This window comes from Pristiophorus japonicus, chromosome 14 (assembly GCF_044704955.1).
Source record: "Pristiophorus japonicus isolate sPriJap1 chromosome 14, sPriJap1.hap1, whole genome shotgun sequence".
Classification (NCBI taxonomy): domain Eukaryota; kingdom Metazoa; phylum Chordata; class Chondrichthyes; family Pristiophoridae; genus Pristiophorus; species Pristiophorus japonicus.
Genome location: NC_091990.1, coordinates 47,621,856 through 47,766,034, shown reverse-complemented (window position 1 = coordinate 47,766,034; position 144,179 = coordinate 47,621,856). Strand labels below are relative to the sequence as shown.

The 144,179-nt window shown below is 49.5% G+C and overlaps 1 protein-coding gene across 1 annotated transcript; it reads right to left on the bottom strand.

Annotated features, from left to right (window-relative positions):
• Positions 1-48,192: 48,192 nt before the first annotated feature.
• Positions 48,193-120,466, bottom strand: LOC139279394 (uncharacterized). Its single transcript, XM_070898511.1, has 9 exons — positions 120,288-120,466; positions 114,597-114,786; positions 112,423-112,479; positions 83,298-83,388; positions 79,901-80,076; positions 78,436-78,625; positions 70,892-71,084; positions 56,686-56,925; positions 48,193-48,526 (listed from the first exon to the last, which is right to left on the bottom strand). The coding sequence occupies exons 2-9, from the start codon at positions 114,672-114,674 to the stop codon at positions 48,469-48,471; spliced, it is 1,083 nt and encodes a 360-aa protein (XP_070754612.1). The 5' UTR covers positions 114,675-114,786; positions 120,288-120,466; the 3' UTR covers positions 48,193-48,468.
• Between the last annotated feature and the right edge of the window lie 23,713 nt (positions 120,467-144,179).

The following is a 144,179-nucleotide window of genomic DNA, read 5'->3' as shown; positions in this document are numbered from 1 at the left end:
CTGTCACCATTCAGATAATAATCTGCCTTCCTGTTTTTGCCACCAAAGTGGATAACCTCATACTTATCCACATTATACTGCATTTGCCATGTAGTTGCCCACTCACCTAACCTGTCCAAGTCACCCTGCAGCCTCTTAGCATCCTTCTCACAGCTCACACCGCCACCCAGCTTAGTGTTATCTGCAAACTTGAAGATATTACATTCAATTCCTTCGTCTAAATCATTAATGTATATTGTAAATAGCTGGGGTCCCAGCACTGAGCCCTGCAGCACCCTACTAGTCACTGACTGTCATTCTGTGCAAGTGATGCAGCAAAATACCAGGAAGGAAATGGCAAATGCTACAGAGATTATAAAGCCAGCAATCCCTAATCCTATAATTATAGAAAAACATCTTACAATGATTGAGAAATCTTCACAAGTGAATCTTACTGAAGCAGTAAAAATCTTAATCCTTAAATTGTTTTCAGACAGTTTACTTTGTTTATCTTTCAAATGTAATAACCTCTTATCTTGGGTTCCCACAATACTAAATCCTTCTTCATCTATTGCTATTCTTGATCAGACAATCTCTTCTCACCTAGATTTCCTCCAAGATGTTCATTCCCTGCCTTGTTCTCCTCAACAACTTTTAACGTTCTTTCAAAACCCCAAACCCATCCAAGCTTGGAATAGTTTCTATGGGCCCAATTTTGGCCAACCCGTTATTTTGGTGCACTGACCCGTTATGCACCAACTTTGTGCGCTGGAAAAGGTGGCAAAAAATGTTCTTAGTATCCTGGCCCCTCTGGCGAGTGTCCCGGGTCCTGCCGTAGTGTCCATGGTGGAGTGGGGGGAGGGGGGGTGGTGCGGAGCTACAGCCCTGCGCTGAAAACACTGCCGGCAGCTGTCTGCATGCGCAATGGATTCACTAAGGAGGATACAAACAACCTTCCGGATATAAAAGGGGTCAGAGGGTCTAGTAAGGAGGGGGAACTGAGGGAAATCTTTATTAGTCGGGAAATTGTGTTGGGGAAATTGATGGGATTGAGGGCCGATAAGTCCCCGGGGCCTGATGGACTGCATCCTAGAGTACTTAAGGAGGTGGCCTTGGAAATAGCGGATGCATTGACAGTCATTTTCCAACATTCCATTGACTCTGGATCAGTTCCTATGGAGTGGAGGGTAGCCAATGTAACCCCACTTTTTAAAAAAGGAGGGAGAGAGAAAACAGGGAATTATAGACCGGTCAGCCTGACCTCAGTAGTGGGTAAAATGATGGAATCAATTATTAAGGATGTCATAGCAGTGCATCTGGAAAATGGTGACATGATAGGTCCAAGTCAGCATGGATTTGTGAAAGGGAAATCATGCTTGACAAATCTTCTGGAATTTTTTGAGGATGTTTCCAGTAAAGTGGACAAAGGAGAAGCAGTTGATGTGGTATATTTGGACTTTCAGAAGGCTTTCGACAAGGTCCCACACAAGAGATTAATGTGCAAAGTTAAAGCACATGGGATTGGGGGTAGTGTGCTGACGTGGATTGAGAACTGGTTGTCAGACAGGAAGCAAAGAGTAGGAGTAAACGGGTACTTTTCAGAATGGCAGGCAGTGACTAGTGGAGTGCCGCAAGGTTCTGTGCTGGGGCCCCAGCTGTTTACATTGTACATTAATGATTTAGACGAGGGGATTAAATGCAGTATCTCCAAATTTGCGGATGATACTAAGTTGGGTGGCAGTGTGAGCTGCGAGGAGGATGCTATTAGGCTGCAGAGTGACTTGGATAGGTTAGGTGAGTGGGCAAATGCATGGCAGATGAAGTATAATGTGGATAAATGTGAGGTTATCCACTTTGGTGGTAAAAACAGAGAGACAGACTATTATCTGAATGGTGACAGATTAGGAAAAGGGAAGGTGCAACGAGACCTGGGTGTCATGGTACATCAGTCATTGAAGGTTAGCATGCAGGTACAGCAGGCGGTTAAGAAAGCAAATGGCATGTTGGCCTTCATAGCGAGGGGATTTGAATACAGGGGCAGGGAGGTGTTGCTACAGTTGTACAGGGCCTTGGTGAGGCCACACCTGGAGTATTGTGTACAGTTTTGGTCTCCTAACTTGAGGAAGGACATTCTTGCTATTGAGGGAGTGCAGCGAAGGTTCACCAGACTGATTCCCGGGATGGCGGGACTGACCTATCAAGAAAGATTGGATCAACTGGGCTTGTATTCACTGGAGTTCAGAAGAATGAGAGGGGACCTCATAGAAACGTTTAAAATTCTGACGGGTTTAGACAGGTTAGATGCAGAAAGAATGTTCCCAATGTTGGGGAAGTCCAGAACCAGGGGTCACAGTCTGAGGATAAGGGGTAAGCCATTTAGGACCGAGATGAGGAGAAACTTCTTCACCCAGAGAGTGGTGAACCTGTGGAATACTCTACCACAGAAAGTAGTTGAGGCCAATTCACTAAATATATTCAAAAGGGAGTTAGATGAAGTCCTTACTACGCGGGGGATCAAGGGTTATGGCGAGAAAGCAGGAAGGGGGTACTGAAGTTTCATGTTCAGCCATGAACTCATTGAATGGCGGTGCAGGCTAGAAGGGCTGAATGGCCTGCTCCTGCACCTATTTTCTATGTTTCTATGTTTCTATGTTTCTATGCGCGCATGCTCCTCACCCTCCCAGCGTGTCCTGCAAGCTGTCAGCAGGACCCGATGTTCGCGGCCCTAGCCGTGGCCGAATGGTCGCCCGTGTCTGAGTGCAGCCCCGGCTGTCAAAACCCTACCCGAGATGTCGTCAAGCCCAGTCTTTCCTCTCCCCCCCTCCCGATGCCGTCGAGCCCAGCCTTTCCTCTCCCCCCCTTCTGACGCCGTCGAGCCCAGCCTTTCCTCTCCCTCCCTTCCTTCCCCCCCCCACCCTGTCCCCTCCCCACCCACAAGCCTCCCAATGTGTCTTTGCCACCCGCCCCTATCCCACGCAGAATGATCTCCCGTACAGGCCGGCCCGCTGCCTTCCCCGGCGCAAGGTAGGATTTACTTCAAATATTTAATTGTTAATCAATTGTTTACCTGAGTTCTTTATTTTTATTTCGTTATTTTAACTTTTATTTGTAATGTTTGCTGTTGGTGCTTGGCTGCAGGTCCTTACTTACTTACCTGCGCCGATTTCTTAACTGCCTGCAACATTTTTCAGAGCTGGCCACATACGCTGACCTAAGTCGATTTGGTGTAAGTTTTAGCTGGCGTAAGTGGAATAATGGCCAAAACTGGCGTAAGTGTCTGGGTACGCCCCCCGCTTTGAAAAAAAAACTGAACTAAAATAAATCGTACCTAAGTTACTCTGGAGTAAGTTTATTGGGGAAAATGTGTTTTTTTAAACTTACATCAGAAAAACCAACTTGCTCCAAAGAAATTGATGCAAGTCATGGCCAAAATTGGGCCCTATATTTAGGAAGGCTCCTCTGACACCTCTATGTACATTACTCCTGTACATTTATTAAAAAAAGGAAAATCTTCCTCTCAGCTGTGTTTGTTCCCTCTTTTCCTTGCTCCCTCCCTCACAACACCCATTGTCTGGTCACTACAATGGCTAGTGCTACTCTCAACGTTCCCTTTTATAATCCTAAATATGGCATTCTTTGGGCGGGATTTTCAGTTTTCAGCAAAAACGGTAGTTTTACGTCAAAATTACCGTTTTCGCTGCGCTACCGTCTTTTGGCCGAACTTTTGGCCTTTACGTCTGTGCCAGGGTAAAGGAGGCATTGCATGACTATCCGCAGTGCCAACCGCGAATTTCAACAACTTTAGTGCGGGGCAGGGAGCACTGTAAGAGAGGCCTTGGGAGGGGGAAAAAAATAAAAAATAAAATTCCAAAAAACATTCCTAGAAAGACTGGCTGTACTTAAGGCAGATAAATCACCAGGACCCGATGGGATGCATCCTAGAATGCTGAGGGAAGTGAAGGAAGAAATCATGGAGGTACTGGCCATAATCTTCTAATCCTCCTTGGAAACAGGGGTGGTGCCAAACTGAAGAATTGCAAATGATACACCCTGGTTCAAAAAAGGGTGTAAAGATAAACCCAGCAACTCTAGGCTGCTCAGTTTAACCTCAGTAGTGGGGAAGCTTTTAGAAACAATAATCAGGGACAACATTTATAGTCACTTGGACAAGTGTGGATTAATTAAGGAAAACCAGCACAGATTTGTTAAAGGCAAATCGCGTTTAAGCAACTTGATCGAGTTTTTTGATGAGGCATCAGAGAGGGTTGTTGAGGGAAATGCGGTTGACATGGTATACATGGATTTCCAAAAGTTGTTCGACAAAGTACCACATAATAGGCGTGCCAGCAAAGGTGAAGCCCATGGAATAAAAGGGACAGTGGCAGCATGGATAAGAAATTGGCTAAGTGACAGGAAACAGAGAGTAATGGTGAACAGTTGTATTTCAGACTGGAGGAAGGTATACAGTGGTGTTCTCCAGGTTTCAATACTAGGACCACTGCTTTTTTTGATATATATTAATGAATTGGATGTGGGTGTACAGGGCACAATTTCAAAATTTGCAGAGGATACAAAACTTGGAAGTATAGTGGACAGTGATGCAGATAGTGACAGACTTCAAGAGGACATAGACAGACTGGTGGAATGGGCGGACACGTGGCAGATGAAATTTAACGCAGAAAAGTGCGAAGTGATACATTTTGTCAGAAAGAATGAGGAGAGGACATATAAACTAAAGGGTACAATCCAAAAAAGGGCTGCATGAACGGAGAGTCCTGGGGGTATATGTGCACAAAGATTTGAAGGCGGGAGGGCAGGTTGAGAAAACAGTTAAAAAAGCTTAAGGAATCCTGGGCTTCATGAATAAAGGTATATAGTACAAAAGTGTGGAAATGATGATGGACCTGTATAAAAGACTGGTTCGGCCTCAACTGGAGTATTGTGTCCAATTCTGGGCACCACACTTTCGGAAGGATGTGAAGGCCTTGGAGAGGGTGCAGAAAAGATTTTCAAGAATGGTTCCAAAGATGAGGGACTTCAGTTACGTGGATAGACTGGAAAAGCTGGGGTTGTTCTCCTTAGAACAGAGAAGGTTGAGAGGAGATTTGATAGAGGAGTTCAAAAATTATGAGGGGTCTGGACAGAGAAGATAGAGAGAAACTGTTCCCATTGGCGGAAGAGTAAAAAGCCAGAGGACACAGATTTAAGACGATTGGCAAATTCTGAGGACCAAGGTGAGAGAGTATAAAGGACATCCATGCTGATGGAATAGATGGCAAGTGAAGTAGAGATGACAGAAGCGATCTGTCAATGGTGAGAGAGGTAATGAGGTCAGACTGGATGGAGACTTGTGTAAAGACTTCCAGCATGGTGAATCTGTTGTGGAAATGCAGTGAGGAAGAGCTTGTGGCTGAGGGAAGGTATCTCTAAGGTGGGAGCTTTCACTTTACATTTGAAGCTGTCAACTCAGCAGCTGATTCAATGGGCATTGAACTCCTGCCTCAGCTTAACAAATGTGATCCCCAAGCAGCGTGGACCCCGTGAGTGAATATGCTTAATGAAAAGGTGAGTTCAACTGTGTTCTTAATCATCTCTGAACAGGGTCATAATGTCATGAATTGGGTCCCCCCGTCGCTACGTGTCGGGTCTGCTCAGCACTGGCAGACCCGACATCGAGGAAAGTCGCATGGCAGCGAGTTCACACTTTCCCACCCGACCAGCCACTGATCACGCCCGCTGACCTCCCCCTCCCCGGAAAATCCAGCCCATAATCGGGAGAGCTGTAACGCGTGCGGCTGATTTCACGATCACCCATTTGACATTATCGCGCAAAGTCAAGATCTGCTCCAAAATGCCTCCAACCACGCCCCGCACCGACCCACCCACCCGCCGCACACACGAAAACACGGAATAATATGTTCACTGGTGTTATCTTATGTGATGACTTATTCTTCGCACTTGATAAGAGATTAAACATTACTATCAAGGAAAGATAGAAACATAGAAACAGAAAATAGGTGCAGGAGTAGGCCATTCGGCCTTTCGAGCCTGCGTCACCATTCAATATCATCATGGCTGATCATGCAACTTCAGTACCCCACTCCTGCTTTCTCTTCAACCCCATGATTCCTTCAGCAGTAAGGGCCACATCTAACTCCCTTTTGAATATATCCAACGAACTGGATTCAACAACTTTCTGTGGTAGAGAATTCTATAGGTTCACGATTCTCTGTGTGAAAAAGTTTCTCCTCATCTCAGTCCTAACTGGCTTACCCCTTAACCTTAGACTGTGACCCCTGGTTCTGGACTTTCCCAACATCGGGAACATTCTTCCTGCATCTAACCTGTCCAATCCCGTCAGAATTTTATATGCTTCTATGAGATCACCTCTCATTCTTCTAAATTCCAGTGAATATAAGCCGAGTTGATCCAGTCTTTCTTCATATGTCAGTCCTGCCATCCTGGGAATCAGTCTGATGAACCTTCGCTGCACTCCCTCAATAGCAAGAATGTCCTTCCTCAGATTAGGAGACCAAAACTGGACACAATACTCAAGGTGTGGTCTCACCAAGGCCCTGTACAACTGCAGCAAGACTTCCCTGCTCTTATACTCAAATCCTCTCGCTATGAAGGCCAACATGCCATTTGCTTTCTTTACTGCCTGCTATACCTGCATGCCTACTTTCAATTACTGATATACTGTGACATCCAGGTCTCATTGCACCTCCCCTTTTACTAATCTGTCACCATTCAGATAATAATCTGCCTTCCTGTTTTTGCCACCAAAGTGGATAACCTCATACTTATCCACTTATACTGCATTTGCCATGTAGTTGCCCACTCACCTAACCTGTCCAAGTCACCCTGCAGCCTCTTAGCATCCTTCTCACAGCTCACACCGCCACCCAGCTTAGTGTTATCTGCAAACTTGAAGATATTACATTCAATTCCTTCGTCTAAATCATTAATGTATATTGTAAATAGCTGGGGTCCCAGCACTGAGCCCTGCAGCACCCTACTAGTCACTGACTGCCATTCTGTGCAAGTGATGCAGCAAAATACCAGGAAGGAAATGGCAAATGCTACAGAGATTATAAAGCCAGCAATCCCTAATCCTATAATTATAGAAAAACATCTTACAATGATTGAGAAATCTTCACAAGTGAATCTTACTGAAGCAGTAAAAATCTTAATCCTTAAATTGTTTTCAGACAGTTTACTTTGTTTATCTTTCAAATGTAATAACCTCTTATCTTGGGTTCCCACAATACTAAATCCTTCTTCATCTATTGCTATTCTTGATCAGACAATCTCTTCTCACCTAGATTTCCTCCAAGATGTTCATTCCCTGCCTTGTTCTCCTCAACAACTTTTAACGTTCTTTCAAAACCCCAAACCCATCCAAGCTTGGAATAGTTTCTATGGGCCCAATTTTGGCCAACCCGTTATTTTGGTGCACTGACCCGTTATGCACCGACTTTGTGCGCTGGAAAAGGTGGCAAAAAATGTTCTTAGTATCCTGGCCCCTCTGGCGAGTGTCCCGGGTCCTGCCGTAGTGTCCATGGTGGAGTGGGGGGAGGGGGGGGGGGTGCGGAGCTACAGCCCTGCGCTGAAAACACTGTCGGCAGCTGTCTGCATGCGCAATGGAGTCTGCGCGCATGCTCCTCACCCTCCCAGCGTGTCCTGCAAGCTGTCAGCAGGACCCGATGTTCGCGGCCCTAGCCGTGGCCGAATGGTCGCCCGTGTCTGAGTGCAGCCCCGGCTGTCAAAACCCTACCCGAGATGTCGTCAAGCCCAGTCTTTCCTCTCCCCCCCTCCCGATGCCGTCGAGCCCAGCCTTTCCTCTCCCCCCCTTCTGACGCCGTCGAGCCCAGCCTTTCCTCTCCCTCCCTTCCTTCCCCCCCCCACCCTGTCCCCTCCCCACCCACAAGCCTCCCAATGTGTCTTTGCCACCCGCCCCCATCCCACGCAGAATGACCTCCCGTACAGGCCGGCCCGCTGCCTTCCCCGGCCCAAGGTAGGATTTACTTCAAATATTCAATTGTTAATCAATTGTTTACCTGAGTTCTTTATTTTTATTTAGTTATTTTAACTTTTATTTGTAATGTTTCCTGTTGGTGCTTGGCTGCAGGTCCTTACTTACTTACCTGCGCCGATTTCTTAACTGCCTGCAACATTTTTCAGAGCTGGCCACATACGCTGACCTAAGTCGATTTGGTGTAAGTTTTAGCTGGCGTAAGTGGAATAATGGCCAAAACTGGCGTAAGTGTCTGGGTACGCCCCCCGCTTTGAAAAAAAAACTGAACTAAAAAAAATCGTACTTAAGTTACTCTGGAGTAAGTTTATTGGGGAAAATGTGTTTTTTTAAACTTACGTCAGAAAAACCAACTTGCTCCAAAGAAATTGATGAAAGTCATGGCCAAAATTGGGCCCTATATTTAGGAAGGCTCCTCTGACACCTATATGTACATTACTCCTGTACATTTATTAAAAAAAGGAAAATCTTCCTCTCAGCTGTGTTTGTTCCCTCTTTTCCTTGCTTCCTTCCTCACCACACCCATTGTCTGGTCACTACAATGGCTAGTGCTACTCTCAACGTTCCCTTTTATAATCCTAAATATGGCATTCTTTGGGCGGGATTTTCAGTTTTCAGCAAAAACGGTAGTTTTACGTCAAAATTACCGTTTTCGCTGCGCTACCGTCTTTTGGCCGAACTTTTGGCCTTTACGTCTGTGCCAGGGTAAAGGAGGCATTGCATGACTATCCGCAGTGCCAACCGCGAATTTCAACAACTTTAGTGCGGGGCAGGGAGCACTGTAAGAGAGGCCTTGGGAGGGGGAAAAAAATAAAAAATAAAATTCCAAAAAACATTCCTAGAAAGACTGGCTGTACTTAAGGCAGATAAATCACCAGGACCCGATGGGATGCATCCTAGAATGCTGAGGGAAGTGAAGGAAGAAATCATGGAGGTACTGGCCATAATCTTCTAATCCTCCTTGGAAACAGGGGTGGTGCCAAACTGAAGAATTGCAAATGATACACCCTGGTTCAAAAAAGGGTGTAAAGATAAACCCAGCAACTCTAGGCTGCTCAGTTTAACCTCAGTAGTGGGGAAGCTTTTAGAAACAATAATCAGGGACAACATTTATAGTCACTTGGACAAGTGTGGATTAATTAAGGAAAACCAGCACAGATTTGTTAAAGGCAAATCGCGTTTAAGCAACTTGATCGAGTTTTTTGATGAGGCATCAGAGAGGGTTGTTGAGGGAAATGCGGTTGACATGGTATACATGGATTTCCAAAAGTTGTTCGACAAAGTACCACATAATAGGCGTGCCAGCAAAGGTGAAGCCCATGGAATAAAAGGGACAGTGGCAGCATGGATAAGAAATTGGCTAAGTGACAGGAAACAGAGAGTAATGGTGAACAGTTGTATTTCAGACTGGAGGAAGGTATACAGTGGTGTTCTCCAGGTTTCAATACTAGGACCACTGCTTTTTTTGATATATATTAATGAATTGGATGTGGGTGTACAGGGCACAATTTCAAAATTTGCAGAGGATACAAAACTTGGAAGTATAGTGGACAGTGATGCAGATAGTGACAGACTTCAAGAGGACATAGACAGACTGGTGGAATGGGCGGACACGTGGCAGATGAAATTTAACGCAGAAAAGTGCGAAGTGATACATTTTGTCAGAAAGAATGAGGAGAGGACATATAAACTAAAGGGTACAATCCAAAAAAGGGCTGCATGAACGGAGAGTCCTGGGGGTATATGTGCACAAAGATTTGAAGGCGGGAGGGCAGGTTGAGAAAACAGTTAAAAAAGCTTAAGGAATCCTGGGCTTCATGAATAAAGGTATATAGTACAAAAGTGTGGAAATGATGATGGACCTGTATAAAAGACTGGTTCGGCCTCAACTGGAGTATTGTGTCCAATTCTGGGCACCACACTTTCGGAAGGATGTGAAGGCCTTGGAGAGGGTGCAGAAAAGATTTTCAAGAATGGTTCCAAAGATGAGGGACTTCAGTTACGTGGATAGACTGGAAAAGCTGGGGTTGTTCTCCTTAGAACAGAGAAGGTTGAGAGGAGATTTGATAGAGGAGTTCAAAAATTATGAGGGGTCTGGACAGAGAAGATAGAGAGAAACTGTTCCCATTGGCGGAAGAGTAAAAAGCCAGAGGACACAGATTTAAGACGATTGGCAAATTCTGAGGACCAAGGTGAGAGAGTATAAAGGACATCCATGCTGATGGAATAGATGGCAAGTGAAGTAGAGATGACAGAAGCGATCTGTCAATGGTGAGAGAGGTAATGAGGTCAGACTGGATGGAGACTTGTGTAAAGACTTCCAGCATGGTGAATCTGTTGTGGAAATGCAGTGAGGAAGAGCTTGTGGCTGAGGGAAGGTATCTCTAAGGTGGGAGCTTTCACTTTACATTTGAAGCTGTCAACTCAGCAGCTGATTCAATGGGCATTGAACTCCTGCCTCAGCTTAACAAATGTGATCCCCAAGCAGCGTGGACCCCGTGAGTGAATATGCTTAATGAAAAGGTGAGTTCAACTGTGTTCTTAATCATCTCTGAACAGGGTCATAATGACATGAATTGGGTCCCCCCGTCGCTACGTGTCGGGTCTGCTCAGCACTGGCAGACCCGACATCGAGGAAAGTCGCATGGCAGCGAGTTCACACTTTCCCACCCGACCAGCCACTGATCACGCCCGCTGACCTCCCCCTCCCCGGAAAATCCAGCCCATAATCGGGAGAGCTGTAACGCGTGCGGCTGATTTCACGATCACCCATTTGACATTATCGCGCAAAGTCAAGATCTGCTCCAAAATGCCTCCAACCACGCCCCGCACCGACCCACCCACCCGCCGCACACACGAAAACACGGAATAATATGTTCACTGGTGTTATCTTATGTGATGACTTATTCTTCGCACTTGATAAGAGATTAAACATTACTATCAAGGAAAGATAGAAACATAGAAACAGAAAATAGGTGCAGGAGTAGGCCATTCGGCCTTTCGAGCCTGCGTCACCATTCAATATCATCATGGCTGATCATGCAACTTCAGTACCCCACTCCTGCTTTCTCTTCAACCCCATGATTCCTTCAGCAGTAAGGGCCACATCTAACTCCCTTTTGAATATATCCAACGAACTGGATTCAACAACTTTCTGTGGTAGAGAATTCTATAGGTTCACGATTCTCTGTGTGAAAAAGTTTCTCCTCATCTCAGTCCTAACTGGCTTACCCCTTAACCTTAGACTGTGACCCCTGGTTCTGGACTTTCCCAACATCGGGAACATTCTTCCTGCATCTAACCTGTCCAATCCCGTCAGAATTTTATATGCTTCTATGAGATCACCTCTCATTCTTCTAAATTCCAGTGAATATAAGCCGAGTTGATCCAGTCTTTCTTCATATGTCAGTCCTGCCATCCTGGGAATCAGTCTGATGAACCTTCGCTGCACTCCCTCAATAGCAAGAATGTCCTTCCTCAGATTAGGAGACCAAAACTGGACACAATACTCAAGGTGTGGTCTCACCAAGGCCCTGTACAACTGCAGCAAGACTTCCCTGCTCTTATACTCAAATCCTCTCGCTATGAAGGCCAACATGCCATTTGCTTTCTTTACTGCCTGCTATACCTGCATGCCTACTTTCAATTACTGATATACTGTGACATCCAGGTCTCATTGCACCTCCCCTTTTACTAATCTGTCACCATTCAGATAATAATCTGCCTTCCTGTTTTTGCCACCAAAGTGGATAACCTCATACTTATCCACATTATACTGCATTTGCCATGTAGTTGCCCACTCACCTAACCTGTCCAAGTCACCCTGCAGCCTCTTAGCATCCTTCTCACAGCTCACACCGCCACCCAGCTTAGTGTTATCTGCAAACTTGAAGATATTACATTCAATTCCTTCGTCTAAATCATTAATGTATATTGTAAATAGCTGGGGTCCCAGCACTGAGCCCTGCAGCACCCTACTAGTCACTGACTGCCATTCTGTGCAAGTGATGCAGCAAAATACCAGGAAGGAAATGGCAAATGCTACAGAGATTATAAAGCCAGCAATCCCTAATCCTATAATTATAGAAAAACATCTTACAATGATTGAGAAATCTTCACAAGTGAATCTTACTGAAGCAGTAAAAATCTTAATCCTTAAATTGTTTTCAGACAGTTTACTTTGTTTATCTTTCAAATGTAATAACCTCTTATCTTGGGTTCCCACAATACTAAATCCTTCTTCATCTATTGCTATTCTTGATCAGACAATCTCTTCTCACCTAGATTTCCTCCAAGATGTTCATTCCCTGCCTTGTTCTCCTCAACAACTTTTAACGTTCTTTCAAAACCCCAAACCCATCCAAGCTTGGAATAGTTTCTATGGGCCCAATTTTGGCCAACCCGTTATTTTGGTGCACTGACCCGTTATGCACCGACTTTGTGCGCTGGAAAAGGTGGCAAAAAATGTTCTTAGTATCCTGGCCCCTCTGGCGAGTGTCCCGGGTCCTGCCGTAGTGTCCATGGTGGAGTGGGGGGAGGGGGGGGGGGGTGCGGAGCTACAGCCCTGCGCTGAAAACACTGTCGGCAGCTGTCTGCATGCGCAATGGAGTCTGCGCGCATGCTCCTCACCCTCCCAGCGTGTCCTGCAAGCTGTCAGCAGGACCCGATGTTCGCGGCCCTAGCCGTGGCCGAATGGTCGCCCGTGTCTGAGTGCAGCCCCGGCTGTCAAAACCCTACCCGAGATGTCGTCAAGCCCAGTCTTTCCTCTCCCCCCCTCCCGATGCCGTCGAGCCCAGCCTTTCCTCTCCCCCCCTTCTGACGCCGTCGAGCCCAGCCTTTCCTCTCCCTCCCTTCCTTCCCCCCCCCACCCTGTCCCCTCCCCACCCACAAGCCTCCCAATGTGTCTTTGCCACCCGCCCCCATCCCACGCAGAATGACCTCCCGTACAGGCCGGCCCGCTGCCTTCCCCGGCCCAAGGTAGGATTTACTTCAAATATTCAATTGTTAATCAATTGTTTACCTGAGTTCTTTATTTTTATTTAGTTATTTTAACTTTTATTTGTAATGTTTCCTGTTGGTGCTTGGCTGCAGGTCCTTACTTACTTACCTGCGCCGATTTCTTAACTGCCTGCAACATTTTTCAGAGCTGGCCACATACGCTGACCTAAGTCGATTTGGTGTAAGTTTTAGCTGGCGTAAGTGGAATAATGGCCAAAACTGGCGTAAGTGTCTGGGTACGCCCCCCGCTTTGAAAAAAAAACTGAACTAAAAAAAATCGTACTTAAGTTACTCTGGAGTAAGTTTATTGGGGAAAATGTGTTTTTTTAAACTTACGTCAGAAAAACCAACTTGCTCCAAAGAAATTGATGAAAGTCATGGCCAAAATTGGGCCCTATATTTAGGAAGGCTCCTCTGACACCTATATGTACATTACTCCTGTACATTTATTAAAAAAAGGAAAATCTTCCTCTCAGCTGTGTTTGTTCCCTCTTTTCCTTGCTTCCTTCCTCACCACACCCATTGTCTGGTCACTACAATGGCTAGTGCTACTCTCAACGTTCCCTTTTATAATCCTAAATATGGCATTCTTTGGGCGGGATTTTCAGTTTTCAGCAAAAACGGTAGTTTTACGTCAAAATTACCGTTTTCGCTGCGCTACTGTCTTTTGGCCGAACTTTTGGCCTTTACGTCTGTGCCAGGGTAAAGGAGGCATTGCATGACTATCCGCAGTGCCAACCGCGAATTTCAACAACTTTAGTGTGGGGCAGGGAGGCCTTGGGAGGGTGAAAAAAATAAAAAATAAAATTCCAAAAAACATTCCTAGAAAGACTGGCTGTACTTAAGGTAGATAAGTCACCAGGACCGGATGGGATGCATCCTAGAATGCTGAGGGAAGTGAAGGAAGAAATCATGGAGGTACTGGCCATAATCTTCTAATCCTCCTTGGAAACAGGGGTGGTGCCAAACTGAAGAATTGCAAATGATACACCCTGGTTCAAAAAAGGGTGTAAAGATAAACCCAGCAACTCTAGGCTGCTCAGTTTAACCTCAGTAGTGGGGAAGCTTTTAGAAACAATAATCAGGGACAACATTTATAGTCACTTGGACAAGTGTGGATTAATTAAGGAAAACCAGCACAGATTTGTTAAAGGCAAATCGCGTTTAAGCAACTTGATCGAGTTTTTTGATGAGGCATCAGAGAGGGTTGTTGAGGGAAATGCGGTTGACATGGTATACATGGATTTCCAAAAGTTGTTCGACAAAGTACCACATAATAGGCGTGCCAGCAAAGGTGAAGCCCATGGAATAAAAGGGACAGTGGCAGCATGGATAAGAAATTGGCTAAGTGACAGGAAACAGAGAGTAATGGTGAACGGTTGTATTTCAGACTGGAGGAAGATATACAGTGGTGTTCTCCAGGTTTCAATACTAGGACCACTGCTTTTTTTGATATATATTAATGAATTGGATGTGGGTGTACAGGGCACAATTTCAAAATTTGCATAGGATACAAAACTTGGAAGTATAGTGGACAGTGATGCAGATAGTGACAGACTTCAAGAGGACATAGACAGACTGGTGGAATGGGCGGACACGTGGCAGATGAAATTTAACGCAGAAAAGTGCGAAGTGATACATTTTGTCAGAAAGAATGAGGAGAGGACATATAAACTAAAGGGTACAATCCAAAAAAGGGGTGCATGAACGGAGAGTCCTGGGGGTATATGTGCACAAATAGTTGAAGGCGGGAGGGCAGGTTGAGAAAACAGTTAAAAAAGCTTAAGGAATCCTGGGCTTCATGAATAAAGGTATATAGTACAAAAGTGTGGAAATGATGATGGACCTGTATAAAAGACTGGTTCGGCCTCAACTGGAGTATTGTGTCCAATTCTGGGCACCACACTTTCGGAAGGATGTGAAGGCCTTGGAGAGGGTGCAGAAAAGATTTTCAAGAATGGTTCCAAAGATGAGGGACTTCAGTTACGTGGATAGACTGGAAAAGCTGGGGTTGTTCTCCTTAGAACAGAGAAGGTTGAGAGGAGATTTGATAGAGGAGTTCAAAAATGATGAGGGGTCTGGACAGAGAAGATAGAGAGAAACTGTTCCCATTGGCGGAAGAGTAAAAAGCCAGAGGACACAGATTTAAGACGATTGGCAAATTCTGAGGAACAAGGTGAGAGAGTATAAAGGACATCCATGCTGATGGAATAGATGGCAAGTGAAGTAGAGATGACAGAAGTGATCTGTCAATGGTGAGAGAGGTAATGAGGTCAGACTGGATGGAGACTTGTGTAAAGACTTCCAGCATGGTGAATCTGTTGTGGAAATGCAGTGAGGAAGAGCTTGTGGCTGAGGGAAGGTATCTCTAAGGTGGGAGCTTTCACTTTACATTTGAAGCTGTCAACTCAGCAGCTGATTCAATGGGCATTGAACTCCTGCCTCAGCTTAACAAATGTGATCCCCAAGCAGCGTGGACCCCGTGAGTGAATATGCTTAATGAAAAGGTGAGTTCAACTGTGTTCTTAATCATCTCTGAACAGGGTCATAATGACATGAATTGGGTCCCCCCGTCGCTACGTGTCGGGTCTGCTCAGCACTGGCAGACCCGACATCGAGGAAAGTCGCATGGCAGCGAGTTCACACTTTCCCACCCGACCAGTCACTGATCACGGCCGCTGACCTCCCCCTCCCCGGAAAATCCAGCCCATAATCGGGAGAGCTGTAACGCGTGCGGCTGATTTCACGATCACCCATTTGACATTATCGCGCAAAGTCAAGATCTGCTCCAAAATGCCTCCAACCACGCCCCGCACCGACCCACCCACCCGCCGCACACACGAAAACACGGAATAATATGTTCACTGGTGTTATCTTATGTGATGACTTATTCTTCGCACTTGATAAGAGATTAAACATTACTATCAAGGAAAGATAGAAACATAGAAACAGAAAATAGGTGCAGGAGTAGGCCATTCGGCCTTTCGAGCCTGCGTCACCATTCAATATCATCATGGCTGATCATGCAACTTCAGTACCCCACTCCTGCTTTCTCTTCAACCCCATGATTCCTTCAGCAGTAAGGGCCACATCTAACTCCCTTTTGAATATATCCAATGAACTGGATTCAACAACTTTCTGTGGTAGAGAATTCTATAGGTTCACAATTCTCTGTGTGAAAAAGTTTCTCCTCATCTCAGTCCTAACTGGCTTACCCCTTAACCTTAGACTGTGACCCCAGGTTCTGGACTTCCCCAATATCGGGAACATTCTTCCTGCATCTAACCTGTCCAATCCCGTCAGAATTTTATATGCTTCTATGAGATCACCTCTCATTCTTCTAAATTCCAGTGAATATAAGCCGAGTTGATCCAGTCTTTCTTCATATGTCAGTCCTGCCATCCTGGGAATCAGTCTGGTGAACCTTCGCTGCACTCCCTCAATAGCAAGAATGTCCTTCCTCAGATTAGGAGACCAAAACTGGACACAATACTCAAGGTGTGGTCTCACCAAGGCCCTGTACAACTGCAGCAAGACTTCCCTGCTCTTATACTCAAATCCTCTCGCTATGAAGGCCAACATGCCATTTGCTTTCTGTACTGCCTGCTGTACCTGCATGCCTACTTTCAATTACTGATATACCATGACATCCAGGTCTCATTGCACCTCCCCTTTTACTAATCTGTCACCATTCAGATAATAATCTGCCTTCCTGTTTTTGCCACCAAAGTGGATAACCTCATACTTATCCACATTATACTGCATTTGCCATGTAGTTGCCCACTCACCTAACCTGTCCAAGTCACCCTGCAGCCTCTTAGCATCCTTCTCACAGCTCACACCGCCACCCAGCTTAGTGTTATCTGCAAACTTGAAGATATTACATTCAATTCCTTCGTCTAAATCATTAATGTATATTGTAAATAGCTGGGGTCCCAGCACTGAGCCCTGCAGCACCCTACTAGTCACTGACTGTCATTCTGTGCAAGTGATGCAGCAAAATACCAGGAAGGAAATGGCAAATGCTACAGAGATTATAAAGCCAGCAATCCCTAATCCTATAATTATAGAAAAACATCTTACAATGATTGAGAAATCTTCACAAGTGAATCTTACTGAAGCAGTAAAAATCTTAATCCTTAAATTGTTTTCAGACACAGTTTACTTTGTTTATCTTTCAAATGTAATAACCTCTTATCTTGGGTTCCCACAATACTAAATACTTCTTCATCTATTGCTATTCTTGATCAGACAATCTCTTCTCACCTAGATTTCCTCCAAGATGTTCATTCCCTGCCTTGTACTCCTCAACAACTTTTAACGTTCTTTCAAAACCCCAAACTCATCCAAGCTTGGAATAGTTTCTATGGGCCAAATTTTGGCCAACCCGTTTTTTTTGGTGCACTGACCCGTTATGCACCGACTTTGTGCGCTGGAAAAGGTGGCAAAAAATGTTCTTAGTATCCTGGTCCCTCTGGCGAGTGTCCCGGGTCCTGCCGTAGTGTCCATGGTGGAGTGGGGGGAGGGGGGGGGGTGCGGAGCTACAGCCCTGCGCTGAAAACACTGCCGGCAGCTGTCTGCATGCGCAATAGAGTCTGCGCGCATGCTCCTCACCCTCCCAGCGTGTCCTGCAAGCTGTCAGCAGGACCCGATGTTCGCCGCCCCTAGCCATGGCCGAATGGTCGCCCGTGTCTGAGTGCAGCCCCGGCTGTCAGAACCCTACCCGAGATGTCATCAAGCCCAGTCTTTCCTCTCCCCCCCTCCCGATGCTGTCGAGCCCAGCCTTTCCTCTCCCCCCCTTCTGATGCCGTCCAGCCCAGCCTTTCCTCTCCCTCCCTTCCTTCCCCCACTACCCCGTCCCCTCCCCACCCACAAGCCTCCCAATGTGTCTTTGCCACCCACCCCTATCTCATGCCGAATGACCTCCCATACAGGCCGGCCCGCTGGCTTCCCCGGCGCAAGGTAGCATTTACTTCAAATATTTAATTGTTAATCAATTGTTTACCTGAGTTCTTTATTTTTATTTAGTTATTTTAACTTTTATTTGTAATGTTTGCTGTTGGTGCTTGGCTGCAGGTCCTTACTTACTTACCTGCGCCGATTTCTTAACTGCCTGCAACATTTTTCAGAGCTGGCCACATATGCTGACCTAAGTCGATTTGGTGTAAGTTTTAGCTGGCCAAAGTGGAATAATGGCCAAAACTGGCGTAAGTGTTTGGGAACGCCCCCCCTTTGAAAAAAAACTGAACTAAAATAAATCGTACCTAAGTTATTCTGGAGTAAGTTTATTGGGGAAAATGTTTTTTTTTAACTTACGTCAGAAAAACCAACTCACTCCAAAAAAATTGATGCAAGTCATGGCCAAAATTGGGCCCTATATTTAGGAAGGCTCCTCTGACACCTCTATGTACATTACTCCTGTACATTTATTAAAAAAAGGAAAATCTTCCTCTCAGCTGTGTTTGTTCCCTCTTTTCCTTGCTCCCTCCCTCACAACACCCATTGTCTGGTCACTACAATGGCTAGTGCTACTCTCAACGTTCCCTTTTATAATCCTAAATATGGCATTCTTTGGGCGGGATTTTCAGTTTTCAGCAAAAACGGTAGTTTTACGTCAAAATTACCGTTTTCGCTGCGCTACCGTCTTTTGGCCGAACTTTTGGCCTTTACGTCTGTGCCAGGGTAAAGGAGACATTGCATGACTATCCGCAGTGCCAACCGCGAATTTCAACAACTTTAGTGCGGGGCAGGGAGCGCTGTAAGAGAGGCCTTGGGAGGGGGAAAAAAATAAAAAATAAAATTCCAAAAAACATTCCTAGAAAGACTGGCTGTACTTAAAGTAGATAAGTCACCAGGACCGGATGGGATACATCCTAGAATGCTGAGGGAAGTGAAGGAAGAAATCATGGAGTTACTGGCCATAATCTTCTAATCCTCCTTGGAAACAGGGGTGGTGCCAAACTGGAGAATTGCAAACGTTACACCCTTGTTCAAAAAAGGGTGTAAAGATAAACCCAGCAACTCTAGGCCGGTCAGTTTAACCTCAGTAGTGGGGAAGCTTTTAGAAACAATAATCAGGGACAACATTTATAGTCACTTGGACAAGTGTGGATTAATTAAGGAAAGCCAGCACAGATTTGTTAAAGGCAAATCGCATTTAAGCAACTTGATCGAGTTTTTTGATGAGGCATCAGAGGGGGTTGTTGAGGGAAATGCGGTTGACATGGTATACATGGATTTCCAAAAGTTGTTCGACAAAGTACCACATAATAGGCGTGCCAGCAAAGGTGAAGCCCATGGAATAAAAGGGACAGTGGCAGCATGGATAAGAAATTGGCTTAGTGACAGGAAACAGAGAATAATGGTGAACAGTTGTATTTCAGACTGGAGGAAGGTATACAGTGGTGTTCTCCAGGTTTCAATACTAGGACCACTGCTTTTTTTGATATATATTAATGAATTGGATGTGGGTGTACAGGGCACAATTTCAAAATTTGCAGAGGATACAAAACTTGGAAGTATAGTGGACAGTGATGCAGATAGTGACAGACTTCAAGAGGACATAGACAGACTGGTGGAATGGGCGGACACGTGACAGATGAAATTTAATGCGGAAAAGTGCGAAGTGATACATTTTGTCAGAAAGAATGAGGAGAGGACATATAAACTAAAGGGTACAATCCAAAAAAGGGGTGCATGAACGGAGAGTCCTGGGGGTATATGTGCACAAATAGTTGAAGGCGGGAGGGCAGGTTGAGAAAACAGTTAAAAAAACTTAAGGATTCCTGGGCTTCATGAATAAAGGTATATAGTACAAAAATGTGGAAATGATGATGGACCTGTATAAAAGACTGGTTCGGCCTCAACTGGAGTATTGTGTCCAATTCTGGGCACCACACTTTCGGAAGGATGTGAAGGCCTTGGAGAGGGTGCAGAAAAGATTTTCAAGAATGGTTCCAAAGATGAGGGACTTCAGTTACGTGGATAGACTGGAGAAGCTGGGGTTGTTCTCCTTAGAACAGAGAAGGTTGAGAGGAGATTTGATAGAGGAGTTCAAAAATTATGAGGGGTCTGGACAGAGAAGATAGAGAGAAACTGTTCCCATTGGCGGAAGAGTGAAAAACCAGAGGACACAGATTTAAGATGATTGGCAAATGAACCAAAGGTGACATAAGAAAAAACTTTTTTACGCAGCGAATGGTTAGGATCTGGAATTCACTGCCTGACAGGGTGATGGAGGCAGATTCAATCATTGTTTTCAAAAGTGAGTTGGGTAAGTACCTGAATGATAAACATTTGCAAGGCTACGGGGAAAGGCCGGAGGAATGGGACTCGCTGGGGTGCTCTTGCAGATTGCCGGCACAGGCTTGATGGGTTGAATGGTCTTCTTCCGTGTTGTAACCATTCTATGATACTATGAGTTCAGTTTTATCTCAGTATCACAATCAGGATCACCCATCGACACGGTGGGGATAGACATCACAGCAGTTCAGCTGATGATAGAGGGGTACCTAAAAAAATGATGATTTGAGACACTTCAAATACTTAACTATACATAATAAGGGTTCCATAGAAACATGGCATTGAACTCACTTTAAGTCTTCAACAGGCAACTGAACATTTTCTGTTTCTCCCCACTGTGAATGGTGCTTTTTGCTTCCATCGTCAAAAGCCGATGATATTCCGTTCCCGAAGAATCGAGTGACTCCGTCAGATCTTAATGTGATGTTTGGTTTGAGCGATATGTGTGCGCACTAGGTCCATGAGCAGAGCAGGTCTCCAGTCGTCTTTTTTGGCGTGGAAGCAAGTCATCCTCGTTTTGAGGGACTACCAATGATGATGATGAACATATGTTAGTAAATTCCAATCCACAGTTATACAAGTTCCAGAGACATAATAACTTGTATTTATTTAAGTTAATGCTATTTGTTTACTATTTAATACAAAGTACTCCTGTGTTTGATCTGCAATTATAACTTACAGGAATACTCACATGGAATTTACCACAATGTAATGAGTTCATCGATATTTGCACAAGATTATGATGCAATATGTTTTCAGCTTCACATGTGTTTCATAAATTTTGGCACAAATTGGGAAAGAATAGTTTGATTTATTGGCCCCAAATTTCCCCAGCTGCTTAGATCATCATCATCATAGGCAGTCCCTCGGAATCGAGGAAGACTGCTTCCACTCCCAAAGTGATTCTTTGGTGGTTGAACAATCCAATATGAGAGCCACAGACCCTGTCACAGGTGGGACAGACATTCGGCGAGGGAAGGGGTGGGTGGGACTGGTTTTCCGCGCACTCCTTCCGCTGTCTGTGCTTGACCTTTTCACGCTCTTTGCGTTGAGACTCGAAGAACTCAATGCCCTCCCAGATGCACTTCGGCCAGGGTCTCCCAGGTGTCAGTGGTGATGTTGCACTTTACCAGGGAGGCTTTGAGAGTGTCCTTGTAACGTTTCCGCTGCCTACCTTTGGCTCGTTTACCATGAAGGAGCTCCGCATAAAGCATTTGCTGAGGGAGTCTCATATCTGGCATGCGAACTATGTGGCCTACCCAGTGAAGCTGATCGAGTGTGGTCAGTGCTTCAATACTGGGGATGTTAGCCTGGACGAGGACACTGATGTTGGTGCACCTGTCCTCCCAGGGGAATTGCAGGATCTTGTGGAGACATCGTTGGTGATATATCTCCAGCGACTTGAGGTGCCTTCTATACATCGTCCATGCCTCAGATCCATACAGGAGGGCGGATATTACTACAGCCCTGTAGACCATGAGCTTGTTGGTAGTTTTGAGGGCCAGGTCTTCAAACACTCTTTTCCTCAGATGGCTTAAGGCTGCACTGGCGCACTGGAGGTGATGTTGAATCTCTGCATCAATGCCTGCCTTTGTTGATAAGAGGCTCCCGGGGGTATGGGAAATGGTCCACGTTGTCGAGGGCCGCACCGTGAATCTTGATGACTGGGGGGCAGTGCTGTGCGGCGGGGACAGGCTGGTGGAGGACCTTTGTCTTACAGATGTTAAGCGTAAGGCCCATGCTTTCATATGCCTCAGTGAATACATTGACTATATCCTGGAGTTCAGCCTCTGAATGTCCGCGTACTGCAGCTCAACAACAGAGGTTGTGGTGATCTTGGACCTGGCCTGGAGGCAGCGTAGGTTAAACAGCTTCCCACTGGTTCTGCAGTTTAGTTCCACTCCAGCAGGGAGCTTGTTGATTGTGAGGTGGAGCATGGCGGTGAGGAAGATTGAGAAGAGGGTTGAAGCGATGACGCAGCCCTGTTTGACCCCGGTCCGGACGTGAATTGAGCCTGTAATGGGTCAGAGTTAAATGTGGTGCACCGACTTTGTGCGGGAAAAGAAGCGCCAAAAAAAAATTTACCTCTCACTTTGGCCGTCCCCTCTTTGCCCGGATCCATTGGCGTGGCGCTGGGGGGAGCGAAACTTCGGCCGTGCTTGCTCAGCATGGCTGGCAGGGGCCGGGCTTGGGCCCAGCGTTTTGTGGAGTGCAGGCAGTGGGACGCATGACCAGTTGAGCGTGCGCGCATGCACAATGGGCGGTTCAGCTTGCGTGCATGCGCAGTGAAACAGGAATCTTGGCAATCGGCCAATTAAAGGGAGAGCGTCCTCAGAATAAGTGGTTATGGATCATATATAAAGGTGAGGTTTGAATATTTTTTGTGTGGCTGAGGGAATGGAAAGGAGTGCTGGATAGGTGGAAGAAAGGTGTGAAGTGTGAGTTTTGAACATTACCTGCGTCTGAGTGTAATAGACGAATGGTACAAGAGCGTGCAAGACGAACCAAGAATTTCCTCCATGAGGAAGTGGAGAAATTAGTGACTGTAATTGAGGAGAAATGGCTGGAGCTGGATATCAGCAAGAGTGGTCCGTCAAAAGTTTCACCCAAGGAAATGAGAAAAAGATGGCACCTAGTTGCAGAAGAATTCTCTGCTGGGGTCAACACCGAAAGATCTGGAAGCCAGTGCAAGAAGAAATGGCAGGACGTTGGTCAAGCAGTGAGTGTAAGTAATATCTTCATCTTTAAATTGAACTGCAATGGAAGATGTGACCATCTGTATGTGTCCCACCCATCAGAAGCACACCATGTCTGAAAATTAATATTTTCATCTTTGCAGAAGAAATTGGCCCACAACAAAAGGGAGAGAACTAGAATAGGAGGAGGTCCGTCAAATCTGCACCAACTATCACCCTGGAACAGAGGGTTGCTGCCTTGCTGAGTCGCACCGGCAGAAAAAGAATCAGCTCTGCACAAGCTGGACCCACACGCAAGGGTCAGGGTGAGTCATTAAAATGCATGGTCGCCCTTCAAATCAACCTGCTGACTGGCCTGCTATGCGTCAGACTACTCATGCCACCCATCCTGCCCCTTCCTGTGCTCCTAACCATTTGACTGTTCTGTTGTATTTTGCAAAAGAAGAAGACACTCCTCAAGATCCTGAAGATCCACCAGAGGATCCAGATGCATGTGCTCCAGACCAAGTTGGGTCGGGGGAGGAGGGGTCCATGGAAATGTGTGCTCGGGAGAATGCTGACCGCGATATGGATCAGGACATAGTACAGGGCATCACCCGGCCAGAACCCTCCATGAGCTCCTCGGCAACATTCCACGGGTTCACACTTTCCGAGGTCGGGGGTCCCAGTGGCGGTCGGGAAATGCATCTTGGGATACCCAGTCCCCCACCGTCCCAGTCTGCGCCTCGCACAGGAGGGGTGCCACTAGGCAGACCCACGGCGAGGGGAAGGAGAAGCCGACCAGTCTCTCCTGAGATGCAGCCCTCAGCAGAGGTTAATCAGGTTGTTTCATTAGGTGAGGAGACCAATGCCCTCACAAGATCACTCATGGCATCCGTCACTGGGGCGCATGATGAGGTCACGACACTGTCGGATGAAATCTCTGCACTAAGATGGGAAGTGAGGGCGGGCATTACAGAGGGTGTGTAGACGATGGCAGATGCCATGAGGGAGCTAGCTTCTGCAATAAGGGGACAAAGTCCGGATACTCAAATGCCACTCCTACTTCAATCCAAACACCAGCCACCGGTCAGACCCAAGCTGGGCCCCCAAACCCCCCCACCACCATCACCGACCCTATGAGAAAGTGCACTTTCCCCGAGATGTGGGTGAGGGATGGGTGCAGTCTTTCTTTGCTGTTGTTGCTGTTGTTGTTGTTGTTGAAGTGCACTGTAAAATTTCCAATAAAAGATATTTTGCATCAAAACGGAATCATGCTCCGTTAGGACCACGCAACATTTAGGGCCAACTGTAAAGAGTAAAAATCCTTCACCCCTACAGTTATGCATGTCTGTTGCCTCTAGCCCTGGCGGCAGGGCTAGCCAGTGCGTTCTGCAGTCAGCAAGGTAGAACTGCTCTATTTTCAGTATCTTTCATTTATTTTTGATGATGTTGTGCAGCTGTTGTGCTGAAGATGTTGTGATGTTGTGTTGATGTTGTGAGGTCTTTAGCGCTTTAGAATCCTCGAACTCACCTCTCTCCACCCCACCACCTCCCCCCTCACCCCATCCCAACCTATCTCTGGCTACCTGCGCTGATTTCTTAAATGTAGGTAAGGTTTTTCTGTGCCTACAAAAGTGGCCACATACACTGGCCTAAGTTAGTTTGGAATAACTTTCAGCTGGCCAAATTTGCTTCCATGGCCAGAAGATGCACAAGTGGTTTGTCACGCCCCCTTTTGGAGAGAACAAACTAAACTAGAAAAAATACTAACTAACTGACTTACATTGAAGCAAGTTAAATGGGGAAATTTGCGATTTTTAAGTTACTCCAAAAAAAGCTACTTGCTCCAAAAAAAACGGGGCAACTCTTGGGGAAATTTGGGCCCATATTGTGTAATTTGCCAATAAAATATAACTCTTCTAATACCACAGATAAGATAGATTTTTGTTGGGTAAGGGTATCAAAGGATATGGAGCAAAGGCAGGTAAATGGAGTTCAGGTGCCGATCAGCCATGATCTAATGGAGCAGGCCCAAGGGGCTGAATGGCCTACTCCTGTTCCTAAGTTCCTAGGTTCCTAGGCGTACCCAACTCCATTCCTGAATTTGTCTGTTCACAGTGGAATCTTTCTCTCTGCATTATGCAGACAAGGACAGCATGCATTCTGAAAGGGCAGCACATGACCACACGGAAGTAACAAATAACCAGTACCATTAACAGAGGTGCCTATTATTGAGCAGTATCAGGTACGGCACCACCTGCTTTTGGTATGTGTTTTTCGGATGTTGATGTGGGAGGGTTCAATGCTGCAGCTGTAGTAAGAAGACAATCAACTTCATGACAAATGACCTTCCCCCAGCCCCCGTAGTGGTACTTCTGTGCATCATTTAAAGTCACACTAATAAGTTGTCATGGTCAGACAGATGTCTGCTTTATTTAGATTTATCGCACCTCTTTAGAACTCGGTGGGGTCCTTTTGGACTTGACCAAGATTTCTTAATTTTTTTTAAATACGTCTGATTAAGCTGTTGTTTGATCCCATTTCATCTCTGCAATCAGTTCCATCTTTCTTTCAATCTCACAGAATACCGGGCACACAGATGGAACACCTGCCTCCTCTTATTGTTTCTTGTTGATGTCTAAGGTCTCTAAAGCACAGAGAACACTGTACCCACTTCAGAGGAAAATCATAACTGCATCGATGTTTTCTGGATTTTCCTGTCGACTGTCTTTGTCACTTCTCAAATGTCCATAAAACTGAACTCACAGTATCATAGAATGGTTACAACACAGAAAAAGACCATTTGGCCCGTTGAGCCTGTGCTGACTCTCTGCAAGGTATAAATCCTTCCGTTGTGGAAAGTTGGTGATGTAGTGCAAGGGACTGTGCAACATATCAAATGGAACCAAATTAAAGACACCATTTAAAGCTCTGTTTGTTGCAAACTTGTCATGCAGTACAAAGTAAACATGCTTGTATAAACTGGCGCTTTGGTAATACACTGCCCACATCGCTGCCCATAAAAAGAATGAAATACACAAATCCTTAATATCTATGGTTTCCAAATGTACAGCCATGGACTGAACACTTGCCACTTGTTGAAAATGCAAGAGCCCTAGCGATTACTTAAAGCAGTGGTTCTCAAGCTGGGGGTCTGGAAAAATCCACGGAGACTTTCCGGGGGTCCGCGAAACATTGACTCATTATTTGTTGGAGGAGATCTCTGAGAAATTGCTTACAAATGAACTAGTGTGGATTGGGGAGGAGGGTTCACGTTCAGATTCCTTCCAATGACCTCATGGCTGTGGCAGTAAAGCAGGGATTGGTTGGCTGGCAATGCGGCGAAGGGCGACGGAAAAATAGAAAGGTTTCGCTGGGAGTCGCTAAGTTTTAAAGTTCAACCAAAGGCCAGTCGCCATCGAGTCTCCTGCCGGCTTCGTGCGGCCCACTAGAAGGTTTTTATTCATTGTGTAAACGTTTCCCGAACCGGTTACGTGGGATAGCCTTGAGTTGAAACCACCGCTGGGCCGAAGCGAGCTGAAATCCTCTAACCGTGGCAACACTGATTTATGTGCCAGCAAGTTCGGGCAAAGTTGCACGGTGGAGGGAGCAGTTAGAGACCCGGAAACTGTCAGGTTGCATGGCTGATGTATGTTTGGGGGGAGGAGGAGGAGAGTTTGGGTTCACGACTCACTGGCTGGAGACGGCAGGGTGTAGGCAGGCTGAGAGCTGGAAAGGCAAAGATTTGTTCCTGACCCACTGGGAACGTCCTGAGCGGGAAAAGAACACGTTTGTGTGATGTGGATGTTGGAGAACGGGTATGAAGCAGACGACCCCAGTCACTCAATCAGCTGTATGTTTCGGGAGGGTTTTTTTTTTTGTCTTGAGCTCTTTTTAATTTCACATTAGCAATGAATTAAAATTGAGGCATTTGCTAATTTCAAATTCTATTTTAAAACAAGGGTTTGTAATTAAAATCTGTAGTCGGGCAGTAGTTTTTAGGACGATACTTAGAATGAATATATCAGAGAGGAATGTGAAGAGCAGGCGCAGCTTTCAATAAATTATCAAACATCACAGCAAGAACAGACAGACTCTGCAACGAGAAGCAGGCACACCCATCCCATTGATATCTGTAAGTAAATATCTGTTTTCTTAAAAACATTATTACAACACTCTTTACACGCAGCACTTTCGTATTATGAGTATTATAATTGAGATGGGGCGGGGGGGTCCGTGATTACTAATCGATTTGAAAAGGGGTCCTTCAACCAAAAACATTTGAGAACCACTGATGTAAAGAATGAAAGAATGTGCATTTTTTTAGCATCTTTCATGGCCTCCGGACATTCCAAAGTGCTTTACAGCCAATGAATTTTTTTGAAGTATAGTCACTCTTGTAATCTCTTCTCTTAGGCAATCCCTCGGAGTCGAGGATGACTTGCTTCCAAAGGAATATGAGTTCTCAGGTGATTGATGAGTCCAATGCGGGCCTTACAGTCTCTGTCACAGGTGGGGCAGACAATGGTTGAAGGGACCGGTGGGTGGGGTGCTTGGGTTGTCGTGCGCTCCTTCCGCTATTTGCGTTTGGCTCCCGCGTGCTCCCAGCAAAGAGACTCGAGGTGTTCGGCGTCTTCCCGGATGCTTCTCCTCCATTTTGAGCGGTCTTGGGCCAGGGATTCCCAGCTGTTGGTGGGGATGTTGCACTTTTTCAAGGAGGCTTTGAGGGTGTCGTTGAACAGTTCCTCTGCCCACCTGGGGCTCGCTTGCCATGTCAGAGTTGTGAGTAGAGCGCGTGTTTTGGGTGTCTGGAATCGGGCATGCGGATGATGTGGCCGGTCCATCAGAGCTGATCGAGCGTGGTCAATGCTTCGATGCTGAGGATGTTGGCCTGAGCGAGAACACTGACATTGGTGCGCCTATCCTGCCAATGGATGTGCAGGATCTTGCGGAGGCAGCGTTGGTGGTACTTCTCCAGTGCTTTGAGGTGCCTGCTATACATATCCATGTCTCTGAAACATATAGGAGGGCGGGTTTCACTACAGCTTTGCAGACCATGAGCTTGGTGCCAGGTTTGAGGTCCTGGTCTTCAAGCACTCTCTTCCTCGGGTGTCAAAAGGCTGCACTGGCACAATGAAGGCAGTGTTGGACTTCTTCATCGACATCTGCCCTTGTTGACAGTAGGCTCCCGAGGTATGGAAAATAGTTCACATTGTCCAAGGCCTCGTCATGGATCTTGATAATCGGGGGGGTAGTACCCCCAATCCCATGAGCCCCAATTTTGTTTAATAACCTCTCGTGTGGCACCTTATCGAAAGCCTTCTGAAAATCCAAGTACACCACATCAACTGGTTCCCCCTTATCTATTCTGCTAGTTACAACCACAAAAAACTTTAACAGATTTGTCAAACATGATTTCCTTTTCATAAATCCGTGCTGACTCTGCCCAATCTTATTATTATTTTCTAAGTGTCCTGTTACCACGTTCTTAATAATAGAGTCTAGTATTTTCCCTACTACTGATGTCAGGCTGACTGGTCTGTAGTTTCCCGTTTTTTCTCTCCCTCTTTTCTTAAATAGTGGGGTTACATTAGCTACCCTCCAATCATGGGAACCGTTCTAGAATCTATGGAATTTTGGAAGATGACAACCAATGCATCCACTATTTCTATAGCCACCTCTTTCACACCCCAGGATGTAGGCCATCAGGTTCAGAGGAATTGTAGGCTTTCAGTCCCATTAATTTCTCCAGTACCATGTTTATTACTAATTTATTTCAGTTCCTCATTCTAGCTAGACCATTGGTTCTCTACTATTTCTGGTAAGTATTTTGCATCTTCTTCCATGAAGGCGAACACAAAGTATTTGTTTAATTTCTGTGCCATTTATTTAATCCCCATTATAATTTCTCAAGTCACAGCCTATAAGAGACCCACATCGCTAATCTTTTCTTCTCTACATATCTATAGAAACTTTTATAGTCTATTTTTATGTCTCTCGCTAGTTTACTCTCATATTCTATTTTCCCTTTCTCAGTCCTCCTTTGCTGAATTCTAAAATGTTCCCAATCCTCAGGCTTACTACTCTTCTGGCAACATTAGAAGCCTCTTCCTTTGATCTAATACTATTTTTAATTTCCCTTGTTAGCCACCATTGGACCACTTTTCCTGTGGGGTTTTGTGCCTTAAAGGAACGTATATTTCATGTAAATTATGTATTAATTCTTTAAATGCTATCCATTGCTTGCCTACCGTCATACCTTTTAATGTAGTTTCCCAATCTACCTTAGCCAACTCGCCCCTCATACATACATAATTTGCTTTGTTTAGATTTAAGAGCCGAGTTTCGGATTCAACTAAATCATTTTCAAATTCATTATAAAATTCTATCATATTATGGTCACTCTTCCCTAAGGGCACCTTTACTACAAGCTTAATAATGAACCATTTCTCATTGCACAATACTAGATCTAAAACCCACCAGGATGGTGATGGTGGGAGATTTGGTGATGGTAAACCCATTGAAAGTCAAAGGGAGGTGGCTAGACTCTCCCTTATTGGAAATGGTCATTGCCTGGCACTTGTGTGGCGTGAATGTTACTTGCCACTTATCAACCCAAACCTGAAAGTTATCCAGGTCTTGCTGTATGCGGCTCAGACTGCTTTATTTTCTAAGGAGTTGCGAATGGAACTGAACACTGTGCAATCATCAGTGAACATCTCCACTTCTGACCTTATGATGGCGTCATTGATGAAACAGTTGAAGATGGTTGGGTCGAGGACACTGCCCTGAGGAATTCCTGCAGCGATGTCCTGGGCCTGAGATGATTAGCCTCCAACAATCACAACCATCTTCCTTTGTGCTAAGTATGACTTCAGCCAGTGGGGAACTTTACCTTGATTTCTATTGACTTCAAATTTACTAGGGCACCTTGATGCCACACTCGGTCAAATGCTGCCTTGATGTGAAAGGCAGTCACTCTCACTTCACCTCTAGAATTAAGCCCCTTTGTCCATGTTTGGACCAACGCTGTAATGAGATCGGGATCCATTTTAATGATATTGTATAAGGGATAAATATTGTCCAGGATACTGAGGAGCTTTCCGCTGCTCTTCTTCAAATTAGTGCCATGGGATCTATTGGACTAGATTCACAGTTTTCAGTGAAAACAGTAGTTTTATGCCAAAATTACCATTTTCGCTGCGCTACAGTTTTTAGGCCTAACTTTCGGACTTTATGTCTGCATCGGTAAAGTTGGCATTGCACGAGGATTCACGGCGCAAACCATGAGTTTCGGCAACTTTAGTCCGGGGCCGGTAGCGCTGCGCGAGAGGCCTTTGGAGATGGGGAGCGGGGAGTGGGGGGGAGGAAATTGCAAAAAAAATTCAAAAAACATTCAAAAAATCCTTACCTACTAATTCGCTGAGAAATAATTAAACTTTAACTTACCTTTTTGGAGTCTTCATAATTACTGCTGCTGGCAGGGCTGCACCAACAGGTTTGACCCTGTCAGTATAATGGGCGTGATGTACAGGTCCTGAGAGAGCCAAAATGGCGATGCAAACACAATTTGTGTCGTTGCATGTCGGCACTCCTCTCCCCGGCGGTATGTGAAAGCGCCGCCGCAAAGAGGTCACCGTGGATCCTGCCAACCGGATTTTCGCCACGGAGGGTCAAACCGCGGCGAAAACCCGGTCGCAAAGTCTGGGCCTTTATGTCCACCTGAGAGGGCAGACGGGGTCTCATGTTAACGTCTCGTCCAAAAGGTGGCATCTCCGACACGGCTACACTCCCTCAGCACTGGAGTGCCAGCCGAGATTTTGTGCTCAAATCTCCAAAAGCTTATCAGCTCGTTGCACGTACCATTTTGAAAAGTAAACACATTTTAAGTTACACAAAAGAATAGGGAGCTTACTTTGGGAAGTCTTTTTAGAATTAAAGGGAGTGCCAATGGTCTGCACTGCTGCGGAGATTCTGTCAAGTTGCTTAAAGTAAACCATTCCCTGGAAAAGCACAGCGCAGGACATCGGGGCTGGCAGGAAAGAGGTGCAGACTGCAGCCAAAACAGTAGTCTGTGTTGAGGTGCAGACTGACTGCCATCGCCAGCTCGCAGCACAATGACTGATCTGTTCTGTTCCAGGCACGGGGTGACTTACATTAAGATGAGCCCTGTTAGCGTGAATGTTTTCTCAGAAGAATCACTCAACACTCAGAGTCGGTTCCAACGCCAATGCGGCCTTTATTTTCACATGCGGGGAGGAAGCCTCAGGACTGGATCCAGGCACTTCTCTCTGACAAACAAAGAAACGCATCGATATTTATATGTTTTACAATAGTTCTTTACAGTTACTCAGCCCACTTCAGCTGGACACAATCCAATCATAACGATTATAGATTACATATAGGTTTCTTTAACCCAATAGAATTCTCCTGATACCTCAGGGGCTGTATGTTCGGTTTTGTCAGCTCGGGCTGATTAATGACCTCGTTGTGTGAGGCAGGTTCTCCCCTTATCTCTGTTCCTCGGGGCTCGGCTGTGTGAAGTCACTGATATACCAGTGTACTATAATGGTTCGTTATAATTATCTTGTATCCAAGGCATTCCTGGTAGTGGGCCTCACAGGGTCATTGCTCGGTCATTGCTCGGTCAACCCCAGTTCATTACTTGACTAACGGGGTTCCCATCATGCCTGGGTAGCCATTTTATGTGTAGCCACTTTAAACTTATATGAGTTTAGATATATTCAGCAGGTGCCTAATGCCTAGTGTTTTGATATATTCAGCAGGTGCCTAATGCCTACATTTCGGTAAAGGGACTAGTCCTAGTCCCCCTTTAACTGACCGCCCTACTTTTATTAGATTTTGTGCACGGCCCGGTACTCCCTGCCTCAACGTGCTGGCCAGTCACGTGGTTTCAGGAGTCCTGGTTGCTTAAATCAAATTAACAAAGGCCAAATCCTCCTGCCCCTTTATTAGACAGGCTTGTTTAGTATTTGGGGACCGGTCATGGGTCCCTCTTCGTCGTGCTTGGTGCCTGCATGCCTGGCAGGCCATTATGCCCCATGTTACTGCTAAGATCAATTGTATCCTGACCAGCATGTGTGAAATTATTCAAATCCAAGGATGGATGTTCACATTTATTCCCCAGTCCCAGACCTTTCTCCACCAACTCTGACTTTGTAAGTCTACATCAATATCTTCTTCCAGTACTTTGATTTTAGTTTGCAGTTGGTGGTAGAGTTTTACGAATTGACCCACCCTGAGCCTCAATTCTCGTAATACTTCGGTTAAATGTGGGATAGGGACCTGATCTGGCTTGTCATAATCCTGCAAATGATCGTGGAGCTGATTGGTTGCATCAATAACTTCGGGCTTCCGGCGCCTAACCTGGGTGATATGCGCTTGCCCGATCGTGACAGATCGTAAAGCAAAAGTTCGGCTGTGGTATCGGGCACTGCAGGTCATTATACTGGTATGAACGCTCGGTAGTAGAGACGCAGTATCTTCCCTTCCCTCCGTAGCCTGCCCTCGCAAAGTGTCTAGCTCACCTCGGCCTACCGGGTGAGGGCATACTGTGATCTCCCCCCTTTGCTTGCATTCTGTTAGGGAAATTCTGGTAAGTATGTTGTTTCGACGAACGGCGGAGGTGGTGGTTAGATAGTAACGTATGGAGACATTTTCCCGTATTACTCCGATATTCTCTGGTTGGTACAGGGGGAATTGCCCTGAGTCCGGCGTGGCTATAGGGATCATCAGGACTATCCCTATCCCAGTATTCCTACCCATCTGGCAATCTGGAATTGCTGGGTGTACTCGGGTCAGTCCCTTCAGAGTACAATTATCCAGTGTCCCCCTCTGGTTAGCCAACTGAGCTAAATGTGAACTGTCCATCCAATCGGGTACTTCCCCGCGTTGGATCTGGTCGAGATTGTGGCGGATCTGTCCCACCATCCACAGACCATAAGCGTGACAGAGTTGCCCCTGTCTTTGCTTTCCGGTATCTTCTCTTTCTCTATCAGTGAGGTGATTGATGGTTTTGGTGTGAGCTTCCAGGACTGAGATGCCATCCAACTGGATTTCGGCACCCTCCTTTCCTAGGTTGGCTTGGTCTTCCTGGTTTTGCTCCACCCTCTCTAATAACCCCTTCATCACCCCCCTAAGCTGTTCCACCCTCTCGTTTAACCCTTGTCTGTCTATCGAGTTTACTACGGAGGTCCCTGTATTGAAGCCGGTAGCAACATCGTTAACTATTCCCCTCTTTATCCTGGGGGCTGACCCCTGTCCTCGGAATCGACTGGCACCCATTGCATCGACAGCCTGCTGCATTCCAACTCTACCTAATACATTGTACATTTTCCTTGACTGTTCTGTACAGTATTCCGGCATCTGGATGCCTGAAATATTGATCAGGACAGGTAAATTTCATGTTTAACATTATCATACAATAATTCCCCTTCATTGTACATTACAATCCCATTTTCTGGTCCCTTAGTAGTTATGGGACAAGACAGTTCCTCGGGCAATGTAGTGGTTTTTATGGGGCGCTGTGTTGGAGGGTGTGAGAAGCATACATACAATGATATTGCAGCCGCCCCCACCTCCTCGTAGTACCCACACAGCCCCACTCCATTTTTGCGGATGACTGATTGCTGGGACTGTCCCGGAAGCGCGCAAATTATGCCGAAAGTACATTCATCAGGCCCTTTGACATCCCTCCATTTAATGTAGCTGCTCCTTATACCTATGGAGCACTGTACACATACCCGGTTCTTATTAGGATTCACTTGTAACCATGCATTAAAATAAGTCCTGTCCTTGGCTGCTGGGATGCACATTCCATCCGTTAAATTAAACAAGACTCCATAGCTCATGTAGTTGTTTATTTCCTGAGTGCGCTGCAATCCGTTGGTATCATCCACTGTTTGCGTGGGTCTTGAGGTTCCCAGTATCACGAGTCCCCAGATTCGAAGTCACCACTGCGGTCCCATCTTGGTGAGTGTTTTATCTGAAAATTTTAAACAGATAGCCTGGTCGTCACCAGGTGTTAGGTTCTGGTCTACTTGTGTCGCTGTCACTCTGTGGAATCGGAGGTAAGGATTAGGTTAACCATATTCTTTATAGTCGTACCATCTCTATCACTTCATGTCCCTGTCTGGGCTGCCGTCAGTTTTGCGTTTGAGCCTGCTGTGCTCGAGCCTGCACGATGACCCATCTAAATATTATCCAAACTCCAATCAACACCAATGCCACCATTATTCCTCCAAACATCGCTGTCTGCTTTACCGTTAGGTTGGGTTTGTGGACTACACCTACCCACCGTGGGGTACATTGGCTCTATTGCCATAGGTGATGGTGCTATGGCTGCGCACTGCACTATCCGTCTAGTCCCGTTTTTTAAAACATCTCTTCCAGCCTGTTTATCTTAGCTTTTAACTCTTGACCAGCTAGTTCCGTTTTATTTTTATTCTGAATATCCCACTATTTCCTCTTTCTGTCAGGTGAGTCTTCTTTATTTTATTAAGAAATCTAAATTAATAATGTCCAGTATAAAACAGCTGTCAATGGAAAGGGTTAACTCCTTTACAGGTTTGTAAGAAAGCCTGATGTCATTACGTGACTTCACGTAATCATCCGAAAAATTATTTTCTTTTAAGTCTTTGTGCCTTCAAAACTTGCTTAGAAATTAGGAATCCGTTTAACAGCATAAATCATTAGTAAAGTGGTCATAATAAAAATCTTCTCATCGGGAAAGACAGCATTTTAGATTAAACTCCAATTTTTTCTTAACTTCTAATTCAAGTACTTGCCAAATAATTTTTTTTTTAATTGATTTAAAACGAGACCACACATTTTTAATAGCTATTTTGTTTACTGAAATTCAATTTTTTTTTAATTTCTCTCTCAGCACAAAATCTAAACTTCTGTGCCAGTTCCATTTTTTCTTTCTGTGCTGAGTTAGCATAGCTTAGATCTTTTCTTCTCGTTATTTTCATACATTCCAACATTTCGGTTTTTTTTACGGTCCCGTTCACTGGGCAAATCTTGTGTTTTATTTCTCTCTCAGCACAAAATCTAAACATCCATGCCAGTTCCATTTTCTATAAGAATTTAAAAATTCAGTAAGATTCTCTAATTCCCAGTTTTTTTCTTTCTGTGCTGAGTTCGCATAGCTTAGATCTTTTCTCCTCGTTATCTTCAAAACCCCTCCTGCTTGTTTAGACTGTTCGTGACTTTTCTTGATAAACACTGTCCATTTTGGAAATCTTTTCAAACTGCATTGAAACTTTCTCATAATTTAAAATCATTCTCAATGTAGAGTGTCTTTTACCTCTTCCAATTTTTTTTCTTTTTCTAATTAAACCAATATCTTTTTCACAGCAAACGTCAACTAGTATTTAGTAAGTTATGTCTTTTTTCATCACAAACACATTTTTTTTTTCAGCACTTATTTAGTACATTTTTTTTTCAGATCTCCTTTCTTCAAATTAGGTTTTGTATTTTACACGGAGGGCTCGTGACTCCATAAATTTGTTAATTTAAAATCATTTGTTTACTTTCAAAATGGCGTCTTTATCTTTTTCTTTTCTCCATAACTGGAATGGATTTCAGCAATTAGGCTTTGAGGGCTGCTTTTCGTTATCTCAAAATGCTCCAGTTTCAAAGTCATTAAAATGTCTCTTCTAAACTGCTAAAGCTTGCTGTTTTTAATATTTTTCAAAAGTCCCTTTTACACCTTCGCAGATAGCTCGCCACTCGCCCAGGAGTTTGACCTGATCCCTGAAGGTATTTCTAGATTGTTTCCAAACCTTTTAGTTTTATATCTCCTTTTTTTTCCCTCAAGTGATCAGATTTAATTTAATAATTTTTTTTTGAATCCACCTCAGTATTTTGCTGTGCCTTCTCTGAATATCTCAAAATCCCAATTCAAACTTTGTAATTTCAATCTTTATTTAAAACTCTTTTTTTTTGAGCTAGAAGTTTTTTTTTAAAAGGCATTCTTTATCTCATTCCTAGACTAAATTTATGTCTTTCAACCCAATGTAATCAATCATTGCATGTTTTCTTTTGACAAGTAAGTGAGCGTGTCAAATAAATTCTTTTTTTTTTCAACCACCGGGACCATGTATTTTTTATCTTTCACTCAACAAACCTATCCTTTGTGCATTTCCTAGCTCCGTAACTTATCATCCGAATAAATCCACACCTGCGTTTCTAACTTAAAATGTCTTAAAACTTCCCACATACAGGACAACACTACAAAGGGTTAAAAAAAATTCACTCTGTTTAGAAAAGTGGGTGGAGCTAAAATAAACACACAGTTGCATTCCCCTTCCAACCAGGCTTTCGGAAACATGAAAACATAAAAAAATGCATTCCGCAGTCAAAAAATCACACAAGGACCCTCAACGACAGACATTCACAAAAGTCTCTCTTCATTCAACAAAGCTTATTAATTTTTTTTTGGCCGGCTCTATTCTTGGATCCATACTGCACTTAAGATAATCACTATCAGGTTTTTTTTTATTTCTTACATATTGATTTACTTCCTCTGTTAGTTTTACGTGGGCTCGCAGTATCAAAAACTACAGCCTTATCATTTTTATCTTTCTTTTCCTTCTCCCACCATTCCGCTGGTCTGCTGGCAAGTCCTGAGGATCCCACCCTGCTCTAATCAGTTTCTCGATTAGTTTTTTTTGTTTTTCCGCCAGGTGGCGGGTAAGGGATCCTTCTGGTCCCCACTCGAGGTTATTTGTTTTATTGGCCATACCTGGGTAGGACTAGAACCGTTAGGAATCTACTCTTAGAGGTCTGCTTTCTACCTAGCATAACTTGTAGTAGACCGTCTCCTGGCTACTGTCAGGTCACAAGTTCTGCTGTTGCACAAACTTATACAATTCTTAAAACGCGTTTATAGCAATTCCCACAGTGCTCTACATATCCTTAACGACTACCTACCACCGGTCTGTCCGTTGGTCCGACCCTGTTCACAGGTTTGGGTTCCATTAGCCGCTGTACACCGGGGTATATTTCAAATTACACTACTGGGTCCGGAAGATGTCTTTCAGTATCACGATCCCACGGTCCAAGTGTGTTCCCGGCACCTACTTAGTTCCTGGCCGTCACGTGGGACTAAAGTCCTCTTAATTCAGGCTCAGACTAGGTGTTTGAGATATTGGACCATCTCCTCATGTCGATCAACCAGCATCCACCTTCTGCACCCGTTATAACATTTTGTTTAAGGTATACTCACCCGGTTTCTCCAAGAGCGTCAGCGACCCCGAAATCCTGTTCGTGACGCCACTGTTAGCGTGAATGTTTTCTCAGAAGAATCACTCAACACTCAGAGTTGGTTCCAATGCCAATGCGGCCTTTATTTTCGCATTCGGAAGCCTCAGGACTGGATCCAGGCACTTCTCTCCGACGAACAAAGAAACTCATCGATATTTATATGTTTTACAATAGTTCTTTACAGTTACTCAGCCCACTTCGGCTGGACACAATCCAATCATAATGATTATAGATTACATATAGGTTTCTTTAACCCAATAGAATTCCCCTGATACCTCAGGGGCTGTATGTTCGGTTTTGTCAGCTCGGGCTGATTAATGACCTTGTTATGTGAGGCAGGTTCTCCCCTTATCTCTGTTCCTTGGGGCTCGGCTGTGTGAAGTCACTGATTATACCAGTGTACTATAATGGTTCGTTATAATTATCTTGTATCCAAGGCATTCCTGGTAGTGGGCCTCACTAGGTCATTGCTCGGTCATTGCTCGGTCAGCCCCAATTCATTACTTGACTAATTGAGTACCCATCATGCCTGGGCAGCCATTTTATGTGTGGCCACTTTAAACTTATATGAGTTTACATATATTCAGCAGGTGCCTAATGCCGAGTGTTTTGATATATTCAGCAGGTGCCTAATGCCTACAACAAGCCCTTAAGGGAAGGAAGGTGATGACAGACATTCACATGGAAGTAGACAATAATTCATCATCATAGGCAATCCCTTGAAACTGAGGAAGACTTGCTTCCACTCTAAAAGTGAGTTCTCAGGTGACTGCATAGTCCAATACGGGAATTACAGTCTCTGTCACAGGTGGGACAGACAGTCATTGAAGGAAAGGGTGGGTCGGGTGTCCAGTTTACCACACACTCCTTCCGCTGCCTGCACTTGATTTCTGCATGCTCTTGGCGACGAGACTCAAGGAGCTCAGCGCCCTCCCGGATGCTCTTCCTCCACTTAAGACAGGGGCTCCCAGGTGTCGGTGGGGATGTTGCATTTTATCAAGGAGGTTTTGAGGGTGTCCATGAAATGTTTCCTCTGCCCACCTGGGGCTCGCTTACAGTGTAGGAGTTCTGAGTAGAGTGCTTGCTTTGGGTGTCAGGCATGCGAACAATGTGGCCCACCCAACAGAGCTGGTTGAGTGTGGTCAGTGCTTCGATGCTGGGGATGTTGGTCTGATCGAGGACGCTAACGTTGGTGCATCTGTCCTCCCAGGGGATTTGCAGGATCTTGCGGAGACATCATTCGTGTTATTTCTCCAGCGACTTGAGGTGTCTACTGTATATGGTCCACGTCTCTGAGCTGTACAGGAGGGCGGGTATCACTACAGCCCTGTAGATCATAAGTTTGGTGCTAGATTTGAGAGCCTGATCTTCAAACACTCTCTTCCTCAGGCGGCCGAAGGCTGCACTGGCGCACTAGAAGCAGCGTTGAACCTTGTCATGTATCTTACATTATTATATATAACTGTATCCTAACATGCTATACATGACTGTAATAAGATATGACCTGTAACCACCAGCATACTTTACCACCAGGGGTGCACTTGCAAGAGACAGGTATATAAGGACAGGTCTCAGACAAGTGCAGCATTCCAGAGCTGTGAAATAAAGGTGCAGGTCCAGAGTGACCTTGACTTCACTACATGCCTCGTGTGAATCTATACTGAGGGGACAGGACTTTACAGTGGCGATGGGTTACGGGATTACAGAATCCACAGAATGGTGAACAACGGGTCAGAAGAAAAATACAAAGCGGGAGACAATTGGGAGGACTTTATAGAAAGACTCCAGCAAAGCTTTGTAACCAAAGACTGGTTAGGCGATGATAAGGCAGACAAGAGAAGAGCCCATCTCTTGACAAGCTGTGGCTCGAAAATATACGCTTTAATTAAGGATCTGTTGGCACCCGAGAAACAAGCAAGCAAGTTGTTTGAAGAATTGAGCACACTGGTAAGAGACCACCTGAAGCCAGCGAGCAGCCTACACATGGCCAGACACAGGTTCTACAACGACAGACGCTGTGTGGGCCAGAGCATACCCGACTTCGTGGCGGAACTTCGGAGGTTGGCTAGTTTATGTGAGTTCTCCGAAGAACTGAGGAGAGAAATGCTGAGAGACTTTTTCATTGAAGGAATAGACCATGCAGGCATATTCCGAAAGCTCATAGAGACCAAGAACCTGACCTTAGAGGCAGCAGCACTGGTTGCACAGACATTCTTGGCAGGGGAAGAAGAAACAAGGTTGATTTACAATGCAGGTACGACAACTAACGAAATAATGGAACAAGGAGTTCACAGCATTAGACAAGCTGCTACCCCCACACACAGACAAAACCGGGAGAACAGGCTTTCGACAGCAAGCAGTGGCAACAGAAGCCATCAAGGGCCACAGGAATGGCCGTTCACACCTCATCAACTCACAATGCAAGCAATCAACTACAAACTGAGAGAAGCTCAAGAGAGATCAGCCAGATGCAGCTCATTCTTTGCAAGCAGTCTGTGCTGGAAGTGTGGGGGTGGGCACTCATCAAGGGGATGTCGATTTCAGCAGGCTGTTTTCAGGAACTGTGAATATACAGGGCATTTGGCCCTCATGTGCAAAAAAATGGCAGCTCGGCTGGTATACGAATCAGATGGGTCGGAAAGCGGACCAGAAGACGGTAGGGACAGTACCCGGGACACCGATGTACAGCGGGTCAACACAATCAATGGCCGCTGCTCTTACGACAGGATGCCTCCTATAATGATGAGGGTCCTACTCAACGGGATATCTGTCAACATGGAGCTGGATACGGGAGCGAGTCAATCTCTCATGGGCACTCAACAATTTGAACAACTGTGGCCGCATAAAAGAGACAGACCAAAACTCACAAGGGTCGACACCAAACTAAGGAGCTATACCAAAGAAATCGTACCAGTCCTCGGCAGCGCCATGCTCTCTGTCACACACAAAGGGACAGTGAACCGACTTCCCCTGTGGATTGTCCCCGGAGACCCCCCAGTACTGCTGGGGAGAAGCTGGCTGGCAAAACTAAACTGGAAATGGGATGATGTCCATGCCATGTCATTAGAGGAACTGACCTCCTCATCAACAGTTATAAAGTGATTTGAACATCTCTTTCAGCCAGGTGTGGGCACTTTCAAAGGGGCCAAAGTCAAAATCTACATCACACAGGACGCTAGACGGGTCCATCACAAGGCCAGAGCTGTACCCTATGTGATGAGGGAAAAGATTGAACATGAACTAGACAGGCTTCTGCGGGAAGGCATTATATCACCTGTGGAATTTAGCGACTGGGCAAGTCCCATCATCCCAGTCATGAAGCCGGATGGATCTGTACGAATCTGTAGGGACTACAAATCTACCATAAACAGAGTCTCCCTACAGGACCAGTACCCGCTGCCCGGAGCGGAGGACTTATTTGCCACATTGGCTGGAGGTAAACTTTTCTCAAAATTAGACGTCACATCTGCGTATATGACGCAAGAATTGACCGAGGAATCCAAGCTACTCACCACCATCAACACACATCGAGGCCTTTTCATGTACAATCGATGCCCATTCGGCATCAGGTCGGCAGCTGCCATATTCCAGTGCAACATGGAGAGTCTGCTCAAGTCTATCCCGGGGACGGTTATATTTCAAGATGACATACTTATCACGGGCAGGGACACCGACTCACATCTCCGTAATTTGGAGGAAGTACTAAAGCGGTTGGATCGGGTAGGCCTACGAGTCAAAAAATCCAAGTGCCTGTTTCTCGCACCCGAGGTTGAATTTTTGGGCAGAAGGATTGCCGCTGATGGAATCCGCCCAACAGAGTCCAAAACAGAAGCAATTCGCCTGGTTCCCAGGCCCCAGAATGTCTCAGAACTGCGCACCTTTCTCGGGCTACTCAATTACTTTGGGAACTTTATGCAGAACTTAAGCACGCTGCTGGAGCCTCTCAGGAAGGGGTGCGATTGGTTTTGGGGGCATGCCCAGGAACGCGCCTTCAATAAGGCACGCAACCTTCTGTGTTCTAACAGTGTTTTGACTTTCTTTGATTCAGGTAAAAAACTAGTTCTCACATGCAATGCGTCAGCGTATGGGGTCAGGTGCGATTTGCAACATGTCAATAGTGCGGGCAAATTACAACCCATAGCTTATGCCTCCAGGTCACTTTCGCGGGCGGAGCGCGGGTACGGAATGGTCGAGAAGGAGGCGCTCGCGTGCGTGTACGGTGTCAAAAAGATGCACCAATACCTTTTCGGGGCCAAGTTCGCATTAGAAACCGACCACAAGCCCCTCACGTCCCTCCTATCCGAGAGCAAGGCAATAAACGGCAACACCTCGGCGCGAATTCAACGGTGGGCACTCATGCTGGCGTCCTACGACTATACCATAAGGCACAGACCAGGCACAGAAAGCTGTGCTGACACGCTCAGCAGGCTACCCCTGGTGACCACGGAAGGGTCTGACGAACAGGACTGTGAGATAGTCATGGCAATCAATGCCTTTGAGTCCACAGGTTCGCCTATGACAGCTCATCAAATCAGAGCCTGGACAGCCAGCGACCCCACATTATCCTTAGTAAAAAGATGTGTCCTAACCAGTGACTGGGCAGAGGCTCGTGATGCCTGCCCCGAGGAATTAAAACCCTTTCACAGGCGCATGCATGAGCTATCACTACAAGCAGACTGCCTGATGTGGGGCAGCCGAGTAGTCATGCCTCTGCGAGGCAGAGAGGCATTTCTCCGGGAGCTTGACCACGAGCACCCAGGGATCATTCTCATGAAGGCCATAGCCAGATCCCACATCTGGTGGCCTGGTATTGACGCGGACTTGGAGCTCTGCGTCCGAAGGTGCACCATTTGTGCCCAACTCAGCAATGCCCCCAGGGAGGCTCCACTGAGCCCCTGGCCCTGGCCTACCAAACCATGGTCGCAGGTGCACGTAGACTATGCGGGCCCATTCATGGGCAAAATGTTCCTCGTTGTTGTAGATGCATTTTCAAAGTGGATCGAATGCACCATTTTAAACTCAAGCACAACCTCCACCACTGTGGAGAGCCTCGCAACCATGTTTGCAATGCACGGAATCCCTGACATATTGGTCAGTGACAATGGTCCGTGCTTCACCAGCGCAGAATTCCAAGACTTTATAATTGACCACGGCATAAAACACGTCAAGACGGCACCGTTCAAGCCGGCCTCCAACGGCCAGGCGGAGAGAGCAGTGCAAATCATTAAACAAGGCATGCTTAAAATCTAAGGTCCCATGCTGCAGAGTCGCCTGTCGCGACTGCTGCTGGCAGACAGATCTCATCCACACTCACTGACTGGGATCCCCCCACGCAACTGTTAATGAAAAGGACTTTAAAAACAAGGCTCTCATTAATCCTCTCAGACATGCACAAAATCGTTGAGGCAAAGCGCCCTAAGCTGACTGAGTGCCATGACAGAAATTCGAGGGGGAGATGGAATGAGATAGGGGACAAAGTGTTTGTACTCAACTATGGCAGGGGTCCCAAATGGCTTGCAGGGACAGTAACGAGCAAGGAAGGAAACAGGCTACTGGTAGTACAAATGGACAATGGCAAAACCTGCCGGAGGCATGTAGACCAAGTCAAAAGCAGATTTACCAACAACACTGCGGAACCAGAGGCAGACTACAATGTGGAACTCGCACCACACCTGGTGGACAGACAGAGGGAACAACCTGAGGAAAGGGCAATCCCAACAGACAGCCCAGGCGAGTCAACAACAATCACACCAATTGAAACAGACAGCCCAGGTGAGATACCAGCAACCACACCCAAAGAAAAACAGACACCAAGGTAAACAACTGAACCACAACTCAGATGCTCCATGCGAGAGCGTAGACCACCTGAGAGACTGAACCTATAAAGACAATAAGACCTTGGGGGAGGGTGATCTCATGTATTTTACATTATTATATATAACTGTATCCTAACATGCTATACATGACTGTAATAAGATATGACCTGTAACCACCAGCATATCTTACCACCAGGGGTGCACTTGCAAGAGATAGGTACATAAAGAGAGGTCTCAGGCAAGTGCAGCATTCTAGAGCTGTGAAATAAAGGTGCAGGTCCAGAGTGACCTTGACTTCACTACATGCCTCGTGTGAATCTGTACTGAGGGGACAGGACTTTATAAACCTTGTCATCGATGTCTGCCCTTACTGACAATAGGCTCCCAAGATATGGAAAGTGGTCCATGTTGTCCAGGGCAGCATCGTGGATCTTGAGGACTGGGGGGTAGTGCTGTGTAGTAGGGTCAGGTTGGTGAAGGACCTTTGTCTTATGGATGTTTAGTGTAAGGCCCATGCTTTCGTATGCCTCAGTGAAGATGTTAACTGTGACTTGGAGTTCAGCCTCAGAATGTGCGCAGACGTTAGCGTCATCCGCGTACTGTAGATCAATGACCGAGGATGGGACGGTCTTGGATCTGTCCCGGAGACGACAAAGGTTGAACAGGTTCCCACTGGTTCTGTAGTTTAGTTCCACTCCAGCGGGGAGCTTGCTGAGTGTGAGGTGGAGCACTGAAACGAGGAAGATTGAGAAGAGGGTTGGTGCGATGACTCAGCCCTGCTTGAACCCAGTCCGGACGTGGATTGGGTCTGTGGTGGATCCATTGGTCAGGATCATGGCTTGCATGTCTTCATGGAGCAGGCAGAGGATGGCGACAAACTTTTGGGAGCAGCCGAAATGGAGGAGGATGCTCCATAGTCCCTCGCGGTTAATAGTGTCAAAGTTCTTTATAAGGTCAAAGAAGGTCATGTACAAGGTTTGGTGCTGTTCCCTGCACTTCTCTTACGGTTGTCGCACCGTAAAGATCACGTCCGTTGTCCTCCGCAGTGGACGGAATCCGCACTGTGACTCCGGGAGGAGCTCCTCAGCCACAGGCAGAAGACGGTTGAGGAGGATTCTAGCGATTTCCTTCCCAGTGGCTGACAGCAGGGAGAGTCCCCTGTAGTTGTCACAATTGGACTTCCCCTTTTTTAAAGATCGTCACGATTACTGCATCTCTGAGATCTCCCGGCATGCTCTCCTTCTTCCAGATGAGAGAGATAAGGTCATGCATTCGTGCCAATAGTGCCTCTCCGCCATACTTTAGTGCCTCAGCGGGGATTCCATTCACTCCCGATGCCTTGTTGTTCTTGAGCTGATGGATGGCCTTTTCTTCCTCATGCAGGGCTGGGGTTTTACTGAGCTGGTGGCGGGTAGCATGCTGCGGGATGGAGTCGAGGACACTCTTGTCAAAGGCTGAGTCTTGGTTAAGGAGATCTTCGAAGTGCTCCTTCCAGTGGGTCCTGACTGCCTCGGTGTCCTTAATGAGTGTCTCCCTGTTCTTGGCCAGCAGTGGGGTGGGGCCTTGGATGTTTGGGCCGTAGGTGGACTTGGCTGCGGTGAAGAATCATCGCATACCTTGGCTGTCGGCCAGCTGCTGTATCTCCTGTGCTTTCTCCACCCACCATCTATTCTTTAGGTCGCGGGTTTTTTGCTGGACCTCGGCCTTCAGCCGTCTGTAAAGGAGCTTTGTTGCTCCCGAGTTGGGTTGTTGTTTTAGGTTCAGAGATGCCCTGAGCTGGTGATTTATTAGCTCTTGGATCTCCTGGTCATTCTCATCAAACCAATCCTGGTGTTTCCTGGTTGAGTGACTGAGCATCTCTTCGCAGGCACTGGTTTTAGTGGCCTGGAGGGCAGACCGAGCGCTGTGGGAATTCTGCATCTCAGGATCGCCAGGTTAGCTGTGAGGCGCTGGCTGTATAGGGCTCTCTTAGCTGGGTCTTTGAGTGTCCCGGTGTTGATTTTTTGCGGCACTGCTTCTGCAATATTCACAGCTGCACTGATGCATTAAAGGGGCACAGTCTCATTCGAGGAAAACGCCTGTCGTTCCTTTGCTTTGAAGTGGAAGGAGAGAGCTGCAGCATTGCTGCCACCATCATAACATCACATGTAAACAATGCATTTTTACTGGGTTCATACCAGAGGGTAGGGTGTGTGTCTGTGCGATAGTGTAAATCAGGTGATAGCAATTCAGCAACCCAGTTTACATTCCTCCCGATTTTTATTTCCATTGATGCAATGGGAATAAAAATGGATAGTGATATAAAATGAGCTGCCTATGTTGCTACCCCGCACAAAGTCAAAATCTACCCCCTGGTGTTTTATCAAAAGATAACAGATTACCCAAATAGTGCTTCATGGAAACAAAGCCCCTTTAATTCAGATTGTCATAAAATATCGTACCATTCCATTCCCTCCGAGTATGGCTCACAATTATTGGTTAAGAAAAATAACCTGTTCTCATGCCTCCTATTCCTTAAAATATTAAAAACACAAACACACACACACAAATATATATTACATATGAAAGTTTTGCATTGAGCACACACTTTCTGGAAGTATCAATCTTCCTTCCTTTAACAGTAACCCAACTCAGTGAGGATGTCATCTCCAGTATGTGCTGTGAGGTGGTGCATTTTGGTAGGAAGAATAAAAATCACATATTCCTTGGAAAATAAGTGTCGAAATGGGGCAGAGGAGAACCAAGAACTGAGGGTACAGATACACACATCACTAAAAGTAGTGATGCAGGTTAATAAGGTCATGAAAAAAAAGCACATAAAGTACCAAGTTCATTTCTAAATGGACAGAATTGTAAAGCAGAGAAGTTATGCTAAACTCGTATAGAACCTTGGTCGGACCACACTTGGAGTGAATAGTTCTGGTCTCCATATTACAAAAAGGATATAGAGACACTGGAGAAGGTGCAAAAAAGATTCACAAGAATGATATCAGTAATGAGAGGTTATACCCATCAGGAAAGATTGAACTGGCGGGTTTCGTTGCTCTAAAAAAGAGAAGACTGAGGGGTGACCTGATAGAGGTCTTTAAAATTATGAAATAGTTTGATCGGGGACGTAGAGAAGATGTTTCTATTTGCAGGGAGTGGCCAGAACTAGGGGCCATAAATATAAGAGAGTCACTAATAAATCCAATCGGGAATTCAGGAGAAACGTGGTTAGAATATGGAACTCGCTACCACATGGAGTAGTTGAGGCGAATACTTTAGATGCATTTAAGGAGAAGCTAGGTAAACACATGACGGAGAAAGGAACAGAAGGATATATTGAGAAAGTTCAATGAAGTAGGGTGGGAGGTGGCTTGTGTGGAGCATAAACATCAGTTGGGCTGAGTGGCCTGTTTCTGTGCTTTAAATTCTATGTAATTCTTTTTAATAGCTTTGACTGCAGCACTGTGGAATTCACCCATCTACAAGCTTTTTGCAGGCAATATTCTAAGATGCAACTCCACACAACTTCCCTTTCTGCTGGATCTACCTCGATGCTTTGGAATGCAGGGCCTGTAGATACACTGTAATAGTTTCTGAATGTCATACTGCCATGTTGCATTCCCTTACTGAGGGAATTCCTCAGCTGTCATTGTGTCAGCCATGGCTCAGTGGGTAGCACTCTCGTATCTGAGTCAGGAATCCCCTTCAGGAACTTGAACACATGCATCTAAGCTGACACTCACAGTGCAGTGCTGAGGGAGTGCTGCACTGTCAGAGGTGCCGTCTTTGGGAAGGTCTGTATAGGGATAGCAGAAAACCATATTGCAGTGCGGTGTGGTCAGCTGAGCTCGCAGCCCGCCTGTGTCCAAGTACATCATCATCATCATAGGCAGTCCCTCGGAATCGAGGAAGACTTGCTTCCACTCTTAAAAAGAGTCCTTAGGTGGCTAAACAGTCCAATACGAGAGCCACAGGCCCTGTCACAGGTGGGACAGACAGTCGTTGAGGGAAAGGGTGGGTGGGACAGATTTGCCGCATGCTCTTTCCGCTGCCTGCGCTTGATTTCTGCATGCTCTCGGCGATGTGACTCAAGGTGCTCAGCGCCCTCCCGGATGCATTCCTCCACTTAGGGCGGACTTTGGCCAGAGACTCCCAGGTGTCAGTGGGGATGTTGCACATTATCAGGGAGACTTTGAGGGTGTCCCTGTAACGTTTCCTCTGCCCACCTTTGGTTCGTTTGCCGTGAAAGAGTTCTGAGTAGAGCGCTTGCTTTGGGAATCTCGTGTCTGGCATGCGAACAATGTGCCTGTACAAGTACAAGTACAAGGCTGTTGTTAGGCCACTGGTTATTGAGCTGCCGTATTTGGAGGAGCTTCGGAAATCCCCTTCTATAGGGGGCTCTCTACATTCGCTGAGGCAGTAGCGTGTCTGGTTTACTTTACAGCGCCGATGCGGAATTTGGAGCCGCTGACATTGGCATCATATAGTAACATCAAATATAAGGTAAGATCGCAAGGAGATGAAAGTGTAAGAGGTAAGTATTAGGATAAGAGCCTTGCAAGGAGATGTTGGAGATTCCTGTAAGAGGACGCTAATATTCCAATGCCTGTTCAAAATGTACTTAAAGTTGTGACTGCGGAACTCAACATGGACCAAGAAAGGCCATGTTTGCCCTGCCATCCCCTCCTGGCACATGCCGTTTTTGGTTCATGCCATGCATCATTAACCCTCTGGTCCACCAGGCTGGCAAGCTACTCCCAGACATCCAACAATGTCACTCAGTTACCAACTGGCTCTACACCACAGCAGCAGCAGCTGTCACCTCATCCTTCCATTCTCTGCTGTCCCCGCTCTGGGAACGCTCTCCATCTGCTCAAGGTCAGGGGCTCACGACGTCGGGAATTACGGCTCTGGAGGCCGTCCGACCCATCTCCGCCGGCGTACCGCTGAGTAACCGTGTGTTCGATTAAGAAGTTTTACATTTCCACGCATAATACACAGAGGCACGTTACAAAAACCACTCCACGTACTGTGTGTAAAATTTTCAACAAAAAAAACCTTCCAATTAAAAAAATCCGAAAGAGACTGTAAAAAACAATCGAGGAGCCACACACTTAGGAACAGAGGATAAAATATATCACTGGCAATTTTAAAACAGGATCAGAAACTGTTGGTACAGGAAGATAAAACTCAAGAGTCAATACATTGTATTAAATGAGCTGTGTGCTCGGGAGCTTCTCAAACAGTCGATCACATGGTGGGTGAATGTATTTCATTACTTGGGCTGCATGGTGGAAAGATTTCCATCGATGATTCAGATGTTCATGCGAGGTCACTTTGGGGTTCTGAGAATCAGGAAGCATTCCCCTTTAAGGAATCCTTGTTATTCGAGAACCATCAACACCTTGCTAAAGTTGACAAAAACGCCTTGACTGGGCTTGCTGTACATTAAAAACCAAAGGCAGTAATTGGTCAGGACGTATTACATTTGAATAAAAAAGCTGTATATAACAAGATTTACATATAACAGAACTGGTTATACTTGTACTGATTGTATTAGAGACAATTTGGTACTTGTTAGTCATTTTCTTAATTTGCATAATTAGCTGCGGGAACAAAATCTCTGGAGGTGACAGGTTTATTCGCCTTGAAACATTGTGAACTGGAGGATGAGGTACAGGGAGTTCAAAAAACAAACTGAGGGAATAGCTTAACAAATAGGGTTATATAATTAAAAAGGAAAAATGTCTAGGTTATTGTTTACTTATTATTGAAACATAATATATTCGAAGATCACAGTGAAAAGAAGGAAAGGAGAGTGTGGTGAGAGTTGCAGTGGGAAGGGAGAGGAGATGGGGAAAGATCACTGTGGAAAGGGGAGAGAGGAGACTGGGAGGGTTACTGTGGAAAGGGGAGAGAGGAGACTGGGAGGATTACTGTGGAAAGGGGAGAGAGAAGACTGGGAGGGTTACTGTGGAAAGGGGAGAGAGGAGGCTGGGAGGGTCACTGTGGAAAGGGGCAATGGGGAGACAGGACATGGTCTCAATGGGAGACAGAATAAAGGAGATAAAGTTACTGTAGAATAAAAAGAATCCAAAAAGTGGAAGTAACAAAGGTATAAATTATGTGCGTTGTGTGTAGGAATGGGATATTACGTTTTAATGGACACCTCAGGTTAAAACTATAAAGGGTGAGCCGAAATGGGGTGGTGGGTCTAATCCACGACTGTGCTGATGGTGCTCCCATAGTAGTTGGGGGGGTGGGGGGGGAATTCAAACTATATATATTATCTCACTCCCACCTCGACTATTGCTTTCTTTCATTGGTTGAGTTCAGAAGATTCCTTGCCCAGATCAGTTGTGAAAATGATCTATTTTTCTACCCCTGTACACAGCTACAGGAACCATGGCAGCTGGCATCTTCCTCTGAGACAGAGGGCATCTTATCTTTAGTTATGAGTAAGCGTGTCTGAGAAATCAGATCGATGTTTTTTTTTTGGTACAGGAAAATGGACTTAGTTGCTATGCTTTAGCAGATACTCATCAAAGGGCTTTTTAAAAAGCCTGCAATTAGTTTTAAACAGATTGTCATTGCCGCCAATAATGCAGAGCAGACAACCTGCACAGGAATCCCCTCAGCAGAAGCCACCCCAGGACATCTATTATAAAATAAATAAACAGAGGACTTCATGGTGAGATGGGAATGTGGTTACAATTATTGAAGAAATGGATGACAGAGAGAAAAAATCGCCTCAGTACTTGGGGTTTACTTAGAGGTAAGTACATGCTATTCCCTGAACTCATGTACCACTAAATCCAAGCGTCGTGCATGGTGAAGCTGTCAGGTTTCCTCCAGATTGATGAAGCGGACATACAACGAACAGAGCGGCCAGTCACGGAACCAGAGTGTTTCCTGCAGAGAGGTGACGACGCGAACATCAATGCTTCAGGAAGAAGTACAAGAATGGTGTGGACTCTCCGTGATACGAGCCCTTCACTGTAGGTGTATGTGAGATGCATCTTATTTTCCTCAGTGTTTATTGACTGGGTGAATGCTTTTTAACCTGCATGTAAATCAATCTACATTTCAAATACTCGACTCTCACCATTGTGTTTTAATGCTCTTTCTGGAAGAGTTCCATTCGTGTGGTATGCAGGAAGCTTTGCTGGGACTGTGAATTCCTAATTAATCAATTGTTTTATTTTAATTTAGCCAACAATCTAATACTCCCAAAACAGAAAGTAAAGGAACTGTCTAGGCGCTGCTTCTAAACATAAGAACCGGGAATGGACACTATCTCAGCAAGTTACCCAAAATATATGTTTCTGGCATTGGACTATGATTGGAAAACCATAGCATCTCTATGAAAGCACTTTATTTCTGATCGTTCCCAATATTAGGATCATTAGAGATTGAAGCAGGTTTTTTTAAAAATTCTAACATGTGCTTCATTGAATTTCCTTGTTATAGATGAGATAATTGCCATGACGAAGACTAGGAATACTTTCACGCTAAATAGATGAGTCTCAATTTCATTGAAAGTATCTGTTGTAAAATGAATAATACATGAAACCCAGTTATAAAAACATCCTTTACACATCACATTGAAGGCAGAGCTGTTTGGATATCATTAAGAAGAGCAACCATTTATTTTGGCCCGGAATTTGTGGTCGGGATGATGAACTGTCAGCGTTTGCCGTTGAAACTAACCACAGCTTCGGGATTTGGCGCAAGTGGAAATCCTGAAGACCCGATCTGTCGTTGACAGCTCCGAAACGCGGTAATCCAGTCGGGGAGGTACTTCCTGTGCCCGGCACGGAACTCCCGCCCCAGCCGCTAAATTGGGGTTGCCACCCCTCACAGGAAGTAGAGTGCAATGTTGCAGGCTCCACTTCCTGTTGGGGCAGTGTCCGGGGTGTTACTCGAGCGGGGTCGATAGCACCACGCGGCCTCCAGCGCCACCAGGGCGGCATGGTACCGAGGCCACAGCTCGCTGTCGAAACCGAGTGCCGGGCTGCACACAGGAGGCCCAGACCACGCCACGGAGCCTCAAGAATTGCCGACCGATGAGTCGGTCAAAATGAGATAATGGCAGCGCGCGGAGTATCGCAACTCCCCTTTAACTTCCGCCCCGCGAGCGAATGTCGTCCCAGTTCACGACCCGCGAGGCTGGCGCTGAAACTGCTCATGGCAGCCTTGCGGGCTGCTGGCCAATTTCCACCGCGGTGCGCCAAGGAGTCGGTGCTTACGGCGATGAAGTTGTCATCTGTTGCATGGCAGCCCGGGGCGCTACTAGCGGGGCACATTGGGGGGGCACTACTACAGCTCCCCCCCCCACCCCTGGGCGACAATTGGTTTGTGCTCCATTAGCGCCCCCCAGAGGCGCTAACAGGAGGCACACAACAGGGGAATTTCACCCCATTAATCTTTAAGAAACATTTCAGGTTTGACTTTTACCTATGTGAGATCCCAATCTTTGTTCTGCTCTCGAACATTTCTAAAAAGTTAGAATTTTAAGAGCTTACTGACTTTCTGATTCGCTGTCTGTGAGAATTCTGCACTTTGATTGGCTGCTCAGACAGCATGTTGAAGTCACAGCAGTTCGCACCAGGGGATCTCCATTAAGTTCCATTGATTTGAATTGAATGTTGGAAAACCTGAAGTTCTCGACAAAGGGTCGAGATTCTTGTGTGGAATGTACTTTGGGGCCAGCAAGGAGTGCCTTCTCTTCACTGCTGACCACAAATTCCAGGCCCCTGCTTGGCAGAACTTTGGGGAAAAGTGAAATGATTACAACACTGTTAGCTCTGAGGTTAGAGTTTGAATCCAGCCCAGTGACCTCTCTTTCCCTCCCCAATGAGATTTAATAAAGATGGGTTGGGTTAACTCAATGGAGTTCCCAGTGATTCGCACATTCATACCACAGAGCTGCCCATGATTTATTACAAACTGGCACCCACTGTCAGCCCAGGATGGTCAATAGCTAAACTTGCCTTAGAGTGCTTCTTGCTGATGCTGAGTGCAAAAGACACATACAAACCTCTCATTCTCCAACATTGGGACAAACTTCAGGATGTAAGGTGCTTCTCTCAGCTGTGGCTCAGTGGGTAGCACACTTGCCTCTGAGTCAGAAGGTTTGTGGGTTCAAGTCCCACTCCAGGAGGGAGTGCTGCATTGCTGAGGGAGTGCTGCATTGTTGGAGGTGCTGTCTTTTGGATGAGATGTTAAACTGAAGCCCTGCCTGCTCTCTGAGGTGGATGTAAAAGATCCCATGGCACTATTTTGAAGATGAGCAAGGGAGTTATCCATGGTGTCCTGGCCAATATTTATCCCTCAATCTACATAACAAAAACAGATGATCTGGTCATTATCACATTGAAGTTTGTGGGAGCTTGCTGTGTGCAAATTGGCTGCCACGTTTCACACATTACAACAGTGACTGCACTCCAAAAGTACTTTATTGGATGTTAAGCGCTTTCAGATGTCCGATGATCGTGAAAGGCTCTATATAAATCTTTCTTTTGATCTACTCTTGTAGGTCCTCTACTCTTACAAAAAACTAACATTAAACTGATGAAGGGGATCAGGGGATGTGGGAACCGGGCAGGCCCATGGGTTTGGAGTACTGCTCGTGTGAAGGTTAAACACCAACACAGACTGGTTGAGCCAAAGAGCCTATTTCCATGTTATAATTTCCATATAATGTACTATGGGCTTCTCCATGGAAAAGGTTCCGTGGAAATTGCAGATATACTCTCAAGTTGGCTGCTGGCAAGGACATTCTTCACAAAGCAGTTGTCACTTACATCTGCTCCCATCCTATCTTTGCAACCTGCTCTCCTCTTCCCAGTCATTTCTGCTGAACGTGTCTGAACTTTTAGTAGACTGTACACTGAAACTCTTCGTTTAAACTAGCTTTGTCGTACTGCTTCACACATGTGATCGCTGGAACCTTTAAACGGGCACCTTGGCCACGACCACACGGGCCTTCGACCTATTGTAATGCAATCCCAGCACTAAAAACATTATTTAGGCCAGCATTCCTGACCCACCAGCTGAAAATAAATTTGACTGCCACATGTCTCCCAGCAGAGAAAGAGATGCTGCCTTCAGAGATTCTGCTCCTCTGCTGGTTTTGGTCCGCTTGCCCTCATGGACATCATTTCATTCTCCCTCTCACAGTCGCTCGGCCAATAGAAAAGCTCACCGTCTCCGCTGCCCTTGCCCTACTCCTGCTGCATTTGCGACTGCCCGTTTCACACCAGCCCACTCCTTCTGCAATGTGTGCTTGGGAAGTTCTATTACCAATGACCTGACCGAGGAAGGAAGCCATGATGAGAGCAGATAAATTGGCCACGTACGTGCCCGATCTCAATGTCCTAGCAGTGGGTGAAGTCTTCAGAGGACTGATGGCCCTGTTTGTTGGCAAGGAGAGCATGACAAACTCTACAAGAAGTAACAGATAGCCCATGTGATCAAGACAGATGATGCAGGTCATGCAGACGACCAAAGCCCTGATTACCTCATAGACCATTGCTGGCAATCAAACACCCCCACCACACCCCTTCCCTACGACCAGGTTATTGTGCCCTCCTGCAACTGTAGACCACCAGCAACCAACTGCCTCTGATCTTCAGACTGCACAGCCTCTGACCTCCAGTCCTTCACCAGTCTTACTGCCTGCTTGAAATCCTTGCCCTACTAATCATCAGACAGTCACATACCGCAACTACTGGTCTATCAGCTTCAGGACTCCTATACCAATAATATGGGCCTTGTCTCCCATCAGAACTATGACCTTGCCACTCAACCATCAAGGTAGGTCTGTGCTCTCAACCACTCAACCAGTTACCTCAAGTTTGTGCTCTAAAGAATTACGAGCTAGGCTTAGCCAACTGCCATCTGTGAGAGAAAGAGAGATACTTCTCATCATCATCATAGGCAGTCCCTTGAATCGAGGATGACTTGCTTCCACGCCAAAAAAGGATAAGTTCACAGGTGTTTCAATGAAGGACTTAAAATTCCAGGTCCTGAACTACATCCTGAAAGGTGGAAGATGCCTGTACATGGATTATTTTAACATGTGGTGACCGTTGCACACCAGCCAACACACGGGCTTGACAGAGTTAGGTCTTGGTCCAGTGGCAAGGATTACCCAAGGCGACTGGAGACCTGCTCTGCTGCATGGGCCTAGTGCACACACATATCGCAGTGTGGGCTGGTCCGTGCTGAACAGGAAGTTAATGGACTTAGAACTCCCATTGGACTTCCAATTTTAGTGTTCTGAGCGGGTTGTACGTTTAAATTATGCGGAGCATTTTCATTATTATTGATGTATTAGAGTTATAATATGGTCTCTGACGAGCTGTCTCCCAGCAGTCTCCCAGCAGCTGTCTGTAACCCTCTTATGTCCTCCTCATGTCCAAGTTACTCTATCTCAGGGCATTGAACATCTGACTCAATCTCACTCCTCAGGGATCTCAATTTCCAGCGCTGTCTGAGGAGCAAAACTGTGGAGGACACAAAAACTCACGAGATCACATTTGGAGGACACTGAAGGAAGCCCCCAGGCCCGCTAGACACCTGAATTTTCCCTTCAGCAGGCCACTGATCTGTTGAACTTTAATTAGAATGTGGAAGGGAGCCTCATTCTAGCGTTCCTGCAGTTCATTGGTGGTGCTCCTCAATGGTGTTAGACGTCTCAGTAATATTGTATAATGGCCATCTCCGAGAAGCCAGTCAGTGTCTTGTGCTTGATTCTGACACTGGACTGCCAAAGGATGAATGAATCAGGCAGGACCTTGCATTGACATGCGGAAACCGGTATCTGTAGTCACCATTAATCACTTTCTGCTAAGATCATCATCATCATAGGCAGTCCCTCGAAATCGAGGAAGACTTGCTTCCACTCTAAAAGTGAGTTCTCAGGTGACTGTCTTGTCCAATACAGGAATTACAGTCCCTGTCACAGATGGGACAGACAGTGGTTGAAGGAAAGGGTGGGTGGGGAGCCTGGTTTGCCGCACGTTCCTTCCGCTGCCTGTGTTTGGTTTCTGCATTCTCTCGGCGACAAGACTCGAGGTGTTCAGCACCCTCCCGGATGCTCTTCCTCCACTTAGGGTGGTTTTGGGCCAGGGATTCCCAGGTGCCGGTGGGGATGTTGCACTTTATCAAGGAGGCTTTGAGGGTGTCCTTGAGACATTTTCTCTGCCCACCTGGGGCTCGCCTGCTGTGTAGGAGTTCCAAGTAGAGTGCTTGCTTTGGGAATCTCGTGTCGGGCATGCGGACGATGCGGACCGCTGCTGGCAGGGCTGCAAGTCGGTATTCTGGGTGCGGCGTGCAGGTCGGGAGAGAGCCGAAAGTACGACAGTAATGCAATCCGCGTCGTTATATGTCGGTGCACCTCTCCCTGGAATACTTGAAAGCACCGCTGCAAACAGGTGCCCAAGGATCCCGCATGGGCTTTGCAACCGGGTTTTCGCCACGGAGGGTCAAATCGTGGTGAAAACCCGGTCGCAAACCTCCCGAAAATCCGGCCCAAAGTGCAGTGTATTTTAAGGAACTTTCCCAAACAAAACTAATCTCGAGGTTGACTTCCAAATGAAGCCTTAAAAATAAAGAGCAAAGAATAAACTGGCAAAAGACCTCAGTTTAAAGTAATGTTTTGAGCTTCTCTCGAACAGCACAATGAAACACTGCAATTCCCCTTTAAGATTTCAGCACCAACCTTCCTCAGCTGGATAGGGAGATCAATTAGATTGATGGATCTTCAGGCAGAAATTATGGAGTTTAGGCCCGATGATGTCCTACAGGCCTGAACCCATTATTTATGTGGCTGAGTTTTAGCTAAGATGGATGCATCTTACTTACTATCTCACTTCAGGGGGAACTTAGAGCAAATCTTAAATGGGACCTCTTTCCTCCCCAAATTCTTCCCCCGCCCCCAATCTCTGCACTTACGCTCTACCAAACCACTGCGTTTCTGGACCCTGAATCCCACATCTATGATGCCAACGACTAGAAAAAGGAAGACTTGCATTTATATAGCACCTTTCACAACCAGCGGACGTCTCAAAGTGCTTTACAGCCAATGAAGTACTTTTTGAAGTAGAGTCATTGCCGTAATGTAGGAAATGCGGCAGCCAATTTGTGCACAAATATCAATGTGATAATGACCATACTATCTGTTTTTTTGTTATGTTGATTGAGGCATAAATATTGGGCAGGACACAGGGATAACTCCCCTGCTCTACATGGGATGGGATCTTTTACATCCACCTCAGACAGCAGACAGGGCCTTAGTTTAACGTCTCATCCAAAAGACGGCACCTCTGAAGTGCAGCACTGCACTGGAGTGTCAGCCTAGATTTACGTGCTCAAGTTCCTGGAGTGGGACTTAAACCCGCAACCTTCCGACTCAGAGGTGAGAGTGCTACCCACTGAGCCACAGCTCACACAGCTGAGCACAGATGGATTATACGGAGAAACAAACCTGAAATTTTCAGACACATTTATCAAAACAAACCGAGTGGGAAGACAAGGGTAATCTAAATTCACAAATGTTTCCATATTTACATAGCTCACATATTGGTTTACTCACCAGTGGAAGTAACAATGTCTAGCGAACACTCCATTGCGTAGGCCATTTTCAGGACAATCCAATTCCACGCCGAAGCATATTTCTGGCACAGCAGGCAATCCGCCAATATACTTCAGCACACCCACTCCGATTTTGCCACTTGGCAATATAACCTTCACTCTGTGCCCAATCTGTAAATCTAAGATGGAGCGGGGTGCGTATGCTTTCAGGGGTCGATCACTTCCAAGGTCCGCTATAAATCTGTGAGAGAGAGAATGGAACCACGCCTAATGTAAAATTACCAATTGTCTAGAGTATGCAGTTAGTTCAAACCCTGCACACACACCCCATATGCACACACACCCGCACGCACACATCCACGCGCAAATACTCAGGTGCGCACATATCCCATATGCACACAACTGCACGCACACATCCTCAGAACACACCCACCCCTCACTTATGGGTATGGTGGTATAGTGGTTATGTTACTGGGCTAGTAATCCAGGGACGTGAGTTCAAATCCCACTGGATCAACTGGGCTTGTATTAAAGACTGGATCAACTGGGCTTGTATTCACTGGAGTTCAGAAGAATGGGAGGGGATCTCATAGAAACGTTTAAAATTCTGACATGTTTAGACAAGTTAGATGCAGGAAGAATGTTCCCAATGTTGGGGAAGTCCAGAACCAGGGGTCACAGTCTAAGAATAAGGGGTAAGCCATTTAGGATCGAGATGAGGAGAAACTTCTTCTCCCAGAGAGTGGTGAACCTGTGGAATTCTCTACCACAGAAAGTTGTTGAGGCCAATTCACTAAATATATTCAAAAAAGAGTTAGATGAGGTCCTTACTACTAGGGGGATCAAGGGGTATGGTGAGAAAGCAGGAATGGGGTACTGAAGTTGCATGTTCAGCCATGAACTCATTGAATGGCGGTGCAGGCTCGAAGGGCCGAATGGCCTACTCCTGCACCTATTTTCTATGTTTCTATGTTTCTAAATCTGGAATATAAAAGCTAGCATTGATAATGGTGACCATGAAACTACTAGATTGTTGTAAAAATCTATCTGGTTCATTAATGTCCTTTACGGAAGGAAACCTGCCACCTTACCTGGTCTGACCTATATGTGACTCCAGACCCACAGCAATGTGATTGACTCTTAACTGCCCTCTGAAATGGCCTCGCAAGCCACTCAGTACCAAACTGCTATGACAGTCTGCACTGTGGGAGTACCTCTGCCTTAAGGACTGCTGTGGTTCAAAAAGGTGGCTCAATACTTTCTCAAGGGGCAATTAGAGATGGGCAAAAAATGCCAGTGATGCCCACATCCCAGAAACAAATAAATATATCATGCATTATCCCCACAGGAGAATTTGTAGGCGTGTATATTGTGATATGCGGTGGCCCCACCAGCAGAAGATTGGGGCCATAAAAGGAGCGGCGGCCTGGAGCAGTGTGGTGGCATGCCACTGCAAGGTACAACGCGAATTGGTGCAGTCGGGCGACGGCAGCAAAGAGGGCGACTGGATTGGACGTCTTCAAGATCCAGATCAATGATTGGAGCAGGAGCAGGAGCAGCAGCAGCAAGGTTGGGGCACAGGAGCAGTGAGTGATCATGGAGCGACGCGATCGGGGCCCAGGAGAGGCGTGAGTTCGGGGCCCAGGGGCAGCACGGGCCAGCCCACACTATGATATGTGTGCGCACTAGGTCTGTGCAGCAGAACTGGTCTTCAGCCATCTTGGTTAATCCTTGCCACTGGACCAAGACCTAGCTCTGTCAAGCCCGTGTGGTGGCTGGTGTGCAACGCCCACCACACGTTAAAAAAATCCATACACAGGCATCTTCCACCCTTCAGGATGCAGTTTGGGATCTGGACTATTAGGTCCTTCATTGAAACATCTGTGAACTCATCCCTTTTTGGCATGGAAGCAAGTCATCCACGATACAAGGGACTCCTATGATGATGATATATGTCATAAGAATTAGGAGCAGGAGTTGGCCATTTGGCCCCTTGAACCTGCTCCGCCATTCAATAAGATCATGGCTGATCTTCTTTCATAACTCCACTTTCCTGCACTGTCCCCACATCCCTTGATTCCCTTAATATCCAAAAATCTATTGATCTCTGTCTTGAGTATACTCAATGACTGAGCCTCCACAGCCCTCTGGGGTAGAGAATTCCAAAGATTCACCACCCTCTGAGTGAAGAAGTTTCTCCTCATCTCAGTCCTAAATGGCTGACCCCTTATTCTGAGACTGTAACCCCTGGTTCTAGACTCACCAGCCAGGGGAAACATCCTCCCTGCATCTACCCTGTCAAGCCCTGTAAGAATGTTGTATGTCATAAAGGGAAGCAAAAAACTAGGAGCCAACCTTTCAATCGGGGAATTGTGTAGGAGGATGCACCCAAAGGAAAGAGAAAAAGTAACACAAACAATTTGAGAGGGAAACGCAAGTAAACAAAAAGTATTAGAGAATTCAGCCTTAGCCAGATAGCTAATCACAAAATCAACAGTGCAGTCATACTGTATGATACAGACCACATTTTCTGTCAAATAGCAGAGTTGAAAGTGACTTTGGCATGTGGCAGGATGTGCTTGCAACTTGTGTTGTATTTTTGGCTGTTTTTATTAAAAGCACCACGTACTCGAGACGTTGGCGCAAAGCCACTTTTGCGAAGCATCTTACATCTAGCAATAATGCTAGAGGTCAAATGCTCAGCCAAGCTGGGCTGAACCTTTGTGTCAGGTATATACTGAGACCTTCCTGTCACCCAGCCTCACTCGGTGAACCTGCACGGTGACCAAGTGGAGCTGCTGGCTCTCACCTGAGCAGCAAGTGTGTTGAGGTCCGACAACGGGTGCACACATGCGTCAGAGGACGTAAGCAATAAAACAGTACTCTGCTAATTGAAACCGGAACTAGAACAGATGGTGCAATGAAGAGGAGAGGGGAATTCCATCATCAGTACACCAGCTACTTATAGTCTAAAGCCATCACTGGAATGAAAGTTAGCTTTTAAGTCAGCGCTGATTTGGTACATTCCATTTTTATTGCTGTAATGTATTTGTGCCATGGGTTCTATGCTTAAGAATTCATAGCAACACATTGCTATGAAGAATTAGTTGCTTTATTAGCCTAGCGAGGGACGGTGTTTGAGCCCAGTGAGGGACGGTGTTTGAGCCCAGCGAGGGGTGGTGTTCGAACCCAGTGAGGGGCGGTGTTCGAGCCCAGCGAGGGACAGTGTTCGAGCCCAGCGAGAAGCGGTGTTCGAGCCCAGTGAGGGGCGGCGTTCGAGCCCAGCGCGGGGCGGTATTTGAGCCCACCGCGGGGCGGTGTTCGAGCCCACCATGATGCGCCGTTCGAGCCCAGTGAGGGAGGTGTTCGAGCCCAGCGAGGGACGGTGTTCGAGCCCAGCGAGGGACGGTGTTCGAGCCCAGCGAGGGACGGTGTTCGAGCCCAGCGAGGGACGGTGTTCGAGCCCAGCGAGGGACATTGTTCGAGCCCAGCGAGGGGCGGTGTTCGAGCCCAGCGAGGGACATAGTTCGAGCCCAGCGAGGGGCGGTGTTCGAGCCCAGCGAGGGGCGGTGTTCGAGCCCAGCGAGGGGCGGTGTTCGAGCCCAGCGAGGGGCGGTGTTCGAGCCCAGCGAGGGGCGGTGTTCGAGCCCAGCGAGGGGCGGTGTTCGAGCCCAGCGAGGGGAGGTGTTCGAGCCCAGCGAGGGGAGGTGTTCGAGCCCAGCGAGGGGTGGGGTTCGACCCCAGCGAGGGGCGGTGTTCGAGCCCACCGTGGGGCGGTGTTCGAGCCCACCGTGATGCGCCGTTCGAGCTCAGTGAGGGGCGGTGTTTGAGCCCACCGTGGGGCAGAGATCGAGCCCAGTGAGGGGTGGTGTTCGAGCCCAGCGAGGGAAGGTGTTTGAGCCCACCGTGGGGCAGAGATCGAGCCCAGCGAGGGGTGGTGTTCGAGCCCAGCGAGGGACGGTGTTCGAGCCCAGCGAGGGACGGTGTTCGAGCCCAGCGAGGGGCGGTGTTCGAGCCCAGCGATGGACGGTGTTCGAGCCCAGCGAGGGCCGGTGTTTGAGCCCACCGTGGGGCGGTGTTCGAGCCCACCATGATGCGCCGTTCGAGCCCAATGAGGGACGGTGTTCGAGCCCAGCGAGGGGCGGTGTTCGAGCCCACCATGATGCGCTGTTCGAGCCCAGTGAGGGACGGTGTTCGAGCCCAGCGAGGGACGGTGTTTGAGCCCAGCGAGGGGCGATGTTTGAGCCCACCGTGGGGCGGTGTTCGAGCCCACCATGATGCGCCGTTCGAGCTCAGTGAGGGACGGTGTTCGAGCCCAGCGAGGGACGGTGTTCTAGCCCAGAGAGGGACGGTGTTCGAGCCCAGCGAGGCGCGGTGTTCGAGCCCAGCGAGGGACGGTGTTCGAGCCCAGCGAGGGGCGGTGTTCGAGCCCAGCGAGGGGCGGTGTTCGAGCCCAGCGAGGGGCGGTGTTCGAGCCCAGCGAGGGGCGGTGTTCGAGCCCAGCGAGGGGCGGTGTTCGAGCCCAGCGAGGGGCGGTGTTCGAGCCCAGCGAGGGGCGGTGTTTGAGCCCACCGTGGGGCAGAGATCGAGCCCAGCGAGGGGTGGTGTTCGAGCCCAGCGAGGGACGCTGTTCGTGCCCAGCGAGGGGTGGTGTTTGAGCCCACCGTGGGGCGGTGTTCCAGCCCAGCGAGGGACGCTGTTCGAGCCCAGCGAGGGGCGGTGTTCGAGCCCAGCGAGGGGCGGTGTTCGAGCCCAGCGAGCTGCGGTGTTCGAGCCCAGCGAGGGGCGGTGTTCGAGCCCAGCGAGGGGCGGTGTTCGAGCCCAGCGAGGGGCGGTGTTCGAGCCCAGCGAGCTGCGGTGTTCGAGCCCAGCGAGGGGCGGTGTTCATACCCAGCGAGGGGCGGTGTTCGAGCCCAGCGAGGGGCGGTGTTCGAGCCCAGCGAGGGGCGGTGTTCGAGCCCAGCGAGGGGCGGTGTTCGAGCCCAGCGAGGGGCGGTGTTCGAGCCCAGCGAGGGGCGGTGTTCGAGCCCAGCGAGGGGCGGTGTTCGAGCCCAGCGAGGGGCGGTGTTCGAGCACAGCGAGGGGCGGTGTTCGAGCCCAGCGAGGGGCGGTGTTCGAGCCCAGCGAGGGGCGGTGTTCGAGCCCAGCGAGGGGCGGTGTTCGAGCCCAGCGAGGGGCGGTGTTCGAGCCCAGCCAGGGGCGGTGTTCGAGCCCAGCCAGGGGCGGTGTTCGAGCCCAGCCAGGGGCGGTGTTTGAGCTCACCGTGGGGCGGTGTTCGAGCCTACCATGATGCGCCGTTCGAGCCCAGTGAGGGACGGTGTTCGAGCCCAGCGAGGGGCGTTGTTCGAGCCCAGTGAGTGACGGTGTTCGAGCCCAGCGAGGGGCGGTGTTCGAGCCCAGTGAGGGGCGGTGTTCGAGCCTAGCGAGGGGCGGTGTTCGAGCCCACCGTGGGGCGGAGGTGGAGCCCAGCGAGGGACGGTGTTCGAGCCCAGCGAGGGGCGGTGTTCGAGCCCAGCGAGGGGCGGTGTTCGAGCCCACCGTGGGACATTGTTCGAGCCCAGCGAGGGGCGGTGTTCGAGCCCAGTGAGGGGCGGTGTTCGAGCCTAGCGAGGGGCGGTGTTCGAGCCCACCGTGGGGCGGAGGTGGAGCCCAGCGAGGGACGGTGTTCGAGCCCAGCGAGGGACGGTGTTCGAGCCCAGCGAGGGACATTGTTCGAGCCCAGCGAGGGACATTGTTCGAGCCCAGCGAGGGGCGGTGTTCGAGCCCAGCGAGGGGCGGTGTTCGAGCCCAGCGAGGGGCGGTGTTCGAGCCCAGCGAGGGGCGGTGTTCGAGCCCAGCGAGGGGCGGTGTTCGAGCCCAGCGAGGGGCGGTGTTCGAGCCCAGCGAGGGGAGGTGTTCGAGCCCAGCGAGGGGTGGGGTTCGACCCCAGCGAGGGGCGGTGTTCGAGCCCACCGTGGGGCGGTGTTCGAGCCCACCGTGATGCGCCGTTCGAGCTCAGTGAGGGGCGGTGTTTGAGCCCACCGTGGGGCAGAGATCGAGCCCAGTGAGGGGTGGTGTTCGAGCCCAGCGAGGGAAGGTGTTTGAGCCCACCGTGGGGCAGAGATCGAGCCCAGCGAGGGGTGGTGTTCGAGCCCAGCGAGGGACGGTGTTCGAGCCCAGCGAGGGACGGTGTTCGAGCCCAGCGAGGGGCGGTGTTCGAGCCCAGCGATGGACGGTGTTCGAGCCCAGCGAGGGCCGGTGTTTGAGCCCACCGTGGGGCGGTGTTCGAGCCCACCATGATGCGCCGTTCGAGCCCAATGAGGGACGGTGTTCGAGCCCAGCGAGGGGCGGTGTTCGAGCCCACCATGATGCGCTGTTCGAGCCCAGTGAGGGACGGTGTTCGAGCCCAGCGAGGGACGGTGTTTGAGCCCAGCGAGGGGCGATGTTTGAGCCCACCGTGGGGCGGTGTTCGAGCCCACCATGATGCGCCGTTCGAGCTCAGTGAGGGATGGTGTTCGAGCCCAGCGAGGGACGGTGTTCTAGCCCAGAGAGGGACGGTGTTCGAGCCCAGCGAGGCGCGGTGTTCGAGCCCAGCGAGGGACGGTGTTCGAGCCCAGCGAGGGGCGGTGTTCGAGCCCAGCGAGGGGCGGTGTTCGAGCCCAGCGAGGGGCGGTGTTCGAGCCCAGCGAGGGGCGGTGTTTGAGCCCACCGTGGGGCAGAGATCGAGCCCAGCGAGGGGTGGTGTTCGAGCCCAGCGAGGGACGGTGTTCGAGCCCAGCGAGGGGCGGTGTTCGAGCCCAGCGAGGGGCGGTGTTCGAGCCCAGCGAGGGGCGGTGTTCGAGCCCAGCGAGCTGCGGTGTTCGAGCCCAGCGAGGGGCGGTGTTCATACCCAGCGAGGGGCGGTGTTCGAGCCCAGCGAGGGGCGGTGTTCGAGCCCAGCGAGGGGCGGTGTTCGTGCCCAGCGAGGGGCGGTGTTCGAGCCCAGCGAGGGGCGGTGTTCGAGCCCAGCGAGGGGCGGTGTTCGAGCCCAGCGAGGGGCGGTGTTCGAGCCCAGCGAGGGGCGGTGTTCGAGCCCAGCGAGGGGCGGTGTTCGAGCCCAGCGAGGGGCGGTGTTCGAGCCCAGCCAGGGGCGGTGTTCGAGCCCAGCCAGGGGCGGTGTTCGAGCCCAGCGAGGGGCGGTGTTCGAGCCCACCGTGGGGCGGAGGTGGAGCCCAGCGAGGGACGGTGTTCGAGCCCAGCGAGAAGCGGTGTTCGAGCCCAGTGAGGGGCGGCGTCGAGCCCAGCCAGGGGCGGTGTTCGAGCCCAGCCAGGGGCGGTGTTTGAGCTCACCGTGGGGCGGTGTTCGAGCCTACCATGATGCGCCGTTCGAGCCCAGTGAGGGACGGTGTTCGAGCCCAGCGAGGGGCGTTGTTCGAGCCCAGTGAGGGACGGTGTTCGAGCCCAGCGAACGGCGGTGTTCGAGCCCAGTGAGGGGCGGTGTTCGAGCCTAGCGAGGGGCGGTGTTCGAGCCCACCGTGGGGCGGAGGTGGAGCCCAGCGAGGGACGGTGTTCGAGCCCAGCGAGGGGCGGTGTTCGAGCCCAGCGAGGGGCGGTGTTCGAGCCCACCGTGGGGCGGAGGTGGAGCCCAGCGAGGGACGGTGTTCGAGCCCAGCGAGAAGCGGTGTTCGAGCCCAGTGAGGGGCGGCGTTCGAGCCCAGCAAGGGGCGGTATTTGAGCCCAGCGAGGGGCGGTGTTCGAGCCCAGCGAGGGGAGGTGTTCGAGCCCAGCGAGGGGCGGTGTTCGAGCCCAGCAAGGGACGGTGTTCGAGCCCAGCGAGGGACGGTGTTTGAGCCCAGCGAGGGGCGGTGTTTGAGCCCAGCGAGGGACGGTGTTTGAGCCCAGCGAGGGGCGGTGTTTGAGCCCACCGTGGGGCGGAGGTTGAGCCCAGCGAGGGACGGTGTTTGAGCCCAGTGAGGGGCGGCGCAGCATTTAACAGCAGCGGGGTCGGGGCCCAGGAGTGGCACAGCATTTAACAGCAGCGGGGTCGGGGCCCAGGAGTGGCACAGCATTTAACAGCAGCGGGGTCGGGGCCCAGGAGTGGCACAGCATTTAACAGCAGCGGGGTCGGGGCCCAGGAGTGGCACAGCATTTAACAGCAGCGGGGTCGGGGCCCAGGAGTGGCACAGTATTTAACAGCAGCGGGGTCGGGGCCCAGGAGTGGCACAGCATTTAACAGCAGCGGGGCCGGGGCCCAGGAGTGGCACAGCATTTAACAGCAGCGGGGCCGTGGCCCAGGAGTGGCACAGCATTTAACAGCAGCGGGGTCGGGGCCCAGGAGTGGCACAGCATTTAACAGCAGCGGGGCTGTGGCCCAGGAGTGGCACAGCATTTAACAGCAGCGGGGTCGGGGCCCAATGGAGGCGCAGAGCTTGGTCTCCAGTCAAATGGTCAATCCTCACCACTGGACCAAGACCTAGCTCTGTCAAGCCTGTGTAGTGACTGGTGTGCAATGGTCACAGCACGGTAAAAAAATTCCATGCACAGACATCTTCCACCCTTTAAGATGTAACTCATTCTAACACCTGTGAGCCCATCTTTTTTTGGTGTGAGGAGTGTCATTCTCGTCACGAGGGACTGCCTATTAGTAGTACAGTTTACTGGCGCTGGGCGCACCCCACTACCTCACTGCAGTGGCTAAGTTTCATGTGTCCACCAAATCAATGAGTGCAGGTGGGTTTTTCAGCCATGAGCTGAGCTGTCCGCAATGCTATCCTTGCCCATACAACACAGAAGGAGGCTAATCAGCCCATCATGTCTCTGAAAGAGCTATCCAATTAGTCCCACTCCACCGCGCTCTCCCCATAACCCTACAAATTAATTATTTTCAAGTATATATCCAATCTCCTGTTGAAAGTTAGACAGCTTCACAGTCACTTTTTACTGCTAGTCCAGTACCTAACCACTACACCACTACCTCTGCTACCCCCTATATCCGCAGTGTGCATATATTTCAGGAGGGTTCACTGGATAGTAATCAGAAGAGGGATCCCTGTCTGATTTCCCTCTCCGCTCTGCACATATGTGGCCTTGTTCCTGAAATTGTAGGCTGGGTAAGAATAGGATGAGTCTGGCAATCATGTTAACCCATTTAATTGCCCAATTACAGAGGAGTGAGTGCCTATGACAGCCCCTTCCATTCTCATAAGGTCATCTTCTTCCTTATCTCTGTTCTAAAGGGTCTGTAGTCATTCCATGGACAGTTTATTCAACGGTTCCTTGCTGCCTCCTTTATCAGTTTAGTCATGCCTGCTTGAAGGCCTGTTTTTTTGTGCCCTGACCTCGTAACAACCTTAGCTCTCTGTGTCTGCTGAGCTGGCATAAGTACTTCATTTATAAAATCATTATTTATTTTATAATTCGTAATTTCTTCGGATTCATGATTTCTTGCACCATTGTCATTGAGACCAACTAATTCAGCCTAAGGCGGTGGATTAATCCTGGAACTTTTGTTTCTTTGTGTGGCAGCACACCGCATCGCACTTCATATTTACACACTCGCCGATTGGGAAACTTGTGACTATGTTTCTGTTGACATGGAATGGCACGAGCCATTTTGGTAGGCTGAAAGGCGGGAAAAGCTATTCTCAATTGAACATTGGCCTTTTCAAGACATCTGTTTGAAATATATTCTTCTGTTTATGCTTGATTTACCTCTTATTTTCTGGGTTCTGAGTGAGGAACTGTCGCGCCTCTGCTCAGTGCCCTAATTCCCCACGATTTCCGACCCCACGCCAAAGGTTGTGCAACAGCAATTGCAAGAATGCACCACAATCCGCTGGCAGCCATTTTAAAGAGTCAGATTTAAAGCTTGGCGTTTCTTACCAGTAAGAACACTTTAGTTCCACAAACATTGACTTAAATAGGTCCTTCAGCAGAATTCCATGAAACTAATTAATCCTGTCTCCATACAAATACACGGAAAACAGATTCTTCCATCAATTCTGCCAAGAAGTGGGATTAGTTGGACGCATAAGGTAGCATTTATTTCTATCACAATGGGAACCGCATGATGTAAGCACCATGTGGGTCCAATTTTCCCCAGTGATTTGCACCGTTTTTTTGGCGCGCGCCGCTTTTTTTGGCCTAAATTAAAATATCCAAGTTTTCCCAAAGGTTGTGCGCCAGCGTAACACAGTTAGTTACAATCTTTTTAGGTTCTTTCTTTTTTGCGTAACCTGATGTCTGCGCCAGTTTTTCACATTTATGCAAGTTTGGCCAACTTACATTTCTCCTAGGACGGCGAATGTGACCAAAAAACCTTCTGGGCACTGAAGAAAAAGCAGCGCACGTTAAAAAATCAGCACAGAAAGACGCCATTATTTTTATGCAAAGTTTTGGAGGGAGTAAAGAACACATTAAATATTAATCATGAAGCATAATTTTTTCAAACTTAAAACACAGAGAATGGAAGTCTAATGCAATTCTTTAATTTTGGATTTTTTTCAAAGAGCCAGGCCACCACCGAACGTCTCCAAACCGGGCTCGAGGGTCGGAGCGTCAGCCAGCAGAATCGATCCCTCGCCCGGACATAGGGGCTCGGGGCTCAGCTTCAAACAAAGCCCAGGGATGGGGTTGGGGGGGTGTGGAAGCCGAACTGAAGGGATGAGAACCCTTACACTCTTACACTATGCAGCAGCATCAAAAGAAACCCGGTGGTGGGGGGGAGTCTTTACTGCAAGGGATCGATTCTGCCGGCCGACCCTTGAGCCCAGTGAGGAGACGTTCGGTCGGTGGTGAGGTGGTCACTTGAAAAAAATCTAAAATTAAAGAATTGCATTAGACTTCGTTGCCCCATTTGAATGCCTAGCTCCCCATTCTAAGCAAGCCTATTGCGCATGCGCAGACCTGGGTGTGGTCCATACTCAGGCGTCGACCTTGGGGAAAGAGAGAACAAAGACGTTTTAATTCCTTCTCCTGCTGTTTTGAGCTTCTTGCAAAGGTATAATTTAATCATGGGGGCAATACTGACAATGCCATACCTTGTGCAAGCCATCTGCATGATGGTGCTACGGAGGAGACAATTGATTCCACGTCATCGCATAGTAACCTCAGAGCACATAGGATGATAGGCAAGAGGCCTTATCCACGTCGGGTATATCAAGACAGGCATTCATACCTGCACCTGAGTGATGCAGACTGTGTGAGAAGGCTGCGTTTCCACAAAGAAGTTGTAACCGAGATTTGTGAGTTAGTAAAAGCAGACCTGCAACCTAGAAGCATCAGGAGGACTTCTTTGTCAGTTGAAGTGAAGGTTACAGCTGCACTTTCATTCTATGCATATGGATTATTACAGGCCACAACTGGGGATGTGTGTGCCATTTCTCAAGCGGCAACACATGTCTGCATTCGGCAGGTGACTGCTGCACTATATGCCCAGAGGAATGACTACATAAAGTTCCCAGGCAATGCGTGAAAGGGCTGTGGCTTCTCCAGGATTGCTGGTTTTTCCAAAGGTACAGGGCTGCATTGATTGTACCTACATCGCCCTGCGAGCACCTTTGGAGGATTGTGATCGACTTGTGATCATGCTAGTTGGGTATTGCCTACTGCTCAGCCCTTAGTTATTATGACAAAGAGCTGTTGTTCCTATTGCTCGGCATTTGTGAACCCAATCAAATTCAGCTCCATAGAAAGGCTACTCTCTTGGTCCTGTAGGCTGGTTCTTTGCACAGAATACTGAGATAGGGTGAAAAAAAAGTCACCAATACAGAAGTGAAAACATACACATTTACTACCGTCATTCAAGCAGTAGCATAAATAAGTGAGTTTCAAGGTGAAATTCCCATTGTTGTACCAAGTGAGAAGCTTCAATTAGACAACATAAAAACGAGTGTTCCCGAACAAAAGCCACATTGCGTAATCCTGACATTTAAGAACAAGGATATTCCACAGAAAAAAAAGATTTGCATTTAAAGCGCCTTTCATGGCCTCAGGACATCCGCAAAGCACTTTACAAACATTAAAAACTTTTTGCAGTGTAGTCACTGTTGTAATGTGGGAAACGCAGCAGCCAATTTTCACACAGCAAGCTCCCACAAAGAGCAATGTGATAATGACCAGATAATCTGTTTTAGTAATGTTGATTGAGGGATAAATATTGGTCAGGACACCGGAGAAAATTCCCCTGCTTCATTTCAAATAGTGTCATGGGATCTTTTGCATCCACCCAAATGGTGCTTCATGTCTCATCCAAAAGATGGCACCGCCGACAGTGCAACATGCCCTGAGTACTGTACTGGGAGTGTCAGCCTAGAGTTTGCACTCAAGTCTCTGGGGTGAGACTTCAACCCACAAACCCCTGCCTCAGAGGCAAAGGTGCTACTATTGAACAATGGCTGACACCAGATAGGATTTGGAAGCAAGTTTTTATTTGAGTGCCATGTTTTAAATCAAAGTGGGTTTACACAGGTTTTAAAATGTTCTTTCAAGCTACGAGCTGCAGCTGCTGAGACAAGGAGTTTATTTGTTACGGGATCGGGTACTAATATGTGTATTAAAGCCAGGTGGTACACTTGTAAATTGAGACAGTGAGAATCAATTGACTCATCCCAGACTCATTAATATGATAGTTACCATTCATTTTTGAGAAAAGCAAGCAAAGGTTTCTTGAGACCTACACTCTGGCTAGCTTGGAAATAACCTGAGGCAAATGGTTCAGGGATGCAGTGAATTTCACAGCCACTTGGTGGTCAGTGGTGTGCCACAGGGATCAGTGCTGGGACCACAACTGTTTACAATATACATAGATGACTTGGAAGAGGGAACAGAGTGTAGTGTAACAAAATTTGCAGATGACACAAAGATTAGTGGGAAAGCGGGTTGTGTAGAGGACACAGAGAGGCTGCAAAGAGATTTAGATAGGTTAAGCGAATGGACTAAGGTTTGGCAAATGGAATACAATGTCGGAAAATGTGAGGTCCTCCACCTTGGAAAAAAAAACATTAAAAGGGAATATTATTTGAATGGGGAGAAATTACAACATGCTGCGGTGCAGAGGGACCTGGGGGTCCTTGTGCATGAATCCCAAAAAGTTAGTTTGCAGGTGCAGCAGGTAATCAGGAAGGCGAATGGAATGTTGGCCTTCATTGCGAGAGGGATGGAATACAAAAGCAGGGAGATCCTGCTGCAACTGTACAGGGTATTGGTGAGGCCGCACCTGGAGTACTGCGTGCAGTTTTGGTCACCTTACTTAAGAAAGGATATACTAGCTTTGGAGGGGATACAGAGACGATTCACTAGGCTGATTCCGGAGATGAGAGGGTTACCTTATGATGATAGATTGAGTAGACTGGGTCTTTACTCGTTGGAGTTCAGAAGGATGAGGGGTGATCTTATAGAAACATTTAAAATAATGAAAGGGATAGACAAGATAGAGGCAGAGAGGTTGTTTCCACTGGTCGGGGAGACTAGAACTAGAGGGCACAGCCTCAAAATACGGGGGAGCCAATTTAAAACCGAGTTGAGAAGGAATTTCTTCTCCCAGAGGGTTGTGAATCTGTGGAATTCTCTGCCCAAGGAAGCAGTTGAGGCTAGCTCATTGAATGTATTCAAGTCACAGATAGATAGATTTTTAACCAATAAGGGAATTAAGGGTTATGGGGAGCGGGCGGGTAAGTGGAGCTGAGTCCACGGCCAGATCAGCCATGATCTTGTTGAATGGTGGAGCAGGCTCGAGGGGCTAGATGGCCTACTCCTGTTCCTAATTCTTATGTTCTTATGTTCTTATGAGACGCTTAGTGGTCATGAAAGGCGCTATGTAAATGCAAGTCTTTCTTTTCTTTCACCGATCGCCGATCCCCCCCTAGCCTCCCGTGCCCTCCAATCACTGCCCACTCCAGACCCAGTCACCCCCACCCTTTCATGATTTACCTGAGGACCATTGCTGTCTGTTATTCTCCACAGCTCGCCAACTCGATGGAAATGAGATGCGAGGCCCAATATTGGGGGTTTCTCAGGGCCTCACCATTTAGGCCCAAATTTCTAGGCCATGGTTCCCAAAGCTCTCAACCACTGAGGGTTTTCCTCTTGTCATGTCTGGGTCTGTTGTAGACTAATTGATAGCGATCGATTGCTATGATTAGTCAACATGCCATTATCGTATCTGCGACTACCAGTAGAAGGCGAGCTAGATGGAACTCGGTCATTCTTCATCTAGCAATTCCTATGTTCCTATGGCTCTGGCAACTAACCTGTATGGGAGGGATACACTGGATCCAGCTCTGGAGGAGCTGCAGCTTGCCATAGACGAGGTGAGGGAGGTAGGCCCACATGGAAGGCTGCACAAGGGCATTGCAGTGATACAGTGCTTGGCGTGGGGCTCGCCTACGAATGACATCACCTCCGCTTGGTCACTTTCATCAAACTGTGATAGGCAATCTGTCACTGTAAATACGACCAACGTAGAATATTACTCAAGCAGTGGTATGAATAAAAATACCGGTATTATCTATTAAGGAAAAATATACACTTTTAATACATAATCTATAATATAATACACATCTTAGTACCTGATCCCTTAAAAAATAAACTCTTTTTCTCAGCTGCTACATGGACATGATGGGCCGAAATGGCCTCCTTCTGTGCTGTAAATGTCTATGATATTAAAAATCGTACATCCGCATGCAGTTCCTATTGTCACATTTTTTATTACACTTTTGTATCTATTACCCAATATCATCATAGGCAGTCCTTCGAAATCGAGGAAGAATTGCTTCCACTCCTGAAATGAGTTCTCTGGTGGCTGAACAGTCCAATACGAGAACCACAGACTCTGTCACAGGTGGGACAGATATTGGACGAGGGAAAGGGTGTGTGGGACTGGTTTGCCGCACGCTCCTTCCACTGCCTGCGCTTGACTTCTTCACGCTCTCAGCATTGTACGAAGTGCATATGCACCCGGCGAGGCCCCACAAATGCAGGTTCTCCGTGCGCCGATGTGATCTGTCACACGCATCCCCGCAGGAAGGACATTGCTATTTGCCCAACTCTTGCCCAGCAAATGTCCTTCAAACGCTTACACCTGGTAAAAGCAGGTGCATAGCATACTTTTACCAGCGTAAGAGTTTTAAAATATAGAAAAATTAAATTTAAACACTCATTTTTATATTAAAAATCCTGTCCATTCAGGTAAGTTTATTATTATCCCTATTAAAACACATTTTTTAATGAAAAAAAAATGTTTTTCTAAAACATTTAATTATATTCAATTTCAATTAATTTTAAATATATGTGAATTTTTTTTAAATTTATTGTGTTGTGTTTCTTGTTTTTGGGGTTTTTCACATTGATAGTAATGGGAACTCGTGCAAATGGAGCTCCCATTTTTATCAATGAGAATACTAGATGTTTATTGGTGGCCCAGATCCACGTGATCTCAGGATACGAATACGCACCTGGAAGACATGTTCCCAAATGCTGGACTGCGAAACTAGGCCTCTGACCGCAATCCTACATTCCTCCGGGACCACCAGGTATTTCATTAAAAACATTCCGGTTGGCGCCGATCCTCCGAAGGAAGCCTTCGATCGCAATTTCCCTCCCAATGTCTTCAAGAGGCAGCAAGCGGACAAGGTATAGGAGGGAACCAAGGATAGAGCACTGGGGTACAATGGAGTTGGCAGTGCAGAAGCTATTGTTAACGATGCAACACTACATTGGGACAGGGAGAAATTGAACCATGATCAGAGTGATTCCATGTAGGTCGGCCATGAAGGTGGCAATAAATGCAATGGTTGATTGTTTCAAGCCACAGAGAGGTTGAGGAGGACGAGTATCGATAAAGTTCCGCATTCAGTCATAAAGGATATCTTTGGTGGCTTTAACCTGCGTGGCCTCAATGTTGTGGACAGGTTGGAAACCAGACTGAAGGATTTCAAACTGGGATATGTGGGAACACAAGGCATCTGAAAACCTTAGGAACAGGGCGGGGCTTATTACTGGACAGTAGTTGCGGAGAACAGAGGCATTCAGAATCGGCTTTTTAAGGCAGGTGTGATGACAGCGGTTTTGAAGGATGGAGACAATCCCAGTTGATGTTGGTGATCATTGGGTCAAAGAGAGGTCATTGAGTTATGAGGAGCTGTGTTGGGACGTGGTCAGAAAACACCATCTGATTTTAAGGATCTTAAAGCAGAGTTTCTACAATTGGATCAGGCAGTGCAACGAAACAAGAGGCTGTGTCGTCTGAGCTTGTAGTTGATCTCACAGACCAGAGTAAATATGATACCTAATGGCAGCCAGAAAATGGAGGGGTGTAGCTCAAAGCCAGTGGGAATTGTAGGATGTGGCAACATAAGGCAAGTTTCTGTGCTATCGGCCTCCATTCTGTCTGCCCACTGACTGCCTCTGCAAGTGTTGCAGTAATGTTCTACATCGTGTTTGACTTTCTCCGGGTCGGGCTTCTTGGGTTCCTCACCATGTGAATAAACGCTGGTCAAATAGTGACAGTTTGGGGAGAAAAAGTTCCGCAGCAATATTAAATCCACCTAGACCCAGTCCTGCGTAACTATAGTGACATTAAATGGAGTGCACACATTTCCAATTGACAGTGTGAATTTTTGAAGGAAGTGAATGATGCACTTGGACTATCTCAGCATACCAGAGGATGTAACTGATGACATAGCGATAATTGATTTAGCCCTTTTAAATATTACTACATTAGGAAGGAAAGGAGCTGTGTGCATGAGCACCCATTAAAGTGAGCAAAAATGAACTGTGGCTAATTTATTTGCTGTCGAACATCAGTCAAAATCTGTACAATTCAATCAGTTGTATTAAGAGATCTTCCATGGTGCACAAATGAACTGAGTTGATGGATAAATGGCATGCACTGCAGAATAAATCAAAGACATCAAGGTGCTTGATGACAGTTGATAGAAAGCTTTCAATATGATTCTACTGATCTTTTCAGTGACATTCTTAAATAACCATATTTTCTGGCATGATGTACGTGGATAAGATGGTTTCATAACAGACAGGCAGCAACAAGAGACCCAGTGATAAATGGTAAGACCCCGTGTCTGAGTTCTCCAAAGAACAACATTGGAATGGCTTTTGTGTTCAGATAATAGCAAACGATCTGAGGAAATCTCATCAAAATTTAAAGTATGCCGACTGCACTACAGGAAGCTCCAGCTTGGGTCAAGATTGGGGCCTGGATAAAGAACCTATTCAGCCGCAAGCACAGTATAAAACTGACCTATACTCAGATTCTAAATGTGGCAACTCATCAAAAAACGATCAATCAGGGACTGTTGGTGAATCAGTCTATACATTGTCCGCATCTCATGAGATGGGTCTCTATTGCATGGCCTCTCATTCACAAACAATCCTGAGGCAACATCATCAAACTTTAAAGTCTGCTGACTACACTACAGTTACAGAGTATGGTCCACCTGGGCCTAAACAACACACTTATTCAGCCATATAAAACTAAGCCGTACTCAATTTTGCTTTCCCTTACCCACTTTGTGCCCAAACATGTGTTGAGGTGGCCTGGGTGTTAATCTAGCCCTGCTGAAGAGGCAGATTTTAGAGCAACAAGCGGGAACATGTTGATCTCAAGCTGTATCTTCACTGGTGGTGCCTTTTTGTAGGGTCTTAGCAAATTCCAGCAAGTTTGCTTCCAGGTTTCAGCTAGCTGTAATGGTCCTGCCAGTCAGGAGCCAGTGCCACTAGTGTGGGTCTCAAACAACATAAAAGCCATTTATGTTCAACTTCATGACTGTCAACTCAATTAAAATAGAAAAGATTATACAAAAAGCGCTTTACAAAAAGATGGTTTAACGATAAATGATGTCCAACTCAAAATTAGCAAAACTATTGGTATTCCATGGCTGAAATTCAAAACATACTGAAATTTGGTTATCGAAAACCAGAGTTACCATTGAACAATCTTGGAACAGAAAAGTTGATTGATCAGGGGGTATAAGGTATTGACTAGGCCCATACATACCAGTATGTAAAACAAGCAAGGACCACATGAAGATCAGATTCATTCAACAAAAGCTCTGTCCGAATAATGGGGAGGTGATGTGAATGACGTGGGGGGGTGGGGGGTGGGGGGGATGAATAGGGAGGGGGCTGAATGGTGAGGGGGGGTTAATAGGGTGGGGATTGGTGAGGAGGATGAATAGATTGGTGGGGATTGAATGGGGAGGGAAGGGGGTGAATGGGGAGAGGGAGGAGTGAATGGGGAGGGGGCAAATGGAGAGGGGGAGGGGGTGAATGTGGAGGGCGAGGGGGAGGGGGTGAATGGGGAGGGAGTGAATGGAGAGGGGGAGGGGATGAATGGTGAGGGAGATGTGAATGAAGAGGGGGAGGGAGATGTGAATGAAGAGGGGCAGGGGTGAATGGGTAGGAGGGGGTGAATGGAGAGAGGGAGGGGTGAATGGGTAGGAGGAGGGGGTGAATGGAGAGGAGGAGGGGGTGAATGGAGAGGGGGAGGGGGTGAATGGAGAGGGGGAGGGGGTGAATGGGGAGGGGGAGGGAGTGAATGGAAAGGGGAGGTGAATGGGAAAGGGGGTTGAATGGGAAAAGGAGGGTGAATGGGAAAAAGGGTGGTGAATGGGAAGGGGGTGCAGGTGAATGGAGAGCGTGAGAGAATGAATGGGGAGGGGGGTGAATAGGGAGATGGGGAGTGGGGAGTGGGGAGGGGGTGAATGTGGAGGGGGGTGAATGGGTGGGGGGAAGTGAATGGGGAGGGGGAGGGTGAATGGGGAGCGGGAGGGGAGGGGGAGGGTGAATGGGGAGAAGGTGAATGGGGAGGGGGAGGGTGAATGGAGAGGGTGAATGGTGAAGGGGGAAGTGAATGGGGAGAGGGTGAATGGGGAAGGGGGAAGTGAATGGGGAGGAGGATGAATGGGGAGAGGGTGAATGGGGAAGGGGGAAGTGAATGGGGAGGGGGAGGATAAATGGGGAGGGGAGGGGGAGGGTGAATAGGGAGGGGGATGAATGGGGAGAGGGTGAATGGGGAAGGGGGAAGTGAATGGGGAGGGGGAGGATGGAGGGGGAGGGGAGGGGGAGGGTGAATGGAGAGGGGGGAAGTGAATGGGGAAGGGGAGGGGAGAGGGAGGGTGAATGGAGAGAGGGGAAGTGAATGGGGAGAGGGTGAATGGGGAAGGGGGAAGTGAATGGGGAGGGGGATGAATGGGGAGAGGGTGAATGGGGAAGGGGGACGTGAATGGGGAGGGGGATGAATGGGGAGCGGACCACAAGAAGCTCAGGTTCATTCAACAAAAGATCTGTCCGAATAATAAATTATGAGGTTAGGTGTGCACAGCCAATCGAACAATGCAACCTCAGAACAATGAAGAAATATTATAATGTTCACAGTGTTAATGGTCAAACTGAATTAAAGGGCATATTTTCTAGGATGTCAATGCATTCTTATCTCAATACTGAATTTGTCAATGTAAAAAAACTTGATAAAGGTTGTTCATCACTGGGGCATTGCTGTAAAGTGTTTCTGGTTAGGCCACAGCTGGGGTATTGTGGCTAATTATGGGCTCCACACTTTAGGAAGGATTTCAAGGCCTTGGAGAGGGTGCAGAGATTTACTTGACTGGTACCAGGGATGTGGGACTTCTGTTATGTGGATAACATAGAAACATAGAAAAGAGATGCAGGAGCAGGCCATTCGGCCCTTCGAGCCTGCACCACCATTCAATATGATCATGGCTAATCATGCAACTTCAGTACCCCACTCCTGCCTTCTCTCCATACATTCTCATCCCTTTAGCCATAAGGGCCACATCTAACTCCCTTTTGAATATATCCAATGAACTGGATTCAACAACTTTCTCTGGTAGAGAATTCCACAGGTCCACAATTCTCTGGGTGAAAAAGTTTCTCCTCATCTTGGTCCTATATGGCTTACCCCTTATCCTTACACTGTGACCCCTGGTTCTGGACTTCCCCAACATCGGGAACATTCTTCCTGCATCTAACCTGTCCAATCCCGTCAGAATTTTATATGCTTATATGAGATCCCCTCTCATTCTTCTAAATTCCAGTGAATATAAGCCTAGTCAATCCAGTCTTTCTTCATATGTCAGTCCTGCAATCCCGGGAATCAGTCTGGTGAACCTTCGCTGCAATCCCTCAATCGCAAGAATGTCCTTCCTCAGATTAGGTGAACAAAACTGCATACAATACTCAAGGTGTGGTCTCACCAAGGCCCTGTACAACTGCAGCAATACCTCCCCACTCCTATACTCACATCCTCTCGCTATGAAGGCCAACATGCCATTTGCTTTCTTTACTGCCTGCTGTACCTGCATGCCTACTTTCAATTACTGATATACCATGACACCCAGGTCTCGTTGCACCTCCTCTTTTACTAATCTGTCACCATTCAGATAATAATCTGCCTTCCTATTTATGCCACCAAAGTGGATAACCTCATACTTATCCACATTATACTGCATCTGCCATGTAGTTGCCCACTCACCTAACCTGTCCATGTCACCCTGCAGCCTCTTAGCATCCTCCTCACAGCTCACACCGCCACCCAGCTTAGTGCCATCTGCAAACTTGGAGATATTACATTCAATGCCTTCGTCTAAATCATTAATATATATTGTAAATAGCTGGGATCCCAGCACTGAACCTTGCGGTACCCCACTTGTCACTGCCCGCCATTCTGAAAAGGATCCGTTTATCCCGACTCTCTGGTTCCTGTCTGCCAACCGTTCTCTATCCACGTCAATATATTACCCTCAATACCATGTGCTTTAATTTTGCACACCAATCTCTTGTGTGGGACCTTGTCAAAAGCCTTTTGAAAGTCCAAATACACCACATCCACTGGTTCTCCCTTATCCACTCTACTTGTTACATCCTCAAAAAATTCTAGAAGATTTGTCAAGCATGATTTCCCTTTCATAAATCCATGCTGACTTGGACCGATCCTGTCACTGCTTTCTAAATGCGCTGCTATTACATCTTCAATAATTGATTCCCAGATGGAGAAGCTGGGATTGTTCCTCGTAGGGCAGAGAATGTTAAGGGGAGACTAGATAAAGATGTTCAAAATAATGACGGTTTTGATAGAGTAAATAAGGAGAAACTGTTTCCAGTGGCAGAAGGGGTCAGTCGCCAGAGGACACAGATTTTAGCAAATTGGAAATACCAGAGTTGACACGAGGAAAACAAATAAATGCAGCGAAGGGTTATGATTTGGAATGCACTGTAGTAAAGGGTGGAGGAAGCAGATTTAATAAGAACTTTTAAAAGGGAATTGGGAAAATACTTGAAGAGGAAAAATTTGCAGGGTGATGGGAAAAGAGCAGGGAATGGGACAAACTAGATAACTCTTTCAAAGAGCTGGCACAGGCACGGTGGGCTGAATGACCTCCTTCTCTGCTGTATCATTCTATCATTCTGACACAGTGCTCTGCGGCTGCTTTTCACTATTTACATATTGGGTTGCGTCTTCATTCAGACGCATTACCCCGATTGCCAATGTTATATTGAGAAAATCAAATATGCCCAAGCAATCCATCAATATTTTGTTTGAATTTGCCTAAAACTTTCAACTTCATGTCCTTGCAGTTACTTTCTCATCAAGCATATTTGCATAAATATGATGCGAAAGTTCTATATCCCTGAGGTTTGCAAGTTGATTCAGACGCATCATTAATTCAAAGGCAAATGTTGGTTCGGAATGTTTGCATTGTGGTAGAAGCAAAGTTAAGTGGATACATGTTGGGACCAGTGATAACTTCCCACTAACCTGTAAAGGTGTGGAAGCTGCAGTCAGTGTTTGCATCTTTTAACTGGGAAGCACGATCCACTTCATCCCTTGTTGTATAATCCTTCCTCTGTCGGCATGCAACATGTTGAGTCTGGGCAACTGCCCTCGGCATCTTGTACTTCAATGAATCATTTCTCTTCATTGTCAGCTCACTGCATTTAGTGCATACCTGAATACAATCAGTAACGGCAGATTTTTGTTATTTTTCTATCATCTTCCTTGTGTTATTTCCCAGTAATCAGCTATTCATAATTAGAAGGTTTATGGAATCGTAACATCATATCATTATTAATGAAGGCAAAAAAACGCAGGAGGTTAGTCAGCAGTTGAAAGAAAAAAATCATTAGTGACATTTAGTGACAGCCATGTTTGAGGTCTGTGTTTGGTGTGTGGGTGAGTGTGAGAGAGTCTGTGTGACCGTGGGTGTATGTGCATGGATGTGGGTGTGTCTGTGTCTGTGTCTGTGTGTGTGTGTATGTGTGTGTGTGTGTGTATTTGGATATGTGTGTGTGGATGTGTGTGTGCATGGATGTGTGTGTGTTTGTGTGTGTGTGTGTGTGTGTGAATGTGTGTGTGAGTGAATGTGTGTGTGTATGTGTGTGAGTCTGTGTGTGGATGTGTGTTAGTGTGTGTGAGTGTGTGGATGTGTGTTAGTGTGTGTGGATGTGTGTTAGTGTGTGTAAGTGTGTGGATGTGTGTTAGTGTGTGTGTTTTAGTGTGTGTGTGGATATGTGTGAGTGTGCATGTGTTTGTGTGTGAGTGTGTGTGTGTGGATGTGTGTTAGTGTGTGAGTGTGTGTGAATGTGTATGTGTGTGAATGTGTGTATGTGTATGGATGTGTGTTAGTGTGTGTGTATGGATGTGTGTGTGTGTGAGTGTGTATGGATGTGTGTTAGTGGGGATGTGTGTGTGTATGTGTGAGAGTGTGCGTGAGTGTGTGTGTGTGGGGGGGGGGGGTGAGTGTGTGTGTGAGTGTGTGGGTGTGTGTGCATGTGTGAGTGTGTGCGTGAGTGTGTGTGTGTGTGGATGTGTGTGTGAGAGAGAGTGTGTGTGAGTGTGTGTGTAAGAGTGTGAGTGTGTGTGTGTGCATGAGTGTGTGTGTGTGGATGTGTGTGTGTGTGTGAGAGAGTGTGTGTGAGTGAGTGTGTGTGTGAGTGTGTGTGTGTGTGTATGAGTGTGTATGTGTGGGTGTTTATAAAGGAAGGGATTGATAGTGTACTGGTCGAGAGCAGGATGGAGACCCCTCATGTAACTCGTGTGGTAGATGTGTGTCTGACAGAATCTACTGTGTTTGTGTTTTGCAGGATATCAATGTTGATTATGATAGATATTGGGCTTTGTGTTTGAGTGTAAAGGTGGCTAAGTCATGGCTACATAGAATACAAGTTTAAATATTAAGGAATATTAGCATTTATAGAAGGAAAGAGGAAAATAGCTTGTTTACCCGTTCCTTGGTGTCGCTCCATTCTGTCAGTAGGTGGTGCTGTCTGTATTCCCACTCTGCCTGCAGTTTGGTTAGTTCTGATCTAATACACTCAATGTTATTTTCAACCCTCACAATTCTCTTCTTTGACTCTTTACTCTCCTCTTGCAGACTAATGAACTTCTGAATCACCCCATCTGTAGATACATTAAACCAAACAAGTGAATGAAAGAGACTGACAAAAGCAACCTGAACAGTATTGGTCCTGATAAACTATGTAAGTAAAGTTGCACTGAGCTCATTGTCCCACTTCTGTATTCTCACAAACAATGGTTTGAAATGATTCATGCAGGTTTTACAGGCGCTGACTATAAGTAGCTCACCCTTATCACTGCAGGTCTTGTCCACAATGGTTTTTGGAATTTGACCTCAATACATTAACAGGTTCATTCTTGGAACCTCGCAACACTCCACACATTGCAAGTATTATATATCAATATCTTGATTCATTGCGAGTACTTTTGCCTCTAAATCAGAAGGATCAAGTCTGACTCTAGATTCTTGAGTACCTAGTGTGCTACTTTGGTGCAGTAGTTACAGAGTGCTGCATGTGGGAGCAACAGTCCGTGTTACCCGAATACCTCGCTCTCTGCGCAGTCTGTGAGATAACACATGCAGACCAATGAACTTCTGAATCACCCCATCTATAGATACTTTAAACCAAACAAGTGAATTAAAAGTTCAAGCAGCTTTGTGATGAGCACGAGTTGTAAATTGGCTACGAGATCAAAGCCGAGGATGTCTCCACAGGAAAGAAGATGCTAGAAGGTGTGAGAGTCATTCAGCCATATTCGAATGTGTCAATTTGGTCACCTGTGTGTTATAGTAATAAAATGCACGGCAAGAGTCAATTGTGGCAATAAACCAATTTCAGGAGGCTGGTTGTTTAGTTTACATTGTCATTCTGTGAGTATTTGTGTGTATCTTTGATGTACCATGATTTATTGATAGTATGCATAGAATATAGAAATCAAAGATTTGTGTGAGATGTGAGTGAACACTGTTTTAGCAGCATACACTAGAATTGAGGTGTATGTCCCAAGAGCAGGGAGCTCACACTGGAATCGACATGAGTGTCTCAGAAACTTCATACTGGTTTTTGCGTAGTATGAAGTTTCAATAAAGACCTGGCAGGCCCTGCCATCACTACAACTCAGTGTGTGTGTGTAATCTGACGTTTAAGGCAACTAAATGAAAAAGAGCAAGAAAGTAGTCCAACACTGTGCAGCCAGAAGTGCCATCTTTCAGATGAGATGTTAAACCAAGGTCCTGTCTGCCTGCTAATGTGAATGTAAAAAATCCAAGGTCACTTCTTCCAATATTCTAACACCAACCCCTCAATCAACTCCATCAAAAACAGATTATTCACTTATTTATCTCATTTGCTGTTTGTCGGAGCTTGCTCTGTGCAATTTGATGGCCACGTTTGCCTACGTTACAACAGTGACTTCATTTTGAAAGTACTTTATTAGCTGTGAAGCACTTTGGGACATCGGATGTGAAAGATGTTATATATATTCAAGTTCTTTCTTTCTTTGGATCAACTTTACAGGAACTGTAGTCTGATGGTACGTGAAGCCGACATTTAATAATACGTACACTGACATCCATTACAGCATTAACTCATCCTAGGGCTGATCACTACAGATGATGGATGTAAAAGATTTGTATTTCTTTATGAAATGCGCAATGTGACGCATGCCTGTGAATCTACTTTTTTTAAGTAATATTTAAGAATTTCAAGTGATTAAGATACATGTTGTAATACTTTGGTGCTGTCATGGTGAGGCACCGAATAGAGGCTATGTTTCGTCCCCACAGGAAGGGAGCGAGTAATTATCGACTAACCTTTATATATGTGAGCAGAAAATGCTGGAAATACTTGGGCAGCATCTGTGGAGAGAGAGAAACTGAGTTATCGTTTGAAACATTAACTCAGTTTCTCTCTTCATAGATGCTGCTTGACCCGCTGAGTATTTCCAGCATTTTCTGTTTACAGTTCAGATTTTCAGCATCAGTAGTCTGCTGCCTTTATGTATGTGAGGTTTGAAATATTGACATTGAAGGTAAATTTGTTGCTCTTGCGCTCTCAGCTGGATGGCCAAGCTCAAAGGGAGTGCGGGTCGGATGAACTACTTTCAACATGAAGTCACTGTTGTAACGTAGACAAACGTGGCCACCAAATTGCACAGAGCAAGCTCCGACAAACAGCAAATGAGATAAATAAGCGAATAATCTGGTTTTGGTGGAGTTGACTGGAGGGTTAGTGTTGGCCAGGATATTGGAAGAAAGACCTCGGATCTTTTACATCCATTAAAGCGCCAAATCTGTGGCTTGTACTCCCTTTGAGGGTCCTCCCGCCAGGACGCATGACCTAAATTGCCTTTAGATTTTGCTTTTAACTATCAGAATTAAAATGTTAAATGCATGAGTTCAATTTGCAACAGCTCTAACTCAACTCTTAACTTCAGAATCAAACTAATCTGCAATAAATTCTCATGCGACCCAATTTCCAGGAACGCTGAAAGGGCATGGGGGAGAAAGTGCCCCTTGCCCCGATTAGGGGCAGTAACCTTCTGGGGCCAGGACCGTTATCACCCGGCCCTGAAATCTCGCCCCCGGTGCAGAATTGGGCCAACCACCCCACAAGGGAAGTGGAGTGCTATCTCCGGCTCTCCGCTTCCTTAGAGGGGCGATCCCAAGACGTGTGCGCACTCTGAGTCCAGTTCATTTAAAGGGGAGGGCCGCTGCGCAATCTGCAGGCCTTTTGATGACCGCCATGGGACTCGATCGACCGAGCCAGCAGCCCCCTACCCAAAACAACATGCCAAGCTGCATGATGGCGGCCCAGTTAATGTGAGGGCCACCATTGTTGGGCCGACACAAGAGTCGACCGTCAAAATAAAATGGCGTCCCGGTGCGCTAAAGACCTCCCCTTTAAGGGGTACCCCAGCGACGGATGTCCGTCATCTTCACACCCCTGCGAAGCTGGTGTTGACATCGGCCCGTGCCAGCCTCACTTAATGGGGCGCAATGGGGTCAACGCGGAGAGGTGAGGGGTTGGCGCACACGGCGATGACGGTATTTCCAGGCGGGCGCCGACCCAGGGTGCTAGTCGCGGGGTCTGGCACTACTGGGACTGCGCCCTCCAAATCTCCGGGGCAATTTCCAGGAAACGCTATCACCCCGCTTGCACGGGCGATCAATCCATTGCGTCCCATTAACACTCCCCAGAGGCATTAACAAGGCTTTAAAAAGGGACAATTTGTACCCCCATGAATCCCGTCAAGCCTAATGTCGACCTTGTTAACTGTGAAACTGTTGGTTTCTGTTGATGTTTTTCTCATGAAAGACAGACCTGTCTGTGCATGCTGAGACTCCGAGGGCACCGTGAGGCTTGTGAACTCTTGACCTGATGTGTCACTTGGAGCTGGCTCTTGAAACTCAACCTGCACGGCAAAGCAGTCAATCAGTTGTCAAGAATGCAAACCATGAGTAACATGTTTGACCCACACATGGCGATAATCAGTGAACACAGGAATAAACTACACCAGCTTCGTGGCTTGTGAGCCAGCTCATTAGAAATACAGCCTGATAAATAATAAGAAATCATTTTTCTTTCAGCTGAGTTCTAAAAAGATTTGTTGCAAAGTGGCTTTTGACTGCAAATGGCTCAGTAATATGTTCTTTTATTATCTAATTTCTGTCCCTTATATCGACAAATACACGCATTTAAAAGGTGGGGTAACCCAGATCTAAGATGGATTACAATTGCTTCATTAAAATCTAAAATGGATGCTTAAAGATGCTTCATCTGACTTACAGCCATAGAATGTTTGAGTCTAGACTTATCATACAAGATCATACATTTGTCTATTGTAATCTATGGTTGTAACAGGTTTTGGCATGTTTGGATCCAAGACAACTGTTTATTTTATTATTCGAATTCCTTGGAAAGCTCCTCGGGAATGATTAACAGAGATGTATCCTTGTGTAATGGAAGGTTAAAACATAATTTATTTTGATTTATGATTATTGTCATGAGGAACGCCTCTCCACCGTTGTCCAGCTGCGTGGGACTGCATTCGCCTGGTTCCATTCTTATCTATCGTAGCCAGAGAATCACCTGCAACAGCTTCTTTCCCCGCCCCCGCATTGTTACCTCTGGTGTCCCCCAAGGATCTAACCTTGGTCCCCTCCTATTTCTCATCTACATGTTGTCCCATGGCGACATCATCCGAAAACACAGCGTCAGTTTCCACATGTACGCTGATGACACCCAGTTCTACCTCACTACCACTTCTCTCGACCTCTCCACAGTCTCTAAATAATAGAAACATAGAAACATAGAAAATAGGTGCAGGAGTAGGCCATTCGGCCCTTCGAGCCTGCGCCGCCATTGAATGAGTTCATGGCTGAACATGCAACTTCAGTACCCCATTCCTGCTCTCTCACCATACCCCTTGATCCCCCTAGCAGGAAGGACTACATCCAACTCCTTTTTGAATATAGTTAGCAAATTGGCCTCAACAACTTTCTGTGGTAAAGAATTCCACAGGTTCACCACTCTCTGGGTGAAGAAGTTTCTCCTCATCTCGGTCCTAAATGGCTTACCCCTTATCCTTAGACTGTGACCCCTGGTTCTGGACTTCCCCAACATTGGGAACATGCTTCCTGCATCGAACCTGTCTAAACCCGTCAAAATTTTAAACGTTTCTATGAGATCCACTCTCATTCTTCTGAACTCCAGGGATACAAGCCCAGTTGATCCAGTCTTTCTTGATATGTCAGTCCCGCCATCCCGGGAATCAGTCTGGTGAACCTTCGCTGCACTCCCTCAATAGCAAGAATGTCCTTCCTCAAGTTAGGAGACCAAAACTGTACACAATACTCCAGGTGTGGCCTCACCAAGGCCCTGTACAACTGTAGTAACACCTCCCTGCCCCTGTACTCAAATCCCCTTCTATGAAGGCCAACATGCCATTTGCTTTCATAACCGCCTGCTGAACCTGCATGTCAACCTTCAATGACTGATGTACCATGACACCCAGGTCTCGTTGTACCTCCCCTTTTCCTAATCTGTCACCATTCAGATAATAGTCTGTCTCTCTGTTTTTACCACCAAGGTGGATAACCTCACATTTATCCACTTTCTACTTCATCTGCCATGCATTTGCCCACTCACCTAACCTATCCAAGTCACTCTGCAGCCTCATAGCATCCTCCTCGCAGCTCACACTGCCACCCAACTTAGTGTCATCCGCAAATTTGGAGATACTACATTTAATCCTCTCGTCTAAATCATTAATGTACAATGTAAACAGCTGGGGTCCCAGCACAGAACCTTGCGGTACCCCACTAGTCACTGCCTGCCATTCTGAAAAGTACCCATTTACCCCTACTCTTTGCTTCCTGTCTGCCAACCAGTTCCCAATCCACGTCAGCACACTACCCCCAATCCCATGTGCTTTAACTTTGCACATTAATTTCTTGTGTGGGACCTTGTCGAAAGCCTTCTGAAAGTCCAAATACACCACATCAACTGGTTCTCCCTTGTCCACTCTACTGGAAACATCCTCAAAAAATTCCAGAAGATTTGTCAAGCATGATTTCCCTTTCACAAATCCATGCTGACTTGGACCTATCATGTCACCTCTTTCCAAATGCGCTGCTATGACATCCTTAATAATTGATTCCATCATTTTACGCACTACCGATGTCAGGCTGACCGGTCTATAATTCCCTGTTTTCTCTCTCCCTCCTTTTTTAAAAAGTGGAGTTACATTGGCTACCCTCCACTCCATAGGAACTGATCCAGAGTCTATGGAATGTTGGAAAATGACTGTCAATGCATCCGCTATTTCCAAGGCCACCTCCTTAAGTACTCTGGGATGCAGACCATCAGGCCGTGGGGATTTATTGGCCTTCAATCCCATAAATTTCCCCAACACAATCAGACTGCTTGTCCGACATCCAGTTCTGGATGAGCAGAAATTTTTTCCAATTAAATATTGGGAAGACCGAAGCCATTGTTTTCAGTCCCCGCCACAAACTCCGTTCCCTAGCCACTGACTCCGTCCCTCTTCCCAACTTCTGTCTGAGGCTGAACTAGAATGTTCTCAACCTTGGTGTCATATTTGACCCTGAAATGAGCTTTTGACCACATATCCGCAGTATAACTAAGACCACCTATTTCCACCTCCGTAATACCGTACGTCTCCGCACTTGCACAGCTCACCACTGCTGAAGCCCCCTTCGATGCCTTTCTTCTCTCTCGACTTCACTATTCCAATGTATTCCTGGCTGGCCTCCCACATTCTACCCTATGTAAACTAAACGTGATTCAAAACTCGGCTGCCCGAGTCCTAACTCGCACCAAGTCCCGCTTACCTATCACCCCTGTGCTCGCTGACCTACATTGGCTTCCAGTTAAGCAACGCCTCAATTTCAAAATTCTCATCCTTTTTGTCAAATCTCTCCATGGTCTCGCGCCTCCCTATCTCTGTAATCTCCTCCTGCCCCACAACCCCCCCGAGATGTCTGCACTCCTCTAATTCTGCCCTCTGGAGCATTCCTGATTATAATCGCTCCACCATTGGTGGCCATGATATGTTCTGTTGCCTAGGCCCCAAGCTCTGGAACTCCCTGCCTAAACCTCTCCACCTCTCTACCTCTCTTTCTGCCTTCAAGGCACTCCTTAAAACATACCTCATTGGTCACCTGCGCCAATTTCTACTTATGTGGCTCGGTGTCAAATGTTTATCCATAATACTCCTGTGAAGGGCCTTGGGACGTTTCACTACATTAAAGGCACTTTATAAATACAAGTTGTTGTTGTAATATAAACTGCCTCATGTGCAGGAAAGCCTTGGATGGGGGTGTAAGATATTTTAAGCCTCTGCATCTAACGATGGTAAACTGTTAAAATTCTATTTGCTTTACTTCTTCAAAAGGATTGCTAATACATCAAACGGAGTCACCTGTGTAAATGCTTCCCTGCCAGTTCTGGCATGGCTAGAATGGGATATTTGACGGGACATGTGATAAGAATACTGCAAGAATTCCAGTGTTATTGTTAAACAGGGTCATTGTTAGGCCTTGGCTGTGTAAAGTTGCATGCTCGTGGTTCTCAAGGAGAGTTCAAGGGAAATGTGGTAATATTGTTGAAATTATGTTAAAGGGCCTGAACTGGAATAATATACTATCTTGTCCCCCAATCAGCTTGTACAACTACATTATTAAAAATTAATTCACGTGATGTGGGCGTCGCTGGTAAGGCCAGCGTTTATTGCCCATCCCTAACAGCCCCTGAGAAGGTGGTGGGGAGCCACCTTCTTGAACCGCTGCAGCCCGTGTGGTGAAGGTACTCCCACAGTGCTGTTAGGGAGGGAGTTCCAGGATTCTGACCCAGCGACGATGAAGGAACAGCAATATATTTCCAAGTCAGGATAGTGTGTAACTTGGAGGGGACCTTGGGGGTGATGGTGTTCCCATGCGCCTGCTGCCCTTGTCCTTCTAGATGGTAGAGGTCACGGGTTCGGGAGGTGCTATTGAAGAAGCCGTGGCAAGTTGCTACATTGCATCTTGTAGAATACCTGCATATGTATCAAACAGATGCTTGCAGTCTCATCACATTATTCACACTTTATTAATTTTACAGTGCCTTTCAGTATACTGTAAACAAACATGTTTAATCCATTACTGTGCCAGTAAACGCTAATGCAATCTAACTCTATCTTCTGATCAACGTGACACAATTCTAATCATTGTTGCATCATATCCACCAATTAATTTGTTTTTCTTTCGGCAAGGTTTCCTAAAGTTAAGCAGTTTACGGTCATTTCTGTGGTGACACTTTGAAGAAGGCAAGATGGCAAGCAATCAGTAAAGGAAGAAAGAAAGATAACTTGCATTTTTATAGCGCCTTTCACAACCACCAGACGTCCCAAATTAAGTTCAACCAATGAAGTGCTTTTGAAGTGTAGTCACTGTTGTAATAGGAAACGCGGCAGCCAATTTGCACATAGCACAATCCCAGAAACAGCAATGTGATAATGACCAGACAATCTGCTTTTCTAGTGATGTTGAGGGAATAAATATTGGCCAGCACACCAGGGATAACTCCTCTGCTCTTATTCGAAATAGTGCCATGGGATCTTTTACATTCACCAAGCGATCAGGCGGAGCCTCGATTTAAAGCCTCTCTCTCAGTACTGCACTGGAGTGCCGGCCTAGATTTTTGTGCACGAATCTCTGGAATGGGACTTGAAACCACAACTTTCCCTGACTCAGAGGCAAGGAGTGCTACCCACTGAGCCACGGTTGAACTGCAGGCCCTCCTCCACACGGGACAGTGGGAGCTGTTGCCTGCCCAGAAATGAGGAGAGAAAAATGAAATCAACTCAAAGGGCGATAAATACTTGTAATAATTTGCCAAGCAAAGTAATTGAATGAAAGGCGTTGGAGCAATTTGGAATGCAAGAGTACGAGAGGAACAAACTTTGATGGGCCGAATGGCCCTTTTAATCCTCGGCTTTTCGAAGGTCTTCTCCTGCCTGGAACTTTTATGTTACTTTTACACAGGGTGGGGGTCAAGGAATCCAAAATGAAAAGTGAGTTCTCAACTCAGCTTCTGGAGCGTAGTTAATCATCTATATGTTGCCACAGTAATAGAGCAATGTCAAAAATTAGGGGGTAGAATTTGCCCCCCGCCCGAAACGGGAGTTTTTACCGCAGCTGCGGTTCAGGTGGACTCTTGTGCAACATTCAGCTCTTTGTTGTTTTTTTTTCCATGCATCTGTAAAGGATCATAATCTGGGCGGTGACAAAACCTGAAGGGCAGATACAGAGCAGTGACACCTGAGGGGCAGATACAGGGCGGTGACACCTGAGGGGCAGATACAGAGCAGTGACACCTGAGGGGCAGATACAGGGCGGTGACACCTGAGGGGCAGATACAGAGCAGTGACACCCGAGGGGCAGATACAGAGCAGTGACACCTGAAGGGCAGATACAGAGCAGTGACACCTGAAGGGCAGATACAGAGCAGTGACACCTGAAGGGCAGATACAGAGCAGTGACACCTGAAGGGCAGATACAGAGCAGTGACACCTGAGGGGCAGATACAGAGCAGTGACACCTGAAGGGCAGATACAAAGCAGTGACACCTGAGGGGCAGATACAGAGCAGTGACACCTGAAGGGCAGATACAGAGCAGTGACACCTGAGGGGCAGATACAGAGCAGTGACACCTAAGGGGCAGATACAGAGCAGTGACACCTGAGGGGCAGATACAAAGCAGTGACACCTGAGGGGCAGATACAAAGCAGTGACACCTGAGGGGCAGATACAGAGCAGTGACACCTGAGCGGCAGATACAGAGCAGTGACACCTGAGCGGCAGATACAGAGCAGTGACACCTGAGGGGCAGATACAGGGCGGTGACACCTGAGGGGCAGATACAGAGCAGTGACACCTGAGGGGCAGATACAGGGCGGTGACACCTGAGGGGCAGATACAGAGCAGTGACACCTGAGGGGCAGATACAGAGCAGTGACACCTGAGCAGCAGATACAGAGCAGTGACACCTGAGCGGCAGATACAGAGCAGTGACACCTGAGGGGCAGATACAGGGCGGTGACACCTGAGGGGCAGATACAGAGCAGTGACACCTGAGGGGCAGATACAGAGCAGTGACACCTGAGGGGCAGATACAGAGCAGTGACACCTGAGCGGCAGATACAGGGCGGTGACACCTGAGGGGAGGATACAGAGCAGTGACACCTGAGCGGCAGATACAGAGCAGTGACACCTGAGGGGAGGATACAGAGCGGTGACACCTGAGGGGCAGATACAGAGCAGTGACACCTGAGGGGCAGATACAGAGCAGTGACACCTGAGGGGCAGATACAGGGCGGTGACACCTGAGGGGAGGATACAGAGCAGTGACACCTGAGGGGCAGATACAGGGCGGTGACACCTGAGGGGAGGATACAGAGCAGTGACACCTGAGCGGCAGATACAGAGCAGTGACACCTGAGGGGAGGATACAGAGCGGTGACACCTGAGGGGCAGATACAGAGCAGTGACACCTGAGGGGCAGATACAGAGCAGTGACACCTGAGGGGCAGATACAGGGCGGTGACACCTGAGGGGCAGATACAGAGCAGTGACACCCGAGGGGCAGATACAGAGCAGTGATACCTGAGGGGAGGATACAGAGCAGTGACACCTGAGGGGCAGATACAGAGCAGTGACACCTGAGGGGCAGATACAGGGCGGTGACACCTGAGGGGCAGATACAGAGCAGTGACACCCGAGGGGCAGATACAGAGCAGTGACACCTGAGGGGCAGATACAGAGCAGTGACACCTGAGGGGAGGATACAGAGCAGTGACACCCGAGGGGCAGATACAGGGCGGTGACACCTGAGGGGCAGATACAGAGCAGTGACACCTGAGGGGCAGATACAGAGCAGTGACACCTGAGGGGCAGATACAGAGCGGTGACACCTGAGGGGCAGATACAAAGCAGTGACACCTGAGGGGCAGATACAGGGCGGTGACACCTGAGGGGCAGATACAGAGCAGTGACACCCGAGGGGCAGATACAGAGCAGTGACACCTGAGGGGCAGATACAGAGCAGTGACACCTGAGGGGCAGATACAGAGCAGTGACACCTGAGGGGCAGATACAGGGCGGTGACACCTGAGGGGCAGATACAGGGTGGTGACACCTGAGGGGCAGATACAGGGCGGTACCACTACCTGAGGGGCAGCAGTTGGGTGCGGAGCAGAGTCACCGCCGCGATGACATCATCTTTTTTTTTTCCAGCATTTTCATCCAAAACTCAGCAGCCCGTGTACTAACCCGCACCAAGTCACGATCACCCATCACCCCTGTGCTTTCTGATCTACACTGGCTCCCAGTTAAGCAATGCCTCGATTTCTCAATTCTTATCCTTGTTTACAAATCATTCCGTGGCCTCGCCCCTCCCTATCTCTGTAATCTTTTTCAGCCTCACAATCCCACAAGATGTCTGTGCTCCTCTAATTCTGGCCTATTGAGCATCCCTGATTATAACTGCTCAAGCATGGTGGACATGCCTTCAGCGGCCTGGGCCCTAATCTCTGGAACTCCTTCCCTAAACCTCTACGCCTCTCGACCTCTCTTTCCTCCTTTAAGATGCTTGTTAAAACCTGCCTCTTTGACCAAGCTTTTGATCATCTGCCTTAATTTCTTCTGTGGCTCGGTGTCAAATTTATCTGTTTGTCTGTAACACTGTTATGAAGCGCCTTGGGATATTTTACTATGTTAAAGGTGCTATATAAATAAAAGTTATTGACTAAAGTTATTATTATTATCACGGTGCCACGTCACCACTTAAAGGGAAGAGCCTCCACGATTTTTAAACTTCGGCCTACTGGGCCACCAGGGAGTGTTTCGGCCAGGCCAGCAGCCTGGAACCCAAGAGGGGGTGCCAAGCTGCCTGTTGGCGGCCCGGTCGAACCTGGAGGCATTATTGTTGTGCTGACACGGCAGTCGGCCGACATAAAAAAACATGGCAGCCAAGGCAGTGAGGCCTCCCCTTTAAGGGAAGCGGCACCGCTGCTGCAGAAGGTCACAGCCTCACTGGCCCACCGGGAAAAAAGCTTGTTTTGGAACCGCCGGGCGGGCCGAAGATTTTCAGAGGTGGAATGTCGCCGTCGGAGGGGTAGGTCAGCGGTACGCATGGTGATGACGCACTTACCACGCATTGGCAGCAGCAGAGCGGTAAGGGGGCGGGATCGGGGCACCGCCGGGAAAACTCGGGAGGGCAATTGGGTGAGCAGCAGCCATTCCACGAAAAGTCAGCGGCTACTCCAGTCCGCAGCGTGGCCGCCGATTTGCGGTGGTAACAGGCCTTAAAGAGAGGGGCAATTTGGGCCAATAGATGTCTTAATTTGAAGCCTGCACTGTAAAGATATCATGCAGATATATTGCATGATTAATGTATCTTTGTTATTACACTTTGAGATTGAACATGAAGTAGATACATGATTTATACAACCAATCTGGTGACATGAAATTGAAATGTCTGTGTTACATGAAAGAAATCAAATCATGAGCGGTCTGGACAGAGTCGATAGAGAGAAACTGTTCCCATTGGCAGAAGGGTCGAGAACCAGAGGACACAGATTTAAGGTGACAGGCAAAAGAACCCAAGGCAATGCAAGAAAAAAACTTTAATACACAGCAAGTGATTAGGATCTGGAATGCACTGGCTGAAAGGGTGCTTGAGGCAGACTCAATCTTATCTTTCAAAAGGGAGTTGGCTAAGTATCTGAAGGAAAAAAATTGGTGGGCTGCGGGGAAAGGGTGGGGGGGTGGCACTAGCTAAGAGACGGCACGGGCTCGACGGGCCGAATGACCTTCCATGCTGTAACCATTGTATGAGTCCATGAATGCAGTAATATGCTGGGTGGAATTGTGAGGTGGATTAGACTGAGATGAAAACATGCTTTTAATCTTCTTGTATAGTATTTCATAGAAATTCGTGTGACTGAGCATGATATAACTGAATTTATATTGAAAACAAAGGGGAAAGTCCTGTATGTTTATTCAGCTCTCTGCTCTGCCGCATATGTCAGCGAAATAAGTGCATTTTAAACAGATTCTTGTCTTAATTTTTTGTCGCTATCTGTTCTATTAATTGCACAATATAATTATATGTTTCCATTGCAGGCAAGGTCTCTAATTGGTTTCAAATTCCAATGTGTTAATACTTTACCGACTAACCATCAGGCAAGACTCAGAATGGGTCTGAATTGCCCTTATTATTCTTAACATAAAACAGTGTACTATTACCACACAGTGTCGAGTTTTCTGTACTATTATTGTAAATGTGTAGCTCTATTCCAGCTTGGTTGGGGAAGAGGGAAGAATCATTTGGCATTCCGTCAAAATCACTTGAATTGTAAATTGCTTTCATTAGAACAGTGGAGAACATAAGCTAACCTGTCAGGCAATAAGCACATTGCTTAAAATCTGTCTCGATATTTAAGAAGGAGTAGAGATCTGATCTTATCGAAACGCATAAGATTATGAAGGGGCTTGACAAGGTGGATGCAGAGAGGATGTTTCCACTCATGGGGGAGACTAGAACTAGAGGACATAATCTTAGAATAAGGGGCCGCCCATTTAAAACAGAGATGAGGAGAAATTTCTTCTCTCAGAGGGTTGTAAATCTGTGGAATTCGCTGCCTCAGAGAGCTGTGGAAGCTGGTACATTGAATAAATTTAAGACAGAAATAGACAGTTTCTTAAATGATAAGGGGATAAGGGGTTATGGGGAGCAGGCAGGGAAGTGGAGCTGAGTCCATGATCAGATCAGCCATGATCTTATTGAATGGCAAAGCAGGCTCAGGGGCCATATGGCCTACTCCTATTTTTTATGTTCTTATGTAGAACAGGGGGAGAAAATAGAAGAAAGAAGGAGGACAGGCAATGCACAAAACAGTGGGAACAGCAATAAATGAATACGGGTATATTTTATATAAGAACATAAGAAATAGGAGCAGGAGTAGGCCATTTAGCCCCTCGAGCCTGCTCCGCCATTTAATAAGATCATGGCAGTTGGTGAGAGGGGAGCGGCCTATAAAAGGCCCAGCGGGAGATCGAGAGCCAGCGGCAGTTGGTGAGACGCGGGAGCGGCCTATAAAAGGCCCAGCGGGAGATCGAGAGCCAGCGGCAGTTGGTGAGACGCGGGAGCAGCCTATCAAAAGGCAGCTACAGCGGGAGAGAAAGCAAAATAGAAGTAGAAAGTAATCAAAAAGTGACGTCACAGCCAATGGGGTAAGTGATTGGCTGGTGATTGGTGAGTAGCTTTTCTTTTCTTTTTTATATCAGTAAGTGAACTGTAACATTGTTATTACCAATTTAAGGGTATCTAAGGTTAAGACATGGCAGGAGAGCTCGGCCATGTGATATGCTCCTCCTGTACCATGTGGGAACTTGGGGACACTTCCGGTGTACCTGGGCGCTACGTGTGTAGGAAGTGTATCCGCCTCGAGCTCTTGACGGTCCGCGTTGCGGAATTAGAGCTGAGGGTGGATTCACTCTGGAGCATCCACGATGCTGAGAATGACGTGAGTATCACGTGTAGTGAGTTGGTCTTACCGCAGGAGAAGGGACCACAGCCAGATAGGGAATGGAAGACCAGCAGGAAGAGCAGTGCAAGAAAGATAGTGCAGGAGTCCCCTGTGGTCATCCCCCTGCAAAACAGATACACTGCTTTGAGTACTGTTGGGGAGGATGACTCATCAGGGGAGGGCAGCAGCAGCCAAGTTCATGGCACCGTAGGTGGCTCTGCTGCAAAGGAGGGCAGGAAAAAGATTGGGAGCGCGAAGTGATAGGGGATTCGATGGTGAGGGGAATAGATAGGTGTTTCTGCGGACGCAACCGAGACTCCAGGATGGTATGTTGCCTCCCTGGTGCAAGGGTCAAGGATGTCTCGGAGCGGGTGCAGGACATTCTGAAATGGGAGGGAGAACAGCCAATTGTCGTGGTGCACATTGGTACCAACGACATAGGTAAAAAAAAGGGATGAGGTCCTACGAAAAGAATTTGAGCTAGGAGCTAAATTAAAAAGTAGGACCTCAAAAGTAGTAATCTCGGGATTGCTACCAGTGCCACGTGCTAGTCAGAGTAGGAATCGCAGGATAGCGCAGATGAATACATGGCTTGAGCAGTGGTGCAGCAGGGAGGGATTCAAATTCTTGGGGCATTGGAACCGGTTCTGGGGGAGGTGGGACCAGTACAAACCGGACGGTCTGCACATGGGCAGGACCGGAACCAATGTCCTAGGGGAAGTGTTTGCTAGTGCTGTTGGGGAGGAGTTAAACTAATATTGCAGGGGGATGGGAACCTATGCAGGGAGACAGAGGGAAACAAAAAGGAGGCAAAAGCAAAAGACAGAAAGGAGATGAGGAAAAGTGGAGGGCAGAGAAACCCAAGGCAAAGAACAAAAAGGGCCACTGTACAGCAAAATTCTAAAAGGACAAAGGGTGTTAAAAAAGCAAGCCTGAAGGCTTTGTGTCTTAATGCAAGGAGTATCCGCAATAAGGGGGATGAATTAACTGTGCAAATAGATGTTAACAAATATGATGTGATTGGGATTACGGAGACGTGGCTCCAGGATGATCAGGGCTGGGAACTCAACATCCAGGGGTATTCAACATTCAGGAAGGATAGAATAAAAGGAAAAGGAGGTGGGGTAGCATTGCTGGTTAAAGAGGAGATTAATGCAATAGTTAGGAAAGACATTTGCTTGGATGATGTGGAATCTATATGGGTAGAACTGCAGAACACTAAAGGGCAAAAATCGTTAGTGGGAGTTGGGTACAGACCTCCAAACAGTAGTAGTGATGTTGGGGAGGGCATCAAACAGGAAATTAGGAGTGCATGCAATAAAGGTGCAGCAGTTATAATGGGTGACTTTAATATGCACATAGATTGGGCCAGCCAAACTGGAAGCAATACGGTGGAGGAGGATTTCCTGGAGTGCATAAGGGATGGTTTTCTAGACCAATATGTCGAGGAACCAACTAGGGGGAAGGCCATCTTAGACTGGGTGTTGTGTAATGAGAGAGGATTAATTAGCAATCTCGTTGTGCGAGGCCCCTTGGGGAAGAGTGACCATAATATGGTGGAATTCTGCATTAGGATGGAGAATGAAACAGTTAATTCAGAGACCATGGTCCAGAACTTAAAGAAGGGTAACTTTGAAGGTATGAGGCATGAATTGGCTAAGATAGATTGGCTAATGATACTTAAGGGGTTGACTGTGGATGGGCAATGGCAGACATTTAGAGACCGCATGGATGAATTACAACAATTGTACATTCCTGTCTGGTGTAAAAATAAAAAAGGGAAGGTGGCTCAACCGTGGCTATCTAGGGAAATCAGGGATAGTATTAAAGCCAAGGAAATGGCATACAAATTGGCCAGAAATAGCAGCGAACCTGGGGACTGGGAGAAATTTAGAACTCAGCAGAGGAGGACAAAGGGTTTGATTAGGGCAGGGAAAATGGAGTACGAGAAGAAGCTTGCAGGGAACATTAAGGCGGATTGCAAATGTTTCTATAGGTATGTAAAGAGAAAAAGGTTAGTAAAGACAAACGTCGGTCCCCTGCAGTCAGAATCAGGGGAAGTCATATCGGGGAACAAAGAAATGGTAGACCAATTGAACAAGTACTTTGGTTCAGTATTCACTAAGGAGGACACAAACAACCTTCCGGATATAAAAGTGGTCAGAGGGTCTAGTAAGGAGGAGGAACTGAGGGAAATCTTTATTAGTCGGGAAATTGTGTTGGGGAAATTGATGGGATTGAAGGCCGATAAATCCCCAGGGCCTGATGGACTGCATCCCAGAGTACTTAAGAAGGTGGCCTTGGAAATAGCGGATGCATTGACAGTCATTTTCCAACATTCCATTGACTCTGGATCAGTTCCTATCGAGTGGAGGGTAGCCAATGTAACCCCACTTTTTAAAAAAGGAGGGAGAGAGAAAGCAGGGAATTATAGACCGGTCAGCCTGACCTCAGTAGTGGTTAAAATGATGGAATCAATTATTAAGGATGTCATAGCAGCGCATTTGGAAAATGGTGACATGATAGGTCCAAGTCAGCATGGATTTGTGAAAGGGAGATCATGCTTGACAAATCTTCTGGAATTTTTTGAGGATGTTTCCAATAAAGTGGACAAAGGAGTACCAGTTGATGTGGTATATTTGGACTTTCAGAAGGCTTTCGACAAGGTCCCACACAGGAGATTAATGTGCAAAGTTAAAGCACATGGGATTGGGGGTAGTGTGCTGACGTGGATTGAGAACTGGTTGTCAGACAGGAAGCAAAGAGTAGGGGTAAATGGGTACTTTTCGTAATGGCAGGCAGTGACTAGTGGGGTACCGCAGGGTTCTGTGCTGGGGCCCCAGTTGTTTACATTGTACATTAATGATTTAGACGAGGGGATTAAATGTAGTATCTCCAAATTTGCGGATGACACTAAGTTGGGTGGCAGTGTGAGCTGCGAGGAGGATGCTATGAGGCTGTAGAGTGACTTGGATAGGTTAGGTGAGTGGGCAAATGCGTGGCAGATGAAGTATAATGTGGATAAATGTGAGGTTATCCACTTTGGTGGTAAAAACAGAGAGACAGACTATTATCTGAATGGTGACAGATTAGGAAAAGGGATGGTGCAACGAGACCTGGGTGTCATGGTACATCAGTCATTGAAGGTTGGCATGCAGGTACAGCAGGCGGTTAAGAAAGCAAATGGCATGTTGGCCTTCATAGCGAGGGGATTTGAATACAGGGGCAGGGAGGTGTTGCTACAGTTGTACAGGGCCTTGGTGAGGCCACACCTGGAGTATTGTGTACAGTTTTGGTCTCCTAACTTGAGGAAGGACATTCTTGCTATTGAGGGAGTGCAGCGAAGATTCACCAGACTGATTCCCGGGATGGTGGGACTGACCTATCAAGAAAGACTGGATCAACTGGGCTTGTATTCACTGGAGTTCAGAAGAGTAAGAGGGGACCTCATAGAAACGTTTAAAATTCTGACGGGTTTGGACAGGTTGGATGCAGGAAGAATGTTCCCAATGTTGGGGAAGTCCAGAACCAGGGGTCACAGTCTAAGGATAAGGGGTAAGCCATTTAGGACCGAGATAAGGAGAAACTTCTTCACCCAGAGAGTGGTGAACCTGTGGAATTCTCTACCACAGAAAGTAGTTGAGGCCAATTCACTAAATATATTCAAAAGGGAGTTAGATGAAGTCCTTACTACTCGGGGGATCAAGGGGTATGGCGTGAAAGCAGGAAGGGGGTACTGAAGTTTCATGTTCAGCCATGAACTCATTGAATGGCGGTGCAGGCTAGAAGGGCTGAATGGCCTGCTCCTGCACCTATTTTCTATATTTCTATGTTTCTATGGCTGATCTGATCATGGACTCAGCTCCACTTCCCTGCCCGCTCCCCATAACCCTTGACTCCCTTATCATTCAAAAATCTGTCTATCTCCACCTTAAATGTATTCACTGACCCAGCCTCCACAGCTCTCTGGGGCAAGGAATTCCACAGATTCACGACCCTCTGAGGGAAGAAATTCCTCCTCATTTCCGTTTTAAATGAGCGACCCCTTATTCTGAAATAAGGTGTCGCCTTACAATCCCACAGGGACCGCTGGCTGAAATTGTACTTCCAATCTTTCCTGGGCCAGCCCTGTTACCTATACGTGATGAGCTGCCAGCCTGGATGGGGCTTCCCAGTGAGAACTCCCCAAAGGGGTGGGGCTTTGCCAAATCAAGTGTATCATCAGCCAGGACCTCCTATTTGATGATTGGCAAAATGGAGGTGCGGAGATTTTGGTTGAATTTGAGAAGGATTGTCCTGCTGGCCATTTCACAGAGGACGGCAATGCAGCACGCCAGGCAGAAGGTGGTAGCCAAGGTCAACTCCACCCCTATGACAGGGAAGCAGATGCAGAAGATGATAAACCTTTGGGAAGCTACCAAGTTAAGACTACACAACTTTACCATTTACTGGGCAGATAACCCAAGTGCGCATGCCACCAAGTCTTGCCCATCAACCTGTTACACATTTACTGCTAGTCCAGAGCAAGTGCTCCCTCAACCTTATAGCTCTTCCATTGCTTATAATGTTTACTCCAGCTGGGCATCAATATATGCTGCAACTTACAGTTGAAAGCCTTGAGACACATCTGCAAAGGTCTTTACATATAAAATTATTGGCACACCACCTAACTGCTTGGTCACATAACTATGACAAGCTGTAGGTTGGGTGCGTGAAACAGTGTATATGTCCCTTCAACTTACAAGTCATCAAGACTACTTCTCTGCTTGCATGACAAGATTGTACATTATACAAGGAAACAGCTCTGAACTAAAGGAGCTCTCAGAAATTCCAAGCCTTACAGGAGACCATCATGGGCATTCTTGTATACAAGAGCATTGAGGAGGTAGGAAAAGCAACAGACCTCAGCAAAATTCATGGCAAGTAACATCCAGCACCTTATTTCATAGAAATTTCATCGAAATTTACAGCAAGGATGGAGGTCATTTCGGCCCATTGTGTCCGCGCCGGCCGACAAAGAGCTATCCAGCCTAATCCCACTTTGCAGCTCTTGGTCCGTAGCCCTGTAGGGTACGGCACTTCAATTGCATATCCAAGTACTTTTTAAATGTGGTGAGGGTTTCTGCCTCTACCACCCTTTCAGGCAGTGAGTTCCAGACCCCCACCATCCTCTGGGTGAAGAAATTTCTCCTCAAATCCCTTCTAAACCTCCTACCAATTACTTTAAATCTATGTCCCCTGGTTGTTGACCCCTCTGCGAAGGGAAACAGGTCCTTCCTATCCACTCTATCTAGGCCCCTCATAATTTTATACATCTCAATAAGGTCTCCCCTCAGCTTCCTCTGTTCCAAAGAAAACAAACCCACTTGCTCTGCTTCTGATTTACTCCGACACAGGCATACGCATAACCACACAAACAGCAATGTGCAGTTCAAGCTCTGTTTGAAGGTGTGTTCTGGAGCCTGTGTTCGAACATATCTTCCTTGTTTGCCACTGAAGGTCTGAGAGCACTGACACAAGCAGAGAAATAGACAGCAGCCTCTCGCCAAAGGTTCAAATCACCTGCACAGCCACTCACGTTCCATGCAACGCAGCTATTGAGCTTGATGAGGAAGCACTTAGTGAGTCACAGTGCACAGGTGAGAAGGAGCAGATGATGGCGGCCCAGGAACAGCAGCAACCTGCTGGCTGATGGGCTGTCAATAACGTCTCATACTTTGCGAAATGGAGCAGAGCAGTGAAATTAAGCAGTTGTGGTGTGCTTCTATTCAGTAGAAAAGGAGATGGAAATGTTATAGTTGTAGCACACCTGTCTGGCAATGCCTGAGGGAAGGGGACTCTGTAAGCCTGGGTCTATAGGCATTCTGTTGCAGAGCGCTGAGCCATTAGCCAATTCAGGCTCCAGGAGCTTAGGGGCATAATCCTGACTCTATTTTAAGCAAACATACAGGTGCAGCAAGCAGTTAGGAAGGCAAATGATAGGTTGGCCTTCATTGCAAGAGGATTTGAGTACAGGAGCAAGGATGTCTTACTACAGTTATATAGGGCCTTGGTAAGACCACACGTGGAGTTTTGTGTGCAGTTTTGGTCTCCTTACCTAAGAAAGGATATACTTGCCATAGAGGGAGTGCAGTGAAGGTTCACCAGACTGATTCCTGGGATGGCAAGACTGTCGTATGAGGAGAGATTGGGTCGACTAGGCCTGTATTCACTAGAGTTTAGAAGAATGAGAGGGAATCTCATTGAAACATATAAAATTCTGACTGGTTTGGATAGACTGGATGCGGGGAGCATGTTTCCCCTGTCTGGGAAATCTAGAACAAAGGGTCACAGTCTCAGGATACGGTGTAGGAAATTTAGGACCGAGATGAGGAGAAATTTTTTCACTCAGAGAGTGGTGAACTTGTGGAATTCTCTACCACAGAAGGCTGTGGAGGCCAAGTCACTGAATATATTTCAGAGGGAGATAGATAGATTTCTAGAAACAAAAGGCATTAAGGAGTATGGGGGAAAAGCGGGAATATGGTGTTGAGATAGAGGATCAGCCATGATCATATTGAATGGCGGTGCAGACTCGAAGGGCGGAATGGCCTACTACTGCTCCTATTTTCTATGTTACCCTGGGCTAGAACCTCCACCTTTGAGCTTTTCGCCCAAAAATGGGCGTTATTTCCAGCGTGGGCAGTAAAAAAGGGTTTTCAGATCATCGGCTTCTCGCCCATTCTCAAAATACCTAGTTTACATTTTTGAAAATGAGTGTTACCGTGAGCGATATCAAATGGGTGGTAGCGTTAAATTTTTCTGATCTTCTGCCGTAAAGTGTGGCCGTCCTTAGCAACGGCATGGCAATGCTCGATTCCCGCGATTCAAGAGGTCAAGGGTCACCATGACATGCACAGAAGAGGAGACAGAGGGAGAGGGAGCTCAGAGGCACTGAAAACGTGTGTGGCTGTGGTGTGTGTTTGTCTAGCTGTTGTGGGAGGCACGACGGAGATTCACCAGTAGCAAAAAGCCGACTAAGCACCAAGAACATAGTTTGCACCGAGTTTTTGTCCAACAAATAAGATATAACATGGAAGGGATGGAGGAGGCCCTGGAGCTGGTAACCAGGAACAGTGGTCGTAGAGGGCCCCCAGTGGTCCCCGAGCACGGCACTCCATCCCTAGGTTCCGCACCACCACTGTGAATGACAGATGAGAGCAAAGACCAAGATCCTGCTTCTGCATCAGAGAATGTTGCCCCCTCGGCACCCCCTGCTCCCGTACCCATGCACCCACCGCATCTGCCTTCATCCCCCCCAATGAGGCACCGCCTAAGGAGCTCCTCGACCAGATGCCGTGGAGCAAGGAGGGGAAGGGATAGAGGTGCGGAGAAGAAAGAGAGGGGGGAAGGAAAGTGAGGTGCATATGCGCAGGTGATGGCTGTGTTATATCTCCTTCTGGGTGTGTGCAATTTGTTGCAATATATGGGGGCTGGGGACCATGCTCCTGCTTTGCCTTTGTATTCTGTGTTGCTGGACATGTTGACCATGTGATTTATGTCAATGGTGGATGTGGGCGGGGGTTGGGTGTTATTGGCTGTGTCACTTATGATTTCAGACCAATGTTGGTATTAAACTTTTGTTACTGAACATAACCTTGTTGCGCATTGTCTCAGATAGCTGGACCATTGCACACTAGTGATGCCTTACTGTGAAAGAGTTAAATACAACTTAACATCAATCAATGTAAACTTTAACTGGCACCAAGGTGATGGGCACCATTGATGTCTGAGTGTACACACACAGCAGTGTGTCAGCGTTGTCACTCACATTAGCGCTCTTTCAGGCAAATCTTTCTGATATCAACTCCTCACATAAGCGTGGGATTTAACAAATGCCAGCCACACCGCTGGCCTCCGTCCCGGTTAGTTCCACTTTTTGTGGGCAGTTTTTTGAGCGGGCGATATTCTGGGTGTGAGGTGATGAGATTGATGGTGGGCGATCTCCATGGCCGCTAGTTTGGGTAAATATGCTCTTTACGACAAAAAAACAGTCGCCGGGCGTTAATATTGAATCTCAGCATTAAGTCCGTGAGGAAAGTAACGCTGGCCGATAATATGGGCGTTGAAATCGTCCATTCTGCTGATTCCAGCCAAAAAAAGTGGGCAGGCGGTAATATTTTTTCTCGCCGTTAAGCACATGGGGAAAACAACGCTCGCCGATAAGTCTCCTAAAAAAGCCCGTCAGTTTCCATTTTGTGCCAAAATGGGCAATATCTGGGCATTATACGTCATTTCAACGGTTAAGTGGGCGTTAAGTAGGCAAAAAAAGTGGAGGTTCTAGCCCTATATTTCTACATTACATCAGACATATACCTGCAGTTCTAAGCACAGCCCCTACATTACAATTCAGTTCCTGCTGTAAAAATGTGCAACTTCACTAAACAAGTGGCAGGTCACAGGTAACCTTGCAGAGCGCTGGTATCCATCAATCAGAACCAGAACCCAGAGCTCCCGAGTGGAGCAATCAAAGATTTTACTGCAAAGAAAAATCCAATAATCAAATGGCAAATTGAGTAACATGGTCAGAGACACAAGGGAGCGATTTTAACCTAGGCAGGAAACCCACTGGATTGTATAGAAATCCGGTTTTATACTGCTCCCAATATTACTCTCCATTAACTTAACTCCGTCGATGGATGGGTTAGGTTACAATTTCCCCTTTGATCACTTTTTACATCTCAGCCAGTTCCTCAGAAAATAAATTAATCCGTACCTCAATTAAGTATACAAAATGTTTATAAAATATTAAATATGAAGGGCTGGATTTTCGGTTGGAGGCTTCTTCGGGCGCTAATGGCGGCTGGTCGGTAAATTTTCCGTTGGAAATGGTTTGCGATGGCAGCCAACAAATTCAGTTGCTGCACCCTGAGAGTGGAGTGAAATGCTAAGGGAGGTGTACAACACCTCTCTCAGGGCATTAGGCCAGGTGAGCAACTGAAAATCCATTGCTAAAGAGCCGGTTTTGGAGCGCCCTAAGAGAGCCCTCCCTGGAAAAATAAAATCGGGACACAAAACACAAAAAAATAATTCCCAATAAATTACTCCCCCAAAATAAAGGTGAATCCCCCAAAATAACCAAAAAAGTATCAATTTCACTTACCTTTTCAATCATTCCTTCCCTTAGTGGCCCAGGGATAGCTCTGCATGCCGGCTTTCTCTGATGGTGTCACTAGGGGGCGCTACGGGTGCCGCTCCAAGCAAATATCGCATCACTGTCGAAACCGGGGCGCTGCACACCGGCGCGACACTCCCAGGCGGTAGTGCTCAGCGCCACCGCAACACCGGCACCAAATTTCCCGGCGGGGCGCTGGAAGCTGGCCGCCCGGGCGGTAACCATTTTGCGACTCGTTACCAGAGCGCTAACAGAGGCGCAATCCATGTGAAATTCCACCCAAAATGTTAAATGGGTTAGATAAGGGAAATCTCCAATATTTCTTTTTAAATAGCAGACCAGAGGTCATCAATATAAACTATGAAAAATACATTTAGAATAGATGCCAGAAGAAATGTTCTCGCTATAAAGGCTGTCAAAATATCTGCAACAAACTCCTCAGATATTAGGAGGTTTCCAAAACAGTTGGATGCCAGGCTAGGAGAGCTTGAGGAATTAACGAAAAGAAATAAGTGACCTTTCTTGTCCTTTACTGTTCTTATAAGGCACCTGTTTTTGGCTTTAACCCATTGTACTCTGATTAAAACATGACATTGAATTGTCAGAAATATTGGCCCCAAGTTTCCACATGATTTGCTCCTGATTTTTAGGAGCAACTGGTGTAGAACGGAGTATCTTAGAAATCGGAATTCTCCACATTTAGTTTGCTCCAGTTCTAGTCATTTAGAACAGTTTCACTTTGGAACAGAATTTTTTTTTCAAAAGGGGGCGTGTCTGGCCACTTACGCCTGATTTCAAAGTTTTGTGAGTGAAAATTTACTCCAAACTAACTTAGAATGGAGTAAGTGAAGATTTTTGTACGCACGAAAAAACCTTGTCTACACTTTAGAAAATCAGGCGTAGGTTACAAATCAGGCGTAGGGAATGGTGGGGGGGGGTGTTTAAAGGGAAGTTTACAAACATTAAACACTTCCGTTTTACAAATAAAGAGCCATCATCAATAATAAATGATAAATACATCAATAAATCAACCAATAAATCAATCAAAAAAAATTAATAAGAAATAATGTTTTTTTTTTAAATCAATAAATAAAAGTTTCAACTTACCGACTGCAGCACCGGGAGCACTCCAACAGCGTGTTGGGATGCCCCCCTCAGTGTGTCTCTGTCAGTGTCTCTATCTCGCTGTCTGTCTGTGTGTCTCTCATTCTCTGTCTGTCAGTGTCTGTGTTTCTGACAGCGAGGGGAGGGGGAGGAGGGGGGTAGAGGGAGAGAGGGGGGGAGCAGAGGGAGGGAAGGGGGAGAAGGGGGAGGGATGGGGAGAAAGGGGAGGGGGGAGAAGGGGGGAGGAGGGAGAAGGGGATAAAGGGGAGAAAGGGGAGATGGGGGGAAGGAGAAGGGGGGGAAGGAGATGGGGGGGAAAGGAGATGGGGGGGAAGGAGATGGGGGGAAAGGAGATGGGGGGAAGGAGATTGGAGGGGGGGAAGGAGATTGGGGGGGAAGGAGATTGGGGGGTGAAAGGAGATGGGGAGGGGAAGGAGATTGGGGGGGAAGGAGGTTGGGGGGGAAGGAGATTGGGGGGAAGGAGATTGGGGGGGAAGGAGATTGGGGGGGAAGGAGATTGGGGGGGAAGGAGATTGGGGGGGAAGGAGATTGGGGGGGAAGGAGATTGGGGGGGAAGGAGATTGGGGGGGAAGGAGATTGGGGGGGAAGGAGATTGGGGGGGAAGGAGATTGGGGGGGGAAGGAGATTGGGGGGGGAAGGAGGTTGGGGGGGAAGGAGATTGGGGGGGAAGGAGATTGGGGGGGGAAGGAGATTGGGGGGGGAAGGAGATTGGGGGGGGAAAAGAGATGGGGGGGAAAGGAGATTGGGGGGGGGAAGGAGATTGGGGGGGGTGGGGGGGAAGGAGAAGGGGGAGGGAGGCTGAACGGGCCGGGCCCGAGACTTCGGGCAGGGCCCGTCCCCAGCACCAGATTTACAGGTAGGTGGCGTTGGGTCGGGTCGGGGGGGTGGTGGGAGGGAGGTCGGTTCGGTTCGGGTCGGGGGGAGGGAGGGAGGGAGGGAGAGGGAGGTCAGGTCGGATCCAGTCCGGAGGCAGTGGGGGCGAGCGGGTGTCGGGTCCGGTCCGGGTGCGAGGGGGGGGGGAGCGGGTGTCGGGTCCGGTCCGGGGGCGGGGGGGGGCGGGGGAGCGGGTGTCGGGTCCGGTCCGGGGGAGGGGGGGAGGGGGGGAGCAGGTGTCGGGTCCGGTCCGGGGGCGGGGGGGGCGGGGGAGCCGGTCCAGTCCGGGGGCGGGGGGGGCGGGGGAGCGGGTCCGGTCCGGGGGAGGGGGGGGAGGGGGGGAGCAGGTGTCGGGTCCGGTCCGGGGGCGGGGGGGGCGGGGGAGCGGGTCCGGTCCGGGGGAGGGGGGGAGGGGGGGAGCAGGTGTCGGGTCCGGTCCGGGGGCGGGGGGGGCGGGGGAGCGGGTGTCGGGTCCGGTCCGGGGGAGGGGGGGAGGGGGGGGAGCAGGTGTCGGGTCCGGTCCGGGGGCGGGGGGGGCGGGGGAGCGGGTCCGGTCCGGGGGAGGGGGGGAGCGGGGGAGCAGGTGTCGGGTCCGGTCCGGGGGCGGGGGGGGCGGGGGAGCGGGTCCGGTCCGGGGGCGGGGGGGGCGGGGGAGCGGGTCCGGTCCGGGGGAGGGGGGGAGGGGGGGAGCAGGTGTCGGGTCCGGTCCGGGGGCGGGGGGGGGGTGGGGAAGCGGGTGTCGGGTCCGGTCCGGAGGCGGGAAGCGGGAGTCGAGTCGGGTCGGGAGGAAGCAGGAGCTGGCCGTGGGAGGAATCTTATTCACACAGCCCCAGTGAGGCCATTCGACCAGGGCTAGGGGCTGCGTGTTTCAGCCCCTCCCACACAGTTTTGGGCGCCTGGAGCTACTGCACTTGCGCGCCCACTGTAGTGCGCATGTGCAGAGGTCCCGGCACTGTTTTCAGCGCAGGGACCTGGCTCCGCCCCCTACAGCTCCTGCTGCGCCGCGCCGAGGGCCAGAGGACCGGCAGGGAGGTGGAGAATACGGAGGGTGTTTTTAGGCACACTTTGTGGCGCGAAAAATGGGCGTCCAGGTCGGGACTGCGCCGTTCTAGGCGCGGCTCGAAACTTGGGCCCATTAAGTGTAAAAGTCTTTTTCTTTCCACAATTTTTCGTGACAACTTCTCTTTAAATGTTTTTAAATTACTGACAATCTCACATGGTTGGTTAGCACAAAGTATTTTCAGTTAGTTTTGTTTTGACCATGTTTTATTCCTGATAACTTCTGCATATTAGTGAAGTTTCACATTCAGATCAAACGTGCATAATAAAAATACCCTCAAGTACTGTAATAAAACCTGCGAAAGAAAAATCACCACAATGACTTTTTTTTTAAATCACCAAACATTTGTAGCTGATCTTTTTCCACTATTGAGTGTTAATCGTGGAGGCTTTCTGTCCCAAGGTTGGGGTATTTTATGGAGCCACTTTCTCTTTTAACCATTTCTTAGCAGTTCCCGTAAGTGGATCTTGAACCTACAATCTGAAAGCTGCACCATTTCAGTAATCAGTGCTTGTAGGCTTCAGTGACCCCCGCAATTACTTTCTGTGGCACTCTGACTGCTGGATTAGCTTGGTGCAACATTTCACACCATCGTCAGAAATGGAAGCATATTAAACATAGGCCAGAGCATTTGCCGGCTACCACAACTATTTATGTACAGTTCAATGGAACTACGAAGCACAACAGAATTTGGCAAATCTTATAAATATAAATATTAAAGTTAATTATAATGAGCAAAGTCAACAATGGGTTAATTATCCTTTGCAAGAAGTGACTTTGGATAATAAGAGTCTCTGTATTGAAAACTGCCACTCTTCGACCTCTCATCCACTTTCAGGCTCAGGATGAATTAAATTGAATTGTGATGTGATGCATGTCATGCGAGTCTTACATTATGGTTGACTGAATCTTAGAGCGCAGAACGAACTATTACATACATCATCATCATAGGCAGTCCCTTGAAATCGAGAAAGACTTGCTTCCACTTTAAAAGTGAGTTCTTAGGTGACTGAACAGTCCAATACGGGAATTACAGTCTCTGTCACAGATGGGACAGACAGTGGTTGAAGGAAAGGGTGGGCAGGGAGCCTGGTTTGCCGCACGCTCCTTCCGCTGCCTGCGCTTGTTTTCTACATGCTCTCGGCGACGAGATGCAAGGTGCTCAGCGCCCTCCCGGATGCACTTCCTCCACTGAGGGCGGTTTTTGGCCAGGGCCTCCCAGGTGTCGGTGGGGATGTTGCATTTTATCAAGGAGGCTTTGAGGGTGTCCTTGAAACGTTTCCTCTGCCCACCTTGGGCTCGCCTGCCGTGTAGGAGTTCTGAGTAGAGCGCTTGCTTTGGGAGTCTTGTGTCAGGCATGCAAACAATGTGGCCCGCCCAGCAGAGCTGGTCAAGTGTAGTCAGTGCTTCGATGCTGGGGATGTTGGCATGATCGAGGACGCTAACAATGGTGCATCTGTCCTCCCAGGGGAATTGCAGGATCTTGCGGAGACATCATTGGTGGTATTTCTACAGTGATTTGAGATGTCTGCTATATATGGTCCATGGCTCTAAGCTGTACAGGAGGGCGGGTATCACTACAGCCCTGTAGACCATGAGCTTGGTAGCAGATTTGAGGGCCTGATCTTCGAACACTCTTTTCCTCAGGTAGCCGAAGGCTGCGCTGGCGCACTGGAGGCGGTGTTGAATCTCGTCATCGATGTCTGCCCTTGTTGACAATAGGCACCCGAGATAAGGGAAGTGGTCCACGTTGTCCAGGGCCACGTCATGGATCTCGATGACTGGGGAGTTGTGCTGTATAGCGGGGTCAGGTTGGTGGAGGACCTTTTGTCTTACAATGTTTAGTGTAAGGCCCATGCTTTCATACGCCTCAGTGAAGATGTTGACTATGACTTGGAGTTTAGACTCTGAATGTGCGCAGATGCAAGCGTCGTCCGAGTACTGTAGTTCGACGACAGAGGTTGGGATGGTCTTGGATCTGTCCCGGAGGCGACGAAGGTTGAACAGGTTCCCACTGGTTCTGTGGTTTAGTTCCACTCCAGCGGGGAGCTTGTTGAGTGTGAGGTGGAGCACTGCAGCGAGGAAGATTGAGAAGAGGGTTGGCGCGATGACTCAGCCCTGCTAGACCCCGGTCTGGACATGGATTGGGTCTGTAATGAATCCATTGGTCAGGATGATGGTTTGCATGTCATCATGGAGCAGGCGGATGATGATGATGAACTTTTGGGGGCAGCCGAAATGGAGGAGGATGCTCCATAGTCCCTTGTGGTTGACAGTGTCAAAGGCCTTTGTAAGGTCAAAGAAGGCCATGTACAAGGGTTGGTGCTGTTCCCTGAATTTTTCTTGCAGCTGTCACGCTGTAAAAATCATGTCCGTTGTACCCCGTAGGGGACGAAATCCGCACTGTGACTCCGGGAGGAGCTCCTCAGCCACAGGGAGAACACGGTTGAGGAGGATTCTAGCGACGACTTCCGAGTGGCTGATAGGGAGATTCCTCTGTAGTTGCCGCAGTCGGACTCGTCCCCTTTTTTAAAGATGGTCACGATTACTGCATCTCTGAGATCTCCTGGCATGCTCTCCTCCTTCCAAATGAGAGAGATGAGGTCATCCATTCGTGCCAATAGTGCCCCTCCGCCATACTTTAGTGCCTCAGCGGGGATTCCATCCACTCCCTTTGCCTTGTTCTTATGCTGATGGATGGCCTTTTCTACCTCGTGCAAGGTTGGGGTTTTACTGAAGTGGTGGTGGGTCGCATGCTGCGTGATAGAGTCAAAGACACTCGAGTTAAAGGCAGATTCTCAGTTAAGGAGATCTTGGAAGTGCTCCTTCCAGCGGGACCTGACTGCCTCAGTGTCCTTGATGAATGCCTCCCCATTCTTGGTCAGCAGTGAGGTGGGACCTTGGGTGCTTGGGCCGTAGGTGGCCTTGACTGTGGTGAAGAATCATTGCCCATCATGGCTGTCGGCCAGCTGCTGTATCTCCTGTGCTTTCTCCACCCACCATCTATTCTTTAGGTCACGGGTTTTCTGTTGGACCTCGGCCTTAAGCCATCCGTGATGCCTTTTTGCTGCTCCCGAGTTAGGTTGTTGCTTTAGGCTCAGAAATGCCCTGCGCTTGCAATTTATTAGCTCTTGGATCTCTTGGTCATTCTCATCAAACCAGTCCTGGTGTTTCCTTATTGAGTGACTGAGCGTCTCTTCACAGGCACTGGTTATGGAGGCCTGGAGGGCAAACCAAGCGCTGTGGACATTCTGTGTCTCGGGGTAATCAAGAGTCGCCAGGTTAGCAGTGAGGCGTTGGTTGTATAGGGCTCTCTTAGCTGGGTCTTTGAGTGCCCCAGCATTTACTTTTTTGCCGCACTGTTTCTGCTACTGACGTCGCTTTGGGGCTATGTTAATGTTGATGACGGAATGGATTAGGCGGTGGTCCATCCAGCAGTCGTCAGCTCCTGTCATGGTGCGGGTAATGCGCACATCCTTACGATCCTTGGCTCGGACAATGACATAATCGAGCAGGTGCCAGTGTTTGGAGCGAGGATGTTGCCATGATGCCTTGTACCTGTCCCTCTGGCAGAACAAGGTGTTGGTGATGACAAGATCATGCTCTAGGCATTTTGTCAGGAGTAGGGTACCGCTGGAATTGGTTTTCCCTAACCCCTCTCTGCCAATCACGCAGAGGGCTGTGTCCTTGCCGACCCTGGCGTTGAAGTCACCAAGGAGGATCAATTTGTCGTCTGTAGGGACGCGGGACAGGGATTTTTTGAGGCTGGAGTAAAAACCTTCTTTGGTCTCTCTCATCTGTGGCATTGAGTGTTGGGGCATACGCACTGATGACTGTGGCGCATTGGTTCCACGATAGAGTAAGGCGAAGAGTCATGAGATGTTCGTTAATCCTGTAGGGGGAGTCTCTAAGGCAGTCGGCCAGCTCGTTCTTGATAGTGAAACCGACTCTGTGGAGGCGGCGTTCTTCCTCTGGTTTGCCTTTCCAGAAGAAGGTGTTACCTCCACCTTGTTCCTTGAGCTGGCCTTCCCCTGCCCGCCGGGTCTTGCTTAGGACGGCGATTTCAACATCGAAGCATCTAAGTTCCCGGGCAACTATGGCGGTGCGACGTTCCGGCCTGTCACTGTTGGGGTTGTCCAGGAGGGTCCTGATGTTCCAGGTCCCGAACTTCATATTGAAGGGTGGAAGATGCCTGTGCGTGAGTTCTTTTAACGTGGGGTGGCTGTTGCACATCGGATACCACACGGACTTAGCTGAGCAAGGTCTTGGTCCAGTGGCAAGGGGGTCCAAGATGACTGGAGACCAGGTACTGCTGTATGAGCCTAATTGCCTACGGCGAGATGCGGGCCGTAAGCTCGGCGCTGAGTATTACATACATAGAAGTTACAACACAGAGACAGGTCATTCGACCCAACCAGTCTGCGTTGGCATTTACGCTCCACACGAGTAAATATTATTAATCACATTGACCTGGCCTGTGCTCACATCACTTTCACCATCCACCTAGCCAATCTAATTCTGAATGTGGATAAAGTTTCTGCCTCAACCACTCACCCTGAAGTGAATTCCACAGCTGCGTGAAGACGTTTCTCCTGCTCCCTGTTCTAAGTCTCTTACATTTGAACACTTGTGCCGAGGGTCCCTTGTTCTCGACCCTTCAAATATTGGGAAAAGTCTGCTTCTATCTACCCTGTGCTTTCATCATTTTAAACCATTCTGTCAGATTGTTTTGTAGTCTAACATTTTTTAACCTCTTTGGACATCAGAGTCGTTGGTGCAGGGAAATCCCAAATATTAACTTTTATGACAAATGCCAACAATGACCCATTGTATCCAGTTAGCATGTGACATTCCTTTTGGATGCTAGTAATTGCATTCCAAAGCATAGAGACAATTCTCGGTGATATTATACGTTAAGCGACTGCCTCTGCCAGAGCAATTAAGTCAACATGGAATCCTGTCGAAACTAAGATACATTTTTATCTGTGTGGCTTCATTCCATTGATGTATTGCCAGACAAACACAGTGATACACCTCATTAAGAGGAATGTTCTCTATTTCCACTGAGGCAGGCATCAGCAATTTATAACAATGGCTACTGTCTCTGAAGTGACACAAGCAAATCCAAACTTTTGCAACAGTATGGCTTACATTGATATTTCTGAATTGATATTTGTGTTCTCTTTGTATTCTCTCCCCTACCCTGATCCAGGTTATCCTCATTGATCACCTCAAAAGTCCATCACCTTTTTCATATTCCTTGGTGTCAGCTGTGGCTCAGTGGGTAGCACACTTGCCTCTGAGTCAGAAGGTTATGAGTTCAAGTCCCACTCCAAAGACTTGAGTACAAAACATCTAGGCTGACACTCCAGTGCAGTGCTGAGGGAGAGCCGCACTATCGGAGGTCCTGTCTTTCAGATGAGACATTAAACTGAGGCCCTGTCTGCTCTCTCAAGTAGATGTAAAAGATCCCATGGCATTATTTCAAAGAAAAGCAGGTGTCCTGACCAATCTTTATCCCTCAATCAACATAACATAAAAAAGATTATGTGGTCATTATCACATTGCTGTTTGTGGGAGCTTGCTGTGTGCAAATTGGCTGCTGCGCCTCCTACATTATAACAGTGACTGCACTCTAAAAGTACTTCATTGGCTGTAAGGTGGTCGTGAAGGGCGCTATATAAATCCAAGTCTTTCTTTTCCTGAAGGTTGCTGGCTCTTGCTGGGGTCACATTTACGAGAGGCCACAGGTACCAGTGCATCTCTTTTCTGCCACTGCCCACCCTCGGTTTTGTTTGATGTAGCACATCCTCACATAGTGTGTTTATTCACATGGCCATTGGGGGAGCTCGCACAGCAGCAATTGTGAAATGCTTCAGCTGAGAGCTTCCACCACCCAACATTCCATCCCCCGAGAGTTGGTTGAAGTCCTGATGGACCATGCTGCGACAGGCAGCTCGGGCTGAACGAACACCTAGTGGTCTTATTCCTGAATCACTCACATCACAATGTCAGTGAGGAGATGTCCGCTCCTTTGTATCATTTCCATTACAATCTAACCGGAAGTTATGAAATGTAAAATGCTCAGCATTCTTATTAATTTACTTTAACCTGCTTTATTAAGAAAACAATTAATACTTACTGCCGTTGTCAAGTAGGAGAAAGGCTCAATCTTGAATCCGGATGATTGCAGTTTGGGCTGTGAACGTGGTGCAAGAGAATAAAAAGTTGAACAAATTCATTGGAACATAGAAACAGGAGTCGGCCGTTCAGCCCCTCCAGCCTGTTCTGCCATTCAGTGAGATCATGGCTGATCTGTATCCTAATTCCATCTACCCGGCTTGATTCTGTAACCCTTAATACCCTTGCCGAACAAAAATTTATCCATCTCAGTTTTGAAAATTTCAATTGACCCCCAGCCCCAATTGCTGTTTGGGAGGATAGAGGTTGAGATTTCCGTTACTCCTTGTGTGAAGAAATGCTCCCTGACATCACCCCTGGATGGCCTGGCTCCAATTTTAAGGTTGATGCCCCCTTGTTCTAGACTCCCCCCACCAGAGGAAAGATTTTCTCTCTATCGACCCTATCAAATCTTTTGATCACCTTAAACGCCTCAATTAGATCACCCCTTAATCTTTTAAATTCAAGGGATTACATGCCCAGTCTATGCAACCAGTCCTCATCATTTAACCGTTTTAGCCCCGGTATCATTTTGATGAGTCTGTGCTAAACCCCCTCCAAGGCTAATGGCTCAGAAATCCCGGTCAAGATCTTCCTGCGGGCAAACAACTGAAAAAGGGGAAAAAATTGCGCACTTACTTGTGCCTGCTATGCCCACCGGCGATCCCGATCCTGAGGCCAGCTCTCCCTGCACATCGCAGCGCGTGCACGGCGGAACGTCCGTATGCTGGAGCTGCAGTCACATGGCTCTGGGCAGCCAATCACGGTACAGTATTTTCTCATTCATAATAATGGGAACTCCATAAGTTGGAGTTCCCATTATTATGATTGAGAAACAGCCCCCAAACACCAAAACACTAATAAAAAATAGAAACTATACACTACATATTTAATTTAAATTAAAGTTATTAATGTCTTATAAAAAAAATATTTATCTGATTTTTTTTAAACGTTTTTTAAATTATGGTTTTAAATAAACTTACCGTAGTGGGGAGGGTTTTTAACAATAAAATGTGTTTGTTCCATTTTATTTTTTATGTTTTAAGTATGTTTTAAGACTCTTATGCCTGTAAAAGTAGGTTATGCGCCTGCTTTTACCAGGCGCAAGAGTTTTCAGGACATCTACTGGGCAAGAGATGGGTAAATCCCGCAATCTTGCACATGCAAATGTCCTCGCTCCCGAGATGCGTTGGATCTGTCAAGCTCCAGCTTGTCAGATCGGAAAAGCCGGTTTTCAGCGCATGCACAATGTGCGCTGAAAACCGGCTTTTACGATGCCTTCTCGGGTCCGTAGAAACTTCCTACAGGCCCGGGAGGCCGGGATTTCTGCCCTATTATATCCTCCCTGAGGTGCGATGCTCAGAGCTGAATGCAGTGCACCAAATGGGTCTAACCAGAGCTCTGTACATCTGTAACATAACTTCCTCCCCTTTGTATTCCAGCCCTCGAGATAAAGGCCAACATTCCATTAGCCTTTACATTATTTTTTGTGCCTGCCCACTAGCTTCTGTACTTGGATCCCTAAATCTCTCTGCTTATCCACAGTTCCTCACTTCTCGCCATTTAGAAAATACTCTGATCTACCTTTCTTATGTCTAAAGCGGATGACCTCACACTTCCCACATTGAACTCCATCTGCCACAGATTTGCCCACTCACTTAATCGATCAATGTCCCTTTGTACCTTTCCGTTCCTGTCTGCACTATTTACTGTGCCACCTAACTTCATGCCATCAGCACACATAGGTATACAGTTCTGTATTCCTTAATCCAAGTCATTTATAAATATAGTGAAACGCTAAGGCCCCAGTACAGATTCCTGGCGGACATTCAGCCTGTATCAGGTGTGCATGGAACTGAGTTAGACAATCACTTGAGCTCAGGTTAATAATCCACTATTTCATGAAACACATTTCCATCTATATTTCATTAATAAATATATCTAATTTTGTAATCTTAATATATGTTAGCATTCTGCATAAATAAATACAAGCTATCATCTTGACAGATACATTTGGATAAATAGATAACTGGCTAGCTCAACAGAGAGATAGATTGGAGATAAAAGAACTATTTTAATAACATATTTTGTGTAGTATTAAGTGCTGAAGATTGCAAGGGTAAAGGAAGCCAGTACCACCAACATCTGTCTCCACCAGCTTAAAACCCGGTTGAGAATCTTCCTTAAGACAGTCTGAGTGTACTGCAGGGCCATATCTATCTGTTAGGTGCCTTTTGTGTTAACCAATTGTACATCTGTTTCTGGATTGATGGATGTCACAGGTATTGATTACACAATGAGGAACCGGTGGTCGTCCGTGACGGGGCTGAAAGAGAGTGAAACACAAAATTACTCCCCCACATATAAATGAACAGTAAGTCACATCAATTAAATTCTTAAGATAAAATTACTTATAATATATAATCCTGTTAAGCATAAGTGATGGAGCTTCACAATGGCTCAATGGAGAAATAACATAATATAACATAAGAATTAGGAGCAGGAGTAAGCCATTCGGCCCCTCGAGCCTACTCCGCCATTCAATAAGATCATGGCTGATCTCTTCCCTCAACTCCACTTTCCTGCACTATCCCCATATCCTTTGGTTCCCTTAATATCTAAAACTCTATCGATCTCTGTCTTGAATAAACTCAATAACTGAGCCCCGACAGCCCTCTGGGGTAGAGAATTCCAAACATTCACCACCCTCTGAGTAAAGACATTTCTCTCATCTCAGTCCTAAATCGCCGACCCCTGGTTCTAGACTCCCCACAGCCAGGGCTCCCCAGCCAACATCCTCCTGGCATCTACCCTGTCAAGCCCTGTCAGAATATTGTATGTTTCAATGAGATCACCTCTCATTCTTCTAAACTCTAGAGAATATAGGTCTAGTCTACTCAACCTCCCCTCATAGGACAATCCTCCCATCCCAGGAATCAGTTTGGTGACTCCCTCTATGGCAAGTTTATCCTTCCTTAGGTAAGGAGACCCAAAACTGTACACAATACTCCAGGTACGGTCTCACCAGGGCCCTATATAATTGCATTAAGATGTCTTTGCTCTTATACGCAAATTCTCTTGTAATAAAGGCCAACATACCATTTGCTTTCTTAATTGCTTGCTGTATCTGCATGTTAACTTTCAGTGGTTCGTGTACAAGGACACCCAGGTGCCTCTGAACACCAACATTTCCCAATCCCTCACCATTTAAAAATAATCTGCTTTTCTATTTTTCCTACCAAAGTGGAAAACTTCACATTTCTCCACATTATATTCCATTTGACATGTTCTTGCCCACTCACTTAGCCTGTCTATATTCCCTTGAAGTCTCTTTGCATCCTCCTCACAACTTACACTCCCACATAGCTTTATATCATCAGCAAACTTGGATATACTACATTTGGTCACCTCATCCAAATCATTGATATAGATTGTGAATAGCTGAGGCTCAAGCATCGATCCTTGCGGCACCCCACTAGTTACAGCCTGCCAACCCGAAAATGACCCACTTATTCCTACTCTCTGTTTTCCGTCCGTTGACCAATCCTCAATCCATGCTAGTATATTACCCCCAATCCCATGAGCCCTAATTTTGTTTAATAACCTCTTGTGTGGCACCTTAGCGAATGCCTTCTGAAAATGCAAATACACCACATCCAGTGTTCCCCCTTATCTATTCTGCTTGTTACAATCTCAATAACCTCGAACAGATTTGTCAAACATGATTTCCCTTTCATAAATCCATGTTGACTCTGTCCAATCCTAATATTATTTTCTAAGTGCCCTGTTACCACGTCCTTAATGATAGATTCCAGCATTTTCCCTACTACTGATGTCAGGCTAACTGGTCTGTAGTTCCCCATTTTCTCTCTCCTTCCTTTTTTAAATAGTGGGGTTACATTTACTACCTTCGAATCTGCGGGAACCATTCTATAATCTATGGAATTTTGGAAGATGACAACCAATGCATCCACTATCTCTATAGCTATCTCTTTCAAACCCCTAGGATGTAGGCTATCGGATCCAGGGAAGTTATCGGCTTTTAGTCCCATTCATTTCTCCAGTACTATTTTTTAATAATACTAATTTCTTTCAGTTCCTCATTCTCGCTAGACCCTTGGTTCCCCATTATTTATCCACTATATACATGTAAAAGAAATAAAGAACTTGTGCCTTTCACGACGTTGCAAAAGCACTTTACAGTCAATTAAGAACTTTTTGAAGTGTAGTCACTGTTGTAATGTAGAAAACGCGAAAATTAATCTGCACACAACAAGGTCCCACAAACAGCAATGAGATAATTACCCAGATTATCTGTTTTAGCAACGTTGGTTGTGGTATCAATATTGAACAGAAAACTACCCTGCTCTTCTTTGAATAGTACCATGGGATCTTTTACATCCACCTAAGAAGGCAGACATTGGATTAACACCTCATCCAAAAGACAGCACCTCTGACAGTTCAGAACTCCCTCAGTACTGCCAGCCTGGATTGTGTGCTCAAGTCTCTGGAGTGGAACTTGAACCCACATGCTTCTAACTCAGATGCGAGAGTGCTATCACTGAGTCACGACTGACACCTGTACTGAGTGGTGCGGTACTGAGTCAGACAGATTTGATCCTGCCTGTACTGAATTGGGTGCTCAATGTTATCACTGTCCCGGTCTAATTATACAACGTCAAGATGTTCAGATTGTTTATCTCTCTGTAACTTTTGGGAATGACTGAAAAGTTTGAGTATGTACTGCCTCCTTAAAGAGCTCCTCCTGCCCTCCACTGATCAAACTGACCAGATTTTTATTCAGTGAACCAGAACACGTGGAAGACAGAAAAGACATGGGGATAGAACCTCCACTTTTTTTGCTTAATGCCCGCTTAACGACCATTTTACCGCTGAAATGACGTATAACACCCATTTTGGCACAAAATGGAAACTGGCGGACATTTTTCAGAAACTTATCGCCGAGTGATACTTTCTCCTTGTGCTTAACGCCAAGAAAAAATATTATCGCCCGTCCACTTTTTTGGGGTGGAATCAGTAGAATGGGCGAATTCAACATCCATAATATCGCCCAGTGTTCCTTTCCGCACGGATTTAACGCCGAGATTCAATATTAACGCTCGCCCACTTTTTTTGTTGTAAAGAGCATATTTACTGAAACTAGCGGCCAAGAGATCGCCCAGCATCACTTTCACCTCCTCGCACACATATCGTCCACAATATCGCTCGCCCAAAAAACCGCCCACAAAAAGTGGAACTAACCGGAACTAATCACAGCGTTATGGATGCCGGGTTCTACATCACATGTCGCGTCCTTTAAAAGGCTGCTGTGCTTCAACCTCGGCGGAGTTCGAATGTATTCTGCAGGTCGTTGGAGTTGATGTGAACATCTGTAAAACATCTTGACCATACTCTGACTGATTGGAATTGAAGAGGTGTCTTCATTGGGAGATTCCTTGTTTGTGACCAATCGGTGGAAAACAGAGAGCTACTGCAATGGGGCCTGTCCTTTCTCACCCTCTCTTGGTTATCAAATACATGCAGCAGACTCAACATCGCCGAAGGAATGCTCCACTGCATTATGTGCCTAATGTAAGATGTGACATACAGATGAGGAGGACCAGACGTTACACACCCTGCAAGTACAAGGAGAGGCATTCTTACCTCGGCTTGCCCGGCACCACTTGCCTTCGGAGACTGCGCTTCCACAAAGAGGTTATCACTGAGGTATGCCAGCTGATACGGCCAGATCTGCAGCCTGCCAGCACGATCAGTACTGCACTGTCCGTCGAGGTCAAAGTCACTGCGGCACTGTCGTTCCATTCCTCAGGTTCTTTTCAGGCCACAGCTGGTGACATTTGCGGACTTTCTCAGCATGCCACACATCGCTGCATTAGACAGGTCACTGAAGCCCTATGCATGCAGGAGGGACTTGATCAGCTTCCCTATGACCAGGGAGGCACAGAGTGAGAGGGCTCTCGGATTCTCAGAACTGCAAACTTCCCCAAGGTGCAGGGAGCAATAGACTGTACTCACATCACAATGCGGGTACCTTTTCAGGATGCTGAGGTTTTCAGCAACTGCAAGGGATGCCACTCCCTGAATGTCCAGCTGGTTGTTGACCACCAGCAAATTATACTGGCAGTGAATGCTCAATTTCCGGGCAGCATCCATGATGCGCACATCCTGCGTGAGAGCACTGTATCTGACTTGTTTAACAATCAGCGACAAGGTCAATGCTGGATGCTTGGGGACAAAGGGGCTGATGACCCCCCTGCGTGACACCCACACCGAGGCCGAGAAGCAATACAACGAGAGCCACAGAGCAACTCGCAATATCGTGGCGAAAATCATTGGAGTGCTGAAGCAATGCTTCAGATGCCTGGAGCACTCAGGAGGCAAGCTCCAATACCCTGAGCAGGTAGCTCAATTCATGGTGGTGTGTTCCCTGCTACACAACTTGGCTATCAGGAGGGGACAAGAATTGCCTGATGAGTCTGACAGTTCATCTCATCAGAGAGAGGAAGAGGAGGATGAGGAGGCGGATGCTGACATCGGCCCAGACAATCAGGCTGACACTGAAGCCATGCCCCCGCCCCGCTGTAGACCGCATGAAAGGGCCCATGATGGCATGATAGCTGCAAGAGCCTTACGTCAGAAGCTCATCAATGATCGCTTTGCCTGATGAAACGTTGGTGTTATTTACAAAGCTGACACACTGCTGGGTGTGCAGGTCATACATCAATGGTGGGCATCACCTTGGTGATGGTTAAAGTTTAAGTTGATTGAACTTAAGTGTGATTATACCCTTTGATAATAAGGAATCACCAGCGTATAATGGTGCAGCTATCTGAGCCAATATGCTACAAGGTTTCGTTAAAAAAAACATTTAAACCAAACATTAGTCTGAAATCATCAGTATTTCTGTACAAGCCAACCTTCCCCCCCCCCGACCCCACCCGCTTCTCCTCCCCACCTCTACCCCTTCCCCTTCCCCTCCTGACTTCAAGCCACCTGGCCAAGGAGGTCTTCAGGCGATGCTTCATGGGGGGGGGGGGTGGGGTGAAGGCCAAAGCACTGCTTGGACGGATACAGGAGAGGACGATCCTGAGGTGGGAATGTGCTCCGAGCCAGAAGCAAGATGTTGCTGCTGGCTCTCATGTGTGGTTGGCAATGGGGTTGTGGCACCTTGGGGTGCAGTGCCACACTCCGGGACCATTGGGAGCCCTCTGCCACCAGTGTTCCTGGCTACCAGCTCCAGGGCCTCCTCCATCCCTTCCATGTTATATCTTATTTGTTGGACAAAAACTCAGTACCAACTATGTTCTTAGTAGGGTTTTTGCTACTGCTGAATTTCTGACGTGCCTCCCACAACAGCCAGACAAACACACACCACAGCCACACACACTTTCAGTGCCTCTGAGCTCCCTCTCTCTCTGTCTCCTCTTCTGTGCAAGTCATGATGACCCTTGACCGCCTGAATTGTGGGAATCAAGCGTTGCCATACTGTTGCTAAGGACGGCCACACTTTACGGCAGAAGGTCAAAAAAATGCAACGCCACCACCCATTTGATATCGCTCGTGGTAACGGCCATTGTCAAAAATGTAAACTAGTTTTTTTGAGAATGGGCGAGAAGTCGGCGATCTGTAAACCCTTTTTTAACGCCCATGCCAGAAATAACACACATTTTTGGGCGATAAGCACAAATGTGGAGATTCTAGCCCATGAAATCGTTTCCAAACAATTTCTCAGGACACTGGGGAACTAAGAGAAGTCAGTCACAATTGGGATAGTGATACTGCTCTTGTCCTCAGGCAGGATCTTACCCTTCTTGTAGTTATATTGAATTGGTGGGAGCCTTGTGTTATCGTCTCTTCCCCAAGCCCTTTCTGTGCTTCCCTCTTATCCAGAAGCCTGGCCAAAAGCTGCTAAAACTCAATTGCGAAAGGAAGTCATGGAATAGCTGTCACTTGAGACTGGAATGTGAGCACAGCTCTCCCAGCTGGGTGTCTGTCACTCCATTGTTGTGGTTACCAGTCACTAGGTAACTATGCAAGTACTGCAGAAATACTCCCTTCCCCCTCCCCCACAGTTCAATAAACCTTCACATTCAGATATGAATAGCAGGATTGCAGGGCCAGGCTGTGAATGGAATGTGTCAAAACATATGGATTATTTGTGGGAGTCAATGTTCTTCTTTTGTTTGTGAAGTTGCTGGCACAAGATGTTGGAGCTGAAAATTGCCTCCTCCATGCAACCAGGCAGAAATGGAAAACATAAAAAATAAAATTGTAAATGCTGGAAACCTGAAAAACACATTTCAAAATCCAAGTGAAAATAGCCCAATAAAGAACAGGCACCATGGCTTCTGACGAGCAGATTTCACCTCACCAGCCTGTGAGTTGGTGACATGCCAAATGTAGGGCAAGGGAAGCCACCTATAGTAATGCCCCGAGACTTCAGGAGGCCTTTTGATAAAGTGCCACATGAAAGACTGCTGTGCAAACTAAAGTTGATGCGTGTCGCAGGTAAGAAGTGGATGATCGGTGTTAGCCGTGGCTCAGTGGGTAGCACTGGCAGCAAAAGGTTACAGGTTCGAGTCCCACTCCAGAGACTTGAGCTCATAATCTAGGGCAGTACTGAAGGAGGGCTAGGTTGTCGGAAAGGAAAACTCAGACAAGGTGTATCAAGAGCTGATGATCCAGTATCGTGGTTTTACGCCATTAACAAAGTTCAAAGTTCCGGTGCTTATTTCCAGTAAAGAAAGAAAGAGGTTTTATTTATATAGCACCTTTCACGACCTCAGGACATCTCAAAGCACATTACAGCCAACAAAGTACTTTTGAGTGTAATGTAAGAAACGCGGCAGCCAATTTGTGCACAGCAAGCTCCCACAAACAGCAATGTGATAATGATCAGATAATCCGTTTTAGTGATGTTGACTGAGGGATAAATATTGGCCAGGTTACCTTGCTCTTCTTTAAAATAGTGCCATGGGATCTTCTACGTTCACCTGAGAGAGCAGACAGAGCCTTGATTTAACGTCTCATTCAAAAGATGCCACTTCCGACAGTGCAGTACTAGCTCAGTACTGCACCGAGTGTCCGCCTAGATTTTTGTGCTCAAGTCTCATTAAGTCCTCAGTGTAATGAGAAAACAAAGAGATGGCTAAAATACTATTCAAGAAAGTATATGGCATGATTATATTGGTTCTGTTTCTGCTCTTTGCTATTTATGGCTGATTGGTGACTGCCCATTTTTGGATGGGTCATTTTTTAACTTTGTGATCGGTAATTTAATTTCTTATTTTCCTGATTGGAATTAGTATATTCCCTACCTGTTGCTTTGTGAAAATACAATTTGAGACAGTCACATACAAAAGTGACACAAATTTGCATGTGACTTGCCTGACACCTGAAGTGTGATGCCCAAGTTGCATGCCAGATGCAAGACTTTTATAAATAATGCAGAGTGATAGAGATACACAGCAAATGTTTCACCTCTAACTGGTGGTGGTGCTGTGGTGCTTGATGGTACAATGCAAATACGGTGCTGGCTATCTTCCGCCCTCTGCTGGCCACACGTGGTTACAATTTAAACTAAATGTCAATGAGTCGAAAAAGCACAAAATGCTCCTGCCCAAGATTGTGCTGTCGGCTATTGTGATTAATTCTTTAAAAAATAATGTATAACGAGGTCTTCACTCCTTTGAAAGATTTGCAAAAGCATTTTTATCTCCTCATTTAGGAGTCTGGTGTTATTTTTTGAATTCCCACCACCAGCCCCTGTTGTGTTTTACTTATACTTGCCTTAAACTTCATGGCAAACAAAATAGCATTGACTCAATGAGTGGAATACAAGGGGTTGGGGTAATTACCAGGTTTTGGGATGGGGGGGTGGGGGGTAGGAGAGAGACATCCCCCTCCCTCACCCCCCGCCCACCTTAACCCTCCACAAGCTCCTTCAATGTTTGCCTGCTCCTACTCAAATTTTAAACCACAGAATCATCTTCTTGTTCAACCCAAAAGCCCCTCCAATAAATCCATGTTTCTTACCTTTCTGTGCTAAATTTACACTGCCTATTACTAACCCTGGTAATATTTTGCTTCATAAACATATTCTAGGTTAAATGATAGTTTATAAAGCAGAAAAGATACTTAGAGGAAACACTGGGCGAATGAGGCTAAATTGAAATAATATATGATAAAATAATAATATAATTTATACTTACATTCACAAGGAAAAGCTAAATAGAAAAATCTGATTAAAGCTTATTTGATCAGATTTGACAGCACCCGTCATGCCCTGGAATTCCTGCGAAGTCCTGAACATGGTCACTTTGGGACGTATTAATGGGAACTTAAACTGTAGTACCAATAGTGATCAATAAACAAAACAGATCAGTAACTTTAAGACCACTATAATTTGTCAAGGAAGCAATATTTTACTGCCTGATCATATTTTAGGTGTTAACTGGGTTTGATGATGATTTCATGTCTGTGTTAAGCTGTGACAGGCTTTGATTGAGTTTTATTTAAAATAAGGAAAGCTTTTTTGCATGAATTGAAAACATACCAAAAAGTTCAACAGGAATAATATATGTACAAGATTTTCAACATTTAGTTTATGTTTGGTATGTTTACCACACTTGACTGCCAGGCCTCACACTTCTGGCATATCTCTCATAGGTGGGAACACTGTCTCACTGTCCTCTTACATCTGACCCACATGGAGGCAGCTAGCTCACTGACTGCAACTGCCCTGCTGGCAACTGGTGCAGTGAGCAGCGCTATGCCGATGTAGGCAGGCGATGCCATCGGGGACAGTATGACAGATCACCGTGAACGGGCACAACTGGGGACACAAAAGCGACCAAATCTACACTTCCACCAATGGCCTTGACCTTCATCAAGCTGCGAATAAAGGGTACGGTGCATGTACAGAAGTGCAATCCCCCCCCCCACCACAAAAAAAATGCACAGTGCCACGTAAAATCCTACCTTTGTATGTCAGAGTTGAACAGAAATGCAATGATCTCATCTGAGCAAATCTTGTCTGTTCATCGAGAATCCGGTGCAGGTTACTGCAGTCTCATTTTCAGCCTGGTCTTCTGATACATGGTCATTCTGAGCAGCAGTATGCCAGCTCGCAATCTGTTAATCATGTGAGCCTTCCAAGTGTGTACACATACCACCTAATGTTGCCATGTCACTCTTAGTAACTGCAGTTAATCTGACGTGTAAACAAACATAGCACAAAACAAACCGTAATCCAGGGCTTGATATGTGTGCTTCATTTTAATCAGTCCTCTACATCTCAACAGTGCTATTTTCATGAAAGTACTGCCTTGTTGACCAGACAAATCTCAAAAAGTTGTCGTTTTTACCAGTCTAATTCACTTAAGTCTTAACAGATCAATTTTCCTTTCTTTAAAAAATAACAAGCAAAATAAAGAAATGTTTTTTTCTCTCCATTTCTAAAATGTTGCAGTGCCCGGGTAGTCATTCTTCAGTTGTATTTTAATGAGGTTTAAGAGCTTTAATAAGTTAGCCAATAAACTGCTCTATCACTTCATTTCCAACAGGAACCGAGGAGGCCTTTTAAAGCTAATCATCCCTATGGTTAATGTGATAACTGAAACACACATATATAACCACAAAATGAAACAGAACATCGTACCTATCTTGGAGTCCAAGGTTGTTCCAGTTTTCATTACTTGAAACGTTGGTCACAGATTGTAAGAAAATTAACTTGACAAGTAATGCTGTATCAAAGGTAGGTGTTTGTAAACCGGGAACAAGGAAAGGGGAAGCACAAATATAGCCATTATTCTAAATAGTGATCCAGTCAGCTCCCTATTTGCTAAAAGGTAAGACTGAAAGAGGGTAAGTTTTTTATACCTGACATTTCCATTAGGACCTATTTGCTTCTTATATAACTTACTTTGCCTGTGTGAATCGTACACTTTTTATAGAATACATCATAAACAAAGCTTCCCCTCACTGTCCAACTGAGAGCGCAGATGGGGCCTCGATTTAACATCTCATCTAAAAGATAGCAGCTGACAGTGCAACACTCCCTCAGTACCGCATTGGTGTGTCAGCCTAGATTGTCTGCACAAGTCTCTCGACTGGGACATAAACCCACAACCACCATGTAGCGCATTTACCCATCGGGAAAGATATACAATCGTTATCTTAGGTAGAAACCTAACAATATTCTTGGTCATCTGCAGCATTACATCAATGTAGTTTCACTGCAGGGAGCTCACAATCTCAGTGTTTTGTCAGTAGATGGTGAACAAGGCAAAGTGCTTTCATACAGGTAACAACAGGGAAAGGAAAACCTCCTGACACAGACCTCAGAGCCAGTATCTGCAGTCAGAGTCTAAGCAAGGAGAACAATGAATATAACAATCACTAGGCTCAAGGAAGAGTGATGCATAACTTCTCTAAATGAGGTACCTTTGGCACAGCCTGCCACATTCCTTGAAGACAGCTTATTAGAATCATAGGGGGAATTTTTCAGGTCAGCGGACGCATTTGGTAGCAGTTTGGGTGGGAAAAAATTATTTTTTTTAAAAACACGTCAGGAACCTGCTGTCAAGCTAGTGACGTCATCAGACCCGCTTCCTTCAATTGGCCGGGAAACACGTGGGGCGGGTTTAACATGCCCAATCATGGCAGTCATTTCACAGAGCGGGCTGGAGCCAGCAGTGAGGTCGGGACCCGCCACTGATCCTGGCCACACCAGAGTTGGGGAAATCGCAGCCATTGACTCTTACAGCACAGAAGGGAGCCATTTGGCCTGCTGTGTCTGTGCTGGCTCTTTAAAAGAACTGTGCAATTTAGTCCCACACCCCAGCCTTTTCCCCATAACCCTGAAAATTAGTTCTCTTCAAGTACATGTCCAATTGCCTTTTCGAAAGTTACTAGGAAATTTGATTTCACCTCCCTTTCAGGTAGTACATTCCAGATCTTAACGACCCAGTGTGTGAAAAAATTTCTCCTCACAAGACAGCTTATTGACCACAAACATTCTGTAGTGTTGCTGTGGTCCTGGTGGTGGGACACACACACACTGGAACAGGACTTCTGTACACTCTGGATACACGTGAGACAATTGAACGTGGTCAGTTTCTGAAAACCATTGGTTTCAGTGGATTCGCCATCAGTCAGAATTTAATGGTTGCAGCAATCTGCATTTTCTTTTCTGGCACTTCAGCCAGGACAGGGTACTTTGAGGGGAAGTGTTGCAACCATCCTGAAATTCCAAAACACTAACCAGCGACTACAAACCTGCTGAGTTTTCATTTAACTGTGGAAGTTTCCTCGTGTTAAATCATGTTTAAAACTAGTGACCTGAATATTAAATAACCAGTGTATCTGATCACTGAAAACATTTAATATCATTGATTTATAGTTTACTACCTCAGTTTACGTTTGAAGTGCAGCCAGTGTTGCATTGTAGGGAATGTTACACTCCCCGACACTTACACCGGGCGCACTCCCCGACACTTACACCGACCGCACTCCCCGACACTTACACCGGGCGCACTCCCCGACACTTACACCGGGCGCACTCCCCGACACTTACACCGACCGCACTCCCCGACACTTACACCGGGCGCACTCCCCGACACTTACACCGGGCGCACTCCCCGACACTTACACCGACCGCACTCCCCGACACTTACACCGGGCGCACTCCCCGACACTTACACCGACCGCACTCCCCGACACTTACACCGGGCGCACTCCCCGACACTTACACCGGGCGCACTCCCCGACACTTACACCGGGCGCACTCCCCGACACTTACACCGGGCGCACTCCCCGACACTTACACCGACCGCACTCCCCGACACTGACACCGGGCGCACTCCCCGACACTTACACCGGACGCACTCCCCGACACTTACACCGGGCGCACTCCCCGACACTTACACCGGGCGCACTCCCCGACACTTACACCGGGCGCACTCCCCGACACTTACACCGGGCGCACTCCCCGACACTTACACCGACCGCACTCCCCGACACTGACACCGGGCGCACTCCCCGACACTTACACCGGACGCACTCCCCGACACTTACACCGGGCGCACTCCCCGACACTTACACCGGGCGCACTCCCCGACACGTACACCGACCGCACTCGCCGACACTTACACCGGGCGCACTCCCCGACACTTACACCGGGCGCACTCCCCGACACTTACACCGACCGCACTCCCCGACACTTACACCGGGCGCACTCCCCGACACTTACACCGACCGCACTCCCCGACACTTACACCGACCGCACTCCCCGACACTTACACCGGGCGCACTCCCCGACACTTACACCGACCGCACTCCCCGACACTTACACCGACCGCACTCCCCGACACTTACACCGACCGCACTCCCCGACACTTACACCGACCGCACTCCCCGACACTTACACCGACCGCACTCCCCGACACTTACACCGACCGCACTCCCCGACACTTACAGCGGGCGCACTCCCCTACACTTACACCGGGCGCACTCCCCGACACTTACACCGGGCGCACTCCCCGACACTTACACCGGGCGCACTCCCCGACACTTACACCGGGCGCACTCCCCGACACTTACACCGGGCGCACTCCCCGACACTTACACCGACCGCACTCCCCGACACTTACACCGACCGCACTCCCCGACACTTACACCGGGCGCACTCCCCGACACTTACACCGGGCGCACTCCCCGACACTTACACCGGGCGCACTCCCCGACACTTACACCGGGCGCACTCCCCGACACTTACACCGGGCGCACTCCCCGACACTTACACCGGGCGCACTCCCCGACACTTACACCGGGCGCACTCCCCGACACTTACACCGACCGCACTCCCCGACACTTACACCGGGCGCACTCCCCGACACTTACACCGGGCGCACTCCCCGACACTTACACCGGGCGCACTCCCCGACACTTACACCGACCGCACTCCCCGACACTTACACAGACCGCACTCCCCGACACTAACACCGACCGCACTCCCCGACACTTACACCGACCGCACTCCCCGACACTTACACCGACCGCACTCCCCGACACTTACAGCGACCGCACTCCCCGACACTTACACCGGGCGCACTCCCCGACACTTACACCGGGCGCACTCCCCGACACTTACACCGGGCGCACTCCCCGACACTTACACCGGGCGCACTCCCCGACACTTACACCGGGCGCACTCCCCGACACTTACACCGACCGCACTCCCCGACACTTACACCGACCGCACTCCCCGACACTTACACCGACCGCACTCCCCGACACTTACACCGGGCGCACTCCCCGACACTTACACCGGGCGCACTCCCCGACACTTACACCGGGCGCACTCCCCGACACTTACACCGGGCGCACTCCCCGACACATACACCGACCGCACTCCCCGACACTTACACCGGGCGCACTCCCCGACACTTACACCGGGCGCATTCCCCGACACTTACACCGGGCGCACTCCGCGACACTTACACCGACCGCACTCCCCGACACTTACACCGGGCGCACTCCCCGACACTTACAACGGCCGCACTCCCCGACACTTACACCGGGCGCACTCCCCGACACTTACACCGACCGCACTCCCCGACACTTACACCGGCCGCACTCCCCGACACTTACACCGGGCGCACTCCCCGACACTTACACCGACCGCACTCCCCGACACTTACACCGGGCGCACTCCCCGACACTTACACCGGGCGCACTCCCCGACACTTACACCGGGCGCACTCCCCGACACTTACACCGGGCGCACTCCCCGACACTTACACCGGGCGCACTCCCCGACGCTTACACCGGGCGCACTCCCCGACACTTACACCGGGCGCACTCCCCGACGCTTACACCGGGCGCACTCCCCGACACTTACACCGGGCGCACTCCCCGACACTTACACCGGGCGCACTCCCCGACACTTACACCGACCGCACTCCCCGACACTTACACCGGGCGCACTCCCCGACACTTACACCGGGCGCACTCCCCGACACTTACACCGGGCGCACTCCCCGACACTTACACCGACCGCACTCCCCGACACTTACACCGGGCGCACTCCCCGACACTTACAACGGCCGCACTCCCCGACACTTACACCGGGCGCACTCCCCGACACTTACACCGACCGCACTCCCCGACACTTACACCGACCGCACTCCCCGACACTTACACCGACCGCACTCCCCGACACTTACACCGGGCGCACTCCCCGACACTTACACCGACCGCACTCCCCGACACTTACACCGACCGCACTCCCCGACACTTACACCGGGCGCACTCCCCGACACTTACACCGGGCGCACTCCCCGACACTTACACCGGGCGCACTCCCCGACACTTACACCGGGCGCACTCCCCGACACTTACACCGGGCGCACTCCCCGACACTTACACCGGGCGCACTCCCCGACACTTACACCGGGCGCACTCCCCGACACTTACACCGACCGCACTCCCCGACACTTACACCGGGCGCACTCCCCGACACTTACACCGGGCGCACTCCCCGACACTTACACCGGGCGCACTCCCCGACACTTACACCGGGCGCACTCCCCGACACTTACACCGGGCGCACTCCCCGACACTTACACCGGGCGCACTCCCCGACACTTACTCCGGGCGCACTCCCCGACACTTACTCCGGGCGCACTCCCCGACACTTACACCGACCGCACTCCCCGACACTTACACCGGGCGCACTCCCCGACACTTACACCGGGCGCACTCCCCTACACTTACACCGGGCGCACTCCCCGACACTTACACCGGCCGCACTCCCCGACACTTACACCGGGCGCACTCCCCGACACTTACACCGGGCGCACTCCCCGACACTTACACCGACCGCACTCCCCGACACTTACACCGGGCGCACTCCCCGACACTTACACCGGGCGCACTCCCCGACACTTACACCGGGCGCACTCCCCGACACTTACACCGGGCGCACTCCCCGACACTTACACCGGGCGCACTCCCCGACACTTACACCGGGCGCACTCCCCGACACTTACACCGGGCGCACTCCCCGACACTTACACCGGGCGCACTCCCCGACACTTACACCGGGCGCACTCCCCGACACTTACACCGGGCGCACTCCCCGACACTTACACCGGGCGCACTCCCCGACACTTACACCGGGCGCACTCCCCGACACTTACACCGGGCGCACTCCCCGACACTTACACCGGGCGCACTCCCCGACACTTACACCGGGCGCACTCCCCGACACTTACACCGGGCGCACTCCCCGACACTTACACCGGGCGCACTCCCCGACACTTACACCGGGCGCACTCCCCGACACTTACACCGACCGCACTCCCCGACACTTACACCGGGCGCACTCCCCGACACTCACACCGGGCGCACTCCCCGACACTCACACCGGGCGCACTCCCCGACACTCACACCGGGCGCACTCCCCGACACTTACACCGGGCGCACTCCCCGACACTTACACCGGGCGCACTCCCCGACACTTACACCGGGCGCACTCCCCGACACTTACACCGGGCGCACTCCCCGACACCTACACCGACCGCACTCCCCGACACTTACACCGACCGCACTCCCCGACACTTACACCGGGCGCACTCCCCGACAATTACACCGGGCGCACTCCCCGACACTTACACCGGGCGCACTCCCCGACACTTACACCGACCTCACTCCCAGACACTTACACCGGGCGCACTCCCCGACACTTACACCGACCGCACTCCCCGACACTTACACCGACCGCACTCCCGACACTTACACCGGGCGCACTCCCCGACACTTACACCGGGCGCACTCCCCGACACTTACACCGGGCGCACTCCCCGACACTTACACCGACCGCACTCCCAGACACTTACACCGGGCGCACTCCCCGACACTTACACCAACCGCATTCCCCCACACTTACACCGACCGCACTCCCCGACACTTACACCGGGCGCACTCCCCGACACTTACACCGGGCGCACTCCCCGACACTTACACCGGGCGCACTCCCCGACACTTACACCGGGCGCACTCCCCGACACTTACACCGGGCGCACTCCCCGACACTTACACCGGGCGCACTCCCCGACACTTACACCGGGCGCACTCCCCGACACTTACACCGGGCGCACTCCCCGACACTTACACCGGGCGCACTCCCCGACACTTACACCGGGCGCACTCCCCGACACTTACACCGGGCGCACTCCCCGACACTTACTCCGGGCGCACTCCCCGACACTTACACCGGGCGCACTCCCCGACACTTACACGGACCGCACTCCCCGACACTTACACCGACCGCACTCCCCGACACTTACACCGACCGCACTCCCCGAGACTTACACCGACCGCACTCCCCGACACTTACACCGACCGCACTCCCCGACACTGACACCGACCGCACTCCCCGACACTTACACCGGGCGCACTCCCCGACGCTTACACCGGGCGCACTCCCCGACGCTTACACAGACCGCAATCCCCGGCGCTTACACCGGGCGCACTCCCCGACACTTACACCGGGCGCACTCGCCGACACTTACACCGGGCGCACTCACCGACACTTACACCGGGCGCACTCCCCGACACTTACACCGACCGCACTCCCCGACACTTACACCGACCGCACTCCCCGACACTTACACCGACCGCACTCCCCGACACTTACACCGACCGCACTCCCCGACACTTACACCGACCGCACTCCCCGACACTTACACCGACAGCACTCCCCGACACTTACACCGGGCGCACTCCCCGACACTTACACCGACCGCACTCCCCGACACTTACACCGACCGAACTCCCAGACACTTACACCGACCGCACTCCCCGACACTTACACCGGGCGCACTCCCCGACACTTACACCGGGCGCACTCCCCGACACTTACACCGACCGCACTCCCCGACACTTACACCGGGCGCACTCCCCGACACTTACACCGGGCGCACTCCCCGACACTTACACCGGGCGCACTCCCCGACACTTGCACCGGGCGCACTCCCCGACACTTACACCGGGCGCACTCCCCGACACTTACACCGGGCGCACTCCCCGACACTTACACCGGGCGCACTCCCCGACACTTACACCGGGCGCACTCCCCGACACTTACACCGGGCGCACTCCCCGACACTTACACCGGGCGCACTCCCCGACACCTACACCGACCGCACTCCCCGACACGTACACCGACCGCACTCCCCGACACTTACACCGGGCGCACTCCCCGACAATTACACCGGGCGCACTCCCCGACACTTACACCGGGCGCACTCCCCGACACTTACACCGACCGCACTCCCCGACACTTACACCGGGCGAACTCCCCGACACTTACAACGGCCGCACTCCCCGACACTTGCAACGGCCGCACTCCCCGACACTTACACCGGCCGCACTCCCCGACACTTACACCGGCCGTACTCCCCGACACTTACACCGACCGCACTCCCCGACACTTACACCGACCGCACTCCCCGACACTTACACCGGGCGCACTCCCCGACACTTACACCGGGCGCACTCCCCGACACTTACACCGGGCGCACTCCCCGACACTTACACCGGGCGCACTACCCGACACTTACACCGGGCGCACTCCCCGACACTTACACCGGGCGCACTCCCCGACACTTACACCGGGCGCACTCCCCGACACTTACACCGGGCGCACTCCCCGACACTTACACCGGGCGCACTCCCCGACACTTACACCGGGCGCACTCCCCGACACTTACACCGGGCGCACTCCCCGACACTTACACCGACCGCACTCCCCGACATTTACACCGACCTCACTCCCAGACACTTACACCGGGCGCACTCCCCGACACTTACACCGACCGCACTCCCCGACACTTACACCGACCGCACTCCCGACACTTACACCGGGCGCACTCCCCGACACTTACACCGGGCGCACTCCCCGACACTTACACCGACCGCACTCCCAGACACTTACACCGTGCGCACTCCCCGACACTTACACCGACCGCATTCCCCCACACTTACACCGACCGCACTCCCCGACACTTACACCGGGCGCACTCCCCGACACTTACACCGGGCGCACTCCCCGACACTTACACCGGGCGCACTCCCCGACACTTACACCGGGCGCACTCCCCGACACTTACACCGGGCGCACTCCCCGACACTTACACGGACCACACTCCCCGACACTTACACCGACCGCACTCCCCGACACTTACACCGACCGCACTCCCCGAGACTTACACCGACCGCACTCCCCGACACTTACACCGACCGCACTCCCCGACACTTACACCGACCGCACTCCCCGACACTTACACCGGGCGCACTCCCCGACACTTACACCGGGCGCACTCCCCGACACTTACACAGACCGCAATCCCCGGCGCTTACACCGGGCGCACTCCCCGACACTTACACCGGGCGCACTCGCCGACACTTACACCGGGCGCACTCGCCGACACTTACACCGGGCGCACTCCCCGACACTTACACCGACCGCACTCCCCGACACTTACACCGACCGCACTCCCCGACACTTACACCGACCGCACTCCCCGACACTTACACCGGGCGCACTCCCCGACACTTACACCGACCGCACTCCCCGACACTTACACCGACCGAACTCCCAGACACTTACACCGACCGCACTCCCCGACACTTACACCGGGCGCACTCCCCGACACTTACACCGGGCGCACTCCCCGACACTTACACCGACCGCACTCCCCGACACTTACACCGGGCGCACTCCCCGACACTTACACCGGGCGCACTCCCCGACACTTACACCGGGCGCACTCCCCGACACTTACACCGACCGCATTCCCAGACACTTACACCGACCGCACTCCCCGACACTTACACCGGGCGCACTCCCCGACACTTACACCGGGCGCACTCCCCGACACTTACACCGACCGCACTCCCCGACACTTACACCGGGCGCACTCCCCGACACTTACACCGACCGCACTCCCAGACACTTACACCGACCGCACTCCCCGGCACTTACACCGGGCGCACTCCCCGACACTTACACCGACCGCACTCCCCGACACTTACAGCGACCGCACTCCCCGACACTTACACCGGGCGCACTCCCCGACACTTACACCGGGCGCACTCCCCGACACTTACACCGGGCGCACTCCCCGACACTTACACCGGGCGCACTCCCCGACACTTACACCGGGCGCACTCCCCGACACTTACACCGGGCGCACTCCCCGACACTTACACCGGGCGCACTCCCCGACACTTACACCGGGCGCACTCCCCGACACTTACACCGACCGCACTCCCCGACACTTACACCGACCGCACTCCCCGACACTTACACCGACCGCACTCCCCGACACTTACACCGGGCGCACTCCCCGACACTTACACCGGGCGCACTCCCCGACACTTACACCGGGCGCACTCCCCGACACTTACACCGGGCGCACTCCCCGACACTTACACCGACCGCACTCCCCGACACTTACACCGACCGCACTCCCCGACACTTACACCGACCGCACTCCCCGACACTTACACCGGGCGCACTCCCCGACACTTACACCGACCGCACTCCCCGACACTTACACCGACCGAACTCCCAGACACTTACACCGACCGCACTCCCCGACACTTACACCGGGCGCACTCCCCGACACTTACACCGGGCGCACTCCCCGACACTTACACCGACCGCACTCCCCGACACTTACACCGGGCGCACTCCCCGACACTTACACCGGGCGCACTCCCCGACACTTACACCGGGCGCACTCCCCGACACTTACACCGACCGCATTCCCAGACACTTACACCGACCGCACTCCCCGACACTTACACCGGGCGCACTCCCCGGCACTTACACCGGGCGCACTCCCCGACACTTACACCGACCGCACTCCCCCGACACTTACACGGGCGCACTCCCCCGACACTTACACCGGGCGCACTCCCCGACACTTACACCGGGCGCACTCCCCGACACTTACACCGGGCGCACTCCCCGACACTTACACCGGGCGCACTCCCCGACACTTACACCGGGCGCACTCCCCGACACTTACACCGGGCGCACTCCCCGACACTTACACCGGCCGCACTCCCCGACACTTACACCGACCGCACTCCCCGACACTTACACCGACCGCACTCCCCGACACTTACACCGGACCGCACTCCCCGACACTTACACCGGGCGCACTCCCCGACACTTACACCGGGCGCACTCCCCGACACTTACACCGGGCGCACTCCCCGACACTTACACCGGGCGCACTCCCCGACACTTACACCGGCGCACTCCCCGACACTTACACCGACCGCACTCCCCGACACTTACACCGGACGCACTTCCCCGACACTTACACCGGGCGCACTCCCCGACACTTACACCGGGCGCTCTCCCCGACACTTACACCGGGCGCACTCCCCGACACTTACACCGACCGCACTCCCCGACACTTACACCGGGCGCACTCCCCGACACTTACAACGGCCGCACTCCCCGACACTTACACGGGCGCACTCCCCGACACTTACACCGACCGCACTCCCCGACACTTACACCGACCGCACTCCCCGACACTTACACCGGGCGCACTCCCCGACACTTACACCGACCGCACTCCCCGACACTTACACCGGGCGCACTCCCCGACACTTACACCGGGCGCACTCCCCGACACTTACACCGGGCGCACTCCCCGACACTTACACTGGGCGCACTCCCCGACACTTACACCGGGCGCACTCCCCGACACTTACACCGGGCGCACTCCCCGACACTTACACCGGGCGCACTCCCCGACACTTACACCGGGCGCACTCCCCGACACTTACACCGACCGCACTCCCCGACACTTACACCGACCGCACTCCCCGACACTTACACCGGGCGCACTCCCCGACAATTACACCGGGCGCACTCCCCGACACTTACATCGGGCGCACTCCCCGACACTTACACCGACCGCACTCCCCGACACTTACACCGGGCGCACTCCCCGACACTTACAACGGCCGCACTCCCCGACACTTACAACGGCCGCACTCCCCGACACTTACACCGGGCGCACTCCCCGACACTTACACCGGGCGCACTCCCCGACACTTACACCGGGCGCACTCCCCGACACTTACACCGACCGCACTCCCAGACACTTACACCGGGCGCACTCCCCGACACTTACACCGACCGCACTCCCCGACACTTACACCGACCGCACTCCCCGACACTTACACCGACCGCACTCCCAGACACTTACACCGACCGCACTCCCCGACACTTACACCGGGCGCACTCCCCGACACTTACACCGGGCGCACTCCCCGATACTTACACCGACCGCATTCCCAGACACTTACACCGGGCGCACTCCCCGACACTTACACCGGGCGCACTCCCGACACTGACACCGGGCGTACTCCCCGACACTTACACCGGGCGCACTCCCCGACACTTACACCGGGCGCACTCCCCGACACTTACACCGGGCGCACTCCCCGACACTTACACCGGGCGCACTCCCCGACACTTACACCGGGCGCCACTCCCCGACACTTACACCGGGCGCACTCCCCGGCACTTACACCGACCGCATTCCCAGACACTTACACCGGGCGCACTCACCGACACTTACACCGGGCGCACTCCCCGACACTTACACCGGGCGCACTCCCCGACACTTACACCGGGCGCACTCCCCGACACTTACACCGACCGCACTCCCCGACACTTACACCGACCGCACTCCCCGACACTTACACCGACCGCACTCCCAGACACTTACACCGACCGCACTCCCCGACACTTACACCGACCGCACTCCCCGACACTTACACCGGGCGCACTCCCCGACACTTACACCGGGCGCACTCCCCGACACTTACACCGACCGCACTCCCGACACTTACACCGACCGCACTCCCCGACACTTACACCGGGCGCACTCCCCGACACTTACACCGGGCGCACTCCCCGACACTTACACCGGGCGCACTCCCCGACACTTACACCGGGCGCTCTCCCCGACACTTACACCGGGCGCTCTCCCCGACACTTACACCGGGCGCACTCCCCGACACTTACACCGGGCGCACTCCCCGACACTTACACCGGGCGCTCTCCCCGACACTTACACCGACCGCACTCCCCGACACTTACACCGGCCGCACTCCCCGACACTTACACCGGGCGCACTCCCCGACACTTACACCGTCCGCACTCCCCGACACTTACACCGGGCGCACTCCCCGACACTTACACCGGGCGCACTCCCCGACACTTACACCGGGCTCACTCCCCGACACTTACACCGGGCGCACTCCCCGACACTTACACCGACCGCACTCCCCGACACTTACACCGACCGCACTCCCCGACACTTACACCGACCGCACTCCCCGACACTTACACCGGGCGCACTCCCCGACACTTACACCGGGCGCACTCCCCGACACTTACACCGGGCGCACTCCCCGACAGTTACACCGGGCGCACTCCCCGACACTTACACCGGGCGCACTCCCCGACACTTACACCGGGCGCACTCCCCGACACTTACACCGGGCGCTCTCCCCGACACTTACACCGGGCGCACTCCCCGACACTTACACCGGGCGCACTCCCCGACACTTACACCGACCGCACTCCCCGACACTTACACCGGGCGCACTCCCCGACACTTACACCGGGCGCACTCCCCGACACTTACACCGACCGCACTCCCAGACACTTACACCGGGCGCACTCCCCGACACTTACACCCACCGCACTCCCCGACACTTACACCGGGCGCACTCCCCGACACTTACACCGGGCGCACTCCCCGACACTTACACCGACCGCACTCCCCGACACTTACACCGGGCGCACTCCCCGACACTTACACCGGGCGCACTCCCCGACACTTACACCGGGCGCACTCCCCGACACTTACACCCACCGCACTCCCCGACACTTACACCGGGCGCACTCCCCGACACTTACACCGACCGCACTCCCCGACAATTACACCGACCGCACTCCCCGACACTTACACCGGGCGCACTCCCCGACACTTACACCGACCGCACTCCCCGACACTTACACCGACCGCACTCCCCGACACTTACACCGACCGCACTCCCCGACACTTACACCGGGCGCACTCCCCGACACTTACACCGGGCGCACTCCCCGACACTTACACCGGGCGCACTCCCCGACACTTACACCGACCGCACTCCCCGACACTTACACCGACCGCACTCCCCGACACTTACACCGGGCGCACTCCCCGACACTTTAACCGGGCGCACTCCCCGACACTTACACCGGGCGCTCTCCCCGACACTTACACCGGGCGCACTCCCCGACACTTACACCGGGCGCACTCCCCGACACTTACACCGACCGCACTCCCCGACACTTACACCGGGCGCACTCCCCGACACTTACACCGGGCGCACTCCCCGACACTTACACCGACCGCACTCCCAGACACTTACACCGGGCGCACTCCCCGACACTTACACCCACCGCACTCCCCGACACTTACACCGGGCGCACTCCCCGACACTTACACCGGGCGCACTCCCCGACACTTACACCGACCGCACTCCCCGACACTTACACCGGGCGCACTCCCCGACACTTACACCGGGCGCACTCCCCGACACTTACACCGGGCGCACTCCCCGACACTTACACCCACCGCACTCCCCGACACTTACACCGGGCGCACTCCCCGACACTTACACCGACCGCACTCCCCGACAATTACACCGACCGCACTCCCCGACACTTACACCGGGCGCACTCCCCGACACTTACACCGACCGCACTCCCCGACACTTACACCGACCGCACTCCCCGACACTTACACCGACCGCACTCCCCGACACTTACACCGGGCGCACTCCCCGACACTTACACCGGGCGCACTCCCCGACACTTACACCGGGCGCACTCCCCGACACTTACACCGACCGCACTCCCCGACACTTACACCGACCGCACTCCCCGACACTTACACCGGGCGCACTCCCCGACACTTTAACCGGGCGCACTCCCCGACACTTACACCGGGCGCACTCCCCGACACTTACACCTGGCGCACTCCCCGACACTTACACCGACCGCACTCCCCGACACTTACACCGGGCGCACTCCCCGACACTTACACCGGGCGCACTCCCCGACACTTACGCACTCCCCGACACATACACCGACCGCACTCCCCGACACTTACACCGACCGCACTCCCCGACACTTACACCGACCGCACTCCCCGACACTTACACCGACCGCACTCCCCGACACTTACACCGGGCGCACTCCCCGACACTTACACCGGGCGCACTCCCCGACACTTACACCGGGCGCACTCCCCGACACTTACACCGGGCGCACTCCGCGACACTTACACCGACCGCACTCCCCGACACTTACACCGACCGCACTCCCCGACACTTACACCGGGCGCACTCCCCGACACTTACACCGACCGCATTCCCAGACACTTACACCGGGCGCACTCCCCGACACTTACACCGACCGCACTCCCCGACACTTACACCGACCGCACTCCCCGACACTTACACCGGGCGCACTCCCCGACACTTACACCGGGCGCACTCCCCGACACTTACACCGGGCGCACTCCCCGACACTTACACCGACCGCATTCCCAGACACTTACACCGGGCGCTCTCCCCGACACTTACACCGGGCGCACTCCCCGACACTTACACCCACCGCACTCCCCGACACTTACACCCACCGCATTCCCAGACACTTACACCGGGCGCACTCCCCGACACTTACACCGGGCGCACTCCCCGACACTTACACCGGGCGCACTCCCCGACACTTACACCGGGCGCACTCCCCGACACTTACACCGAGCGCACTCCCCGACACTTACACCGGGCGCTCTCCCCGACACTTACACCGGGCGCACTCCCCGACACTTACACCGGGCGCACTCCCCGACACTTACACCGGGCGCACTCCCCGACACTTACACCGGGCGCACTCCCGACACTTACACCGACCGCACTCCCAGTCACTTACACCGGGCGCACTCCCCGACACTTACACCCACCGCACTCCCCGACACTTACACCGGGCGCACTCCCCGACACTTACACCGACCGCACTCCCCGACACTTACACCGGGCGCACTCCCCGACACTTACACCGGGCGCACTCCCCGACACTTACACCGACCGCACTCCCCGACACTTACACCGGGCGCACTCCCCGACACTTACACCTGGCGCACTCCCCGACACTTACACCGACCGCACTCCCCGACACTTACACCGGGCGCACTCCCCGACACTTACACCGGGCGCACTCCCCGACACTTACGCACTCCCCGACACTTACACCGACCGCACTCCCCGACACTTACACCGACCGCACTCCCCGACACTTACACCGACCGCACTCCCCGACACTTACACCGACCGCACTCCCCGACACTTACACCGGGCGCACTCCCCGACACTTACACCGGGCGCACTCCCCGACACTTACACCGACCGCACTCCCAGTCACTTACACCGGGCGCACTCCCCGACACTTACACCCACCGCACTCCCCGACACTTACACCGGGCGCACTCCCCGACACTTACACCGGGCGCACTCCCCGACACTTACACCGACCGCACTCCCCGACACTTACACCGGGCGCACTCCCCGACACTTACACCGGGCGCACTCCCCGACACTTACGCACTCCCCGACACTTACGCACTCCCCGACACTTACACCGACCGCACTCCCCGACACTTACACCGACCGCACTCCCCGACACTTACACCGACCGCACTCCCCGACACTTACACCGACCGCACTCCCCGACACTTACACCGACCGCACTCCCCGACACTTACACCGACCGCACTCCCCGACACTTACACCGACCGCACTCCCCGACACTTACACCGACCGCACTCCCCGACACTTACACCGACCGCACTCCCCGACACTTACACCGACCGCACTCCCCGACACTTACACCGGGCGCACTCCCCGACACTTACACCGGGCGCACTCCCCGACACTTACACCGGGCGCACTCCCCGACACTTACACAGACCGCACTCCCCGACACTTACACCGGGCGCACTCCCCGACACTTACACCGACCGCACTCCCCGACACTTACACCGACCGCACTCCCCGACACTTACACCGGGCGCACTCCCCGACACTTACACCGGGCGCATTCCCAGACACTTACACCGGGCGCACTCCCCGACACGTACACCGGCCGCACTCCCCGACACTTACACCGGCCGCACTCCCCGACACTTACACCGGGCGCACTCCCCGACACTTACACCGGCCGCACTCCCCGACACTTACACCGGCCGCACTCCCCGACACTTACACCGGCCGCACTCCCCGACACTTACACCGGGCGCACTCCCCGACACTTACACCGGGCGCACTCCCCGACACTTACACCGACCGCACTCCCCGACACTTACACCGACCGCACTCCCCGACACTTACACCGGGCGCACTCCCCGACACTTACACCGGGCGCACTCCCCGACACTTACACCGGGCGCACTCCCCGACACTTACACCCACCGCACTCCCCGACACTTACACCGGGCGCACTCCCCGACACTTACACCGACCGCACTCCCCGACAATTACACCGACCGCACTCCCCGACACTTACACCGGGCGCACTCCCCGACACTTACACCGACCGCACTCCCCGACACTTACACCGACCGCACTCCCCGACACTTACACCGACCGCACTCCCCGACACTTACACCGGGCGCACTCCCCGACACTTACACCGGGCGCACTCCCCGACACTTACACCGGGCGCACTCCCCGACACTTACACCGACCGCACTCCCCGACACTTACACCGACCGCACTCCCCGACACTTACACCGGGCGCACTCCCCGACACTTTAACCGGGCGCACTCCCCGACACTTACACCGGGCGCTCTCCCCGACACTTACACCGGGCGCACTCCCCGACACTTACACCGGGCGCACTCCCCGACACTTACACCGACCGCACTCCCCGACACTTACACCGGGCGCACTCCCCGACACTTACACCGGGCGCACTCCCCGACACTTACACCGACCGCACTCCCAGACACTTACACCGGGCGCACTCCCCGACACTTACACCCACCGCACTCCCCGACACTTACACCGGGCGCACTCCCCGACACTTACACCGGGCGCACTCCCCGACACTTACACCGACCGCACTCCCCGACACTTACACCGGGCGCACTCCCCGACACTTACACCGGGCGCACTCCCCGACACTTACACCGGGCGCACTCCCCGACACTTACACCCACCGCACTCCCCGACACTTACACCGGGCGCACTCCCCGACACTTACACCGACCGCACTCCCCGACAATTACACCGACCGCACTCCCCGACACTTACACCGGGCGCACTCCCCGACACTTACACCGACCGCACTCCCCGACACTTACACCGACCGCACTCCCCGACACTTACACCGACCGCACTCCCCGACACTTACACCGGGCGCACTCCCCGACACTTACACCGGGCGCACTCCCCGACACTTACACCGGGCGCACTCCCCGACACTTACACCGACCGCACTCCCCGACACTTACACCGACCGCACTCCCCGACACTTACACCGGGCGCACTCCCCGACACTTTAACCGGGCGCACTCCCCGACACTTACACCGGGCGCACTCCGCGACACTTACACCTGGCGCACTCCCCGACACTTACACCGACCGCACTCCCCGACACTTACACCGGGCGCACTCCCCGACACTTACACCGGGCGCACTCCCCGACACTTACGCACTCCCCGACACATACACCGACCGCACTCCCCGACACTTACACCGACCGCACTCCCCGACACTTACACCGACCGCACTCCCCGACACTTACACCGACCGCACTCCCCGACACTTACACCGGGCGCACTCCCCGACACTTACACCGGGCGCACTCCCCGACACTTACACCGGGCGCACTCCCCGACACTTACACCGGGCGCACTCCGCGACACTTACACCGACCGCACTCCCCGACACTTACACCGACCGCACTCCCCGACACTTACACCGGGCGCACTCCCCGACACTTACACCGACCGCATTCCCAGACACTTACACCGGGCGCACTCCCCGACACTTACACCCACCGCACTCCCCGACACTTACACCCACCGCATTCCCAGACACTTACACCGGGCGCACTCCCCGACACTTACACCGGGCGCACTCCCCGACACTTACACCGGGCGCACTCCCCGACACTTACACCGGGCGCACTCCCCGACACTTACACCGGGCGCACTCCCCGACACTTACACCGAGCGCACTCCCCGACACTTACACCGGGCGCTCTCCCCGACACTTACACCGGGCGCACTCCCCGACACTTACACCGGGCGCTCTCCCCGACACTTACACCGGGCGCACTCCCCGACACTTACACCGGGCGCACTCCCCGACACTTACACCGGGCGCACTCCCCGACACTTACACCCACCGCACTCCCCGACACTTACACCCACCGCATTCCCAGACACTTACACCGGGCGCACTCCCCGACACTTACACCGGGCGCACTCCCCGACACTTACACCGGGCGCACTCCCCGACACTTACACCGGGCGCACTCCCCGACACTTACACCGGGCGCACTCCCCGACACTTACACCGAGCGCACTCCCCGACACTTACACCGGGCGCTCTCCCCGACACTTACACCGGGCGCACTCCCCGACACTTACACCGGGCGCACTCCCCGACACTTACACCGGGCGCACTCCCCGACACTTACACCGGGCGCACTCCCGACACTTACACCGACCGCACTCCCAGTCACTTACACCGGGCGCACTCCCCGACACTTACACCCACCGCACTCCCCGACACTTACACCGGGCGCACTCCCCGACACTTACACCGACCGCACTCCCCGACACTTACACCGGGCGCACTCCCCGACACTTACACCGGGCGCACTCCCCGACACTTACACCGACCGCACTCCCCGACACTTACACCGGGCGCACTCCCCGACACTTACACCTGGCGCACTCCCCGACACTTACACCGACCGCACTCCCCGACACTTACACCGGGCGCACTCCCCGACACTTACACCGGGCGCACTCCCCGACACTTACGCACTCCCCGACACTTACACCGACCGCACTCCCCGACACTTACACCGACCGCACTCCCCGACACTTACACCGACCGCACTCCCCGACACTTACACCGACCGCACTCCCCGACACTTACACCGGGCGCACTCCCCGACACTTACACCGGGCGCACTCCCCGACACTTACACCGACCGCACTCCCAGTCACTTACACCGGGCGCACTCCCCGACACTTACACCCACCGCACTCCCCGACACTTACACCGGGCGCACTCCCCGACACTTACACCGGGCGCACTCCCCGACACTTACACCGACCGCACTCCCCGACACTTACACCGGGCGCACTCCCCGACACTTACACCGGGCGCACTCCCCGACACTTACGCACTCCCCGACACTTACGCACTCCCCGACACTTACACCGACCGCACTCCCCGACACTTACACCGACCGCACTCCCCGACACTTACACCGACCGCACTCCCCGACACTTACACCGACC

What these genes read in the sequence shown, in the direction of transcription:
- LOC139279394 (XM_070898511.1), bottom strand. Translation starts at nt 114,674, where the DNA reads ATGGCCCTGCAGTACACTCAGACTGTCTTAAGGAAGATTCTCAACCGG. An exon ending in GTCTCAGCATGCACAGACAG is followed by an intron (nt 80,077 to 83,297) that starts GTCTGTCTTTCA and finishes ATGTATCTACAG; the next exon opens with ATGGGGTGATTCAGAAGTTC. An exon ending in AGTGTATCCCTCCCATACAG is followed by an intron (nt 56,926 to 70,891) that starts GTTAGTTGCCAG and finishes TCTCTCTCACAG; the next exon opens with ATTTATAGCGGACCTTGGAA.